This window comes from Salmo salar, chromosome ssa12 (genome assembly GCF_905237065.1).
Source record: "Salmo salar chromosome ssa12, Ssal_v3.1, whole genome shotgun sequence".
In the NCBI taxonomy this organism is placed as follows: domain Eukaryota; kingdom Metazoa; phylum Chordata; class Actinopteri; order Salmoniformes; family Salmonidae; genus Salmo; species Salmo salar.
The window spans coordinates 85,981,312-86,110,693 of NC_059453.1; the positions used below are offsets into that span (position 1 = coordinate 85,981,312).

Consider the following 129,382-nt stretch of genomic DNA (forward strand, 5'->3'; position numbering starts at 1 on the left):
GTTATTATAATAGTATTAGTTTGAGGAAGCCAAGGCTTCTTGCAAATGCATGCAAAACTGCTGAAAATGACATAACGAGACATCCAGATACTATAGACACTAAGAAATGGCTAAACTTTAAGAAAAGAGATAATGACAAGAAGGCACTTGCTTGTCTTCACAGTCCCCAGGATTCTGGAACTACCCAAAAAGTCAGTCTACCCAGGATGTGAGCCTCCAGTCAGTCAGTCAGTCAAGTCAGGCTGTGAGTATCCAGTCAGTTGGACAACCAAGGCTGTGAGCCGTCCGTCAGTCCCAGGCTGCAATCCTCATGCCGAGGCAGTAACTGTCTGATAGCTGCATGTGGTCAAGGACAGAGGGGATTGTGTTTCATAATCCACTCCGGTTTCACCAGACAGGTCCAAAGACAGAGGCGGCAGGATCCCTGGGCCCTGCTGCTCCATACCACCAGACCCCTCTACAGAGGGCTACTTGCTGACCCCTGGGCCCTGCCGCCAGCATGGCCCTCCGCAAACACACATTCCACAGAGTGAAGTGGAACAGGGGCAGGCAGATCCAGTGCAAATCCCAGGGTACACCTCGCTGTAGATATGTTAGTGCAGCCGGCCAGCAAATAGAGCAGCACAAAGAGGACGTAGAGGCGACCAGTCAGCAGCATGTAGGGGAGGTGGAGGATGGGTGTGGAGGACAGAACCAGGTCTAGCAGGGTTTGGAGGGAGTTGACCACATGGAGGTTGATGCTGATGGCAGAGAGGGGGTGTTTGGACATGGGGTAGTTTCCAGTACAGGAAGGAGACGGTGAGGGGGAACCACTGCAGCCGCAGAGAGGGGCCCAGGGGAGCAGGAACGTAGCAGGAGAGATAAAATCTTCTTCTACTCTGCAGGATCTATGTGAGTTTAGCTACATTCTATTACATTGTTAAGGAGACAAATACAGTCAATGTTTATAGACTCAACAAATTGCATGAGATTTATTTTCTGATATATAAAGTAGGTCTAGACTAGTTATTGATGGGTTATTATTTTAGTTCCAAAGCAATCACACACACAAATCATTCACAAACATGAACCTGATCCCTAGAGACACTGTATTCACATGACATACTGTACAGGCATCTCTACCAGCAGAGACATCTCTCTGCTCTGGCCGACACTCTCTTGGTGATCATGAAGGCAGCAGCCAGGTTCCAGAGGGCACACAGGTAGTACAGGGGTCAGTTCTATCCGGGATCCTTGGGACATCCCTACCCTAAATCCTAACCCCTACCATTATCCTAACCTTAACCCTTACTGAACACTAACCATTTTAAAATTTCAACTTCAGTGGGCTAGGGACATCCCCCGAATAGCAAGGACTGTAGTACAGGCCCATGAGACAGTAGGTGAGGCAGCTGAGGAATAGGAGGGTATACTAAGGGGACATTGAATAGCAGGGCTGTGTACACACACACGAGGCCTGTGTATAGACCAGCATATAGAAGAACTGGCAGAGCAGCCAAGCCCAGGGAGGAATGTTCCACTAGGGAGAGATGGGATAGAGGTAGCATAGGATATGGGATAGAGGGAGCATAGCCTAGTGGTTGAAAGCAGTAACCAAAAGGTTGCTGGTTTGAATGACTTGGCCGACTAGGCGTAATATCTGTTGTTGTGCCCTTGAACTAGGGTCTTAACCCCGATGTCACTCTGGATTAGAATGCCTGCTAAATCAGGGTTTCCCAAACTCAGTCCTGGGCTGCTTAAGAGCCCCATGGAGAGGAGAGGAACGCCATCACCTGGTAGTGAGTCACCAGGGAGGAGAGGAACGCCATCACCTGGTAGTGAGTCACCATGGAGGAGAGGAACGCCGTCACCAGGGAGGAGAGGACCGCCATCACCTGGTAGTGAGTCACCAGGGAGGAGAGGAACGCCATCACCTGGTAGTGAGTCACCAGGGAGGAGAGGAACGCCATCACCTGGTAGTGAGTCACCAGGGAGGAGAGGAACGCCATCACCTGGTAGTGAGTCACCAGGGAGGAGAGGAACGCCATCACCTGGTAGTGAGTCACCAGGGAGGAGAGGAACGCCATCACCTGGTAGTGAGTCACCAGGGAGGAGAGGAACGCCATCACCTGGTAGTGAGTCACCAGGGAGGAGAGGAACGCCATCACCTGGTAGTGAGTCACCAGGGAGGAGAGGAACGCCATCACCTGGTAGTGAGTCACCATGGAGGAGAGGAACGCCATCACCTGGTAGTGAGTCACCAGGGAGGAGAGGACCGCCATCACCTGGTAGTGAGTCACCAGGGAGGAGAGGACCGCCATCACCTGGTAGTGAGTCACCAGGGAGAGGAACGCCATCACCTGGTAGTGAGTCACCAGGGAGAGGAACGCCATTACCTGGTAGTGAGTCACCAGGGAGGAGAGGAACGCCATCACCTGGTAGTGAGTCACCAGGGAGGAGAGGAACGCCATCACCTGGTAGTGAGTCACCATGGAGGAGAGGAACGCCATCACCTGGTAGTGAGTCACCAGGGAGGAGAGGAACGCCATCACCTGGTAGTGAGTCACCAGGGAGGAGAGGAACGCCATCACCTGGTAGTGAGTCACCAGGGAGGAGAGGAACGCCATCACCTGGTAGTGAGTCACCAGGGAGGAGAGGAACGCCATCACCTGGTAGTGAGTCACCAGGTAGGTCCTGGTGGAAAATTGGTAGCAGGTAGTTCAGCATTCTCTAGCTTCAGTTTGTTAGAATGGCCATGCCTGTGGTAAGAGGAAAGAGGGGGGGTGGACTGCATCTGCAGAACATTTATTTTAGGTTTAAATCAAATGTTGAGGATTCAAAGTTTATCGTGTACATTTATATTTTAGTAATTTAGCATACTTATCCAGTCACTTAGTCATTGCACTATACCTGGAGAGCTACGCGCATCACTTACAACCAACTGTTCCACACGAATTGAGTGATCAATCTTATTTAATATTTTCTATACAAAATGAGAATGCATATCATACAGACTGTACAATAATTTAAATACTATTGCCACAACAAAAGGAGAAAAACATGTCTATATCTTCATTCTTACAGAAGGAAATAATGTACTGGGCGTATATATACACAAATTACAAGTTACATAATTCATAGTTTTACACTTTCTCCAATAAAGACCAGTCCTTTCTTTATGCCTCTCTTCCCTGCTAGACCAATGAGTACAGTAAACATAATTCTCCCTCCAATCCCCTTATCGAGCCTGTCATCTTCTCCATGCCGCCATTACAATCCCTTCAGCTCATGTCAAGGTGTCTTTTAATGGATGACTGTAGGGAAGGATGTTAGGATACCCATGGATGATGGTGATGGCCCCACACAGAAAGGAAGGGAACATAGGACCAGGGGCCAGATTCACAAAATCTTCTTATGAAGAAATTTCTTCTTAACTGCCATTTTTTCCTTAACTATAGACTTAAGTTAAGCAAAGTTGCTACTCCTCAAAAATGGTTCTGGGAACATTTCTTATGCTTCTCTTGAAGCAAAAAGTTAAGAAATTAGATTGTTGAAAATAAAGTTCATGGAAATGTTAATTCCAAGATAGCTAAACCCTTGTCTTAAACTCAGGGCAGTGAGAGAAAAAGCAATTGAACATGTTTAATTCACACAAACTCCATCTGAATGTATCAGTACTGATTATTTAAATCCACAAACATGTTTTAGAATAGTAATCTCAGTAAGAAATACGGTAACGTGATTGGCATTGCTAGTTAACACGGTTGCTTAGCAACAAACACCTTGAGAAGATATTTGAGAAGATAGTAAGAAAATCATAAAATCTTAAGATATTGTTGAGGAATTGCAGTTGCGAACTTCTTTTTTTCTTTTCTTAAGAAGCTTCTTAAGTTTTTGCATAAGAAGTGTTTTGTGAATCTGGACCCAGGTCCAGAAGGATGTGTCCATTTTTAGGAGGCAGGTAGATAGGGCAAATCACTCCATTTCAGTGAAGCGGGCAAACATGGCTTTGCGGACAGCGTCTTTGTATGTGTCGGAGGCAGACAGGCCGTAGCTGCTGCCTTTGGTTCCAAGACCAGCTCCCTTTGCCCTCAGCTGAGCCTGTAGAGAGATGACAGCAGGCCTGTGATCAGTAAAGCAATATGACACTGGAATCATTGGCATATTAAATAAAAAAATCTCTATCCATCTTTATATACTTATTTTCAAATATATTGCTTAGGTGTTTAAACACATTCAGACAGTAAGGAAATTAGGTGGAGAGAAAGACAGTGGGCAGGGTGTGCCCAGGGATTGAACCCTAGTCTCCGGTGGGAAGTTGTATATGTGACGTGCCGGGGAATGTTACCTCTACCACGGCTCTGCATTTATACAGCAAACTTAACAGACTTGTTGTATATGAAAGACACCTTAACAGTTTCCTTATGTTTAGCTGTTGGGTTGAAGCAGCACTATTACTGGTTTAACTGGACGAGATTCACCTCAATAGGTGCAGTGATGCCCTGCTGGTTACGGCCCAGACCTCTGCCCTCCTGCCATCCCATGGCCTGCAGCATCTTGTTCCCTATGTTGTCACTGTTCAGACCGTCCTTGGTGGGTTGTTCATAGTTACTGCAGAGGGGGAAATGACACGACAATCATTATTACCCAATCTCATGTCACAGAACATCAATGTAGGTTCTTGAGTCAACGTATGCCTTGTTCCCACTGCAGACCTTAATGTTCAAAAACAGTTTTGTTTTTCAAATCTGTTTTGGAATACTGACTGTCCAAACAGCAAGTTACAAGCAACCAAATCAGGTGTGTTTGTTAAGACGGCAGTAATTTACTGACATGGCCATGCTAGTTGTCATAGTAACGATGGGTGTGTGAGCAGTGGTGTAGGCTGACTGGTGGTGGTGCTCGTGCTTCCTATCAGTCAGAAGTTATGTAGCACGTTAAGGTGACGATGCCTGCCATAGAGGTTTCCCAGTTGCTTTGAATGTTCAAAATCAAAGTGGAAGAACAACGCCTCAAAGGATAAGATTAACCAACTTTCAAAATGAGTCATTTTTGGTTAGCCACAGCAGTTAACTAGCTGTTTAGCACATTCACATGGTTCTTGTCAAACTGTCAGAGTAGCTAGCAAGCAAACATATTCAAAATAACTGTTTAGAAACCACTTGAGGGCAAATATATCAGATCTGACCATTGGCCAGGAATCAAATTTCTATCTGATTTCAAACAACCTATGAAGGTGGTTTGAAATGTGTCTTGGAATATCAGAATATGGATTTGAGTCACTTCAAACCTCCAGTGTGAACAAGGCTTAAGAAGTATGTGCACGGCTTAACACTAGCACTAACATGACTGGTGCTGGCTGTGTTGTGAATTTCTTCTTCTTGGGTGCTGGGGGTTCAGGAATGCCGTATTTTTCTCTCCTCTCCGCAGCCCGGTCCCTGTACTTCATCTGTTCACAGACCGAGAGCAAGAAAGAGACACAGAGTGAGAATGAATGTAGAAACAAACCTGATAACAGGGTTTCTATTAACTGAACCCCAACTAAAACAGTTAGAGCAGCATCGTCTCCATGTCTGAGCCGTTACCTCGGTCTCTCTCCTCTCCTGCTCCTCCAGCTCAGCCTCACTCAGCTTAGATCTGCGGTGGACCTCCAGGTTTTGCTGGGATAAGAAGACAAATAAGTTCAAGACCTTTACACTTCATTCATACATTTCAAGCTCTTGCTTTCCCATATTAGCTTTTCATAACAGTTGAGAAAGTGGACTATTGTGGAGTTCTTCCTTCGAGTCAGTGATAAGTACCTTATGGAGGTCTGAGAGCTGCTGGTGGCGCACCAGGCCGTCCTTATTGGGGAACTGTCTCCTACACAGCAGGCACGCCATCTTCTTCCAGTCTGTCAGCTGGTCCTGCTCACCACCACTGTGCTCCGGCTCTGCTGCACCCCCTTCCTCTGGGTCACTGTCTCCACTGTAGGCTGCCACAAGGCCAACCTGGAGAAGGACAACCAGATGGTTGTACATTAACTAGGTAGCTAGCATACCAGACTGGAAAATGTACTGTAAAATTGCAGCTCATACATTGGAGGCTAGTAACAATATCTTACCTTGGCGGAGTTGGTTGGGGCCTGCTCCTCAGGGCGCTGCACTGCTTCTGACATCAGCATTTCCAAGCTTCCAGCCTGCTGCAAAGTCACACCACAACTCAGTCCACCTCGTCAATGTTAAGATTTCCTGGATGGGTTTTCTAAAGGATTCAAACTATCATGGATAGACAAAATGGCTACCTTCTTCTCGAAGAGTGTGAAGCCTGCGTCGGCGGCTGCGGCCTCTTTCCTCTCCTCCTGGCTGACGGGCTGGAAGCTGCTCTTAAAGTTCTCCTTCTGCTTGTTCAGACTCTTTGCCCAGCGCTCCATGTCCTTAGCGATCTGAAAGGCCAACCAGAACAACTCAATCAGACACACCAACCACGGTATTCAGCAGTATCATTGTGTATCACTGTAATCCATGTGTATTGAATGGGTGTTAAGTCTTGTGTGCTCCTCTGCTGCAGAATCAATTGCTCCCTCTTAGACAAATACACTTGAACAAACTACACACAATTATCACAAATCTAAAGTTATGCTGTCTTCATATCCGAGGTGATCTCAGTGTCCTCTGCCTACCTGCTGAGCCGTCTTGCTCTTGGGCTTTTCTTGTTTCCTCTCCTTGGATTCCTTAGCCTCGTTGCTAGCTGCTGCTGATGCATTCGCACTCTGCTCAGTTTGGTCGGCGGCTGAGGCAGGGATGTACGTCTGCTTCTCACTGTCCCAGTAGAGGTACTGCTGCGTCTGGGAGTTGTAGTAGTACTGAAGGAAAGGAGAAACTACAACTATCAAAACACATACATCCACAGACCACGTCTTCACACAACTCAGATGGCATTGTGGAACAATGCAGAACAGCAAGAGAAAACACAGACTGGTGTGTGGGTACTAACATGTGTATTTGGGTCGTAGTAGAGGCCGGTTTGAGGGTCAAAGTAGAAGCCAGAGGATTCGTCATACTGGTAGGTAGAGGTATCAGGTACAGCTGAGGATGAAGACAGAGTATGGAATATTAAAAGAGTCAAACACCTGGCTTGAACAGAGTACATCATTTTAAATCTGAAAGCATTCCACAAGTGTTCTATTGCTTTCCATTCTGCACTGGAACCTGCAGTGTCAGTCAGACAGATAGGTGAGTGAGGCTCTAACCTGTGTCAGTGGCCAGTCCAGAGAGTGTCGCTGTGGCTGTGGAAACTGTTGCTGTCATGGTCGCAGCTGCCGAGTGAATTCCGGTCTGTTTTGCTTCCAGGTGCTGGGCCAATTGCAGCGCCTGCAAAGACGCAATTTGTAATTGTGGGAATCTTTACAGCGAGCACATTGTGAGTAGTGCAGTAAATAAGGCTGTGTGTAGTGACAGGCTCATAGGTTAAATACAAAGGACTTACTTGTGTGGCAGTGTGACTGATGAGGTTGGGTTGGTAGACCTGTGCACCCTGTGAGATCACCACTCCTGTAGCTGCTGGGACACCTGGAGCCGCTGTCAATACAAGACTCCCAGGCTTTATAACATGCTATTACCAACACCTCTGTTGGAAACAGATAGCAGTTGGACCTTCTCAAATCAGAAGGCTATTAACTCCTTTACCATCCCATATTAAAATTAGACACTACATTATTAGTTTCATTTAGAACTCTGGCATGTCTAGAACTCTCAAAACATACACATACTTAGATAATACCAAAGCATTTGCTACAATTACTTTACCTTTTAACTTTAGTTTTCTATTTTTCCAGAAATTCAGCGTTTGCTTGACGTTATTAAGGATCCCAGTCCAAGTTATATATTTTGCCTCTTTCTCCTCTACACCAATGTTTACTCCCAACACCTTCATAAAATCCTTTGCTACCTTAAATGGAATCTCACACTTATTTGCATTGATATCCAACAAACATTATTTCAGTCTTCTCTATATTAACTTTAGCACCTGATGCCTTACCATACATGTCTATGATTTTCATAATGCTTCCTACAGCCTTCACAGTACAAGTAGTGTCAACAGCGTACTGATGTAGAACACTGACACCACCACCTGGGATTCCAACACCCCTTACCCTCTTTATCATTAATTATTAAAGCAGCTAAGGGTTCTGTAGAAGCACTGTACAACACAGCTGACAAAAGGACAGCCCTGCCTTACTGACCTCTCTACAGGGAAAGTATCTGTAAAGGCATCGACACAGAATGAATTGCAGACTGTACGTTTCCTCTTACCTCCCAGTATTCCGTTCCCCTGGGAAGGGTCTCCTGCTGCCTGCTGGTAGTAGGCTTGGTAGTCCTAGCAACACAGAAAGGAAGTCAGTCAGTCACATTGGAGCATCTGCAATACACCCCAGGGATTTCCAGACTGGGGTAACCTCACCGCTGATCATCATACCTGTGTGTAGGGAGCGTAGCCCTCCTCTAGGTAGCTGTACTCTGACAGATGTCCTTCAGCACCCTGCTGAGGCTTGGAAGGAACACACTGCTTCTTAGTATGTGTGTGGCAAAACAAAAAAACACAGCTGAATGTGAGCGGTGTGTGGGTTACCTGGCTGGAGGACCACTGGGCAGCAGCGATGGCTGTGCTGGCCACAGAGAAGGCACTGATCCGGTTACCGTCTGGGAGCAAGAGATCCCTGAAGAGAGGAGAGTCAAGATTAGAGAGACGCTGCCATCACTACGCCCTCTGAGGACATAATTTACTGAAAACCACTGACATCTGTAACAGGACACTCACTTCCTGGCACTCTTGGCATAGTCCACACCAATGGTCTTTCCATCCAGCTTGAGAGGAGGCTGTAGTCCTTGTAGGATGGTTAGGAGCTGAGATGCCTCCTGTGACGCAGGAAAAAAAACAAAGCACTTAAGACTATTTTACAGAAACATTTATACAGATTTCACTAAATCATGCCAAAGATGAGAAGCACCAGTCGAGCAATAAGGCAATTCATAATCATAAGGGACATCAATGAAGTTAGAGGATGTTCTGTAGAGAAACTCAAATCAAAGACCATATCATGTGTATATGTGGAGACGTCTGCTTAAAGGATGGCGTACCAGAGGGGAGGAGAGCTGTACAAAGGTGAAGCCCCTGTTCTGGCCCGTCTGTTTGTCCTTAATGAGACGGATGTTGCTGGGTGACAGGTTGGCGTAGGGGGCCAGGGCTGTCAGGATGGCCTCCACCGTGGTCAAAGGGGCTATGTTCCTCAGGATGATTGCTGGAGAGGACATGAACACATACAGTCTAAAGTCTCTCACTGGCTCTCCTCAAACCCCCCTCCCCCATGACATCTGACAGGACATTATGGGTGTGTGTGTGTGTCTGTGGGCTGCCCATCTGTGGAGAGGTACTCACTGTCGCCGTAGTAGTCTCCACTCTGCTGGGTCTCTGTGACTCCAGTGGTGTTGGTCTCACCCTCTGTTGAGGCAGACAGAATGAGCAGGGCATTAGCGTCACCTCACCCTCAGTACCCATGACAGAGTCCAGGACATGAGTTAGAAAAAAAAAATCCGCTCCACAGGGATTTGACATCCTCGCTATTCCGCCAGTCAATTCTCACGTACGTTTTCAGCTAAATCTGTTTTGTTCACAATACTAAGGAATATGATTGGTCAGTGTTTATGGGGCCATGATGACAGTCGTGTTAATAGGGTTGGCATTTCTAAAGTATAGATATATCAGTATTTTGTACTGGTCCTGTGCGCAGCCCCTCTTGCCTGAACATTGTCTCAGGCCATCCAGATGGGTGCAGGCAGTGGCTTCCTGGTTCAGGAACTACTTACCAGCTTTAGCTGCTCCACACCTGAAGCACTTCAGCCTCCTCCGGAAATTGTACAGGCCGCACTGCAAGCAACCGGTCACATCATTTTTATTGATAATACAGCTACTTATGTCCAGGACACTGCTGCCTCAGATGAATAGCAAACTAACAGCGGTGCAGCATACGGTACTTACCTGAGCCAAATGCTCACCCTGGCAACTAATGAAATCAGGGATCCCTATAACTAACGACGTGCTCAAACTCATTCGGCAGGAGCTCATTCTGGACTATAAGGTAACTAACAATTGAGGGCCTAACGTTGTCACTACAGCATTTCAGATAGGAGTGGAAGGTAAATATAGCGTGGGCAGCAGGGTTGGACATGGAGTCAAGCCACAGAAGAAACTTACAGTGTTGCAGAGCCAGTCTTCAAACTTGTGTCGCGGGATGCTGTAGTGCATGGCCACACTCTTGCCTTGGATGACCAGGAGTTTCTGCAAGAGGAGGTTCAAAATGTTGGTCATTTCAAGCTTCCTGGCAGGCACAGGTCTCACTCTAGCTGCAACCAAAGAACAAGCAGTGCTGGCAGGGAGGGAAGGGGAAAGGGACCCCCGGTTGGAGTTTGTGTCAAAGACAGATGGAAAGATGTGTATGTGAGCTTGTGTACAGAGGGTTCTTAAGGTGTTTGGGACCCGAGTGTCCAGACTGAGCCGGAGCAGTGTGTATAATGTTAACATGAGAAACACTTTTATCAGCTTTCCAAGAACCAGGTATAAGCTTCCCACAACAGACATTGGATGAAAATGAATTTGCTAAGAAGCACAGCATAAATCAAAGAAATCAAAAGGGGGAAAAAAGTGCTTAAATTTGGAGAGGCCACTGGGCTATAAGGAGTAAAAATTCACCATTTGTTCCCCCGATGGCGTTAGGCCAATTTTTTTGAATCAGGAAACTCTTACCAGCCAGATTGCAAGGTACTACAATCTCAAAGTTGGTTTGAAAATCAAGTGTTTTAAGTTAAATTTCCGATAAATTAGGCTACATGGCTTAAATTTCTTGACATTGAATGTCTTAACTTAGTCTTACACCATGAAAATATTGGGGGGGGGGGCTGAGATGGAATTAGGATCAGTGAAAGGCTAAATAAACCTCTAAAACCATGCAGTCTTTCTGGATACCATATTCAGATTCCAATATTGTATTCTCCAACTAAAAATCCACATTTCCTTCAAAACCTCAGTTCTTATTCAAATCACTTTGGTTGCCATTTGGTTGTCTTTTTTCAGAACCCCAAGGTAAAAAACAAAAACTAGACTTGGCGATTGTGAAGCAACCTGATTGGTCTCCATCCATCGGGTAGCATCTTGCAAGTGATAAAACTCCACGAAGACGAAACCTCGGCTTATACCTAGAGACAGCATTCAAATATAGACGGGAGGAGTGTTAGTCAGAGTCCATGGGCACAACATTCAAACTCTGTCACAAACTGCTTCAGGGGCCAGTACGGCAAACAGTGGGCCCTTCCTTTTGGGTTTTGCCATAGCAAGAAATGCTGCAGGATGACACTGGCCCATACATACTCAGTGTGCCGCTATGATCAGTTTGTTTCTCTCATTTAAAACATCTTGGCTGGCTGATTGCCTTTCTTACCTTTCGCTCCACATCTTAAGAGAAAATAAAATATTGTTTCCTTGCTTGACATTAATTCTTAACAATTTCTGATTTTTATGTTGCTATGGCAAAACTGAAGTCAACTGAAGCAGATTGGCCCTGTAGTCAAATATAGTGTGGGGGAGGGGGGCTGCGTGGAACGCCTGGGTCCCACCTGTCCTTTTTTTCATCAGACGGACATCTATTGGATGGGGTCCCTCCAGCTGGTCCAGGGCAGCTCGGATCTGGACGGCAAGAGAAGGACATACATTAAATCCATAGCCTTACGTTCTGGAACAGGTTTCACTTGACATTATACATACAGTTACTAATGTCTCCTTTCGTTTCACTGTATAGCCTACTCTTTGCAGAGTAGGCTATACAGTAGTGCCCCCACTTCGTCGCAGAGAAAATGACGCAGCCAACCAAACCACATGACAGACAGGTCGTGAGTGTAAAGCAGAGAAACTTACATCTCCCTCTGTAATGTGAAGAGACAGGCCCCGGAGCATGATGGTCTTACTCTCCTTCTCCTCCCCTGGCTCCTCCCTGTATTCCTGCTCAGGGTAGTCTCCATCAGAGTGGTAACAGTCTTCAGATCTATCGCTGTTCCGTCGCTTCCTGTCTCTCTGCTGGAGTGGATGAAACAGTGTGCATCAGCATGGACCAATGCTAACTTTTGTTCTCACTATCCCAAATAGCCCAAAACCTACTGTCCAGAACAGAATTTGTACTGGCTAGGACATTGTGTAGTTCTTAAAATCATTGGGTTCATGCAGGGCCTATAGGTTGACATGCCTTCTCACCATACTCAGCTATTAAATGGGCTACATCTGGTTATTATAATATAAATAAAAGGGGCAGTGCAGTCAAAAATGTGATTTCTGTGTATTATATATATATTTTCAAATCAAATTGTATGTCACATGCCCCAAATACAACAAGAGGAATAAAATATACAAGAATGGAGCTATATACAGGGAGAACCAGAACAATGTGCAGGTAGGTGTATGAGGTATTTGAGGGAGATATGTAAATGAAAGCAGGGTAAAGTGACTAGGCATCAGGATAGATGATAATAAGGTATTTGAGGTAGATATGTACATGAAGGCAGGGTAAAGTGACTAGACATCAGGATAGATGATAATAAGGTATTTGAGGTAGATATGTACATGAAGGCAGGATAAAGTGACTAGGCATCAGGATAGATAATAAGGCAACACTAGATGTTTGAACAATACTGTAAGGACTTGCTTCCATTCAGCCACAAGAGCATTAGTTGAGGTCGGGCGCTGATGTTGGGCTATTAGGGCTGGCTCGGGGTCGGCCTTCCAATTCATCCCAAAGGTATTCGATGGGGTTGAGGTGAGGCCTTTGTGCAGGCCAGTCAAGTTCTTCCACACCGATCTCAACAAACCATTTCTGTATGGACCTTGCTTAGTGCGCGTGGGAATTGTCAGGAAACAGGAAAAGGCCTTCGCTAAAACTGTTGCCACAAAGTTGGAAGCATAGAATTGTCTAGAATGTCATTGTATGCTGCAGCGTTAAGATTCCCCTTCATTGGAAGTAAGGGTCCTTGCCCAAACCATGAAAAACATGGCCTACCTCTTTGCAGCTAAGGCGTTGTTGCTCCTATACGTTTCCACTTCACAATAACAGCACTTACAGTTGCCCGGGGCAGCTCTAGCAGGGCAGAAATTTGACGGACTGACTTGTTGGAAAGGTGGCATCCTATGACGGTGGCACGTTGAAAGTCACTGAGCTCTTCATTAAGGCCATTCTACTGCCAATGTTTGTCTTTAGAGTTTGCATGGCTGTGTGCTCGATTTTATACACATACTTTTGTATATATAGTAGTGTAGTTTTCCTTCACATAAAAAACATTAAAGCAAAACATACACAGAAAAGGGCTTCATTTTCATCAGATGACAACAGAAGTGCAACACTATTTCACTAGCAGTCACAAGTAAATGAGCTAACAATGAAAAAGCAAGGTACATTCATGTTTTTCCTAGAAGAAAACAAAGCCAGCTATATTTCGTCATGTTTTGCTTGAAGTTAATCTTGCATTTTACTGGAGAAAAATAAAATAAAAATAGGCTACACAAGAAAAGAAGCTACACATCAAATCAGACCGCTGTCTGCTGATAAATTCACCAATGGTCATTCTTCATCCGAGTGGAGAAGTGCAACTGAATTTGAATTTTGAATGATGCAGATCATACAGTAGGCTAGCCAAAACGAGTTGTTTTTTTTGTAGCTTCTTTTTGCAGACTACCAACAGTAGCCAGCATTTTGTTAGTATGTTCACTATTGAAGGTTTACTTTCGTAAATCACGTTACCCTAAAATAAATAAGCTCAGCGAGTAGATTGATGGGCACTTCTTTTTCCTCTGGACAGCTCACGTGTGAAGGGATCAACTCATGTACTGCTCGGAAAGTTGTGACTCGCTGGAGCATGGTGGTGTTAGAATGAACAACCAATCAAATTGTTCAAATTGCATGAATTTTCCACTTGTAGTCTTTAATGCCTTTCAATGGTAGAACACGACACTAAAGGTAAATGTTGAACCGGAAAGCAAAAATGTGCCGAAAAGTTACTGGCCCGGTCAGGACAGACGAGATTCACTGGCCCGGGCCAGCAGGCCATCGTTGATACCGGACCCTGATCAGTGGAATCTACTAGTAGTCAATGAGATTGGTTTTGGATGTACTCCCATTACAAGTCATGTCACTGGGTGTCTGACTCAGAACACATACCTCTGGACTGCCTCTACTCCCCCGGCGTTCTCCTCCATCGTAGCGTTCGCTGTGTCTCTCTTCGCCCCATCGGCGCATGTCCTGCTCTCCCCTCTCCCGCCACTCTGACTCACCCCGGCCCAGATCGTTGCCACCGTATCTGCCGCTACGCTCTGTGCGACTCAACCTGTGCACACAGTCAGGCATACACAGTCAAAAGCAGATTGAAATTTGACACACTCAAGGAATAAAGAATGGGTTCCAATGCAATTGTATATCGGTCAAGATAACTTCCAAGTACTTTTATTTACAGTTAGCAATGTAATCCTCCTAATTCTGATTTATTCTTCAAGCTGAAATTGTTGTGTGTGGATTTAGTCAAGAGGGTTGTCCAACAAACCACTGCATTGCAGTCTGGTCTCAGACTAAATACGAAATGCTGAGACCGGGTTGTGCCTTCTCATACTGTGAATGTCACTGATGATGCGCTGCCTAACGCCCTAGCCAGTTTAGTAGGAGGGAGAGTTGCTTACGTGTTCGTGCTAGCAAAGCATGGAATGGTAAACAATAAATAAGCCAAAATCAGCAAGCTAAATGACTTTGACCGAAATATTATTGCAAGTGTAGTTGTAAGTTAGCTAACTTAGTAGGTTCAATCCCGGGCTGTATCACAACCGACGGTGATCGGGAGACCCATAGGGCGGGGCACAACTGGCCCAGCTTTGTCCGGGTTAGGGGAGTTTGTCCGGGGTAGGCCGTCATTGTAAAATAAGATTTGGTTTTTAACTGACTTGCCTAGTTAAATAAAAGGTAAAACAAAAAAGTCACCTGTTAACGTTAGCTGACTTGCTAGCGAGACACTACAGTACCTACAATATTTGTATGCTTATTGAAACTCACCGTCCCATTTCAATGGTTGTCACGACTATCAAAGGGTGGAGATGTGTGGAATTGGGGGACAAGAAAAAAAATATATTATTCCAGCATGTAAATACAACCTAGTTAGCTAGATAGTTGGCTTGTCTGCTAAAAGCAGAGGCAAGATGGAGACACAATGACGTACGCTTCAAGCTAACGTTAGCTAATTGATACTCTTGCCTTGAGCTAGTTGGTACCTAGGTTAAGAATACAAATAGTAACGCATATGAGTACAACTATACAGAAGCATTTTAACTCACCAGTTTAAACAAGCTTTAAAATAGTATACAAATATGTTTGAAAACAATTCAAGGACTTGCACATTTCAAAGGGAAAATGGTTGTTTGACTCGTCAACACTTTCTCCTTCCCAAAATGCTTAGGGCGGGAACGTGGAAAACGACGATGCATGTTGGGTAACGAAGTTTTTTCAAGGGAGAGTGGTGCCTTCGTACGAGGCTAGGTGTAGCCTGTCCTGTCGGGTTTCCACAGGCCTGAAACATTTCACACAGGTCTACAACATTTAATGAAAAGCAACATCGGGAGCTTGTGAGTGTGAGAATGAATAATCTTTACTGCACAAACTTTTTGTCTGGAGAAAATGACACATAGCTGCACTTTCAATGTTAGTTTATTTTTTGCCATAAAACAATTGTCACTATGTACTGTACAAACATGACCATGAGATAGTAATAGAAGATTAATAAATACACACAAACAGCAACAGTGTCAACTTGGCACTTGGGTACATAAGCCTCTCAAAACCTTGATTTTGTCATTCATGATTCACAGCAGGTACATCAACTGTACAAATGTTTCAAACACAGGTGGATGTATGCTTAGACATTCACTTGGCAAGATAAACAAAGCAAGAATGCAGTTGTACAGTGATTTCTTGAGTGATAAGCTTGTCCTTCTCCACTCTACCATTGAGTGCGCATAATACTCAATGCTTGAACCATCGAAATTGGATGAAATAGCCTTCATGAATTTAGTATGGAGTTTAAAACTGTTAACACACAAAATAGTCAGGTATATGTTCAGAATCAAACAAAAAAGGTCCAAAACAAATTGAGCCAAATGTAGCCTCTTCGTAGAATCAGTGAAATACTTACACACGTGTCACTAATATGTAGGCTCATTATTCCTAAACAGTCTCATTACAAGTCAGAATGTTGAACAAACTTAATTTCAGCTTACTTTACCTGTTGCCCACAAATTGTATCCCTATGTCAGAGGTAATCGGATACAAAATATCCACAGGTAAGTGTTATCAACCCGACCTTCAGTACGCTAATGTGTATATCGTTTGTATTTTATTTTCAATACAGATGTAATTCGCACTTGACAAACACTTACACAATATGGCTGAGCCTAACCGAACGGCAAACACTTCCAGCTGATTGCGAGGAAATGTTCTTTGGTTGACTATATTCGGCTATTGTCTACATATTGTGCATCACATGCAATGCGTCAATAGATTGAAAACACAAGCGACAGAACCTACTGGCGCCACAAAAAGTCAGGTAAACAACAATTTCCGGTGGATACCCTATCTCCACCTACTGCCAAAAGGACCAACAGCATGTACAACTGGTAGAGTAAGTGTAAATATCATTTTAGTAAACATTCTGCTTTGTAGAGAATATTGCATCTTTTTAACAGCAACTTCTTTCAGGCTGATATCCATGGAGTAACCATGGTAAAAGTCTGATGTTTAGGCTAAGCCAAATGTAAACTATACAGTAAGTACGTATAAAATAATTAACAGAAAATTAGGAAAAGTGGTGTATTCATGTTTCAGCAGTCATCCAGAGGTCTAGGTCAGGGTTTCACCTTTAGTAACCTTGGGAGTGAGAAACAGATACATAATGAATTTCAGATGTTCCAACTGAGATTTCTTTCTGTACCAGTATTTTATAACTTCATACCATCATGTGCATATTTCAAAACCACTTACCCTTGCCTCAATGTATTCAATCCTCCGCTCCAAGGCAGTTAGCTTCTCATTAAGAGTGGCTAACCGGGACCGACAGGACATATCTGGAAAATAAATGTACATGAAAATTCACTTGATGTTTTGTTCTTATTCATTTCACATTGTCCTTCCCAGCACGGCTCCAGCAACTGTGATGGATGCGTAGCCATGCCAGCCGAGTAGTTTGGTTTGGCCCTATCATTATTAAGCTATTAGGATCATTTTAGGTAGATCACTACAGTAAATATAACCTCGAGGTCATAGCACAATCCACACGACACTCAATTCAAACATATGGATTGTGTGATGCCAGACAATAGTAAAAAAAAAAAGTATAACAATATAGCATTAACCTGATCCCAGATCTCTATATGCAATGTGTAACAACTCCTCAGACACTACTTGGCATGCCAAATTAGAGTTGGCTAAAGAAGGCATGTAGATTATATCTGGGACCAGGACATTCATAATACCACTGGCAATTGTTGTGCAACAACCACTGCTACCTAAAGCTAGTGTCGTATGCGGGCTAGATAAACAACCATCAATGGACTGCACTAGGGCTATGCTCTCTCAGGTCATGACAAGCTCACAAGACAGTAACAACATTACACGCTGGCCAGCTATCAAATACTGTTACCATTACCAGTACGTAGTCCAAGCTAGCTAGCAAGTATTCGTTAGCTAGCTAACGTTAACTAGGAGTGGTCGATTGCTTGTTTAGCTAGCTAGCTAACGAGCGAGCCACTGGACGAAAGCAGGAAGGAATGCCCTGGGTAAAGCTTACCAAATGAATTTAGGAAATCGGCAATCTTCTTGATGCTACTCGTGATCACTTCTATATACTCGCGATTCGCCCAATCCTGATGAATTTCTCTTTGAACTGGGTCATCCTGGCCGGACATCTTTACGAGTTTGCTAAACTCAATACTTCCGCTGTCTGGTAGGGTGCGTCAAGGGCTGTCATCAAGGGGGGGGGTTGTGTGGGTTGATCGTATGGTCAGAGCTATCGGGGATACTTGGGATGTCCATACCCTAACCGTAACCATAACCCTTACCCATTTTAAATGTCAACTTCAGAAATCTTTCCAGCAACATAAACTCCCACGAAAGAGCTTACATGTTCATAATCAGCTAGCTCACGAGCCACATTCAACACGTCCAATTAGCTACTTAGTCACGAGACACTGATGGCGGTTGCAGATTCCAAGTCAAGATCTTCAGAAGTTTACCTTGTTTAGAAAGTTAGCTAGTTAACTTTAACAATCAATCAGAGTTATCTAACAAGCAAGCAAAATCAGCGAAAATGGTGAGGCCAGCAAGCACTAACCCGCACCACACACAAGAGCTAATGTTATTAACGAACTTGTTATTTCAGATCGCTTGACACAATATATATAGGCTAGCTAGCTAACACCCGATCGCTGTTCCATGGTGCCGAAATACAAAGTTAGCTAGTTTAGCTATGTTTTTTTTGTTGCTATTAGCTTGAAGCTTTAGGCATACCAACAATGACAATTTGTATACTTCTATAATCAATACAAAATTGCTAAGAAACTTGCCTTATCAAATGTCAAGGGGGTCAGGGTCAATATGCCCAGAAACATGGGTCATCCACTCAGGGCTGTTTCAAGCATTTTTTGGGGGCCTCCACCCCCAAACATTTAAGTGGCAGTGGAGAGAAACATCTGCAGTTTTAAAAGCTATTTTCCTGAAATTCTACACATTTTCCCCTTATGGTTGAGAGAAAAATGCCGTTTTAAAGCTATTTTCCTGCAATTCTACACATTTTAAATTGGGATGGAGAAAACATTTAGCAGTTTTAAAGCTAATTGCCTGATATTCTACACATTCTACTACAGATATCTGAGTGAAAGTGACTAACAAAATCAATGGGGGCCCCCTGGAGGTCAGGGCCCCTAGGCACGTGCCTTGAGTGCCTGGTCAGTAATTCGGCCATAATTACTACAAGGTTTAGATAGCTGGTTCGACTAACTCACCTAGCAAACTATAAAATGTTAGTTGACATGGGCTAATTGCAATCCAGGCTGTATCACAACTGGCCGTGATTGGGAGTCCCATAGGGCGGCGCACATTTGGCCCAGCGTCGTCCGGATTTGGCCGGTGTAGGCCGTCATTGCAAATAAGAATTTGTTCTTAACTGACTTGCCTAGTTAAATAAAGGTTAAATTAAAAAAAATATATAATAATTCACTCTGTCAGTGACTGACTTTAAAATAGGACAACTGCTGATGCACTTCCAGTGGACGCTATGGGATATCAGCCACTATTCTATCATAACCATTTAATTTGTACAGCATTAGTCTCTCCAACAAGCCTGAAACAGTGTAAACAAGGACAAGGGCTAACTGATGCCTTGGACCGTGCAATGGAGGATATTACAGCACTAGAGATCTCTACACCTTCTTCTCTTGATAAGTCCAGCAAGGACTCACTCAGTCACTCACAAACAAAACTACAATTTGAGGAACCACTTGTCAGGTATAGATTATGGATACATAAAAAGCAAACAGACTTAATTACAATAGGCTATACTATAACAATGTTATTTTGAGTTAATTTGTAATTTTGTCATTCAAAAGGCAAGAGAAGTCAAGGCATAAAAGGGAGGGCTTTGCACTGTCAAGAAAATCCGAAGCTCCATTCCCTAAAGATCTACTTGAAGTTTTAGGTTAGTATTAAAACACTAATTATTAAAGGCTAGTATTAAAACACTAATATATTAAAGATTAGTATTAAAACACAATTTGTGATGTTCACACGCTGGTGGTATATTTTTCATTTTGCCACATTTCAATGTTAAACAAAATGAATGTTTAAGATCAGCCCTTGTACTAGTTTAAAGACACAAAGCTATCACATAAAGAAGATGACAAACACCAACCACTCAAAGCTTGCATGGTGTCCCCTGCAAAGGGACTTCAGATATCCAGACTCTGGAGGACCTAGTGGCTAAACTGGAGTTTGAGAATGAGCTGCACCGTGTGTGTGGGAATCAGGACATAGACAATGAGTTTCTATCACCAGAGGAACACAGTTCAGACAGCTTAGTAGAGGACAGAAGCAGCAGCAATGGAGATGTGTCCAGTTCAGAGGAGGACCACTGCATGTTAGAGATTGTGTTGCAGATGGAAAGGGAGTATGATCTTTCTGTTTATTACAATGACTTCTGTACTCAATGACAAGGCCCTCATTGAGCCAGTTATCTGTACACAGAGCATCGTGACATAGGTTTCTGTTGATAAAAACTCCTCAGGAAAGATTTTCAAGACAAACCTGTCTGAAATTAAGATTAAATCTGGGCTCACTTTACAGTACATAAAACAATCCGAGAAGTGAATTATTCAGCAGCAAACTTGCAGTTTTTTTTATGTAGCCATCTCTACTTTATTTTGTAGAGACATCTAGGCTGTCATATTTCATTGGTTCAAGTTACTGTAGTTTCTGTTTTTTATACACCATAAATTCAGTTTTTAGTATTTATAACCAATATTAAAACGATTTGATTGTAACAATCTATAGAACATTGCTCTGTTGTAAAACCGTAACTTTGATTGTATTCTAATATCAACCATCAACCTGTTATCACTCCTCAAGTGACTGTTATTACTCCTCAAATGTAGAATTACATAAAGTTAAAGGAAATGAAAACCAATAAAAACATGTTTTTATTACATTTATTTTCCCACTGACTGGTCTTTGCTATACATGAGTAATACACTACTGTTAGATTCAGGACTTTACATCTTTATCAGAAACTCCCCTCACAAAAAAGGTTTTAGGGAATGTCTTCATTCAGTAAAGAGTCTAAAAAAACAAGAGTATCTTGCACAGGAGAGCAAAGCCAATTGAAAGGAATGCAGCAGGCGTATTCCTACAGAGGCAGATGCTAGTAGCAAAAGCCGTTGGTACTGGTGAAGGGATATTGTGATTGTGATTAAGAAAATGTGTGACTGCTGATTAACAGGAGAGTGAAGACATTCTGTGTTGTCCCTGTGGCCCTCTACATCCTTATCACCACCACCACTGTACCCCTGTGAGAGCTCTGCCTGGACGGTTTATTTCACATTGAGTAGCTCCTTAATATCTGCCTCAATGTCACTGGTCAGGAACCTTCTGCTGTAGCGCTTGTAAGGATCTCCATCAGGACTGACCAGGAACTTTTCAAAGTTCCAGGAGATGTCATTCCTGCAGACAGGGCTCCACATGATGAACTTGGGGTCGCTCATGAGGGCCATGGAGTCTTCAGAGGGAAATGGCAATTTATCCTTGAGATACACAAACAAGGGGTGGGCATCCTTCCCATTCACATCCATCTTCTCAAAAAGTGGAAATTTGGGCTCAAAGCCATTTCCTGGACGGATATACTTCAGGGACCTCAGGATCTCATCATTCTTACAATTTTCCTGTTTATACAGAATCAGAATCAATAAACAATAAATCTGTTTCAGAAATGATCTTAATTTAAGCATGTTAACAACATGGGGGAAAATACTAAGAATGTCTCAATGATGAGTCCCAAAAGTATTACAGACAAGAGTTTAACAATTGTTATTACCAATCTACAATGTTGCAACAACTGCGCCAAACTACATTTGGGCTCGCAGTCTGAGAGTTGACCACTACTTGACCACCACATTTCAAAGATAAAACTGAATAATCTGCAATATTGAAATTGAAATTCATATAGAAAAATAAGTAAATGCCTACCTGATGGCCAAACTGGTTGCAGGGCACCCCAAGAACCACGAGCCCCTTTTCGGAATACTGCGAATGGAGCTCGTTCATCTGAGTGTAGTCCCTGGTTGTTGTTCCTCAGAGTGACGCCACATTTTCAATAAGCACAACTTTATCCTTTAGGGAGGAGAAATGTAGCAAATCTCCAGACAGCAATTTAGCTGAAAAGTCGTAAAACTTATTTATTTTCCCAGCCATTTCATGAAGCAGCGACGTCTAACTTTCGGGATGCCTTCCGGTCTCTTAGCTTTTGTACAGCTACTGAAAAGGGGAGGTGCGACTTTTCAAAGTTTGAGGAAGTCGCAGTTTCGAGAACCACAGATGGTGAAAAATGTGGGAGAAATTAGTATTATATGGAATTATCCATCTAACGAATGTCCTTAATTTGACCATATATTAAGGTTAGAGTAAATACAAAACATTAGGAAGCTGTCTCTGGCTGTATCAAGCTACAGTTAGAATTTGCTGCCATCTATTGGCAATTTTAGAGAGGTTCCTCTGCCACCTGGCGCGGGATGAATTCTATTCAATCACAAACATCCCTAATCCGATTTCTATGGTCCAATCTGAAAAATCTATAACACATACACAGCAGTGCCTTTTGGACCTCTTAATTTTAAGGGGGAAAATATATAATTAAAAATAATATGTATATTCTAGCCGAAAAAGGTCTTAACAGGTGGACATTTGGAGATTAAATTAGCCATAGCTCCGTGAGTGACCAAGATTCAGCTAGCATAATGGTAAACACTTGAACAGGATTTTAACTGCTCTATCAAACATAGTTTAACATTTCGATTTTTTTTCTATATATAATTTAGCCTAACAAGGTGTAAATGTATGAGTGGGAAATACATACTAACAACATGAAACATGGTAAAATAGATAAAACTGAGTGTTTATATTTATTTACCTTTGCACCGTTGTTTTCCCACCAAATAAATTATGACACTTCCTGAATGTGGTGTCATTGTAGGAAAGGGTTGTTTTCTTAAATGGAAAATGTACAACAAACTAACAGGGTGGAAAGTGATATCAGGGACACACAGTACATCTTAAATAAAATAATAATAAATACAATAATCATGTAAAAAAGTTATGAGAGAATTTAACTAGGACTATAAAATAATGAAGAATAATTTTTAAAAAATCGTATTATTTTATGGCTTATATTTCTCGTAGAAGTTGATGAGTCACCTCCGGGGACATGGCCAAAACTCCTACGTCCACTGAAAAAAACTTTAGAAAATGCATAACATTTGCTTTTAATATCCATATTTGTGAGTTTTTAAGGTAAAGGACACCTGACCTTATATTTAAAGCTTTTTGAAATCTGCATGTCCGACTACTATACACTAAATAAGAAGTGATATTTCCTGGGGACAGGAAAGGCACCGCATGATAGCAATAACCCAACAGTTAACAGTAGTGTTAATATAATCAATCTTCATCTAAATATAGAGCGATACACCGTTTTTCCCCCTTTTCAAAGTAAGGTATTGACATTTTCAGATTTTTTATTTTTTATTTCACCTTTATATAACCAGGTAGGCAAGTTGAGAACAAGTTCTCATTTACAACTGCGACCTGGCCAAGATAAAGCAAAGCAGTGCGACACAAACAACAGCACAGAGTTACACATAGAATAAACAAGCGTACAGTCAATAACACAATAGAAAAAAGAAAGTCTATATACAGTGTGTGCAAATGGCGTGAGGAGGTAAGGCAATAAATAGGCCATAGTAGCAAAGTATGACCAGTGAGATATACCTGCTGTATATATACCAGTCAGTTTTACTAGGGTAAGTTTGGCGGCGTGAGTAAAGGAGGCTTTGTTGCGAAATAGAAAGCCGATTCTAGATTTGATTTTGGATTGGAGATGTTCAATATGAGTCTGGAAGGAGAGTTTAGTCTAGCCAGACACCTAAGTATTGTAGTTGTCCACATATTCTAGGTCAGAACCGTCCAGGGTAGTGATGCTAGTCGGGCGGGCGGGTGTGGGCAGCGAACGGTTGAAAAGCATGCATTTGGTTTTTACTAGTGTTTAAGAGCAGTTGGAGGCCACGGAAGGAGTGTTGTATGGCATTGAAGCTCATTTTGAGGTTAGTTAACACAGTGTCCAAAGAAGGGCCAGATGTATACAGAATGGTGTCGTCTACATAGAGGTGGATCAGAGAATCACCAGCAGCAAGAGCGACATCATTGACACAGAGAAAAGTGTTGGCCCGAGAATTGAACCCTGTGGTACCCCCATAGAGACCGCCAGAGGTCCAGACAACAGGTCCTCCGATTTGACACACTGAACTCTGTCTGCAAAGTAGTTGGTGAACCAGGCGAGGCAGTCATTTGAGAAACCAAGGCTATTGAGTCTGCCGATAAGAATAGGGTGATTTACAGAAAGTACTCTGACACTGAAAAGAGCCTTGAAGCTATAACCCAACCTACAGTATGTATATTTTGTGAGAGTACTGTATGTATATTCGGTGAGAGTGATTGATTTGAGAATGAATCAGGTGTGCTAAGGTAGGCTATGAATGACGCAAATCATGTGACTCAAAAGCGTGGCTTTTCCTCTGCCTCCCCCTGTTGCTCCTAAAAATGGTAACAGGAAAGAGGAAGGATGAGGAAGCAATTCGATATCAGAATAGGGCAAACCAACAAGCTATCTACTTAAATATATCACACTAGAAGCACTAAAACTGTGAGTCGTTCAGTTTCATATTCATCAGATACTGTGAGTGGCTTTTACGTTTTCAGAAAAAACATTGAAGTGCGAGAAGGGGACGCCTTGTTCCTTGCACGGACCCCATGTCCGCTAACGGGATGTGAAAATAAACAGCGAGACTGTTATAATGGTGTTTCCACGCTCAGTCAGTGTTAGCTAATTGAATTATAACCTGGCGGCTCGTTATGGGGATGTGTCATAGTTTTAGATCTAGGATTATAGGACCGCACTCATCAATAACCTACAGCGGGCGAACGGGTGCTAATGCTGGGCTAGATGGCGAGCCCGGGCAGCAGGATAATTCTTCCGACCTGGAGCTTCGGGATCAACGCAGAGTGGAGGAGAAAGCACGGATCAAAGCAGAGATAAAGAGAAGTCGGAACATAGACAAGAGTCTGAAAGCAGAGAAGAGGGAGTACAAACAAACCCACAGGCTTCTGCTATTGGGTAAGTTAATTTAACTGTTAAACGACCTAATTTAAAGTGTTGTGCTCTGTACTGTATATTTGGCCATATGTCCATAAGGATCTCAGCTTTGTGGTCATTTGCTAACTGGACAAGTAACCTAACCGATCTGCTATTGCTGCTTATAAGCTAGTTCTGTGTTTTTATTCAGCAGAATATTCACACTGAAATTGGATATAGTTATCCTATATAGGCTAGGCCCTGCACTTGATAAATCACTAATGTCATTTTACCAATATATCAAGAGTCAAGACATATATGCTGTAGTTCCCTGGGATATCGAACTGGCTATCTACACTCGATATCTCAGCTGCCTTCTCTACACCATTGTGGGTGATACTTATTGATGTCCAAACAACACGTTATTTTTGAGGGACTGTTTGTTGTAAGTGTAAATATGCAACAGCAGTACATACAGCCCTATTCATGCTTGCTATTACAAACACAATACTTATTGCAGCCTATAGTTTATTTAGTGAGTGAATTAAGAAATGACATGCTATCATAGCTTTCAGTGGCTATTGCTGCCTTGAGGGTATATGAGAACAGGCAGATTCTCACATGCTTGCTTTATGAGAAAAGAGACCAAAACAAGATTAATTTGAAAAGCAGACTGTATAAGCTAAATGTGGCATTATATGTATCTTATGCACACACACACACACACACACACACACACACACACACACACACACACACACACACACTTATATATGCACAAATGATCCATAAGGACAAGTAATAACTGCTTATGGCAGCTTGTAACTGCTTATGCCAGTTCTTGTGGAAGGCGTTGTTTTGATTTGCTCAAGTGAAGGAGAAGAACAGGTTTCATAAATATTTTGAATTAAAAGTGCTAGCAAAGTAAGGCCTTGATACAGCCTAGTTATTGACTGTATCACAAGGAGACCCTTAGCTCCTTTGCCTTTTATAGAAGCTGCCCCTGTTTTCTATGTTACACAAGGAAAGGAGGCCAGTCTGCAGACACAAGTGGAAGAACTGTGTGGGCTCTGTGACCAAAATACACCAGTCATGCGGGGCTGTAGGTTTAAGAACAGACTGGACACAGGCAGAATGAGAACCTACTTATGCTTGTGAACAATGCACTTGTAATCCAGCCAGGTGTGAGTTAGTTAGTTATTACCTTAATCATTGCTTCTCTTCGTTGTTCTGCTGATAATCTCCACCCTGTTAGCTAAGCCTATCTTCTGTGTCCTTAGGGGACCTCTTGTTGGAGTTTGAAATGTTGTTTTTAGAAAAACAGATGATTGTGCTAAAATGCTAATTTGTAGAAAACAAAAAGGAGCTACCTTGTTTAATTTTATTACATCTTTATTCTTAGCCAGATTAATTATTTTGAAACTCAAATCCGGTGGCGACATGTCCAGTGGCGACAGGGCAGGTAGGGCAGAGCCCCACCTATTTTGAGCCCCACCTGTTTAGCTAAAAATAAAAAAATATATATATATATATATATATATATATATACTATGTATTTATTTTTGCATGTTATTTAGGCATTAATACATGTCCCATATCTGTTTGCAAACAATGTAAAAAAATTAAATAATAGAGTAAATAAAGCCGCATACAAACATGGTCTCTTTTTTGCTTTGAGTAAGGCAGCTCCAAAATGCAGGTGTTTCAGCCTGCGCAGTGCTTTCTGTGGTGGTGCACTCAAAAAAGAAAAACTTCCAGGAGTATCCTTTAGGGGTTCTTCAAATTGAAACTGTAGGGGAACCACTATAAGTTCTTCAAATAACCTTTTTAAAAGGGTTCTTCAAAGAACCCCTTTTAATGGATCCTCAAATAAGCTTTTGGGGTTAATTTTTTAACTACCCCCCCTCTCCCCTATTATTACTTATAATAATATGCATAACAATAACAAAAAGAACATAATATTTTAGTTGTCAGTGTTTATTATGATTTTAGTGGCAAAGCAAAATTAAAAAAGCCAAATATAAGGTAAACTCCCAGCAGAGCCCCACGTCCAATGGGTATATCCTCTGGCGTGTTGATGTTAATGTGTTGATGTTCTCCGTATCCATAGACAGAAAAATGTTGCAGTGCGTGGTGATCGAACAGGTTTCCTGTTATATTCATCAGAGCTGTAGGGAGGGTGAAGTCTGTGAATCCAAAAAATAGTACTTATACAGATGATTAACAAAACATGCACACAACAGTATTCAAACCTTGGTTTTTGTGGTAAATGTTCATGAAAAAAAAAACAGTTTTGATAATGGTTTTCATACGCATAGTTTGTCCATAATGTAGAGGACTATGGGATTTTCATTGAAGAGGTAAGTGGAGGAGGATGGTACATGTGATCTGCATAACATACCACAATTGACATACCTTTGTATGCCTCCCCGTCTGTATACCTACAGACACAAAAGTGAGCAGTTCAGTCATCTACACCCATTACAGCTAGCCCTCAACATATTCTTATAGCCTACATATTGTTGATTGATATCCATTGAATTGTGTCCATTTTCTGTTTTAGAAAGATTTGCACAAATATGAACAGATAGATGGTATCATCATCAAACCCTATCAATTTAGATTATACAAGGTACAAACCTTACCTTAAATTGAGGAGATCTTTACATTTTTCAGTTAAGCGCTGTCCTCTCAAATTCAAATGTTTCAGTTGGGAAGTTAGGTTTTTGCAAGAACCCCCACTAACTGAGGAGGTTCCTCGATGAACCCTCCTATGGGGTTCTTGGAAGAACCTTTTGGGGGCCTTTTTCAGTGCCAAGAACCCTAAGGTTCTTCAAAGAACTTTGAGGATCTTAGAAGAACCCTTGCTGAACCCATCCTTTTTAGAGTGCTTGGGGGCTCCCGAGTGGCGCAGTGATCTAAGGCACTGTATCTCAGTGCTGGAGGTGTCACTACAGATCCTGGTTTGATTCCAGGCTGTATCACAACCAGCTGTGATTGGGAGTCCCATAGGTGGCACACAATTGGCCCAGCGTCATCCGCGTTAGGCTGTCATTGTAAATAAGAATTTGTTCTTAACTGACTTGCCTAGTTAAATAAATAAATAAAAATACAGAGGGCAGGGTTGGTAATGTTCTCTAGTTGCGCCGTAATTGGCTCAGTGTTCTGTCACTCATGGGGACACTACATCACTGCAGAATCTACAGGGAGAGCTATAAAGTTCAAGCCCCTTGGGTGCTGCCATAGATTTACATTAGAAGTACCCATCCAAGAAGGCTCAAGTTCATTTGCCACAGATCAAATGACATCAAATCACGTTATATCTACCGTAGCTTTGATTGGACTGATCATGTCAACATCATACTTTCAAAATCTTAGCTGACAAGCAGTCGTCATCATGAATCATGTCAACAATCTACTGGCAATTCCTTGTCATGTGAAGAGAAATTATAGCTGGTACAAGTCTGGGTTTAAGGGTTCTCTTTTCAAAGCTTAAAAAGATAAACATTCACATGCAACACTATGGGCCAGAAAAGGTTGAATGTTGAATACAATGGCCACGCTGTCAATCCAGCATGACTTCTGCCGCTTTCAAAATAACTGGAACCTCGGAACTGGGAAATCTCAGACTTCAGTGATTTCAAGACAACTGGGAACTCTGGGGGGGGGAAATGAGCACCGTTTTGAACAGTCATCCAACTCTGAATTCCAAGTCGGGAACTATGGCCTCTTTCTAGAGTTCCGACCTTAAGATCCCTGACGTCATGATTCAAACTTGTTTTTTTCCGATATCCCAGTTGTCTTGAAAGCACCATAAATCCAGAGAACGGTGTCAAAATTTGCCCACAAGAAGGACCGCCGCGCCACCTTCCTGTTCAAGTGAGCACAGCACAACAAGGTGAGTCCAAAAATGTATTGAATTCTGCCGCATAAATTATGTAATATGCAAGGGAGATACGTATACTGTAGCTAAGAAAGTAATACTAAGTGTATGCCTAGTTAAATAAAGGTTAAATAACAAAATAAATGTAAGCTGTTAGTAGCCCATGTGCATAACCCTAACAAATTGGTCCCATTCCCCCTCATAACTTAACCTACTGTTCTGACTTGGTGGTGCACATGTAGGCTATAGCCTAGGATGTGGTATTGTAAGAAATGTCATTCTCTGCTTATGTGCCCCCTTTATTTATCCTACTGTTCTGACTTGGTGTACAGGGAGAATACTGTAAGAACGGCCAATGTTCTGAATTCTGTCGCTGTACATTTCAAAAGTGCTGAACAAATAGTTATATTCACTAAGTCCGTCTTAGCTCGCTCATTAATGTCTCAATCAAAATTACGGATTGCCTCTTATCTGCTCATCGTTCCCTTATGCCATAGTTTGTACATCTCAATTGTCAGTAGAAACCACATTTGTTTAAGCAAGTCAGCCATATCAGCTATGTTTTTTAAAAAAGGCAGTAAATTAACTGTTTCATTTACTGCCTTCATTTACTGTAAATGAACTGTTTCGCTGCCAGACAAAGCTCCGACTGATAGCCAGGTGTAGCAGTGGTAGGATTCACTCCATTGTGCTGAAAGAAAGCTCTGCTGTTGGGACAGCTTTATGTAGGCCCTAACAGTTTGTGGGCACCGTTTGTCACTGTTATAGTGCAATTCATGTATTGTTTAGTGTTTTGCTCTCTTGTGTAGTGGCTTTGCTGGCATGCATATAATTGTTTTTGTTGAGTTTGCCCCATCAAGATTTACATGCTAAAATCGCCACTGCTCAAATCCTAGAATCCAGTGTGATTGCTGAGAAGCCTCAGGTGTGATACAACTGTAACTAAATTCTGCCCCGTACTGGCAAGAGTTGGGCATTGCATTTGAATGTAGAATACTGAATCTTTTTTGCTCATCAATAAAAAAAATATTACCATACAGTCTTTTCCCACTTTTCACCTCAGTTCGGAATTTTGACTATCAGTTAATCATTTGTAACTTTTCTATTAGTTTTGCTGCGAAATAACTGGACACAGGTTGAAGGGCTTAGACATTTTCTTATTGTTGTTATGGTCACCCTGAACACAAATAATTTGTACATACACAATACAGAGAATTGCCCTGTATTATGAGGGAAACGTCCATTAAAGGAACATGGGGATCAAGGCAGACACACATGAATTCCACACAGCAATGCTCTGTAGTAAAACATTTGAACCACACCTTAGCCACAGAAGCTGCATTTTGTGAACTCCTTGCTCTCTTTCAGTGGTCATATTTCATGCATGAAGTGGCCTAAAACCTATGCAGTTACATGTGTAATTACAGTGTAGGTACACATTGTAACAGTTTACAATGTAAGTATATGGGTTTTATGCTTCTTAATGCGAAGTGGAATCAAATAATCACATTTTCACATTTAACCTTGTATGTATAGTACACATCCAACTTTTCAGTGGATGAAAATGTATCTGCTATTTGCACAATTCTGTTGCAAATGTTGAAGGTGTTTCCACCTGAAATGTAAGCATCTTTCAGAGCCTCATCATAATGTACAGGTAACTGCCAAAATAATGTAAAATCTTGAGTAAATGAGGGATACAAATTCTATTGAAAACACGTGCTTCCATACAGGTGTTAATTAAGCAGTTAACATCCCATGCTTAGGGTCATGTTTAAAATGCTGGGCTGGCCATTATTTTGGCTACCATGGCTATTCCACCATAAGATGACAATGCCCCCATACACAAGGTACTAGTGGTCACTGAATGGTTTGATGAGCATGAAAACAATGTAAACCATATGACATGGTCGTCTCAGTCACCAGGTCTCGACCCATTTGAACACTTTTGGGAGATTCAGGAGAGGCGCATGAGACAGTGTTCACCACCATCAACAAAACACCAAATTATGTAATTTTTCATGGAAGTATGGTGTCACATCCCTCCAATAAAGTTCCAGAAACTTGTAGAATCTATGCCAATGTGCATTGAAGCTGTTCTGGCTTGTGGTGACTCAAAGCCCTATAAAGATACTTTATGTTGGTGTTTCCTTTATTTTTGGCAGTTACCTGTAGATTTGAAGGTTGACATCTTGATCTGTTACTTTTAGGCCTTTGGAGATGAACTACTCACACCATGGTGAAATAGTGACGATGATGGGATGGTTGAAGAAAATATACCGGCCTGTATGATGGTTAAAGGAAATATACCGGCCTGTATGATGGTTAAAGGAAATATACCGGCCTGTATGATGGTTAAAGGAAATATACCGGCCTGTATGATGGTTAAAGGAAATATACCGGCCTGTATGATGGTTAAAGGAAATATACCGGCCTGTATGATGGTTAAAGGAAATATACCGGCCTGTATGATGGTTAAAGGAAATATACCGGCCTGTATGATGGTTAAAGGAAATATACCGGCCTGTATGATGGTTAAAGGAAATATACCGGCCTGTATGATGGTTAAAGGAAATATACCGGCCTGTATGATGGTTAAAGGAAATATACCGGCCTGTATGATGGTTAAAGGAAATATACCGGTCTGTATGATGGTTAAAGGAAATATACCGGCCTGTATGATGGTTAAAGGAAATATACCGGCCTGTATGATGGTTAAAGGAAATATACCGGCCTGTATGATGGTTAAAGGAAATATACCGGCCTGTATGATGGTTAAAGGAAATATACCGGCCTGTATGATGGTTAAAGGAAATATACCAGCCTACATTTTTTTATTTACACAAAACAGTGGGATAGTCATCCGACCACATGAGCTGAAGGACTTCCTAGTTTACAAAATAAGTTCAAAAACACTAACGGAAGAATTTGAGCTCTGATATTAGTCTCTCATTGTTATTGACAACACACATGACAATAGGTTACACAAATGATAATTGGGCAACTATCAAATAACCATAGACATAGTAATTTTTTAGAGAACTTGCATAGATTGTACATTTTAGTCATTTAGCAGACGCTCTTATCCAGAGCGACTTACAGTAGCGAATACATACATTTCATACAATGCTTTTTTTTTTTGTACTGGCCCCCCGTGGGAATCAAACCCACAACCCTGGCGTTGCACACACCATGCTGGCGTTGCAAACACCATGCTCTACCAACTGAGCCACAGGGAAGACATATATTGTTGTATATTGCTGTGATTCAGAAACAGACCCCTGGTGTCTTCACGCTACATACTCATACAGTCTGTGCTGTGGTCAAGTGTAGATAAATGTTGTTAAATGCAGTGGGAAATCTGATCACATTGTGGGCAATTTTCTTTCAAGCACACTAATAGAGGCTGGTATTTTTTAAGGCTGGGCTGATATGTCACATATTTGAAAATTGCAAGACCCAGTAAAGCAGTACATTTAGTAAGCCTATATCTGGCAAGAAGTGCAATGTGTTTTTATAATTCATTATTTACAAATTAATCCATAAACAAATGTATATTAATATACTTGCATTCTTTATAAAAGGGTGGTTTATAATTAGGTTATTATTAATTTAAAGATGGTTTATAATGCATTTATACAAATGGTTAAAATTGTGTACTTATTTTGTGCTTGCAGAATAGTGAGAAGTTTCAACCAGTTTTAAACTACCCCTTTACAAATCCTTTTATGTTTTTTATTTTATTTCCACTGAAACATTCAGAGGTTTAGAGAGGGAATAAAGAAGTCAAGACTGAATAGAGATCCGGCAAGTATTAATACATTCTGTGTATCCATGTTATAATGGTTATGATGCATCTGTTGTTCTACAGTAGTCCACTTGCCCTGTATGGACGATCAGTTCTTCAAAGAGGGCGCCTTTTCTCTTCGGAATAGCAACTTCATGACGTTTTGGGCAATCATGTGATTACACTCTGGTCTTTCCCAGGGTTCAGTGAGAGCTGTTTGCCCCACCCCATCTCTTTACGCTTTCTATCTCAATGCACAATTCTCAGAGAAAAGGAAAAAAATGCACATAAATACTTCAAAGAAACTAATCTATTCACATTTATGCAAGAGCAGATCTGGCCTTTAAATGAAAAAATAACTGTCATCGTTGGATGAATTGTTATATTGGCCTACCGCGGTATGTTCATATATCGATATGCATATATATCCAGGCTTAGGCTACCATACGAATTCAAAAGGAATACAAAGATTAGACTGACAGCGGGCTCTACCCGAGAGAAAAACAAGAAAATAACGGATGATTTTCATAAATATACCTGAATCGGGGAAATTGCATACAACAAAACCTACTGAAGGCAATGTTCGCCTAGAAAAGCTTACCGATGTGAGGAGAAATACAAATGACAGCGGTAAAGAAAAAGACCGAGAGAAGGGCCTTTTTGATCTGGACAAACCCCAAAAGCAACCAACATCTGTGACGAGGAGGGGAATTAAATTAATAGCATTGACTAAAACAGGATATATTTGACAAACTTACAACAAAAACGTTTTGTCTTGGATTTAAAATACATTAGGATGAAGAAGGAAACCCTGCATAATTATCCACATGCCGTCATTTTAGTGGAAATATAAATATTTTGTATCCACCCTCTGTATCTGCTTTGCCTGTCACTCTGGGATTGAGGACGGATTGAACAAGAAAAAGGGAAATACGCAAATGTTTTGAATGGCAGTAGTCAGAATTCTAGGAGTGAAACCAATGATGGATTCTAGATGAGACGTTTTCTAGAATTCAGTGTGGATTTCAGCTCTACGGCAACACGTCTTGGGAATCCCGACTCGAGATCATTTATGTACATTGTAACGCTGAAGGATACAATTCAACACTGAAATGAATCTTGATGACTATATTGCGGATTTGCAGTGAAAACATTATAAGAATCAACTGTCTGAGAAGGCGGCCTGAGTGTCGTGATTAGCACCACCACTCTGTTCTCACTGAGTGATCTATTGTAGCCGATAGATATTTAACACTCAGAACTGTGATAAAGGCTACGGCTTGGGTTGGTCTTGATCTTCCGCAGGTTTCAGTGGTTTTAGTCTGCAACTGGCAATACAAATGTCCCCCATCTTGAGCGTGGTGTCTTTCCCTTGGCCCGATCTAGGAATCTAGAAATTATTTATTATATTAATCCCCCCGCCCCCGAACCTTTTTAATTGGGTTTTTGGGAAGATGGGTTGTCTGGGCAATAGTAAATCCGAAGACCAACGCAATGAGAAGACACAGAGGGAAGCTAACAAAAAGATAGAGAAACAGCTTCAAAAAGACAAGCAGATATACCGAGCTACTCACCGGCTTCTGCTATTAGGTAGGTTTCTGACATCGGTTAAGTGTTTCATGCCATGTTAATGTGGGTATCCCAGTCATATACCTATTGTGGCATTTGAGGATGACAATGGTCTGACATGGTAAATGACAGTATTGTATGTAGGCCCATGTTCTTCCTAGGCAGTCCATTAAACCAACACTCTTCCATTTGTTTTATTGCAATGGGTTTTACGTGTGGTTGTGCTGTCATTTTCGATAGGAGTTTGTTCTTGTAAAAGGCTTACACTGACAACACGTGTGTCAATGCACACCTGTCATTTCAAGCAGCTGTTCATGAAAAGCCACCGAAAGGATTTGCACCCTTATTTTGCAACATTGTTTCTTTTTCCAGAGCAACATTGTTGTATATGATGCCACCTGACTAGTGGAATTATTGCTTGTGGTGTAAGCCTAGTAATGTGTGTCTATATGCCTGATTTAGGAAGAGTAACCTACATATTATAGTCCTCAGAAATGTGAGTTTTCATCATCATGGACTACGTTTTCCTTGGTGCTTTTAATCATAATCGTTGCTAATACCAGGACTGATTTATTTGACAGTAGACCTAGAGTAATCAAGTTGTTCCTAGTCCTACCTATGTAATAACACTGTAATTACTCAAGTAACACCATGGTATTAGCGTGTTGTTTCATAGTAATTGCTTTATAATTGTATAGTAATGGAGTTATTCCAATTACACAGGGCTGGCTCTAGGATTTAGAAGGCCCTAAGCAAGATTTGGTTGGGTGACCCCCCCTCACGGAAAAACATTTAAAGAAGCCCCCGTCTTGCCAGTGGAGAGGAGAACGTGTAGTTTTAAAGTTCATATCCTGCAATTCTACACATTTTGCCATGGAGCGTAGATAGAATGTTGCAGTTTTAAAGGCCCAGTGCAGTCAAAAACATGATTTTCTAGTGTTTTATATATATTTCCACACTGAGGTTAGAATAATACTGTGACATTGTGAACATGATGATAATGGCCCTTTTACTGTTTGAAAATATTCCCTGAAATTTCTACCTGTTTTGGTGGGATTGGGCTTTGGGGTAAATAATAAAGATAAAAAACAGAGTTCCAAACCTCTCTGCCAATAACAGCTCATTTTCTTTTTTCCCCTCCCTACTCAGACCACTCCCAAACAGTCCTAGCAAAATTGCTTGAGAAATTGCTCTTTGCTAAGAAGCTATTTAATTTTTTATTTTTTTTAATGAAAACAATCACAGTAAGGTAGTTAATTGTTACACAGAAATGATTTGATTTTGAGATAGAAACGGCTGTATAGTTAGCAAGATTTCTGCAATTCTACACATTTTGCCATGGTAAAGAGAAATTTCCTGCAATTCTACACATTTTGCCATGGGACAGAGAAATGTCCTGCAATTCTACACATTTTGTCATGGGACAGAGACATTTCCTGCAATTCTACACATTTTGCCATGGGACAGAGAAATTTCCTGCAATTCTAGAAAATGTTTCTTAATATGATATCTGACTGAAAGTGACTAACAAAATAAATGGTGGCTCCGGAGGTCAGGACCTCTGGGCAACATGCCATACGTGCCCGGCTGGTATTTGGCCATGATTTCAACAAGTTTGGATAGCTGGCTAGACTAACTACTGATCTTTTCCTTTAATTGGCTTGATTTGGTAGGCTCATCTTTGGAGCAATTTAATCCTCATTGGCATACGAACAACATGAAATCACGTTCTAAGTTTTTGACCTTACAGTATTAGGCCTAATAACAATGCAGACATTGATTCCTGTCGGAAGTGACAATGACTAGGGTCCCTTTTAACTTATCCAAAAACAACATTCTTCATTCACTAAAATAATTCACATTCTTTGGATACATTAATTCAACAAAACCATGTTCACCATACAAAACAAAAATACATGTAAAAGCTGCATATTTATTCCAATTCATTTTTTTTCTTCTGCACAGTAAGAATGTGTTTGACCGGATCCCGGAAACCTGGTTACCATTTTGGATTTTATAGGGGCCTAGGTATTTATGACAAGTCTACCTAGTCAACTCGCTACATTATTGGTGTGTTTTTCCCTTGGAGAGAAGTAAAACAAAAATTAAGAAAAATGCTCAGGCCCAAGTTAGGATGTGGTCTGTTTGCTTTTCATTTTCATTTAGCAAGTAGCATGTTGTTAGCACGAAGGAGCAGTGTTTGTTCTCTCCGTTCCTCAATGTGTGGAGAATGACTGTTCCGAATATCCCAGAATGTTCCCAGCATTCCATGTCCCGTGGTTAGTGGACAGTCATCACTAGAGGTTAGGATTTCTTCCTGACCATGTTATCTGACCAGGAAACACTCTGGGACCTAGTTGTAGTAGGTTATAACTTGGTTGAACACTGAAGTCATGTGTGATTTACATGCCTAGAATTTAGCTCAAGGGAATTGATATCGCCCTAAAGAGACCACTGTCAAGTGAGGTGTTTTTTGAAAGGTCTTTAGATTTATCTTCCTGTTCTCTCTGTTTGCAGGTGCTGGTGAATCTGGGAAGAGCACGATAGTCAAACAGATGCGGATATTGCATGTGAATGGCTTCAATGCAGAGTAAGTATTATTTCCCCTCATTTCATAAATCTTTGCAGAACCATGTCAAGCACTAATTGTTTTGTAGGTGCCACTGAAGGCTTGGGCCGGGACGATACCAGTGTAGCAATATTCTTTTCATGGAAAAAATGAAAAACCGAAGCAGGTCAAAGTTTTTGGTCCTTTTAAATAAATGTGACTCTGGATGACAAAGTAATTATGTTTGTTTCCAACATTAGGGCTGTTTTCTTAAAGAAGTTTAATCCACTTCGTGTTTTGTTTACTTGCACGAGACTAATGAGTGTGGCGATGCTGGTATCGTCGCAGCTTTACTGAAGCCCATAGGGTTCTTACTGCTTTTATATTACACAGACTTTAAACTGGTATCCGAGGTCCTAGGATTTTCTCAGGCTGATTATTTGTTTAGATTTTACATCTTTATAATCTGGGTGGTTCAAGCCCTGAATGCTGATTGGCTGACAACCGTGGTATATCAGGTATACCACGGGTATGACAAAACATTTATTTTGACTGCTCTAATTACGTTGGTAACCAGTTTATAATAGCAATAAGGCACCTTGGGGGTTTGTGATTAACTCAGCAAAAAAAGAATCGTCCTCTCACTGTCAACTGCGTTTATTTTCAGCAAACTTTACATGTGTAAATATTTGTATAAACATAACAAGATTCAACAACTGAGACATAAACTGAAGAAGTTCCACAGACATGTGACTAACATAAATGGAATAATGTGGCCCTGAACAAAGTGGGGGTCAAACTCAAAGTGGGTGTCAGTATATGTTGTGGCCACCAGCTGCATTTAGTACTGCAGTGCATCTCCTAATCATGGACTGCACCAGATTTGCCAGTTCTTGCTGTGAGATGTTACCCCACTCTTCCACCAAGGCACCTGCAAGTTCCCAGACATTTCTGGGGGGAATGGCTCTAGCCCTCACCCTCCGATCCAACAGGTCTCAGACGTGCTCAATGGGATTGAGATCCGGGCTCTTTGCTGGCCATGGCAGAACACTGACATTCCTGTCTTGCAGGAAATCACGCACAGAACGAGCACTATGGCTGGTGGCATTGTCATGCTGGAGGGTCATGTCAGGATGAGCCTGCAGGAAGGGTACCACATGAGGGAGGAGGATGTCTTCCCTGTAACACACAGTGTTGAGATTGCCTGCAATGACAACAAGCTCAGTCCGATGATGCTGTGACACACCGCCCTAGACCATGACAGATCCTCCACCTCCAAATCGATCCCGCTCCAGAGTACAGGCCTCGGTGTAACGCTCATTCCTTCGACGATAAACGCGAATCCGACCATCACCCCCGGTGAGACAAAACCACGACTCGTCAGAGAAGAGCACTTTTTCCTAGTCCTGTCTGGTCCAGCAACGTGGGTTTGTGCCCATAGGCGACGTTGTTGCCGGTGATGTCTGGTGAGGACCTGTTTTACAACAGACCTACAAGCCCTCAGTCCAGCCTCTCTCAGCCTATTGTGAACAGTCTGAGCACTGATGGAGGGATTGTGCGTTCCTGGTGTAACTCGGGCAGTTGTTGTTGCCATCCTGTACCTGTGTGATGTTCAGATGTACCGATCCTGTGCAGGTGTTGTTATCCTGTTGGGGCTAGGGGGCAGTATTTGCACGGCTGGATAAAAAAATGTACCCGATTTAATCTGGTTACTAATCCTACCCAGTAACTAGAATATGCATATACTTATTATATATGGATAGAAAACACCCTAAATTTTATAAAACTGTTTGAATGGTGTCTGTGAGTATAACAGAACTCATTTGGCAGGCAAAACCCTGAGACATTTTCTGACAGGAAGTGGATACCTGATGTGTTGTATTACCTTTAAACCTATGCCATTGAAAAACACAGGGGCTGAGGAATATTTTGGCACTTCCTATTGCTTCCACTAGATGTCACCAGCCTTTACAAAGTGTTTTGAGTCTTCTAGAGGGAGATCTGACCGAACAAGAGCCATGGAACGATGATGGCCCATTAGACACCTGGCGCGCGAGTTCATGTTGGGTACCCTCGTTCCAATACGTTATAAAAGAGAATGCATTCGTCCACCTTGAATATTATTCATGTTCTGGTTAAAAAAGGCCCTAATGATTTATGCTATACAACGTTTGACATGTTTGAACGAACGTAAATATATTTTTTCCCCTCGTTCATGAAGTGAAGTCCGGCGGGCTTAGATCATGTGCTAACAAGACGGAGATTTTTGGACATAAATGATGAGCTTTTTTGAACAAAACTACATTCGTTATGGACCTGTGATACCTGGAAGTGACATCTGATGAAGAGAATCAAAGGTAATGGATTATTTACATAGTATTTTCGATTTTAGATCTCCCCAACATGACGGCTGGTCTGTATCGCAACGCGTATTTTTCTGGGCGCTGTGCTCAGATTATTGCAAAGTGTGATTTCCCAGTAAGGTTATTTTTAAATCTGGCAAGTTGATTGCGTTCAAGAGATGTAAATCTATAATTCTTTAAATGACAATATAATATTTTACCAATGTTTTCTAATTTTAATTATTTAATTTGTGATACTGACTTGACTGCCGGTTATTGGAGGGAAACGATTTCCTCAACATCAATGCCATAGTAAAACGCTGTTTTTGGATATAAATATGAACTTGATAGAACTAAAAATGCATGCATTGTCTAACATAATGTCCTAGGAGTGTCATCTGATGGAGATTGTAAAAGGTTAGTGCATCATTTTAGCTGGTTTTATGGTTTTGGTGACCCTGTCTTTGAATTGACAAAACATTACACACAACTCTTGTAAATGTACTGTCCTAACATACTCTAAATTTATGCTTTCGCCGTAAAACCTTTTTGAAATCGTAAAACGTGGTAAGATTAAGGAGATGTTTATCTTTCAAAGGGTGTAAAATAGTTGTATGTTTGAAAAATTTGAATTTTGACATTTATTTGGATTCAAATTTGCCGCTCTTGAAATGCACCTGCTGTTGATGGAGTGCACCACGGGTGGGACGCTAGCGTCCCACCTAGCCCATAGAGGTTAAACGTGGTCTGCCACTGCGAGGACGATCAGCTGTCCGTTCTGTCTCCCTGTAGTGCTGTCTTAGGCGTCTCACAGTATGGACATTGCAATTTATTGCCCTGGCCACATCTGCAGTCCTCATGCCTCCTTGCAGCATGCCTAAGGCACGTTCACGCAGATGAGCAGGGACCCTGGGCATCTTTCTTTTGGTGTTTTTCAAAGTCAGTAAAAAAGCCTCTTTAGTGTCCTAAGTTTTCATACCTGTGACCTTAATTGCCTACTGTCTGTAAGCTGTTAGTGTTTTAATGACCTTTCCACAGGTGCATGTTCATTAATTGTTTATGGTTCATTGAATAAGCTTTGGAAACAGCGTTTAAACCCTTTACAATGAAGATCTGTGAAGTTATTTGGATTTTTATGAATTATCTTTGAAAGACAGGGTTCTGAAAAAGGGACGTTTCTTTTTTTTGCTGAGTTTATATTGCCAATATACCACAGCTAAGGGCTGTGTCCAGGCAGTCCATGATGCGTCGTGCCTAAGAAAAGGCCTTAGCCGTGGTATATTGGCCACATACCACACCCCCTCGTGGCTTATTAAATAAATAGATACTGTAGTATATGGCTTGAATGGCAATCTCACACTGGCATTCACCCCAATCAGGCTGAATAGACAAGAGGGTTCACAATTCCTTTTAACCTGGGGGTGGCATTTTCATTCCGGGTCGACCAGGTTCAGGACCACAGTCAAAACGTACAAATGTATTTTCATAAATATTGGGGTTCAGCTTGTTTAGTGGTGAAAGCGTACCTGCCATGGTCCCGTGTGGTTCAGTTGGTAGAGCATGTCACTTGCAACGCCAGGGTTGTGGCTTCGATTCCCACAGGGGACCAGTATCAATGAAATTGTATGCACTCACTACTGTAAGTCGCTCTGGATAAGAGTGTCTGCTAAATGACTAAAATGTCAATGTAGCAGCAGATACAGGTTCTTACCTTGACAACAGAATTACACATACTGATATCATCAGTGAGATCTCCTGAAGTAAGAGGCATTGTAAGTGTTGTTGTGAAATGATATGTGTACTCTAGCATACAAAATAAATATAAAAGTGACAAGGTAGCAAGGAACAGTAAATTCACTGTGATAGTATGGGCGAGTGTGATGGCGAACTTTGGCTAATGCATATTCACCTGTTTCTTGCAATGTAGCTACATTTTCAATTATCTTGGGTGTGCAATTCCAAACTACCCCAGAGAGTATATGAATGTTTGTCGCCAGAGACTGGGTGTTTGTTATGCCTATAGGTGAAAATGCTTGAGTTAATTGATAATATTTACAAAGTGTATTGCTCTATGAATTGCCTATTTTATAAACTGTTTTTAAACAGATGACAGATGGTTTTTAAACATGGTTAGATGGCACCAATTATTCAACAGATCCTTGAAATAGTTTTTGAATCGTTTGAAATCACATGCATAGCCTACTGCGTTCAGGCTAGTGGGTCTTCTTGTAACGCTGCTCATCGAGAGAAAATGCTGACCGTTTTGGTTTCACTAACTTCTTTTTATAGCCAGTATAGTATGACATACAGTATGCCAACATCAATACTGTAGGACCTCTCATTAAAAACAGTCATTTGCCTTAAGCTTTTGTTTCCCAACAATATGACTTCACTCAGGTTTCATTTCCGTGGATTCTCAGGTTACGTACAGTGGCTGTATTGTTCATTTTACCGGTCATGATTCTGACCATTCCACAACGATCATGGCCCAGTCAAAAGGCCTTGGCTTCCACATATGGCACAGTTGACAGGTCTTAATAAGATCAACTTTATTGTCCCAGAGGGGGCGTTTTTGTTGGATGTACAAGAACCACTGCTCCTACATGACATACGCAACATATAATACTGATCACCTCATAGAAATAGTGCAATTTAAAAACATAGTAGGTCAAAATTACACACACACACACACACACACACACACACACACACACACACACACACACACACACACACACTCGCACACACATCAGCCAGTCAGTCAGTCCATAGCAGGGACCGTATACAGATTGTATTGATGGTCAATTCAGGACAGATGTTGTCCGGGTTTGTGTTCCACAGCTAGACACCCTGGTGTAGCCTATTGATAAATATATGGAGGGAGGGGATCTCTATCGTTCTTGCTTCAGTTCCGTGTTGTTGCCTCAGCCTGCCCCTCAGACTAGAATGTTGTACCTACCTACTGGAAGTGGGACAGGCAGTGCCAGTCAGTACAAGGTGCTGGAGAGTGGGATGAGGAGGACAGAAGGCGATGGGAGGTGGGGAGTGACAGAATGATAGGGAGAGGAGTGGAATGGCAGAGGTGAGAAGAGATTGGTATGGCAGTTTATTTTAAATGGGGCGTTTTCGCGGTCTTAGTGTGAGGAATGTAGTGGAGCCTCCTCTCAGTTGTACAGTGCACTGCTTTTACTCTGTCACTGAAACGCTTACATTCTGTCAGCCCAGCTACACAGACTGATGAAATGCATGAAGAACGCACTATTTATCTATCTAGCCAAATTAAATTGTCTCTCTATCGTCCATCAATGCATGAGCCCCATAGAAAAACCATTGGCAAACTTTTTTTATAGATGCAAAATCTGTGTGGTCGGGCCCTTGTTTAGGGTTTGCAGACTTCGTCAATGAGTAAAGATTGGCAGATTGGCATTCTTCTTTTCCATGTCAAGCATTGCTACACCTTTATGGTGATTTTGATGCTGTTATACACTGACTTCCTCATTATCATGATTTTAAATATTTATTTCATGCTTCACAGGGAGAAAAAACTGAAAATTCAAAACATTAAAAACAACATAAAAGAAGCTATAGAGGTCAGTAATTGGTGCTGTTTACTGCTGATTTCTCCCTCTTGGTTACATCGTTTACATGAGTAATCAGTACTAGTAACCCAATAGAGGAAATCTTTAATACATTTCAAGATTTACAAAAACATATGTTTTTTTCTGTAGATTTTGTAAATCAAGGTTTTTCTATTTTTCCTCCATTCCAGACTATAGTGACAGCCATGAGTACACTGACGCCCCCAGTTCGGTTAGCCAACCCAGCACACCAGTTCCGAATCGAATACATCCTAAACCTAGTAAATCAGAAGGATTTTGTATTTACATCGGTAAGTATTTTTCTAATTAATAATTACTTATTCTCCCTGTCATGTTGGCATGTTTCCGGGTTGTTCTCTGATGGTGCACGTTTAGCTCAGTGGGCTAACACAGACTAGTTCAAACCCTAATTGGATACTGCAGTCTCATTCTGAGTTCTTGCCCCAAAGAAAAATGTTCACCTGTCACGACTTCTGCCGAAGTCGATGCCCCTCCTTGTTCGGGTGGTGGTCAACGTCACCGGTCTTCTAGCCATCATTGATCCATTTTTCATTTTCCATTGGTTTTGTCTGGTTTTACTACACACCTGATTTCAATCCCATTCATTACATGTTGTGTATTTAACCCTCTGTTTCCCCTCATGTCCTTGTCTGAGATTGTTTTGTTTGTTATCGGTTTTGTGTATTTTGTATTAGTGAGCTACGGGTATTTTTTTTACCCCTGTTATTTTTATATACGTTGGTTTTGGAGTTCGTGTTTGTTTATTCTTTATTAAATAACTCCAGTTATACCAAGTTGGTTTCTCCTGCGCCTGACTTCCTTGCCACCTACACACACGACGAGGACAGAATCTCGGACCAAAATATGAAGTCAGCAGGAGAGGGTACCCCGGACATGGAGGTGGAGGAGCGTGTCCAGGAGAATGCGGAGAATATTCACCATCTATGCGCCGCCATGGATCGCATTGTCCAGAATATGGACCACTGGGAGAGATAGAGTTTTTCCAGCGCCTCATATAGCCCAACCGGGGTCTATCCTGAGCACCCCTTCTCAACCTGAATCCGGTGGCATTTGTCTATCCATGCCTCAGGGGTACAACGGAAGTGCTGCCACCTGCCGGGGTTTCCTACTCCAATTAGACCTTTTCCTGGCCACGGTCCACCCAGTTCCATCTGACCGTGAGAAGAGTTTCGCCCTCGTCTCGTGCCTCACCGGGAGAGCCCTGGAGTGGGCCAGCGCTGTGTGTGGAGGAGGAGATGCAGCGTTGGACCATTATGAGGAGTTCACCCGCTGTTTTCGGGCAGTCTTTGACCATCCACCCGAGGGCAGAGCGGGTGAGCGCCTCTACCATCTGAGGCAGGAGACGAGGAATGTCCAGGGTTTTGCCCTGGAGTTCAGGAACCTGGCAGCCGGTGCGGGATGGAATCACAGGGCCCTGATCGACCATTACCGCTGTAGTCTGTGTGAGGACATCCGTCGGGAGCTGGCCTGCAGAGACACCACCCTCACCTTCGACCAGCTGGTGGATCTGTCCATCCGGCTGGACAACCTGCTGGCTGCTCGCGGACGTCCAGATCGGGGTCTGGTGGTTCCATCCTCACGCACCCCCTCTCCTAGACCCAGGGAACTGGGAGAGGGGGTGCACAGGGAGACCGGAGGGGGTTCTCGCTCGCGCACCATCTGTGGCCGCAGAGGTCACACTGCTGGTCGGTGCCGGGTAGGTTCCTCTGGGAATCGAGGTAACAGGCAGGGCGCTCTGGCGCCACCCCAGGTGAGTAGGCACCATTCTCATCCAGAGCCCTCTGTTGCACTTATATTTGTCTGTTACTTTTCCAGATTTCCCCCCCGCGTTCCCAGCATAAGGCGCTAGTAGATTCAGGCGTGGCTGGGAATTTCATTGATCAAGCTTTTGCTCATAGTTTAGGGATCCCCATTGTACCCATGGATGTGCCTTTCCCCGTTCACACCTTAGATAGTCGACCATTAGGGTCAGGGTTGATCAGGGAGGTCACAGCTCCTTTGAGTATGGTGATGCAGGGGGGTCTCAAGGAAAACATTTGTATTTTCCTTATGGACACTCCTGCGTATCCCGTGGTGCTGGGTCTACCTTGGTTAATTTGTCATAACCCCACTTTTTCTTGGCCACAGAGGGCTCTCACGGGGTGGTCGCGAGAGTGCTCAGGTAGGTGTGTAGGGGTTTCCGTTGGTGCTACTACGGTGGAAAGTCCAGACCAGGTCTTCACCGTGCGCATTCCCCCCGACTATCCCGATTTGGCTCTCGCCTTCTGTAAAAAGAAGTCGACTCAATTACCACCCCATTGACGGGGGGATTGTGCAATAAATCTCATGGTAGACGCTGCATTTCCCAGGAGTCACGTGTATCCCCTGTCGCAAGCAGTGACGGTGGCTATGGAGACGTATGTCTCCGAATCCCTGCATCAGGGGTACATTCGGCCCTCCATTTCACCGTCTCCTCGAGTTTCTTTTTTGTCAAGGATGGAGGTCTGCGCCCATGCATTGATTATCGGTCTCAATAAAATTACGGTGGGGTACAGTTACCCGCTACCTCTGATCGCCACGGCGATTGAGTTAATGCACGGGGCACGCTTCTTCACTAAACTGGATCTCAGGAGTGCGTACAACCTGGCGCGTATCCGAGATGGAGACGAGTGGAAGACAGCATTTAGTACTACCTCAGGGCATTATGAGTACCTCGTCATGCCGTACGGGTTGAAGAATTCTCCATCAGTCTTCCAATCTTTTGTAGACGAGATTTTCAGGGACCTGCACAGGCAGGGTGTAGTGGTGTATATCGATGACATTCTGATTTAGTCCGCTACACGCGCCGAGCATGTGTCCCTGGTGCGCAGAGTGCTAGGTCGCCTGTTGGAGCATGACTTGTATGTCAAGGCTGAGAAATGCCTGTTCTTTCAACAGTCCGTCTCCTTCTTAGGGTATCGCATTTCCACGTCAGGTGTGGAGATGGAGACTAACCGCATTGCAGCTGTGCGTAATTGGCCGACTCCCACCACGGTGAAGGAGGTGCAGTGATTTTTTGGGTTTGCCAATTACTACCGGAGGTTTATCTGGGGTTTTGGTCAGGTAGCTGCTCCCATTACCTCACTGCTGAAGGGGGGTCCGGTGCGCTTGCAGTGGTCGGCTGGGGCGGACAGGGCTTTTAGGAAACTGAAGGCTCTGTTTACCTCGGTTCCGGTGTTGGCTCATCCAGATCCCTCTTTGCAATTCATAGTGGAGGTGGACGCGTCTGAGGCTGGGATAGGAGCTGTGCTCTCTCAGGGCTCGGGTATGCAACCTAAGCTCCGCCCCTGTGCCTTCTTCTCTAAGAAGCTCAGCCCGGCAGAGCGAAACTATGATGTTGGGGACCGGGAGCTGTTGGCTATCGTCAAGGCTTTGAAGGCGTGGAGACATTGGCTTGAGGGGGCTAAACACCCTTTTCTCATCTGGACTGACTACCGCAATCTGGAGTACATCCGGGAGGCGAGGAGACTGAATCCTCGTCAGGCAAGGTGGGCCATGTTTTTCACCCGTTTTGTGTTTACCCTCTCTTACAGACCAGGTTCCCAGAACGTTAATCTCTATGGGCTAGGTGGGACGCTTGCGTCCCATCTACTCAACAGCCAGTGTAATCCCGTGGCGCGTTATTCAAATTCCTCAAAAATGCAAAAACTTCAATTTTTCAAACATATGACTATTTTACACCATTTTAAAGACAAGACTCTCGTTAATCTAACCACACTGTCCGATTTCAAAAAGGCTTTACAACGAAAGCAAAACATTAGATTATGTCAGCAGAGTACCCAGCCAGAAATAATCAGACACCCATTTTTCAAGCTAGCATATAATGTCACATAAACCCAAACCACAGCTAAATGCAGCACTAACCTTTGATGATCTTCATCAGATGACAACCCTAGGACATTATGTTATACAATACATGCATGTTTTGTTCAATCAAGTTCATATTTATATAAAAAAACAGCTTTTTACATTAGCATGTGACTAGCATGTGACTAGCATTCCCACCGAACACTGCTGGTGAATTTACTAAATTACTCACGATAAACGTTCACAAAAAGCATAACAATTATTTTAAGAATTATAGATACAGAACTCCTCTATGCACTCGATATGTCCGATTTTAAAATTGCTTTTCGGTGAAAGCACATTTTGCAATATTCTCAGTAGATAGCCCGGCATCACAGGGCTAGCTATTTAGACACCCAGCAAGTTTAGCACTCACCAAAGTCAGATTTACTACAAGAAAAATGTTATTACCTTTGCTGTCTTCGTCAGAATGCACTCCCAGGACTTCTACTTCAATAACAAATGTTGGTTTGGTTCAAAATAATCCATTGTTATATCCAAATAGCGGCGTTTTGTTCGTGCGTTCAAGACACTATCCGAAAGGGTAAATAAGGGTGACGAGAATGGCGCAATTCGTGACAAAAAATGTCTAAATATTCCATTACCGTACTTCGAAGCATGTCAACCGCTGTTTAAAATCAATTTTTATGCCATTTTTCTCATAAAAAAGCGATAATATTCCGACCGGGAATCTGCGTTTAGGTAAACAGACGAAAGAAAATAAAGCACGGGGTCGACTCGTGCACGCGCCTAAGCCCATAGTACTCTGATCGGCCACTTGCCAAACGCGATAAAGTGTTTCAGCCAGAGGCTGCCTCAATATCGTTCAGCTTTTTCCCGGGCTCTGAGAGCCTATGGGAGCCGTAGGAAGTGTCACGTTATAGCAAAGATCCTCAGTCTTCAATAAAAAGAGCCAAGATGAAACACAACTTGTCAGACAGGCCACTTCCTGCATGGAATCTTCTCAGGTTTTGGCCTGCCATATGAGTTCTGTTATACTCACAGACACCATTTGAACAGTTTTAGAAACTTTAGGGTGTTTTCTATCCAAAGCCAATAATTATATGCATATTCTAGTTACTGGGCAGGAGTAGTAACCAGATTAAATCGGGTACGTTTTTTATCCGGCCGTGTCAATACTGCCCCCTAGCCCTAACAGGTTAAGGCAGACACACTGTCCCGGCTGTATGACACAGAGGAGCGGTCCATGGATCCCACTCCCATAATCCCAGCCTCTTGTTTGGTGGCACCGGTAGTGTGGGAGCTGGACGCGGACATTGAGCGGGCGTCACGTGCAGAGTCCGTTCCCCCTCAGTGTCCAGCTGGGTGTCGGTACGTTCCGTCTGCTGTCCGTGACCGATTGATCTACTGGGCTCACACGTTACCCTCCTCTGGTCGTCCTGGGATTGGTCGGACGATGCGCTGTCTTAGTGGGAGGTACTGGTGGCCCACCTTAGCTAAGGACGTGATGGTTTATGTTTCCTCCTGCTCGGTGTGCGCTCAGTGCAAGGCTCCTAGACACCTACCCAGAGGTAAGCTACAACCCTTACCCGTTCCACAACGGCCGTGGTCGCACTTGTCAGTGGATTTCAGAACAGATCTTCCACCTTCACAAGGTAACACCACGATCCTGATCGTTTTTCTAAGTCCTGTCCTATCCTCCCTTTGCCTGGTCTCCCTACGGCTCTGCAAACTGCAGAGGTTCTGTTTACGCATGTCTTTCGGCACAACGGGGTGCCTGAGGATATAGTGTTTGATCGGGGTCCCCAGTTCGCGTCCAGGGTCTGGAAGGCGTTCATGGAGCGTCTGGGGGTCTCGGTCAGCCTTACCTCAGGTTTTCACCCTGAGAGGAACGGGCAGGTGGAGACTTAACCAGGATGTGGGTAGGTTTCTGAGGTCTTATTGTCAGGACCGGCCGGGGGAGTGGGCGATGTTCGTGCCCTGGGCAGAGATGGCTCAGAACTCGCTCCGCCACTCCTCCACTAACCTCTCTCCCTTTCAGTGCGTGTTGGGGTATCAGCCAGTTCTGGCTCCTTGGCATCAGTCAGACCGAGGCTCCTGCGGTGGACCACTGGTTCCGGCGCGTGGAGGAGACCTGGGACGCCGCTCACGTCCACCTTCAGCGCGCCGTACGACGCCAGAAAGTTGGCACAGACCGTCACCGCAGTGAGGCCCCGGTGTTCGCACCGGTCTGGTTCTCGACCAGAAACCTGCCCCTCCGCCTGCCCTGCCGTTTAAAGTCCTGAGGAGAGTGAACGAGGTATGTTATAGGTTAAAGCTTCCCCCCCATTACCGCATTAACCCCTCGTTCCATGTGTCTCTCCTCAGGCCGGTGGTGGCTGGCCCGTTCCAGGAGGCTGAGGTGCGGGAGGTTCCTCCACCCCCTCTGGACATTGAGGGGGCCCCGGCGTACTCCGTTCGATCCATCCTGGATTCGAGACGTCGGCCGAGGGGCCTTCAGTACCTCGTGGACTGGGAGGGGTACGGTCCGGAGGAGAGATGCTGGGTTCCGGTGGAGGATGTGTTAGATCCTTCCCTGCTGCGGGAGTTCCATCGTCTCCATCCGGATTGCCCTGCACCTCGTCCCCGAGGCCGGTGTCGACGCGCTGCTAGAGCCGCGCGTCGGGGGGGGTACTGTCATGACTTCTACCGAAGTCGAGGCCGCTCCTTGTTCGGGTGGTGCTTGGCGGTCGACGTCACCGGTCTTTTAGCCATCAGAGATCCATTTTTAATTTTCCATTGTTTTGTCTGGTTTTACTACACACCTGATTTCAATCCCATTCATTACATGTTGTGTATTTAACCCTCTGTTTCCCCTCATGTCCTTGTCTGAGATTGTTTTGTTTGTTATCGGTTTTGTGTATTTTGTATTGGTGAGCTATGGGTATTTTTTTACCCCTGTTATTTTTAAATACGTTGGTTTTGGAGTTGGTGTTTGTTTATGTTTCGTGTTTGCCACCTACACACACGACGATGACACCACCTCAAACGGTTCAAACTATGAACATTAGTCAAACTGGCTGCTAACGTGATATAGGTCTATGTGTTTGAATTTAAGGCAGGATGGAATAGACCCAGTCAGTGAATGGAGGAATATGCCAATAAGTTCCTAGAGGAACATCACATCAGCCATGGAAGCTACTACAGTATGGTGTCTGTCTGTTTTGTGGTTCAGTAATTAGCAGGTGTGCTCTCCTTGGGATGCTCACAATTGAATGAGGCTCTCACCTGAGAGATGCATGGCCTGTGCCTGTTAACACTGTGTTTAATAACACTAAATGGGTCTGATGGGAATTCCCCTCTGAAACACCAGGACCCTCAGGGATTCCTTCCAAACTGCCCGTTCCCAAGGTTGGCAGGCAGATGGATAGGCTGGGCAGGCAGACAGGCAGGATAGGCAGACAGACAGACAGGCAGGCAGGCTATTAGGCAGGATAAGCAGGCAGGCAGGATAAGCAGTTTTCCTATTCTGAATCAGTTGCAACTTTAGTTGAGAGTTTGCCCCAATCCCCCTCTTCTGTAAAACTTGTAAATATTGACTTTAAATTGTGACTTCATGTATTATACTGATGCTAAAATGTTTATTCTACTGAGCCACTGTTCGTATTCTTATCTTGTATTATTTCTTATTGTTGTTGCATTGTCGAAGGAACCTGCAAGTAAGCATTTCATTGGACGGTGTATAACACGTGCATCCCATACATATGACTAAAATGTGAAACTTGGTGAGAATTTGCCCTGATGCTTTCTATAGATTTGGAGATATTATATATGGTCTGTTGCTGTGCCAAAGGAAGCTATGCCAATCTACACTAAATAAAGTGCATTCGGAAAGTATTCAGACCCCTTGACTTTTTCCACATTCTGTTGCGTTACAGCCTTATTCTGAAATGGATTTAAAAAATAATTCTCCATCAATCTACACACAATACCCCATAATGACAAACCAAAGATATTACATTTACATAAGTATTCAGAACCGTTACTCAGTGCTTTGTTGAAGCACCTTTGGCAGTGATTACAGCCTCGAGTCTTCTTGGGTATGACATGACAAGCTTGGCACTCCTGTATTTGGGGAGTTGCTCCCATTCTTCTCTGAAGATCCTCTCAATCTCTGTCAGATTGGATGGGGAGAGTCGCTGCACAGCTATTTTCAGGTCTCTCCAGAGATGTTTGATTGAGTTCAAGTCCGGGCTCTGTCAGGGCCACTCGAGGACATTCAGAGACTTGTCCTGAAGACACTCCTGCGTCGTCTTGGCTGTGTGCTTTGGGTCGTTGTCCTGTTGTTAGGTGAACCTTCACCCCTGTCAGGTCCTGAGCGCTCTGGAGAAGGTTTTCATCAAGGATCTCTGTGTACTTTGCTCCGTTCATCTTTCACTCGATCCTGTCTAGTCTCCAAGTCCCTGCCGCTGAAAAACATCTCCACAGCATGATGCTACCACCACCATGCTTCACTTTAGGGATGGTACCAGGTTTCCTCCAGAAGTGACGGCAGGTAGCCTAGTGGTTAGAGCGTTGGGCCAGTAACCGAAAGGTTGCTGGATCGAATCCCTGAGCTGACAAGGTAAAAATCTGTCGTTCTGCCCCTGAACAAGGCAGTTAACTCAGTTCCCCGGTAGGCCGTCATTGTAAATAAGAATTTGTTCTTAACTGACTTGCCTAGCTACATGTGACACTTGGCATTCAGGCCAAAGAGTTCAATCTTGGTTTCATCAGACCAGAGAATTTTGTTTCTTATGGTCAGAGTCCTTTAGGTGCCTTTTGGCAAACTCCAAGTGGGCTGTCATGTGCATTTTACTGAAGAGTGGCTTCCGTCTGGCGCATAGTCCTGATTGATGGAGTGCTGCAGAGATGGTTGTACTTCTGGATGGTTCTACCATCTCCAAAGAGCAACTCTTAGACAATTCCTTCAACCTCATGGCTTGGTTTTTGCTCTGACATTTACTGTCAACTGTGGGACCTTATAGAGGCAGGTGTGTGCCTTTCCAAATCATGTCCAATCAATTGAATTGACCATATGTGGACTCCAATCAAGTTGTAGAAACATATCAAATGTCACGTCCTGTCCATAGTAAGATGTTATTTTCTATGATAGAGTAGGTCAGGGGGTGTTTTGTGTTTTTCTATGTTTTGTAGTTCTATGTTTAGGGTCTAGTTTTCTATTTCTGTGTTTTTTTGGGGGGGGGTTGATCTCCAATTAGAGGCAGCTGGTCCTCGTTGTCTCTAATTGTAGATCATACTTAAGTAGGTTTTTTTCCCACCTGTGTTTGTGGGTAGATGTCTTCTGTTTAGTTTATGTACCTGACAGAACTGTGCGCTTTTGTTGTCTCTTTGTTATTTTTTCTTTAGTGTTCTGAGTTATAATAAATATTAATCATGAGCGATCAACACGCTGCGCTTTGGTCCCCTCTCTACGACAGCCGTTACATCAAAGGTGATCAATGGAAACAGGATACACCTGAGCTCAATTTCGAGTATTATATCTAATGGTCTGAATACTTATGTAAATAAGGTATTTCTATTTTTTTATTTGAATACATTTGCAAACATTTCAAAAACTTGTCTTTGTCATTATGGGGTATTGTGTGTAGATTGATGAGTATTTATTATTTATTTATTCCTAGGCTGCAATGTAAAAAAAAAAGAAAAAAGTCAAGGGGTCTGAATACTTTCTGAATGCACTGTATATGTTGGATTGGAATGTCTGTGGCTTCTGACTACTTTCTGAAGCATCTAACTCATTATATTAACGTGGGTTTGAGTGTGTTTGGCCAGAGAAGACTATCTGATTGGCTGCTGCCGCCTTCTCCTCCCTCTCGCCATCTCCTGGCCCTAGGCTAGGGTCTACCAGGAACCAGACTGACTCTGCCTGCCGCCGCCTCCTCCCTCTCGCCCTCCCCCATCTCCTGGCCCTAGGCTAGGGCCTACCAGGAACCAGACTGACTCTGCCTGCCGCCTCCTCCTCCCTCTCTCTCTCCCCCCATCTCCTGGCCCTAGGCTAGGGCCTACCAGGAACCAGACTGACTCTGCCTGCCGCTTCGCTGTGCTTAGGGTTCTGACAGGGAACAGCCATCTCTCTGTCCTCAGCAATGTACGCTGATGGGATACCTCAAGAATAGGGACAGGAGTTTTAGCCTACCTGGTTATAATATTTTGGGGGGTTATTATATTGTCCTATTACACACAAGGTACGATCACAGCCATTGTACAGCGCCCCTGGAGCAATTAAGGTTAAGTGCCCTGCTCAAGGTCACAGGGACAGATTTTTCACCTTGTCGGCTCCGGTATTCGATCCAGCGACCTTTCGGTTACTGGCCCAATGCTCTAACCTTAAGGCTACCTGCCACATGGTTAGGAGAAACACTTGACCCTACGAATTAGTCACTAGCGTTAAAATGCTCGTTGATTGATTTACAACATGAGTGAATGTCAGGATTATAGCATGGTCAGAGTGAGACTGACGTTTCTGTTTTGTTTTCTGGGCATTGCAGGCATTGGCAGTCATGTTACTGTCCAGACTCCAGAGGCCTAGTTGGGGATGCTTAGAGAGTCCTTGTCAGTTTGAAAGACAAGGTTCTGTTATGTGGTGCTGTCCCTCATCGTTCATGTGTAGGCTGCTTGATTTGATGAATGTTTTTTTCAGTCTGTATCTCTTGTGTCTTGTGCCCACTCTGTCTTCCACTCACCACTGTCAACTAAGGGACGGATACGGCTGTAGGTTCAGTGAGACCACTTAAAGGAAAACGCATGCAACGCCCGCCCCAAATATGTCATTTTCAGCTGAAAAATATTTTCTGATTGGTTGATTTAGTGTTGAATTCCCAATTGACTCTTACACGGTACCCAAACCGGCTGTGCGCGTGCGCCATCGTGCATACTTTTATTTAGTCCCCCCACACCAAACGCGATCACGACACGCAAGTTAAAATATCAAAACAAACTCGCAACCAATTACATTAATTTTGGAACAGCTCGAAAAGCATTAAACATTTATGGCAATTTAGCTAGTTAGCTTGCACTTGCTAGATAATTTGTCCTATTTAGCTAGCTTGCTGTTGCTAGCTAATTTGTCCTGGGATATAAACATTGAGTTGTTATTTTACCTGAAATCCACAAGGTCCTCTACTCCGACAATTAATCCACACATATAACGGTCAACTGAATCGTTTCTAGTCATCTCTCCTCCTTCCAGGCTTTTTCATCTTTGAATTTATATGGTGATTGGCATCTACACTTTCCTAATATTACTACACCGACCGGCAACACAGTTCGTCTTTCAATCACCCACGTGGGTATAACCAATGAGGAGATGGCACGTGGATACCTGCTTCTATAAACCAATGAGGAGATGGGAGAGGCAGGACTTTCAGCGCGATCTGCGGCAGAAATAGAAAGGACTTCTATTTTAGCCCTTGGCAACGCAGACGCTCGTTGACGTGCGCGAGCAGTGTGGGTGTAATAATTGAAAAACATATTTTGCGACGCGAGCGGTGTGGTCAGCCTATTAGCCTCTATGCTAGCCCAGGGATTGCCAACCCTCCTGGGCAACTCTTGCAGGATTTTGTTTCAGTCTAACTAAACACATATGATCATATTAATTATCTCCTCCTCAGGATTAGCTGGTGTAGTTTGCTATAATATGACTAGAGCAAAAGCCTGGGTAGGTTAGATAGGATAGATTTAAACATGCATTGCTTCTTCATCTTACCTTCTGATAGGCTAAAGACATGTAGAACATGTAGTGTATTTGGAGTTTAAAAAGGATTCTGAAGTTTGTAATTTCCACTTTATAATTTCAGACTTGATTTTCCCTAACGAAAAATGTGTCAACCACTACAAAAATGGCCATTAATTATAGACAGGTTGGCTGACCGTCGCGAGAACCACTCTGTTTTTCCCCATAGCTGTGCATGTATCATAGTTGCTAGCGGTAGCCCAGCAGTTAAGAGCGCTGGGCCGGTAACATAAAGGTTGCTGGTTCAAATCCCAGAGCCGACAAGGTGGAATAATCTGCCGTTCTGCCCTTGAACAAGGCAGTTAACCCCGAACAACAACTTTTCCCAGGGCACCGATGACTTGGACATTGATTAAGGCAGCCCCGCGCACCTCAGATTCAGAGGGCGTGAGTTAAATGCGGAAGACACATTTCGGTTGAATGCTTTCCGTGATGTGCAACTGACTAGATATCCCTTTCCCTAAACAACCAACCCGTCTATAATTCACATTTCCTGTTGCTGCAGGATTATTTTCCTGCTGTAGGAAACTGGCTAAAATTAAGATCCTACATACTGTATGTAGGTGAACTATCGCTCAATCATCCAATAATTTGAGATGTACAGGAGTGCCGCGGGGGTAGGACCTAGATCTACATTTTCTATTGCCTGAATGAAATTAATACCTGAAATGTAAACAATGTTGAAGGACGTTTCTAATTTGATTTGGGTCCAAGTTGGCAACCAGTTCACCTGTCTAGCCGTTTACTGGCCTGATCCAGTTCTCTGTGTTGTGTTGTTCTGCAGGAGTTCTATGAGCATGCTAAAACCCTTTGGCAAGACGAGGGGGTGAAGGCCTGCTTTGAGCGATCCAATGAGTACCAGCTGATCGACTGTGCACAGTAGTAAGTACCCACCCACTCTTTGCCCCTTTATGAAACACACACACAGACTCAAACTTCAGGGCAGGTTAACTCTACAGTATGGCTGTTGTTTCTCTCTACAGTATGGCTGTTGTTTCTCTCTACAGTATGGCTGTTGTTTCTCTCTACAGTATGGCTGTTGTTTCTCTCTACAGTATGGCTGTTGTTTCTCTCTACAGTATGGCTGTTGTTTCTCTCTACAGTATGGCTGTTGTTTCTCTCTACAGTATGGCTGTTGTTTCTCTCTACAGTATGGCTGTTGTTTCTCTCTACAGTATGGCTGTTGTTTCTCTCTACAGTATGGCTGTTGTTTCTCTCTACAGTATGGCTGTTGTTTCTCTCTACAGTATGGCTGTTGTTTCTCTCTACAGTATGGCTGTTGATTCAATCTACAGTATGGCTGTTGTTTCTCTCTACAGTATGGCTGTTGTTTCACTCTACAGTATGGCTGTTGTTTCTCTCTACAGTATGGCTGTTGTTTCTCTCTACAGTATGGCTGTTGTTTCTCTCTACAGTATGGCTGTTGTTTCACTCTACAGTATGGCTGGTGTTTCACTCTACAGTATGGCTGTTGATTCACTCTACAGTATGGCTGTTGTTTCAATCTACAGTATGGCTGTTGTTTCTCTCTACAGTATGGCTGTTGTTTCTCTCTACAGTATGGCTGTTGTTTCTCTCTACAGTATGGCTGTTGTTTCTCTCTACAGTATGGCTGTTGTTTCTCTCTACAGTATGGCTGTTGTTTCAATCTACAGTATGGCTGTTGATTCACTCTACAGTATGGCTGTTGTTTCTCTCTACAGTATGGCTGTTGTTTCTCTCTACAGTATGGCTGTTGATTCACTCTACAGTATGGCTGTTGTTTCTCTCTACAGTATGGCTGTTGTTTCACTCTACAGTATGGCTGTTGATTCACTCTACAGTATGGCTGTTGTTTCTCTCTACAGTATGGCTGTTGTTTCTCTCTACAGTATGGCTGTTGATTCACTCTACAGTATGGCTGTTGTTTCTCTCTACAGTATGGCTGTTGATTCACTCTACAGTATGGCTGTTGTTTCAATCTACAGTATGGCTGTTGTTTCTCTCTACAGTATGGCTGTTGTTTCAATCTACAGTATGGCTGTTGTTTCTCTCTACAGTATGGCTGTTGTTTCTCTCTACAGTATGGCTGTTGTTTCACTCTACAGTATGGCTGTTGTTTCTCTCTACAGTATGGCTGTTGTTTCACTCTACAGTATGGCTGTTGTTTCTCTCTACAGTATGGCTGTTGTTTCAATCTACAGTATGGCTGTTGTTTCTCTCTACAGTATGGCTGTTGATTCACTCTACAGTATGGCTGTTGTTTCACTCTACAGTATGGCTGTTGTTTCACTCTACAGTATGGCTGTTGTTTCTCTCTACAGTATGGCTGTTGTTTCTCTCGAACAGTATGGCTGTTGTTTCTCTCTACAGTATGGCTGTTGTTTCTCTCTACAGTATGGCTGTTGTTTCTCTCTACAGTATGGCTGTTGATTCACTCTACAGTATGGCTGTTGTTTCTCTCTACAGTATGGCTGTTGTTTCTCTCTACAGTATGGCTGTTGTTTCACTCTACAGTATGGCTGTTGTTTCTCTCTACAGTATGGCTGTTGTTTCTCTCTACAGTATGGCTGTTGTTTCTCTCTACAGTATGGCTGTTGTTTCACTCTACAGTATGGCTGTTGTTTCACTCTACAGTATGGCTGTTGTTTCTCTCTACAGTATGGCTGTTGTTTCTCTCTACAGTATGGCTGTTGTTTCACTCTACAGTATGGCTGTTGTTTCTCTCTACAGTATGGCTGTTGTTTCTCTCTACAGTATGGCTGTTGTTTCTCTCTACAGTATGGCTGTTGTTTCAATCTACAGTATGGCTGTTGTTTCTCTCTACAGTATGGCTGTTGTTTCTCTCTACAGTATGGCTGTTGTTTCTCTCTACAGTATGGCTGTTGATTCACTCTACAGTATGGCTGTTGTTTCACTCTGCAGTATGGCTGTTGATTCACTCTACAGTATGGCTGTTGTTTCTCTCTACAGTATGGCTGTTGTTTCTCTCTACAGTATGGCTGTTGTTTCTCTCTACAGTATGGCTGTTGTTTCTCTCTACAGTATGGCTGTTGTTTCAATCTACAGTATGGCTGTTGTTTCTCTCTACAGTATGGCTGTTGTTTCTCTCTACAGTATGGCTGTTGTTTCTCTCTACAGTATGGCTGTTGTTTCAATCTACAGTATGGCTGTTGTTTCTCTCTACAGTATGGCTGTTGTTTCAATCTACAGTATGGCTGTTGATTCACTCTACAGTATGGCTGTTGTTTCTCTCTACAGTATGGCTGTTGTTTCTCTCTACAGTATGGCTGTTGTTTCTCTCTACAGTATGGCTGTTGATTCAATCTACAGTATGGCTGTTGTTTCTCTCTACAGTATGGCTGTTGTTTCAATCTACAGTATGGCTGTTGTTTCTCTCTACAGTATGGCTGTTGTTTCTCTCTACAGTATGGCTGTTGTTTCTCTCTACAGTATGGCTGTTGTTTCACTCTACAGTATGGCTGGTGTTTCACTCTACAGTATGGCTGTTGTTTCTCTCTACAGTATGGCTGTTGTTTCAATCTACAGTATGGCTGTTGTTTCTCTCTACAGTATGGCTGTTGATTCACTCTACAGTATGGCTGTTGTTTCAATCTACAGTATGGCTGTTGTTTCTCTCTACAGTATGGCTGTTGTTTCTCTCTACAGTATGGCTGTTGTTTCTCTCTACAGTATGGCTGTTGTTTCTCTCTACAGTATGGCTGTTGTTTCTCTCTACAGTATGGCTGTTGTTTCAATCTACAGTATGGCTGTTGATTCACTCTACAGTATGGCTGTTGTTTCTCTCTACAGTATGGCTGTTGTTTCTCTCTACAGTATGGCTGTTGATTCACTCTACAGTATGGCTGTTGTTTCTCTCTACAGTATGGCTGTTGTTTCACTCTACAGTATGGCTGTTGTTTCACTCTACAGTATGGCTGTTGTTTCTCTCTACAGTATGGCTGTTGTTTCTCTCTACAGTATGGCTGTTGATTCACTCTACAGTATGGCTGTTGTTTCTCTCTACAGTATGGCTGTTGATTCACTCTACAGTATGGCTGTTGTTTCAATCTACAGTATGGCTGTTGTTTCTCTCTACAGTATGGCTGTTGTTTCACTCTACAGTATGGCTGTTGTTTCTCTCTACAGTATGGCTGTTGTTTCTCTCTACAGTATGGCTGTTGTTTCACTCTACAGTATGGCTGTTGTTTCTCTCTACAGTATGGCTGTTGTTTCACTCTACAGTATGGCTGTTGTTTCACTCTACAGTATGGCTGTTGTTTCTCTCTACAGTATGGCTGTTGTTTCTCTCGAACAGTATGGCTGTTGTTTCTCTCTACAGTATGGCTGTTGTTTCTCTCTACAGTATGGCTGTTGTTTCTCTCTACAGTATGGCTGTTGATTCACTCTACAGTATGGCTGTTGTTTCTCTCTACAGTATGGCTGTTGTTTCTCTCTACAGTATGGCTGTTGTTTCTCTCTACAGTATGGCTGTTGTTTCTCTCTACAGTATGGCTGTTGTTTCACTCTACAGTATGGCTGTTGTTTCACTCTACAGTATGGCTGTTGTTTCTCTCTACAGTATGGCTGTTGTTTCTCTCTACAGTATGGCTGTTGTTTCAATCTACAGTATGGCTGTTGTTTCTCTCTACAGTATGGCTGTTGTTTCTCTCTACAGTATGGCTGTTGTTTCTCTCTACAGTATGGCTGTTGTTTCAATCTACAGTATGGCTGTTGTTTCTCTCTACAGTATGGCTGTTGTTTCTCTCTACAGTATGGCTGTTGTTTCTCTCTACAGTATGGCTGTTGATTCACTCTACAGTATGGCTGTTGTTTTCCTCTACAGTATGGCTGTTGTTTCTCTCTACAGTATGGCTGTTGTTTCTCTCTACAGTATGGCTGTTGTTTCTCTCTACAGTATGGCTGTTGTTTCTCTCTACAGTATGGCTGTTGTTTCTCTCTACAGTATGGCTGTTGTTTCTCTCTACAGTATGGCTGTTGTTTCTCTCTACAGTATGGCTGTTGTTTCAATCTACAGTATGGCTGTTGTTTCTCTCTACAGTATGGCTGTTGTTTCAATCTACAGTATGGCTGTTGATTCACTCTACAGTATGGCTGTTGTTTCTCTCTACAGTATGGCTGTTGTTTCTCTCTACAGTATGGCTGTTGTTTCTCTCTACAGTATGGCTGTTGTTTCTCTCTACAGTATGGCTGTTGTTTCAATCTACAGTATGGCTGTTGTTTCTCTCTACAGTATGGCTGTTGTTTCACTCTACAGTATGGCTGTTGTTTCTCTCTACAGTATGGCTGTTGATTCACTCTACAGTATGGCTGTTGTTTCTCTCTACAGTATGGCTGTTGTTTCTCTCTACAGTATGGCTGTTGTTTCAATCTACAGTATGGCTGTTGTTTCTCTCTACAGTATGGCTGTTGTTTCTCTCTACAGTATGGCTGTTGTTTCACTCTACAGTATGGCTGTTGTTTCTCTCTACAGTATGGCTGTTGTTTCTCTCTACAGTATGGCTGTTGATTCACTCTACAGTATGGCTGTTGATTCACTCTACAGTATGGCTGTTGTTTCACTCTACAGTATGGCTGTTGTTTCTCTCTACAGTATGGCTGTTGTTTCAATCTACAGTATGGCTGTTGTTTCAATCTACAGTATGGCTGTTGATTCACTCTACAGTATGGCTGTTGTTTCACTCTACAGTATGGCTGTTGATTCACTCTACAGTATGGCTGTTGTTTCTCTCTACAGTATGGCTGTTGTTTCTCTCTACAGTATGGCTGTTGTTTCAATCTACAGTATGGCTGTTGTTTCAATCTACAGTATGGCTGTTGATTCACTCTACAGTATGGCTGTTGTTTCACTCTACAGTATGGCTGTTGTTTCACTCTACAGTATGGCTGTTGTTTCACTCTACAGTATGGCTGTTGTTTCAATCTACAGTATGGCTGTTGTTTCTCTCTACAGTATGGCTGTTGTTTCACTCTACAGTATGGCTGTTGTTTCTCTCTACAGTATGGCTGTTGTTTCTCTCTACAGTATGGCTGTTGTTTCACTCTACAGTATGGCTGTTGTTTCACTCTACAGTATGGCTGTTGTTTCTCTCTACAGTATGGCTGTTGTTTCTCTCTACAGTATGGCTGTTGTTTCTCTCTACAGTATGGCTGTTGTTTCACTCTACAGTATGGCTGTTGTTTCTCTCTACAGTATGGCTGTTGATTCACTCTACAGTATGGCTGTTGTTTCTCTCTACAGTATGGCTGTTGTTTCTCTCTACAGTATGGCTGTTGTTTCTCTCTACAGTATGGCTGTTGTTTCTCTCTACAGTATGGCTGTTGTTTCTCTCTACAGTATGGCTGTTGTTTCTCTCTACAGTATGGCTGTTGTTTCTCTCTACAGTATGGCTGTTGTTTCTCTCTACAGTATGGCTGTTGTTTCTCTCTACAGTATGGCTGTTGTTTCTCTCTACAGTATGGCTGTTGTTTCTCTCTACAGTATGGCTGTTGTTTCTCTCTACAGTATGGCTGTTGTTTCTCTCTACAGTATGGCTGTTGTTTCTCTCTACAGTATGGCTGTTGTTTCTCTCTACAGTATGGCTGTTGTTTCTCTCTACAGTATGGCTGTTGTTTCTCTCTACAGTATGGCTGTTGTTTCTCTCTACAGTATGGCTGTTGTTTCTCTCTACAGTATGGCTGTTGTTTCTCTCTACAGTATGGCTGTTGTTTCTCTCTACAGTATGGCTGTTGTTTCTCTCTACAGTATGGCTGTTGTTTCTCTCTACAGTATGGCTGTTGTTTCTCTCTACAGTATGGCTGTTGTTTCTCCTCTACAGTATGGCTGTTGTTTCTCTCTACAGTATGGCTGTTGTTTCTCTCTACAGTATGGCTGTTGTTTCTCTCTACAGTATGGCTGTTGTTTCTCTCTACAGTATGGCTGTTGTTTCACTCTACAGTATGGCTGTTGTTTCTCTCTACAGTATGGCTGTTGTTTCTCTCTACAGTATGGCTGTTGTTTCTCTCTACAGTATGGCTGTTGTTTCACTCTACAGTATGGCTGTTGTTTCTCTCTACAGTATGGCTGTTGTTTCAATCTACAGTATGGCTGTTGTTTCTCTCTACAGTATGGCTGTTGTTTCAATCTACAGTATGGCTGTTGTTTCTCTCTACAGTATGGCTGTTGATTCACTCTACAGTATGGCTGTTGTTTCTCTCTACAGTATGGCTGTTGTTTCACTCTACAGTATGGCTGTTGTTTCACTCTACAGTATGGCTGTTGTTTCACTCTACAGTATGGCTGTTGTTTCTCTCTACAGTATGGCTGTTGATTCACTCTACAGTATGGCTGTTGTTTCACTCTACAGTATGGCTGTTGTTTCTCTCTACAGTATGGCTGTTGTTTCAATCTACAGTATGGCTGTTGTTTCACTCTACAGTATGGCTGTTGTTTCTCTCTACAGTATGGCTGTTGTTTCTCTCTACAGTATGGCTGTTGTTTCACTCTACAGTATGGCTGTTGTTTCTCTCTACAGTATGGCTGTTGTTTCTCTCTACAGTATGGCTGTTGTTTCTCTCTACAGTATGGCTGTTGTTTCTCTCTACAGTATGGCTGTTGTTTCTCTCTACAGTATGGCTGTTGTTTCTCTCTACAGTATGGCTGTTGTTTCTCTCTACAGTATGGCTGTTGTTTCACTCTACAGTATGGCTGTTGTTTCTCTCTACAGTATGGCTGTTGTTTCTCTCTACAGTATGGCTGTTGTTTCTCTCTACAGTATGGCTGTTGTTTCACTCTACAGTATGGCTGTTGTTTCTCTCTACAGTATGGCTGTTGTTTCTCTCTACAGTATGGCTGTTGTTTCACTCTACAGTATGGCTGTTGTTTCTCTCTACAGTATGGCTGTTGTTTCACTCTACAGTATGGCTGTTGTTTCACTCTACAGTATGGCTGTTGTTTCTCTCTACAGTATGGCTGTTGTTTCTCTCTACAGTATGGCTGTTGTTTCTCTCTACAGTATGGCTGTTGTTTCACTCTACAGTATGGCTGTTGTTTCTCTCTACAGTATGGCTGTTGTTTCTCTCTACAGTATGGCTGTTGTTTCTCTCTACAGTATGGCTGTTGTTTCACTCTACAGTATGGCTGTTGTTTCTCTCTACAGTATGGCTGTTGTTTCTCTCTACAGTATGGCTGTTGTTTCTCTCTACAGTATGGCTGTTGTTTCACTCTACAGTATGGCTGTTGTTTCTCTCTACAGTATGGCTGTTGTTTCACTCTACAGTATGGCTGTTGTTTCTCTCTACAGTATGGCTGTTGATTCACTCTACAGTATGGCTGTTGTTTCTCTCTACAGTATGGCTGTTGTTTCTCTCTACAGTATGGCTGTTGTTTCTCTCTACAGTATGGCTGTTGTTTCTCTCTACAGTATGGCTGTTGTTTCTCTCTACAGTATGGCTGTTGTTTCTCTCTACAGTATGGCTGTTGTTTCTCTCTACAGTATGGCTGTTGTTTCACTCTACAGTATGGCTGTTGTTTCTCTCTACAGTATGGCTGTTGTTTCACTCTACAGTATGGCTGTTGTTTCTCTCTACAGTATGGCTGTTGTTTCTCTCTACAGTATGGCTGTTGTTTCTCTCTACAGTATGGCTGTTGTTTCACTCTACAGTATGGCTGTTGTTTCTCTCTACAGTATGGCTGTTGTTTCTCTCTACAGTATGGCTGTTGTTTCTCTCTACAGTATGGCTGTTGTTTCAATCTACAGTATGGCTGTTGTTTCTCTCTACAGTATGGCTGTTGTTTCTCTCTACAGTATGGCTGTTGTTTCACTCTACAGTATGGCTGTTGATTCACTCTACAGTATGGCTGTTGTTTCTCTCTACAGTATGGCTGTTGTTTCAATCTACAGTATGGCTGTTGATTCACTCTACAGTATGGCTGTTGTTTCTCTCTACAGTATGGCTGTTGTTTCAATCTACAGTATGGCTGTTGTTTCACTCTACAGTATGGCTGTTGTTTCTCTCTACAGTATGGCTGTTGTTTCACTCTACAGTATGGCTGTTGTTTCTCTCTACAGTATGGCTGTTGTTTCTCTCTACAGTATGGCTGTTGTTTCTCTCTACAGTATGGCTGTTGTTTCTCTCTACAGTATGGCTGTTGTTTCACTCTACAGTATGGCTGTTGTTTCTCTCTACAGTATGGCTGTTGTTTCTCTCTACAGTATGGCTGTTGTTTCTCTCTACAGTATGGCTGTTGTTTCTCTCTACAGTATGGCTGTTGTTTCACTCTACAGTATGGCTGTTGTTTCTCTCTACAGTATGGCTGTTGTTTCAATCTACAGTATGGCTGTTGTTTCACTCTACAGTATGGCTGTTGTTTCTCTCTACAGTATGGCTGTTGTTTCTCTCTACAGTATGGCTGTTGTTTCAATCTACAGTATGGCTGTTGTTTCACTCTACAGTATGGCTGTTGTTTCTCTCTACAGTATGGCTGTTGTTTCTCTCTACAGTATGGCTGTTGTTTCAATCTACAGTATGGCTGTTGATTCACTCTACAGTATGGCTGTTGTTTCACTCTACAGTATGGCTGTTGATTCACTCTACAGTATGGCTGTTGTTTCTCTCTACAGTATGGCTGTTGTTTCTCTCTACAGTATGGCTGTTGTTTCTCTCTACAGTATGGCTGTTGTTTCTCTCTACAGTATGGCTGTTGTTTCTCTCTACAGTATGGCTGTTGTTTCTCTCTACAGTATGGCTGTTGTTTCAATCTACAGTATGGCTGTTGTTTCTCTCTACAGTATGGCTGTTGTTTCTCTCTACAGTATGGCTGTTGTTTCTCTCTACAGTATGGCTGTTGTTTCTCTCTACAGTATGGCTGTTGTTTCTCTCTACAGTATGGCTGTTGTTTCTTTCTACAGTATGGCTGTTGTTTCAATCTACAGTATGGCTGTTGTTTCTCTCTACAGTATGGCTGTTGATTCACTCTACAGTATGGCTGTTGTTTCTCTCTACAGTATGGCTGTTGTTTCTCTCTACAGTATGGCTGTTGTTTCACTCTACAGTATGGCTGTTGTTTCTCTCTACAGTATGGCTGTTGTTTCTCTCTACAGTATGGCTGTTGTTTCACTCTACAGTATGGCTGTTGTTTCTCTCTACAGTATGGCTGTTGTTTCACTCTACAGTATGGCTGTTGTTTCTCTCTACAGTATGGCTGTTGTTTCTCTCTACAGTATGGCTGTTGTTTCTCTCTACAGTATGGCTGTTGTTTCTCTCTACAGTATGGCTGTTGATTCACTCTACAGTATGGCTGTTGTTTCACTCTACAGTATGGCTGTTGTTTCTCTCTACAGTATGGCTGTTGTTTCTCTCTACAGTATGGCTGTTGTTTCTCTCTACAGTATGGCTGTTGTTTCTCTCTACAGTATGGCTGTTGTTTCACTCTACAGTATGGCTGTTGTTTCACTCTACAGTATGGCTGTTGTTTCTCTCTACAGTATGGCTGTTGTTTCTCTCTACAGTATGGCTGTTGTTTCAATCTACAGTATGGCTGTTGATTCACTCTACAGTATGGCTGTTGTTTCTCTCTACAGTATGGCTGTTGTTTCAATCTACAGTATGGCTGTTGATTCACTCTACAGTATGGCTGTTGTTTCTCTCTACAGTATGGCTGTTGTTTCAATCTACAGTATGGCTGTTGTTTCACTCTACAGTATGGCTGTTGTTTCTCTCTACAGTATGGCTGTTGTTTCTCTCTACAGTATGGCTGTTGTTTCTCTCTACAGTATGGCTGTTGTTTCACTCTACAGTATGGCTGTTGTTTCACTCTACAGTATGGCTGTTGTTTCTCTCTACAGTATGGCTGTTGTTTCACTCTACAGTATGGCTGTTGTTTCTCTCTACAGTATGGCTGTTGTTTCACTCTACAGTATGGCTGTTGTTTCTCTCTACAGTATGGCTGTTGTTTCTCTCTACAGTATGGCTGTTGTTTCTCTCTACAGTATGGCTGTTGTTTCACTCTACAGTATGGCTGTTGTTTCACTCTACAGTATGGCTGTTGTTTCTCTCTACAGTATGGCTGTTGTTTCTCTCTACAGTATGGCTGTTGTTTCACTCTACAGTATGGCTGTTGTTTCTCTCTACAGTATGGCTGTTGTTTCTCTCTACAGTATGGCTGTTGTTTCTCTCTACAGTATGGCTGTTGTTTCTCTCTACAGTATGGCTGTTGTTTCTCTCTACAGTATGGCTGTTGTTTCTCTCTACAGTATGGCTGTTGTTTCTCTCTACAGTATGGCTGTTGTTTCACTCTACAGTATGGCTGTTGTTTCACTCTACAGTATGGCTGTTGTTTCTCTCTACAGTATGGCTGTTGTTTCAATCTACAGTATGGCTGTTGTTTCTCTCTACAGTATGGCTGTTGTTTCTCTCTACAGTATGGCTGTTGTTTCTCTCTACAGTATGGCTGTTGTTTCTCTCTACAGTATGGCTGTTGTTTCTCTCTACAGTATGGCTGTTGTTTCTCTCTACAGTATGGCTGTTGTTTCTCTCTACAGTATGGCTGTTGTTTCTCTCTACAGTATGGCTGTTGTTTCAATCTACAGTATGGCTGTTGTTTCTCTCTACAGTATGGCTGTTGATTCACTCTACAGTATGGCTGTTGTTTCTCTCTACAGTATGGCTGTTGTTTCAATCTACAGTATGGCTGTTGTTTCTCTCTACAGTATGGCTGTTGTTTCTCTCTACAGTATGGCTGTTGTTTCAATCTACAGTATGGCTGTTGTTTCTCTCTACAGTATGGCTGTTGATTCACTCTACAGTATGGCTGTTGTTTCACTCTACAGTATGGCTGTTGTTTCTCTCTACAGTATGGCTGTTGTTTCTCTCTACAGTATGGCTGTTGTTTCTCTCTACAGTATGGCTGTTGTTTCTCTCTACAGTATGGCTGTTGTTTCTCTCTACAGTATGGCTGTTGTTTCTCTCTACAGTATGGCTGTTGTTTCTCTCTACAGTATGGCTGTTGTTTCTCTCTACAGTATGGCTGTTGTTTCTCTCTACAGTATGGCTGTTGTTTCTATCTACAGTATGGCTGTTGTTTCACTCTACAGTATGGCTGTTGTTTCTCTCTACAGTATGGCTGTTGTTTCACTCTACAGTATGGCTGTTGTTTCTCTCTACAGTATGGCTGTTGTTTCACTCTACAGTATGGCTGTTGTTTCTCTCTACAGTATGGCTGTTGTTTCTCTCTACAGTATGGCTGTTGTTTCTCTCTACAGTATGGCTGTTGTTTCTCTCTACAGTATGGCTGTTGTTTCTCTCTACAGTATGGCTGTTGTTTCTCTCTACAGTATGGCTGTTGTTTCTCTCTACAGTATGGCTGTTGTTTCTCTCTACAGTATGGCTGTTGTTTCTCTCTACAGTATGGCTGTTGTTTCACTCTACAGTATGGCTGTTGTTTCTCTCTACAGTATGGCTGTTGTTTCTCTCTACAGTATGGCTGTTGTTTCACTCTACAGTATGGCTGTTGTTTCACTCTACAGTATGGCTGTTGTTTCTCTCTACAGTATGGCTGTTGATTCAATCTACAGTATGGCTGTTGTTTCTCTCTACAGTATGGCTGTTGTTTCTCTCTACAGTATGGCTGTTGATTCACTCTACAGTATGGCTGTTGTTTCTCTCTACAGTATGGCTGTTGTTTCAATCTACAGTATGGCTGTTGTTTCTCTCTACAGTATGGCTGTTGATTCACTCTACAGTATGGCTGTTGTTTCTCTCTACAGTATGGCTGTTGTTTCTCTCTACAGTATGGCTGTGTTTCACTCAAGTATGGCTGTTGTTTCTCTCTACAGTATGGCTGTTGTTTCACTCTACAGTATGGCTGTTGTTTCTCTCTACAGTATGGCTGTTGTTTCACTCTACAGTATGGCTGTTGTTTCTCTCTACAGTATGGCTGTTGTTTCAATCTACAGTATGGCTGTTGTTTCTCTCTACAGTATGGCTGTTGATTCACTCTACAGTATGGCTGTTGTTTCTCTCTACAGTATGGCTGTTGATTCACTCTACAGTATGGCTGTTGTTTCTCTCTACAGTATGGCTGTTGTTTCTCTCTACAGTATGGCTGTTGTTTCACTCTACAGTATGGCTGTTGTTTCTCTCTACAGTATGGCTGTTGTTTCTCTCTACAGTATGGCTGTTGTTTCTCTCTACAGTATGGCTGTTGTTTCTCTCTACAGTATGGCTGTTGTTTCACTCTACAGTATGGCTGTTGTTTCACTCTACAGTATGGCTGTTGTTTCACTCTACAGTATGGCTGTTGTTTCTCTCTACAGTATGGCTGTTGATTCTCTCTACAGTATGGCTGTTGTTTCTCTCTACAGTATGGCTGTTGTTTCACTCTACAGTATGGCTGTTGTTTCTCTCTACAGTATGGCTGTTGTTTCTCTCTACAGTATGGCTGTTGTTTCTCTCTACAGTATGGCTGTTGTTTCTCTCTACAGTATGGCTGTTGTTTCTCTCTACAGTATGGCTGTTGTTTCTCTCTACAGTATGGCTGTTGTTTCAATCTACAGTATGGCTGTTGTTTCTCTCTACAGTATGGCTGTTGTTTCAATCTACAGTATGGCTGTTGTTTCTCTCTACAGTATGGCTGTTGTTTCTCTCTACAGTATGGCTGTTGTTTCTCTCTACAGTATGGCTGTTGTTTCTCTCTACAGTATGGCTGTTGTTTCAATCTACAGTATGGCTGTTGTTTCTCTCTACAGTATGGCTGTTGTTTCACTCTACAGTATGGCTGTTGTTTCTCTCTACAGTATGGCTGTTGTTTCTCTCTACAGTATGGCTGTTGTTTCTCTCTACAGTATGGCTGTTGTTTCTCTCTACAGTATGGCTGTTGTTTCACTCTACAGTATGGCTGTTGTTTCTCTCTACAGTATGGCTGTTGTTTCACTCTACAGTATGGCTGTTGTTTCTCTCTACAGTATGGCTGTTGTTTCTCTCTACAGTATGGCTGTTGTTTCTCTCTACAGTATGGCTGTTGTTTCTCTCTACAGTATGGCTGTTGTTTCTCTCTACAGTATGGCTGTTGTTTCTCTCTACAGTATGGCTGTTGTTTCTCTCTACAGTATGGCTGTTGTTTCTCTCTACAGTATGGCTGTTGTTTCTCTCTACAGTATGGCTGTTGTTTCTCTCTACAGTATGGCTGTTGTTTCTCTCTACAGTATGGCTGTTGTTTCTCTCTACAGTATGGCTGTTGTTTCTCTCTACAGTATGGCTGTTGTTTCTCTCTACAGTATGGCTGTTGTTTCTCTCTACAGTATGGCTGTTGTTTCTCTCTACAGTATGGCTGTTGTTTCTCTCTACAGTATGGCTGTTGTTTCTCTCTACAGTATGGCTGTTGTTTCACTCTACAGTATGGCTGTTGTTTCTCTCTACAGTATGGCTGTTGTTTCTCTCTACAGTATGGCTGTTGTTTCTCTCTACAGTATGGCTGTTGTTTCTCTCTACAGTATGGCTGTTGTTTCTCTCTACAGTATGGCTGTTGTTTCTCTCTACAGTATGGCTGTTGTTTCTCTCTACAGTATGGCTGTTGTTTCACTCTACAGTATGGCTGTTGTTTCTCTCTACAGTATGGCTGTTGTTTCTCTCTACAGTATGGCTGTTGTTTCTCTCTACAGTATGGCTGTTGTTTCTCTCTACAGTATGGCTGTTGTTTCTCTCTACAGTATGGCTGTTGTTTCTCTCTACAGTATGGCTGTTGTTTCTCTCTACAGTATGGCTGTTGTTTCTCTCTACAGTATGGCTGTTGTTTCTCTCTACAGTATGGCTGTTGTTTCTCTCTACAGTATGGCTGTTGTTTCTCTCTACAGTATGGCTGTTGTTTCTCTCTACAGTATGGCTGTTGTTTCTCTCTACAGTATGGCTGTTGTTTCTCTCTACAGTATGGCTGTTGTTTCTCTCTACAGTATGGCTGTTGTTTCTCTCTACAGTATGGCTGTTGTTTCTCTCTACAGTATGGCTGTTGTTTCACTCTACAGTATGGCTGTTGTTTCTCTCTACAGTATGGCTGTTGTTTCTCTCTACAGTATGGCTGTTGTTTCTCTCTACAGTATGGCTGTTGTTTCTCTCTACAGTATGGCTGTTGTTTCACTCTACAGTATGGCTGTTGTTTCTCTCTACAGTATGGCTGTTGTTTCAATCTACAGTATGGCTGTTGTTTCACTCTACAGTATGGCTGTTGTTTCTCTCTACAGTATGGCTGTTGTTTCTCTCTACAGTATGGCTGTTGTTTCTCTCTACAGTATGGCTGTTGTTTCTCTCTACAGTATGGCTGTTGTTTCTCTCTACAGTATGGCTGTTGTTTCTCTCTACAGTATGGCTGTTGTTTCTCTCTACAGTATGGCTGTTGTTTCACTCTACAGTATGGCTGTTGTTTCTCTCTACAGTATGGCTGTTGTTTCTCTCTACAGTATGGCTGTTGTTTCTCTCTACAGTATGGCTGTTGTTTCACTCTACAGTATGGCTGTTGTTTCTCTCTACAGTATGGCTGTTGTTTCTCTCTACAGTATGGCTGTTGTTTCTCTCTACAGTATGGCTGTTGTTTCAATCTACAGTATGGCTGTTGTTTCACTCTACAGTATGGCTGTTGTTTCTCTCTACAGTATGGCTGTTGTTTCAATCTACAGTATGGCTGTTGTTTCAATCTACAGTATGGCTGTTGTTTCTCTCTACAGTATGGCTGTTGTTTCTCTCTACAGTATGGCTGTTGTTTCTCTCTACAGTATGGCTGTTGTTTCAATCTACAGTATGGCTGTTGATTCACTCTACAGTATGGCTGTTGATTCACTCTACAGTATGGCTGTTGTTTCTCTCTACAGTATGGCTGTTGTTTCTCTCTACAGTATGGCTGTTGATTCACTCTACAGTATGGCTGTTGTTTCTCTCTACAGTATGGCTGTTGTTTCTCTCTACAGTATGGCTGTTGTTTCAATCTACAGTATGGCTGTTGTTTCACTCTACAGTATGGCTGTTGTTTCTCTCTACAGTATGGCTGTTGTTTCTCTCTACAGTATGGCTGTTGTTTCTCTCTACAGTATGGCTGTTGTTTCTCTCTACAGTATGGCTGTTGTTTCTCTCTACAGTATGGCTGTTGTTTCTCTCTACAGTATGGCTGTTGTTTCTCTCTACAGTATGGCTGTTGTTTCTCTCTACAGTATGGCTGTTGTTTCTCTCTATAGTATGGCTGTTGTTTCTCTCTACAGTATGGCTGTTGTTTCTCTCTACAGTATGGCTGTTGTTTCTCTCTACAGTATGGCTGTTGATTAAATTGTGTTTTACAATATATTTATTTGTATATGCTGGAGATTTGTGCATATTTCAATACAGGTTCATTGTGGCTGTGTTGGGCGGGAGAGCGTTGGCTGTGTTGGGAGGGAGAGGGTTGACTGTGTTGGGAGGGAGAGGGTTGGCTGTGTTGGGAGGGAGAGCGTTGGCTGTGTTGGGAGGGAGAGGGTTGGCTGTGTTGGGAGGGAGAGGGTCGGCTGTGTTGGGAGGGAGAGGGTCGGCTGTGTTGGGAGGGAGAGGGTTGGCTGTGTTGGGAGGGAGAGGGTTGGCTGTGTTGGGAGGGAGAGGGTTGGCTGTGTTGGGAGGGAGAGGGTTGACTGTTGGGCGGGAGAGGGTTGGCTGTGTTGGGAGGGAGAGGGTCGGCTGTGTTGGGAGGGAGAGGGTTGGCTGTGTTGGGAGGGAGAGGGTTGGCTGTGTTGGGCGGGAGATGGTTGGCTGTGTTGGGAGGGAGAGGGTCGGCTGTGTTGGGAGGGAGAGGGTTGGCTGTGTTGGGAGGGAGAGGGTTGGCTGTGTTGGGCGGGAGAGGGTTGGCTGTGTTGGGAGGGAGAGGGTCGGCTGTGTTGGGAGGGAGAGGGTCGGCTGTGTTGGGCGGGGAGAGGGTTGGCTGTGTTGGGTGGGAGAGGGTTGGCTGTGTTGGGAGGGAGAGGGTTGGCTGTGTTGGGCGGGAGAGGGTTGGCTGTGTTGGGAGGGAGAGGGTTGGCTGTGTTGGGCGGGAGAGGGTTGGCTGTGTTGGGAGGGAGAGGGTCGGCTGTGTTGGGAGGGAGAGGGTCGGCTGTGTTGGGCGGGAGAGGGTCGGCTGTGTTGGGAGGGAGAGGGTCGGCTGTGTTGGGAGGGAGAGGGTCGGCTGTGTTGGGAGGGAGAGGGTCGGCTGTGTTGGGCGGGAGAGGGTCGGCTGTGTTGGGAGGGAGAGGGTCGGCTGTGTTGGGAGGGAGAGGGTTGGCTGTGTTGGGAGGGAGAGTTTTACAGTAGGGCTTACCTTTTCCTCCTCGGCTCATAGCTTTTCATTTCTGGAATTGTTTATCTGTTTTTTGGTCTCTGTCAGACCCGCCTATGTTATAAGTCATGCACTGGTCACATGAATCCAAAGTTCTTGGAAAATGGATGCTCTTGGTAGTGGTTGTGGTGGTGGGGAGGTGCATTAAAGCCTGCATTAAAGCCTTGTAGCAAGATGATCATGAAATCGCTCCCTTGTTATGAAATGTGATTCTGGTTTGTTATTCTTAGCCCGGGGATGCGACCCGCTCCTGGACCGTCAAAGACAGACCGAAAGGCAGGATGACGACAGACGGAGAGGCAGGCAGGTAGACAGACAGTTAGGTGCAGGCTGAAGGGAGAGAGACATATAGATGGAGATGGAGGTCTTTCCTGCATGCGCGAGGTATGTATGTCAGCCCTCCTCCAGTCTCCCACACCCAGCAGCCCAGCCTGTGTTGTGGATCAGATGCTGGGCTGGGTAGCCAGACCGGAAGTGCTCCCCTCCCCCGCTGTGTACTTATGTAAACGGGGAAGCAGAGAAGGGGAGAGGGAGAGCTATTTTTAACTCAGGCTTGCTACAGAAGGAGAAAGAATGAGTGTGTGTGTGTGTGTGTGTGTGTGTGTGTGTGTGTGTGTGTGTGTGTGTGTGTGTGTGTGTGTGTGTGTGTGTGTGTGTGTGTGTGTGTGTGTGTGTTGGGGAAAGAGAGACAACTTTAGCATCAATGATGAAGGTGTCGGCATGGAATGAAAATCTGTCTGGGTTAGTGAGAGAAAGTGAAGACCCTCCCTCGGTAGTGTTCCCCCTCTCTGTGGCAGTGATAAGGACTTGGTAGTGTTCCCCCCTCTCTGTGGCGGCAATAAGGACTTGGTTGTATTCCCCCCTCTCTGTGGCAGCGATAAGGACTTGGTAGTGTTCCCCCCTCTCTGTGGCGGCAATAAGGACTTGGTTGTATTCCCCTGTCTCTGTGGCAGCGATAAGGACTTGGTAGTATTCCCCAGCTCTCTGTGTCAGTGATAAGGACTTGGTAGTATTCCCCGCTCTCTGTGTCAGTGATAAAGACTTGGTAGTGTTCCCCCTCTCTGTAGCAGTGATACGGACTTGGTTGTGTTCCCCCTCTCTGTGGCAGCGATAAGGACTTGGTAGTGCTCCCCGTCTCTTTGTCAGTGATAAGGACTTGGTAGTATTCCCCGCCCCTCTCTGTGTCAGTGATAAGGACTTGATAGTGTTCCCCCCTCTCTGTAGCAGTGATAAGGACTTAGTTGTATTCCCCCCTCTATGTGGCATTGATAAGGACTTGGTAGTATTCCCCAGCTCTCTGTGGCAGTGATAAGGACTTGGTAGTGTTCCCCCTCTCTGTGTCAGTGATAAGGACTTGGTAGTGTTCCCCCTCTCTGTGTCAGTGATAAAGACTTGGTAGTGTTCCCCCCTCTCTGTAGCAGTGATAAGGACTTGGTTGTATTCCCCCCTCTCTGTGGCAGCGATAAGGACTTGGTAGTGTTCCCCCCTCTCTGTGGCGGCAATAAGGACTTGGTTGTATTCCCCCTCTCTGTGGCAGCGATAAGGACTTGGTAGTATTCCCCAGCTCTCTGTGTCAGTGATAAGGACTTGGTAGTATTCCCCGCTCTCTGTGTCAGTGATAAAGACTTGGTAGTGTTCCCCCTCTCTGTAGCAGTGATACGGACTTGGTTGTGTTCCCCCCTCTCTGTGGCAGCGATAAGGACTTGGTAGTGCTCCCCCGTCTCTTTGTCAGTGATAAGGACTTGGTAGTATTCCCCGCCCCTCTCTGTGTCAGTGATAAGGACTTGATAGTGTTCCCCCTCTCTGTAGCAGTGATAAGGACTTAGTTGTATTCCCCCCTCTCTGTGGCAGTGATAAGGACTTGGTAGTATTCCCCAGCTCTCTGTGGCAGTGATAAGGACTTGGTAGTGTTCCCCCCTCTCTGTGTCAGTGATAAGGACTTGGTAGTGTTCCCCCCTCTCTGTGTCAGTGATAAAGACTTGGTAGTGTTCCCCCCTCTCTGTAGCAGTGATAAGGACTTGGTTGTATTCCCCTCTCTCTGTGGCAGTGATAAGGACTTGGTAGTGTTCCCCCCTCTCTGTGGCGGCAATAAGGACTTGGTTGTATTCCCCCTCTCTGTGGCAGCGATAAGGACTTGGTAGTATTCCCCAGCTCTCTGTGTCAGTGATAAGGACTTGGTAGTATTCCCCGCTCTCTGTGTCAGTGATAAAGACTTGGTAGTGTTCCCCCTCTCTGTAGCAGTGATACGGACTTGGTTGTGTTCCCCCCTCTCTGTGGCAGCGATAAGGACTTGGTAGTGCTCCCCCGTCTCTTTGTCAGTGATAAGGACTTGGTAGTATTCCCCGCCCCTCTCTGTGTCAGTGATAAGGACTTGATAGTGTTCCCCCCTCTCTGTAGCAGTGATAAGGACTTAGTTGTATTCCCCCCTCTATGTGGCATTGATAAGGACTTGGTAGTATTCCCCAGCTCTCTGTGGCAGTGATAAGGACTTGGTAGTATTCCCCAGCTCTCTGTGGCAGTGATAAGGACCTTGTAGTGTTCCCCCCTCTCTGTGATGGCGATAAGGACTTGGTAGTATTCCCCTGTCTCTGTGGCAGCGATAAGGACTTGGTAGTATTCCCCCCTCTCTGTGGCAGCGATAAGGACTTGGTAGTATTTCCCGCCCCTCTCTGTGGCGGTGATAAGGACTTGGTAGTATTCCCCTGTCTCTGCCGCAGCGATAAGGACTTGGTAGTATTTCCCCCGCTCTCTGTGGCAGTGATAAGAACTTGGTAGTAGTCCCCCCCTCTCTGTGGCAGAGATAAGGACTTGGTAGTGTCCCCCCCCCCTTCTCTGTGGCGGTGATAAGGACTTGGTAGTATTCCCCTGTCTCTGTGGCAGCAATAAGGACTTGGTAGTATTGCCCAGCTCTCTGTGGCAGTGATAAGGACTTGGTTGTATTCCCCCTCTCTGTGGCAGTGATAAGGACTTGGTAGTATTCCCCAGTCTCTGTGGCAGCAATAAGGACTTGGCAGTGGTCCCCCTCTCTGTGGCAGTGATAAGGACTTGGTTGTGGTCCCCCTCTCTGTGGCAGTGATAAGGACTTGGTAGTGTTCCCCCCTCTCTGTGGCAGCGATAAGGACTTGGTAGTGTTCCCCCATCTCTCTATCAGTGATAAGGACTTAGTTGTATTCCCCCCCTCTCTGTGGCAGAAATAAGGACTTGGTAGTATTCCCCCCTCTCTGTGGCAGACATAAGGACTTGGTAGTGTGCCCCCCTTCTCTGTGGCGGTGATAAGGACATGGTAGTATTCCCCTGTCTCTGTGGCAGCAATAAGGACTTGGTAGTATTGCCCAGCTCTCTGTGGCAGTGATAAGGACTTGGTTGTATTCCCCCTCTCTGTGGCAGTGATAAGGACTTGGTAGTATTCCCCAGTCTCTGTGGCAGCAATAAGGACTTGGTAGTGGTCCCCCTCTCTGTGGCAGTGATAAGGACTTGGTTGTGGTCCCCCTCTCTGTGGCAGTGATAAGGACTTGGTAGTGTTCCCCCCTCTCTGTGGCAGCGATAAGGACTTGGTAGTGTTCCCCCATCTCTCTATCAGTGATAAGGACTTAGTTGTATTCCCCCCCTCTCTGTGGCAGAAATAAGGACTTGGTAGTATTCCCCCCTCTCTGTGGCAGACATAAGGACTTGGTAGTGTGCCCCCCTCTCTGTGGCAGTGATAACGACTTGGTAGTGTTCCCCCCTCTCTGTGGCAGTGATAAGGACTTGGTAGTGTTCCCCCCTCTCTGTGGCAGTGATAAGAACTTAGTAGTGTTACCCCGTCTCTGTGTCAGTGATAAGGACTTGGTAGTGTTCCGGGGGTACACTATCAAGTCCTTATCACTGATAGAGAGATGGGGGAACACTACCAAGTCCTTATCTGTGGCAGACATACGGACTTGGTAGTGTACCCCCCTCTCTGTGGCAGTGATAAGGACTTGGTAGTGTTCCCCCCTCTCTTTGGCAGCGATAAGGACTTGGTAGTATTCCCCCCCTCTCTGTGGCGGTGATAAGGACTTGGAATTATACCCCTGTCTCTGTGGCAGCGATAAGGACTTGGTAGTGTTCCCCCCTCTCTGTGGCAGCGATAAGGACTTGGTAGAATTCCCCCCTATCTGTGGTGGTGATAAGGACTTGGTAATGTTCCCTTCTCTCTATGACTTGTGATAAGGACTTGATAAGGCTGTTCTAAGGATTGTGTTAAGGCTCTTCTAAGAACTGTAATGAGGCTGTTCTAGGGACTGTTCTAAGGTCTGTGATAAGGCTGTTCTAAGGACTGTGATAAGGCTGTGATAAGGACTGTGATAAATTTGTTATTAGGACTGTGATAAGGACTTGTGGAGGAGATTGAATTGAGTCTCAGTCAGATGGAGGCAGGCGCATGGAATCACTTCTGCTCTGTTGTCATCAGATTCTTAGGTTTTGATGTTTTCATGGCACTTCCTGTCACATTTGGTTGTCTGTGTTTTCAATTAAGGATGTTTTGTATCTTAATCATTTTAGCAATGCAACAGGGTGACATTTTGACTCTCCAAAAGGTGCTGAAATAGACTGTAGGCAATCACTTCATATACAACGTCCATGTGATTGTATGGCTTGTCACATTTACCAACCCTACGCGCCGTAGTTTTATTTAACTAGGCAAGTCAGTTAAGAACAAATTCTTATTTACAATGACGGCCTACCCAAGGTAAAAATCTGTCGTTCTGCCCTGAACAAGGCAGTTAACCCACTGTTCTCAGGTAGGCCGTCATTGTAAATAAGAATTTGTTCTTAACCGACTTGCCTAGTTAAATAAAGGTTAATTTAAAAAAAAATGTAAACCCGGCCAAACTCTAACCTGGACGATGCTGGGCCAATTGTGTGCCGCTCTATGGGACTCCCAATCACAGCCAGTTGTGATACTGGCCCGGGATCAAACCAGGGTCTGTTGTGATGCTTCTAGCACTGAGATGCAGTGCCTTAGACCACTGCGCCACTTGGGACGCTATGTATCTGCCTCATTTAATTCTATACCACATAGATTATCACCCTCTCATGGGCGTCATATATTAGGCCTAGAAGTTATGAAATGGCTGTTGTTGCAAGTATTGCTTATTGTGTTGTCAAAATGTCTTTCTCTGGCTGAGCGCTACATTTTCATTCCTTAAGAACCGTGATAAAACATGTTACGTTACAGATTCTTGAGAGCAAACTTTTACCGGATCCCGTTATGAATTGGGGGTCAATTTGGGGAGTGCCAACAGTAACATACAGTATAGACGATATGGTAGTGTAGATACTAAACCAAACAGATAAACAAAATGTCAAGTAGTTTTGATGTGTGGTTGAGACCTACTGAGAGCACGGTTAACCTGCATAAATCTCAGTCCTACATGAATGTCACAGAAACAAATCTCCAAATAAAAAGCCCTTTCCCTGTGTATTAGGAGGATTACGGTCTTGTCTGACAATAGCACTGGTCATTGCTCTGTCAAAATCATGGATGGGGTGGTGTAAAAAACACTCCAGGTCACTCTTGAATGTTAAACTAGATAGAAAGTTAAATACACTGCTCAAAAAAATAAAGGGAACACTTAAACAACACAATGTAACTCCAAGTCAATCACACTTCTGTGAAATCAAACTGTCCACTTAGGAAGCAACACTGATTGACAATACATTTCACATGCTGTTGTGCAAATGGAATAGACAACAGGTGGAAATTATAGGCAATTAGCAAGACACCCCCAATAAAGGAGTGGTTCTGCAGGTGGGGACCACAGACCACTTCTCAGTTCCTATACTTCCTGGCTGATGTTTTGGTCACTTTTGAATGCTGGCAGTGCTTTCACTGGTAGCATGAGACGGAGTCTACAACCCACACAAGTGGCTCAGGTAGTGCAGCTCATCCAGGATGGCACATCAATGCGAGCTGTGGCAAGAAGGTTTGCTGTGTCTGTCAGCGTAGTGTCCAGAGCATGGAGGCGCTACCAGGAGACAGGCCAGTACATCAGGAGACGTGGAGGAGGGCAACAACCCAGCAGCAGGACCGCTACCTCCGCCTTTGTGCAAGGAGGAGCAGGAGAAGCACTGCCAGAGCCCTGCAAAATGACCTCCAGCATGCCACAAATGTGCATGTGTCTGCTCAAACGGTCAGAAACAGACTCCATGAGGGTGGTATGAGGGCCCGACGTCCACAGGTGGGGGTTGTGCTTACAGCCCAACACCGTGCAGGACGTTTGGCATTTGCCAGAGAACACCAAGATTGGCAAATTCGCCACTGGCGCCCTGTGCTCTTCACAGATGAAAGCAGGTTCACACTGAGCACGTGACAGACGTGACAGAGTCTGGAGACGCCGTGGAGAATGTTCTGCTGCCTGCAACATCCTCCAGCATGACCGGTTTGGCGGTGGGTCAGTCATGGTGTGGGGTGGCATTTCTTTGGGGGGGCCGCACAGCCCTCCATGTGCTCGCCAGAGGTAGCCTGACTGCCATTAGGTACCGAGATGAGATCCTCAGACCCCTTGTTAGACCATATGCTGGTGCGGTTGGCCCTGGGTTCCTCCTAATGCAAGACAATGCTAGACCTCATGTGGCTGGAGTGTGTCAGCAGTTCTTGCAAGAGGAAGGCATCGATGCTATGGACTGGCCCGCCCGTTCCCCAGACCTGAATCCAATTGAGCACATCTGGGACATCATGTCTCGCTCCATCCACCAACGCCACGTTGCACCACAGACTGTCCAGGAGTTGGCGGATGCTTTAGTCCAGGTCTGGGAGGAGATCCCTCAGGAGACCATCCGCCACCTCATCAGGAGCATGCCCAGGCATTGTAGGGAGGTCATACAGGCACGTGGAGGCCACACACACTACTGAGCCTCATTTTGACTTGTTTTAAGGACATTACATCAAAGTTGGATCAGCCTGTAGTGTGGTTTTCCACTTTAATTTTGAGTGTGACTCCAAATCCAGACCTCCATGGGTTGATAAATTGGATTTCCATTGATTATTTTTGTGTGATTTTGTTGTCAGCACATTCAACTATGTAAAGAAAAAAGTATTTAATAAGATTATTTATTTCATTCAGATCTAGGATATGTTGTTTAAGTGTTCACTTTATTTTTTTGAGCAGTATAAATTAAAAATGTCAAATAACTGCCCTTTTTCTGGTCCCCAAATTGCTTTTGACGAACAAATCGGCCCTCCGCTGGTTTTTAAAAAGCCCAATGTGTCCCTCGAGTCGAAATTGTGTTTGCTATGGACTAATTCTGTATTCCATACCAAACTTGATAAACTAGGCCTCATTTTGCATTTGTATCTCAGTTTCCCTGTTAAGATTTGTACCTAAACGCACTACATAATTCAGTGAACAGGACTGGGAAGTGACGTTGCGATGCCGCAGACAAAGCAGAGAGGTTGTTGAGATGTTCCCCTCAGGCTGATGTGGACAGCTTTAGGAATGCTGAGGAAATAGGGCTGTAGCCTAGGCCAGGGGTTCTCAAACCTTTTTAGCTAGGAACCCCTTAAGTGATAGCAAATTCTTCTTTAGTGAGATAAAATAGTATACAAGGAGTTTTAATCTGACTTCGGCAGTGCATTAAATAAGTCTCGGGCCCTGGGAAGGAACATTTTAAAGGCCCACCTCTTGGCATCGGAGAGAAATGTGTGCAGTTTTCAAGCTAATTAATTTCCTGCTATTCAAAAAAGTATAGTCCTTGGGCAGAGATTTTTGTTGTTGCAGCTTTAAAGCTCATGTCCTGTAATTCTACACATTTTGCAGCTTTAAAGCTCATGTCCTGTAATTTTCTACACATTTTGCAGCTTTAAAGCTCATGTCCTGTAATTTTCTACACATTTTGCAGGGTTAAAGCTTAAATTACAGTGCATTTATGTAAAATTAAAAACAAAAATGTTTTAGGGCATTAAGTATTAACTTCTAAAATGTATAATTGTCAGAGTACTCTGGATACCAACATCCTTGTTAGCCTCCCAGACCCATTTGCCCAGGGTTAAGAACATACATTTTAGATAATACAATAATATTACATTGTACTATATTACATCCTCTAAACTTATTCCACGGATCCCTTGGCCAACATTCATTAAATCTGTTGTTGTTAGTAATGTTTTATGAAACGTAAACCCGCTGCAGTACCTCCGCGACCCCAGTTTGAGAACCCCTGGCCTAGCCGACTAGCCACTGACTTATGTATCAACGGAGCAAAAGACCATTCAGTCTGGCCTGTCAGTTTTACTCTCTCTCAAAGCCACACTATCTTTACTCTTCTGCTATACATTGTTCACTTGATAAACTCTTCTCTCTCTTTCTTTCTCCCCATCCGGTTTGTAGTAGTGTCTCTGCAGGAAATGGCTGGGACTGAGTAACTGAGTCATCACATGAAGAGAGAGAGGGAGGGTGAGAGGTTTCACTGGAAACAGGGTTGGGGGAGAGCGTAAGAGGGCTTTTCAAACTGAAAGGCCTGAGTTTGTGTGTGTGTATTTTCGTGTAGTCGCACACACTGCACGCATATAAAATCCTCCCTATTTATCTAGCTGACTGCATTTCCAGCATGAGAATAGATAAACAGTTGTTGGTTCCAGGTGCATGGCCATAATATTGTAGCGCATCTCGCAACTTTCCTGGGGTGTATTCATTAGTCGGATTCCATTGCGAAACATTTTCTGTTACGAAACATTTTGTAACGAAAACGAGACTAATGAATACACTCCAGGAAAATTGTGAGACGCACCACAGTGTTACGACCGTGCAGCTGGACAACTTCAGGTAGGTCCCTCCCGGTTTCGTCCTGCTTGCTCTGTTTGCTTAAGTTTGGTTTGTAGAGTAAACCGTAAACGTGTCGTTGCAAAACAGATTCCGACTAATGAATAAACCCCTGGTCTGCGTACGTAGTTACATTGTTGCGATCCCAGACGGTTGTTATTTCTAGAATGCTCTCCTGTTTAGAGCCTGTGTTGCCAGACGGTTGTTATTTCTAGAATGCTCTCCTGTTTAGAGCCTGTGTTGCCAGACGGTTGTTATTTATAGAATGCTCTCCTGTTTAGAGCCTGGGTTGCCAGATTATTGTTATTTCTAGAATGCTCTCCTGTTTAGAGCCTGTGTTGCCAGATGGTTGTTATTTCTAGAATGCTCTCCTGTTTAGAGCCTGCGTTGCCAGATTATTGTTATTTCTAGAATGCTCTCCTGTTTAGAGCCTGTGTTGCCAGATGGTTGTTATTTCTAGAATGCTCTCCTGTTTAGAGCCTGCGTTGCCAGATTATTGTTATTTCTAGAATGCTCTCCTGTTTAGAGCCTGTTACCCCTTTCCGTCTCTACTTCCAGCATTCTGTGCTCAACAGCCCTTTTTTGGGGGGGGGATCTCACCCTCCCATTGCTGGTCTCTCTCCACATTTCCCTCCCCCTCTTTTCTTCTCTCCCTGCCTTTTTCATTCTTTCTCTCTCTCTTTCTTTTCTGTGTCTGTCTCTCTCTCTCTGGCCCGACTCCAGTCACTAAAGATTTGGAGCTGATAGTCTATTTATAGCGCCTGTGGTTCTGTCACCATAACAACCAAGCTGGAGGCCAGGGAGCTATTTTTGGAGCAGCTCTGTAATGTCTTCTCTCTCTTTTCTCCCTTTCTCCCTCTCTTCTGTGTCAGAGCGACTTCTGGGTGTGCGTGTGTGTGTCTTTAAATACGGAGGGATGTTAGGGATAGTGAAATAGTGGGTGGTTTGCAATAATATACTGCTCAAAAAAATAAAGGGAACACTAAAATAACACATCCTAGATCTGAATGAATGAAATAATCTTATTAAATACTTTTTTCTTTACATAGTTGAATGTGCTGACAACAAAATCACACAAAAATAATCAATGGAAATCCAATTTATCAACCCATGGAGGTCTGGATTTGGAGTCACACTCAAAATGAAAGTGGAAAACCACACTACAGGCTGATCCAACTTTGATGTAATGTCCTTAAAACAAGTCAAAATGAGGCTCAGTAGTGTGTGTGGCCTCCACGTGCCTGTATGACCTCCCTACAATGCCTGGGCATGCTCCTGATGAGGTGGCGGATGGTCTCCTGAGGGATCTCCTCCCAGACCTGGACTAAAGCATCCGCCAACTCCTGGACAGTCTGTGGTGCAACGTGGCGTTGGTGGATGGAGCGAGACATGATGTCCCAGATGTGCTCAATTGGATTCAGGTCTGGGGAACAGGCGGGCCAGTCCATAGCATCAAAGCCTTCCTCTTGCAGGAACTGCTGACACACTCCAGCCACATGAGGTCTAGCATTGTCTTGCATTAGGAGGAACCCAGGGCCAACCGCACCAGCATATGGTCTCACAAGGGGTCTGAAGATCTCATCTCGGTACCTAATGGCAGTCAGGCTACCTCTGGCGAACACATGGAGGGCTGTGCGGCCCCCCAAAGAAATGCCACCCCACACCATGACTGACCCACCGCCAAACCGGTCATGCTGGAGGATGTTGCAGGCAGCAGAACATTCTCCACGGCGTCTCCAGACTCTGTCACGTCTGTCACGTGCTCAGTGTGAACCTGCTGTCATCTGTGAAGAGCACAGGGCGCCAGTGGCGAATTTGCCAATCTTGGTGTTCTCTGGCAAATGCCAAACGTCCTGCACGGTGTTGGACTGTAAGCACAACCCCCACCTGTGGACGTCGGGCCCTCATACCACCCTCATGGAGTCTGTTTCTGACCGTTTGAGCAGACACATGCACATTTGTGGCCTGCTGGAGGTCATTTTGCAGGGCTCTGGCAGTGCTCCTCCTGCTCCTCCTTGCACAAAGGCAGAGGTAGCGGTCCTGCTGCTGGGTTGTTGCCCTCCTACGGCCTCCTCCACGTCTCCTGATGTACTGGCCTGTCTCCTGGTAGCGCCTCCATGCTCTGGACACTACACTGACCTTCTTGCCACAGCTCGCATTGATGTGCCATCCTGGATGAGCTGCACTACCTGAGCCACTTGTGTGGGTTGTAGACTCCGTCTCATGCTACCACTAGAGTGAAAGCACCGCCAGCATTCAAAAGTGACCAAAACATCAGCCAGGAAGCATAGGAACTGAGAAGTGGTCTGTGGTCCCCACCTGCAGAACCACTCCTTTATTGGGGGTGTCTTGCTAATTGCCTATAATTTCCACCTGTTGTCTATTCCATTTGCACAACAGCATGTGAAATTTATTGTCAATCAGTGTTGCTTCCTAAGTGGACAGTTTGATTTCACAGAAGTGTGATTGACTTGGAGTTACATTGTGTTGTTCCCTTTATTTTTTTGAGCAGTGTATATTTAATGTAGTTATAATAATGATGATCCAATGTAATGGGTTTAATTATCATACATTTTACAATCTGTAGTCAACATTTTTGTAAAGATTATGATCAGGTCATTCATATTCAAGGTATATGTATGTAAGGGTCCTGTGTGTAGCTGGTGTAGAGAGTCACGCGCAGGTATGAGTAATCAACGTACTTTTACTCAAAGACAAATATACAAAGTAACATCACAAGCCCACAAAGACGAACCGAATTACAATAAACAATCACTCACAAACACAACATGGGGAACAGAGGGTTAAATAATAAACAAGTAATTGGTTGAGTGTGTAAGACAAAGACAGAACAAATTGGAAAATGAAAAGTGGTGGCTAGAGAGCCAGTGACGTCGAACGCCGCCCGAACAAGGAGAGGGACCGACTTCGGCGGAAGTCGTGACAGTACCCCCCCCCGACGCGCGGCTGCAGCTGCGCCCGACACCGACCTCAGGGACGACCCGGAGGGCGAGGCGCGAGGGCGATCCGGATGGAGACGGTGGAAATCAAGCAGCAACGAAGGGTCCAGGACGTCCTCCACCGGCACCCAGCATCTCTCCTCCAGACATTTAAATTTTTTTAAATTTACGTCATTTAGCAGACGCTCTTATCCAGAGCGACTTACAAATTGGTGCATTCACCTTATGATATCCAGTGGAACAACCACTTTACAATAGTACATCTATATATTTTCTTTGGGGGGGGTTAGAAGGATTACTTTATCCTATCCCAGGTATTCCTTAAAGAGGTGGGGTTTCAGGTACCGTACCCCTCACACTCCACGAGGTACTGAAGGCCCCTCGCCCGACGCCTAGAGTCCAGGATGGCTCGAACAGCATATGCTGGGGCCCCCTCGATGTCCAGAGGGGGCGGAGGAACCTCCCGCACCTCAGCTTCCTGGAGTGGACCAGCCACCACCGGCCTGAGGAGAGACACATGGAACGAGGGATTAATACGATAATCTGGGGGAAGCTGTAACCTGTAACATACCTCGTTCAGTCTCCTCAGGACTTTAAATGGAGGGGCAGGTTTCGGGTCAAGAGCCAGACCCGGTCCCCCGGTGCAAACACCGGGGCCTCGCTGTTGTGGCGGTCGGTGCTCGCTTTTTGCCGCCTCACGGCCTGTTGTAGGTACACATGGGCGGCGTCCCAGGTCTCCTCCGAGCGCTTAAACCATTCGTCCACCGCTGGAGCTTCGATCTGGCTCTGATGCCAAGGTGCCAGAACCAGGCTGATACCCCAGTACGCACTGGAAAGGAGAGAGGTTAGTGGAGGAGTGGCGGAGTGAGTTTTGGGCCATCTCTGCCCAGGGGATGAACGCCGCCCACTCCCCTGGCCGGTCCTGGCAATATGACCGCAGAAACCTACCCACATCCTGGTTTACTCTCTCCACCTGCCCGTTACTCTCGGGGTGAAAACCTGAGGTGAGGCTGACCGAGACCCCCAGAAGTTCCATGAACGCTCTCCAGACCCTGGACGTGAACTGGGGACCCCGATCAGAAACTATGTCCTCAGGCACCCCGTAGTGCCGGAAGACGTGTGTGAACAGGGCCTCCACAGTCTGTAGGGCCGTAGGGAGACCGGGCAAAGGGAGGAGACAGCAGGACTTAGAAAACCGATCCACAACGACCAGGATTGTGGTGGACCTCTCTGATATTGAAATGTGTAGCCTATGACCATGGTGTGAGGTTGGACTTGTCACACCATTCTGCCCAGTAGACTGGACCAATGACGGCAGTCCACGCTTAGGGTCCAGGTTCACATGTAGAAAAAGAGGGAGGGGTGGATCCAATCCGTCTGCTGGCTGGCCACAACAAGTCACATCAGTCTAAAGGCACAACAGTCAGTCAGCTGTAGACCATAAGCTCTCTAAATTCAGCTTAAACATATTTAATGGTTCAACTATATGCATATAACGTTTACAGAGCCCCCCCCCCACCCCTCACTATTACTACTACAGCAGCAGCTCCAGTGACTACACTGTCTGACAGAGCAAACGGCTGGTGACTCACACTGCAAACCTCTGATCTCGCTGTGGAGAAAGAATACACCCCTCCGCTGGTCGGCTGTGGAAGTGTTATCCATCTTTTTGCTTTACTGGTTGGTGACTGTGGTCTCCCTCCCCGAGTCTCAATCTGCCTGCTATGGAATTTGCCGGAGGCGGAATGACCGCTAGTGCCATCTTGAGAATGTTTACGGTCTGGTTAGTTTGACAGGAAATATATGGTGAAACATGTAGTTGGCTGAATTGACAGACAGATAACATACATCTAATGTCTCAAATGCAGCACCCAGTGAGGTTTTGGTATTTGACAATAGTTCTGGTTTGAGAATGTTTCAGAGTTGGTTGGTCATCTGTCTCTCAGGAATGAAGAATATTGTTATATTCCTTGGAGTATTGTCCATTTGGGTATAGCACTAATTATGTATTTCTGTCAGTTGTATGTACAATATACTCTATAAATATCATATTGTGTCCTTTAATATCTGTCAATAAATGTGTAATCCTCTTTTACAGCTTTCTAGAAAAGATTGAAATTGTGAAGCAGAGTGACTATTCTCCTACTGATCAGGACCTGTTGAGATGCAGAGTACTGACTTCAGGGATTTTTGAGACAAGATTCCAAGTAGACAAAGTCAATTTTCAGTGAGTTTGAAATGGCAGCCATTTTTCTTCAAGATGAATACCCTAGTTAACTGTTGATCCCTCTGTGTTTCTACTACTTGTTATCAGTGGATATATTGGGCAGTAAATAACTCTCATTGTCTTTTCTCCTCTCCCAGTATGTTTGATGTTGGAGGTCAGAGGGATGAACGCCGAAAGTGGATTCAGTGTTTTAATGGTAAGGCCTCTGCACCATCTAATACTGTTGTATTTCTACTTCCAATTAGTGTATAAGCAAATGGCATGGGGATGCATCCACCTTCACATCCATGTCCTGTATCATGTCTAACCCAGTGGTGGTTATCTCCTTGTCTGTCTGTCTGTCTGTCTGTCTGTCCCTCCAGATGTGACAGCCATTATCTTTGTGGTAGCCAGTAGCAGCTACAACATGGTGATCCGGGAAGACAATCAGACCAACCGGCTGCAGGAGGCCCTCAACCTCTTCAAGAACATCTGGAGCAACAGGCAAGACCTCTCTGGCCTCTACCACTTTCAGTTCTCTCCCTCTTACAAAGCCACTCCTGTCCTTGACATACTGTTGTTTTGTGTGATTCCCAACCGATATGGATTGTTGACCTTTTATGCTAATTTAAAATGTCATTGATTTGAATACATCCACTTCAACTCCCTTTGTTATTGTTTCTCTCCTCAGGTGGCTACGGACCATTTCTGTCATTCTCTTCCTGAACAAACAGGATCTGCTAGCAGAGAAGGTGCTTGCGGGGAAATCTAAAATTGAAGAGTATTTCCCAGAGTTTGGGCGCTACACTACACCAGATGATGGTAAGGGAAACAGTAATACTCCTGAGCAACTCTCTACTGTAACTATTCAAGACTGTCAACGTTTCAAGTTTATCTGTAAATGTAACAATTGTAATAATAGAACTTTGAACACTTCGGAACACTTTGCGAACTCTTCTCTGGTGAAGAATGAATCTTGTTAACATGGATTATTTTACTGATGGAAATGAAAATGTCTGGTATACAGTGATTAAACAGATGCTGGTATATAACTGATGTCCACTGAGTTTGATGTCTCTGTCCTTCCCAACCAGCAACACCAGAGCCAGGGGAGGATCCTCGTGTCACAAGGGCAAAGTACTTCATACGTGATGAGTTTCTGGTACATTCATTAATGCCTAGTCACTTTTTTGTTGACCTTTTTGTGTAAGAAACCAAGCATATTGTGAGACTAGTAGTACCAAATATGCACACAGCCATATGTGATAATGAATCCCTTCTCTTCTGTGTGACCTTTTCAGAGGATCAGCACAGCCAGCGGAGATGGAAGGCACTATTGTTATCCCCATTTCACCTGCGCAGTGGACACTGAAAACATCCGGCGCGTCTTCAACGACTGTCGAGACATCATTCAGAGGATGCACCTACGACAATATGAGCTCTTGTGATGTGAGTGGGAGGAGAGACTCCCAGTGTTCTGCCTATCCTTGATCAGTTAGTCCCCTCGTCACTCAACCAACCCTCCCCTTCCATCCTGAAAAACAAACACCTTCTCCTGGGGACACTGTGTTTCAAATAAAGAAAGTGACAGTGCAGCCACAGACTCCTAAACACAGTATTGTACCTGTAACAAGCCAGGACTGCTGAACGCGCCACTGCACTTTGACACTGTGCTCAGGACTGCAGTGTGCAATCCATGGCTTTTTTCCGCGCGCGCTCTCAAAAACACACGCAAGGAAACCCTCTCTCTCATTTTCAGTGTCTCACATTCATTCTTTTACTTGGAAATATTCCACACACACACACACACACACACACACACACACACACACACACACACACACAGTCTTGAGTTACTCTGGCAAGAGATGTCCTCGAGAGATACAGTATGTACAGTACACTGAAGAAGGGTCTGGGAAGGAAAAATGGAGGAATGTAACCAATAAAGAAGCTGGTTGTGAGCACGTTCTGCCTGGGGATGGATGGATGGATGGATGGATGGATGGATGGATGGATGGATGGATGTAGAACTGAGTGTGACTCGGACACAAGACTGTCACATGACTTGCTTTTCTGGAATCAATGAGGAGGAAAATCTAAACATATAATACATGAATTCATGCATACAGTGAACGTCACACAGTGCAAAAAAATCCAAGCTATATATATAGATATATAGATATATATGTGTGTATATAAATAAATATTATATTCCTGTAATAACACAAGTCAACTTTTAAGTTTGTTAGTTCCCCGTGTTGTGTGTTGGTGTACACTGTTTGTGCAATCTGCCGTTGTGCACCATTTAACCCTGTTTCTCCTGTTTCCTACCTCCCAAATCACCCCGTCTATTCTCCTTCTCCCTCCCTTCCCGCTGGTACCCGACTCCAGCTCACAAAACATGGAACTATTTTCAACACCTGGGGATTATAGACCGGCTTTATTTAACAAGGAAAGAATAACCACAACACACGGAAATAAGAAGTTGAGGGAGCAAAGGACAGACATGACATGCACGCACACACACACAGAGTCCTGCCCTCATCACTTAACCCTACACATTCCTGTGTTATTCCCTGCCACCTCTCCTCTCCTGTCTCCCAGCCTCCGAGCATTCAGTATGTCTGTCTGTCTTTATTTTACTGCTGGACTATTATTCTTGTACAGACTGTAAAATGTATTATTTTGTACAACTTTATTGAAAAAAAATTACTTGTAGAAGATCCCTGTGCCTTGATCACGACTGTACGTGTAAAATGAGCTAAGATGCAAGTTATGTTTCACTGCGTTGTACAGCTAGGCTGGCGTCAGCCGCCCCCTGTGCTGGTGCACCCTGGGTAGGGGTGGGGTGAGGGGACGAGGCTGCCATCTGTTGCTTAGTTACCATTTTCCCACATTCATTTGTTTTGCTTTACTTTCCTATGATTTTATATATAATAGAATTTAAGAAGAAAAATAAGCAGACATCCCACCCTAATGTTGTGCAGTAAAATATATTAAACCCTAACACAATTTAATATATATAAAATATATTTCAGAGTGTATATTTTATATGTTATTATCTATAGTATCTCCATTGTGAGCTCTTTTTTTAGGGTTTCTTAGTTTTTTGTCACCAACATCGGTTTACATTTAATCTGGGCGTAATGGGAAGAGCTTAGACTGATTTGTATTTCTTTTTTTAAGCTTTAACTCTTTTAAAGGAGAGGATAATATCCGAATGCAAAGCATGGCTTGTTTCTACATAAACCAAATTATTTTTGCTTAAAAAAATAAGAAAAAATGTATTAGTGTTTGGTTCATTTTTAGTTCTGCCTTGCAGAGGCTGAGTACCATTTTTTTTCCGAAGCTACCATTTTCTGTAATGTCCATATTCACCAGACTGAGCCTCTTCTATTTTTGCAGCCTTGCCCTACTACCAGGTGACAACCAAGATGACCCTCTCTGTACTACAGAAAATGACAGTACACATTCAGCCATATGACTATGCTCCGCCATGGCTCTGTGTTTTACAAATGCATAGTAGTATTTCTGTATTTATTTGTCAACTTTTGCCAGATTTGAACATGAGAGTACAATAAGCCACACTCTTGAGGCATAGCCCTTGCCTTTTTCTAATGGTGGTACTGTGACAGTGGTGGGAAACCAGATTTCAGCTATTTCGTTCATTTAGTATATTTATGTTGAGGTCTCTTCCTAGCCAAACTCGCTGCAGCAATAAGTGAGTGTCATTTTAGCACCAAAAAACACCTGGCTTTTTAAATTTTTACATTGAGTGTTTCCAATGTATGTTGCTTTTCCATGTGTCTAACACTTCCTGTACATTTTGTACAAAGACTTAAATTATGGCTGTAAAATCAGAGTGTTACACTGTCTGAGTAAAGCACACACACACACACACGGGATGGGAGGCTTTGTTCGGGTACAACAACTGGATAGATCATGAGTTCAAGTTTCAACGTTTATTCGCCACGTGCACAGGAAACAACAGGTGTACAGTGAAATTCTTACCTTGAGAGCTCTTTCCTAACAATGCAGTGATAATCAGAGAAAATAGAATAAAAAATGAAAGTAAGAATAAAAACCACACAAGAACTACGATGAGAGTTAAAGAACACCAGAATGCAAGTACAGTGCATTCGGAAAGTATTCAGACCCCTTGACTTTTTCCACATTTTGTTACGTTGCAACCTTGTTCTAAAATGGATGAAATAAAACATTTTCCTCATCGATTTACACACAATAACCCATAATGACAACGTGAAAACTGTTTTTTTAGACATTGTTGCAAATGTATTACAAATAAAAAACAGATACCTTATTGACACAAGTATTCAGACCCTTTGCTATGAGACTCGAAATTGAGCTCAGGTGCATCCTGTTTCCATTGATCATCCTTGAGCTGTATCTACAACTTGATTGGAGTCCACCTGTGGTAAATTCAATTGATTGGACATGATTTGGAAAGGCACACACCTGTCTATATAAGGTCCCACAGTTGACAGTGCATTTCAGAGTAAAAACCAAGCCATGAGGTCGAAGGAATTGTCCCTAGAGCGCCGAGACAAGATGTTGTCAAGGCACAGATCTGGGGAAGGGTACCAAAACATTTCTGCAGCATTGAAGGTCCCCAAGAAAATAGTGGCCTCCATCATCCTTAAATGGAAGAAGTTTGGAACCACCAAGACTCTTCCTAGAGCTGGCCACTCGGCCAAACTGAGCAGACGGGGGAGAAGGGCCTTGGTCAGGGAGGTGAGCTCTGATAGAGTCCCAGAGTTCCTCTGTGGAGATGGGGGAACCTTCCAGAAGGACAACCATCTCTGCAGCACTCCAGCAATCAGGCCTATATGGTAATGGCCAGACGGAAGCCACTCCTCAGTAAAAGGCACATGACAGCCCGCTTGGAGTTTGCCAAAAGGCTCCTAAAGGACTCTCAGACCATGAGAAACAAGATTCTCTGGTCTGATGAAACTCTTTAGCCTTAATGCCAAGCGTCACGTCTGGAGGAAACCTGGCACCATCCCTAAGGTGAAGCATGGTGGTGGCAGCATCATGCTGTGGGGATGTTTTTCAGCGGCAGGGACTGGGAGACTAGTCAGGATTGAGGAAAAGATGAATGGAGCAAAGTACAGAGATCCTTGATGAAAACCTGCTCTAGGGCGCTCAGGACCTCAGACTGGGGCGAAGGTTGACCTTCCAACAGGACAATGACCCTAAGTACACTGCCAAGGCAATGCAGGAGTGGCTTTGGGACATGTCTCTGAATGTCCTTTAGTGGCCCAGACAGAATCTGATCGAACATCTCTGGGAAGACCTGAAAATAGCTGTGCTTGCGACACTCCCCATCCAACCTGACAGAGCTTGAGAGGATCTGCAGAGAAGAATAGGAGAAACATCCCAAATACAGGTGTGCCAAGCTTGTAGCTTCATTCCCAAGAAGACTCAAGGCTGTAATCGCTGCCGAAGGTGATTCAACAAAGTACTGAGTAAAGGGTCTGAATACTTATGTAAATGTGGTATTTCAGTGTTTTGTTTTTAATACATTTGCAAAAAATTCTAAAAACCTGTTTTTGCTTCGTCATTATGGGGTATTGTGTGTAGATTGATTAGGGGGGAAATGATTTAAACAATTTGAGAATAAGGCTATAACGTAACAAAATGTGGAAAAAGTCAAGAGTTCTGAATACTTTCCGAATGCACTGTATATACAGGTCAGTGCCAGTACCTTGCTGGAGTGGATGAGGTGGGTTTATATGTAAAAAAAAAAATGTTTTAAAAGTGATCGGTAGTGGGATGAACAGTGAGCTCCAAAAGTATTGTGACACTTCTGTTTTTGTTTTGGCTCTTTTGAAATGATCAATGACTATGGTTAAAGTGCAAACTGTCAGCTTTCATTTGAGGGTATTTTCACCCATATTGGGTCAACTGTTTAGAATCTACAGCACTTTCTGTGCTTGTCCCCTGATTTTAGGGGACCAAAAGTATTGAGACAAATTCACATAGATGTGTAGTAAAAAGTTAAATATTTGGTCCCATATGCACAGCACACAATGACTACATCAGGCTTGTGACTCTACAAATGTGTTGGATGCATTTGCTGTTTGTTTTTGTGGAGTTTCAGAAATCAGTGGTAAATAATGTATTGTGTCATTTTGGAGTCACTTTTATTGTAAATAAGAATAGAATATGTTTCTAAACACTATTACATTAATGTGGATGATACTATGATTACTGATAATCCTGAATTAATCGTGAATAATGATGAGTGAGAAAGTTACGGATGCACAAATCTCATACCCCCAAGACATGCTAACCTCTCACCATTACAATAACAGGAGAGGGTAGCATTTGGGGGGGTATATGATACACTAGATGGCCAAAAGTATGTGGACACCTGCTCATCGAACATCTCATTCTAAAATCATGGGCATTAATATGGAGTTGGTCCCTGCTTTGCTGCTATAACAGGCTCCACTCTTCTGGGAAGGCTTTCCAGTAGATGTTGGAACATTGCTGCAGGGACTTGCTTCCATTCAGCCACGAGCATTAGTGAGGTTGGGCACTGATGTTGGACGATTAGGCCTGGATCGCAGTCGGGCATCCAATTCATTCCAAAGGTGTTCGATGGGGTTGAGGTCAGGGCTCTGTGCAGGCCAGTGAAGTTCTTCAACACTGATCTCGACAAACCATTTCTGTATGGACCTCGCTTTTTGCACAGGGGCATTGACATGCTGAAACAGAAAAGGGCCTTGCCCAAACTGTTGCCACAAATGTGGAAGCACAGAATCGTCTAGTATGTCATTGTATGCTGAAGCATTAAGTTTTCCTTCACTGGAACTAAGGAGCCTAGCCTGAACCATGAATAACAGCCCCAGACCATTATTCCTCCACCAAACTTTACAGTTGGCACTATGCATTCAGGCAGGTAGCGTTCTCCTGGCATCTGCCAAACTCAGATTTTTGTTTGTTGGACTGCCAGATGGTGAAGTGTGATTCATCACTCCAGAGAACGCGTTAGCGGCGAGCTTTACGCCACTCCAGCCGATGCTTGGCATTGCGCATGGTGATCTTAGGCTTGTGTGCGGCTGCTCGGCCATGGAAACCCATTTCATGAAGCTCCCGACAAACAGTTCTTGTGCTAACGTTGCTTCCAGAGTAAGTTTAGAACTGTGAGTGTTGCATTCAATGACAGACGATTTTTACGCTCTTCAGCACTGCTCTCCCATTCTGTGAGCTTGTGTGGCCTACCACTTCGCGGTGGAGCCATTGTTGCTCCGAGACGTTTCCACTTCACAATAAGAGCATTTACAGTTGACCATGACAGTTCTAGCAGGGCAGAAATTTGACAAACTGACTTGTTGTTAAGGTGGAATCTTAGCACGGTACCAAGTTGAAAGTCACTGAGCTCTTCATTACGGGCCATTCTACTGCCAATGTTATCTATGGAGATTGCATGGCTGTGAGCTCGATTTTATACACCTGTCAGCAACAGGTGGCTGAAATAGCCGAAACCACTAATTTGAAGGAGTGTCCACATACTTGTATTCCACATAGTGAATTTATGCCACTAACTTGCTCACTCATCATTATTCATGATTCATTCAGCATTATCCGTAATCATGGTATCATCCACATTAATGTATCCGTGTTTAGAAACATATATTCTTATTAACAATAAAAGTGACTCTAAAATGACACAATACATTATTTATCATTCATTTCTATTGGGCACAGCAAATGCATTAAACATTTCTAGTCACAAGCTTGATGTAGTCATTGCGTGCTATGACTACGGGACCAAATACTTCACTTTTTACAACTTCAATACAAATATAAGTGAATTTGTCCCAATACTTTTCCCTAAAATGGGGGGACTATAAACTAAAAGTATTGTAATTTGTAACCGGTTTACTCGATATGGATGCAACACCCTCATATTAAAGCAGACAATCTGCACTTTAACCTCATAGTCATTGTACAATTTCAAATCCAATGGTAATATACATGTTAACAGGAGTAATAGTGACCAGTAGCGGGATAAATACTAATCGTAATGGAAATCAATGGACAGCAGCGTAATGGAATAATACATCTAATCACATTTTAGTCAACACTCTTTTCCAGCGCAACTTACAGTAGAGAGTGCATACATTTTCATACTGGTCCCCTGTGGGAATTGTACCCACAACCCTGGCATTGCAAGCACCATGCTCTACCAGCTGAGCCACACAGAACCCAATAATCATTTTAGCAGCAGCGTAGGTTGTGTCTGAGTGGGTAGAGACCTGTGGATGGTCATAGAGTCTGTGTGAGAGGGCGTAGTTGTTAGACATTTTTTTATTTTTAACCTTTATTTAACTAGGGAAGTCAGTTACGAACAAATTCTTATTTTCAATGACGGCCTAGGAACAGTGGGTTTAGCCTTGTTCAGGGGCAGAACGACAGATTTGTACCTCGTTAGCTCAGGGATTCAATCTTGCAACCTTTCGGTTACTAGTCCAACACTCTAACCACTAGGCTACCTGCCACCCCTCAACATTTAACAGTCTTAACGCCAGGGGATAGTCTGTTTTGTCTGAGCCTTGATGCACCGGTACCTCCTGCCGGACATTAGCATGGAGAACTGTCCATGTCTTGGGTGGTTGGAGTCTTTGGCTATTTTTGGGGCCATTCTCAGACATCACCTGGCATGTACGTCCTGGATGGATGGGAGATAGCCCCACAGTGATGCGCTGGGCGGTCCGCACCACTCTCTGTAGAGCTTTCCAGTCGCAGGTGTTGCAGTTGCCATACCAGACGGTGATACAACCAGTCAGGATGCTCTCAATGGTACAGCTCAATCCCCCTGTTTCCAGTAGTCCACAATCAGCTCCTTGGTCATCCTGACGTTGAGGGAGAGAATGTTGTCCTGGCACCACACTGACAGTTCTCTGACCTTCGCCCCGTAGGCCGTCTCATCGCTGTTGGTGATCAGGCCTACCACCATCGTGTCGTCAGCAAACTTGATGGAGTTGGAGTCGTGCGTGGCCACACACTTGTGGGAAAACAAGGAGTACAGGAGGATGCTAAGCACACAACCCGGCGGGGCCCCCGTGTTGAAGGTCAGCATGGCATAGGTGTTGTTGCCTATTCTTAACACCCACGGTTGGCCAGTCAGGAAGTACAGGATCCAGTGGCAGAGGGAGGTGTTCAGTCCCAGGGTCCCAAGCTTGGTGACGAGCTTGGAGGGCACTATGGTGTTGAACGCTGAGCAGGGAGCTTCCTGGTTACGTCGCTTACACTTATTCAATTATTTTAGTTCTGCAAACCTAGAAGGGCTAGTGGCGAGCAGTTGTTTTTGGACAGTCTCTGAGACTAAGGCTCTCTATAGCTTTATGGTCTCCTGAATTAATGTTGTAAAGATGATCATCAATGGTGTGAGGCAGTTATCATCTGTTTGTCCAATCAGCTGTCAGCTTCAAAACAGGATCCGCAAACCTTGCATGTAGCCACAGTTTCATAAGATGGAACATTTAGGAACTGGTCAGTTATTCAGTAGCCTGACCTATTATAACTTTTAAAACGTAACTCCGTGGGCGATGAAAGAAGTCTTATTACTCGCCTGGTAATTACTTAAACAAAGAATATCACAGAGATTTGATCAGCTGAATAGTATTGCATTACTAAGCCAAGATTGCATCTAAAGAGACTTCATTCCCTGGTCTCCTTTTCTTCATCTACACTGATTTCAAAGAAATGAAGGGGTCACAGCAAATACCAGGTAGGCACTAGGCAGGTATCCAACACAATATGTTCACCTGTGTTCAGATTAATGCAGATGAACGAGATGGATGGATTTTAAACTATTGACATTCATCCCAGGTAATGTGTAAAGAATTATTTTGAAGTCCGGCCATTGCCGTCCATGCCACTGAGTCAAAGACAGTACAGTTAGAATACAGTCACAAAGACCTTACGTCACAATTAGATATTTCACCAGATGTATAAATGTGAAGCATCCGGTGTGATGAGAGGAAGCCCAGTGGCTGTCAGGGAGAGAAGATTGAGCGAGATGGATTTTGGCAGACTTTCTGCAAATGTTCTCATCAATGAAACATTTAATCTCAATACAGTTTTCCGTTTCCAAAACAAGAGTATGTTATGAACAGAGTGGACTAAGTTTGGTAGACTTTACCCTTTGCCAAAGTAAAAAAAAAAGCGTTCTTTAGAAGCATTGCAAGGGCGAATTTTGTTATTGCACACACGCACTTCACAGAGTAGTCGTTCCCAAACAGAAATATGCAAATTATGCTAGAGCGCGCCAATAGGATCTCGCTAACTCGTGCTTGGCTCTGCCCACCTCCTTGCTTGTTCTGCCCACTATGATTTTTATGCTCCTGACTGGAAACGACAGGCTCTGTCTCTGGTCTATCTTGAGTTAGTTATAAAATATTTGGTACAGTATGAAGATAGGCTAAAACAGCTTCTCCAATAGAAATCCCCGATCACACTTGTGGGCGATGTCAGGCGATGTTGGCTAGCAAAGCTCATGCGTAGAAACACGTCAAAAGGTCTCTCGCGACGAACTGCGCATGTGCATGCCTTCAAATCGAAAACATTCTTTCGGCAGCTGTTTTTTACGAAAATGAAAACGTGTCCGTTTGTCATTTTCACGAGGTTGGAGTAATATGTTCAACTACTTAAGACATTGGCTCGAATCTAGGTTGTGCCTTTAGATTTCGAGAAAATTAACAACCAAGGAAGAATTGTTCACTTCTGTCACTGACTTCTCAAACTCCAAACCCCGGTGTGGTCTGTTTAGTAAGCGTTTCCGGAAGTCTCGCAATGTTGCGCCTCTGGGTTTAGAAATTCTGTGACTGCGGTATCATAACAACCAGTGGTGGGAAAAGTATCCAATTGCCATACTTCAGTAAAAGTTAAGATACCTTAATAGAAAATGAATCAAGTAAAAGTGAAAGTCACCCAGTAAAATACTACTTGAGTCGAAAATTATTTGGTTTTAAATATACTTAAGTATCAAAAGTAAATGTAATTGCTCAAATAAATGTAAGTATCAAATGTGAAAGTATAAATAATTTCAAATTTCTTACATTAAGCAAACCAGACAGAACCATTTGCTTGTTTTTTATTTATTTACGGATAGCCAGGGGCACACTCCAACACTCAGAAATAATTACAAACGAAGCATGTGTGTTTAGTGAGTCCGCCAGAGCAAAGGCAATACTTATGACCAGGGATGTTCTCTTGATAAGTGCGTGAATTTGACAATTTTCCTGTCCTGCCAAGCATTCGAAATGTAACGAGTACTTTTGGGTGTCAGGGAAAATGTATGGAGTAAAAAGTACATTATTTTCTTTAGGAATGTAGTGAAGTAAAAGTTGTCAAAAACATAAATAGTAAAGTAAAGTACAGATACCAAAAAAAAAACTTTAAAGTATTTTTACTTAAGTACTTTACACCGCTGATAAGAATTGTCCATGCATTGGCGCGCTTCACGGGTGTTTCACCCTCCCAGGCGACTGTAGCGTGCTGCCCAGGATTAGCGTCACGACAGCAACATTAAAATTTCCGGTTTTCCGATTTTGCCTTCAAAATAAAAATCTGCGGTAAGACGCTACGTGTACGATACGAAATTAATATTTTTTTGCAGCTTTGCATAGTGTATAATGGAACAATTATGTTACAAAAATCTAAACTAAAGAGAATTACTACTGTATATAAGATAATGTGGCGCAAGTTGAGCAATGGTTGGAGTAAATTAATAAAAAATAAAAAAACATTCTACAGACCCTACTGATTTATCACTGGTCTGAATTCCCAGCAGCACTTTCTACTCCACCTATTATATTGGTCCCAATGCAATACCCTGTAGGCCTATAAATTACACATTGGCTTATAGAGAATTATTATATGTGCCGATGTAAAAGTGGCGTAAGGTCAGTGGAATCTATATATGGTATTATTTAATGTGGGACTTAGGTCTAAATACCCAGCAACACTCCGTATCATTCAGAGCCCAATGAAATGACACCCAATCAAAGAAAAGTTTATTGGTTGTATACACAGAATTGCAGATGTTATCTCAGGTGCAGCATAATGCTTGTGTTTCTAGCTCCAACAGTGCAGTAATAATACCAAGAAAACAATACAAACATTATCCGAAAGTGAAAAGAAAGAAATTAAGAAATATCAGAATGCGCAATCTTAGAGTCCGGAATATAAGTATATGTTTATACTGAAAAAAGAAAAAACGAAACATGCAACAATTTCAATTATTTTACTGAGTTACTGTTCATATAAGGAAACCAGTCAACAGAAATAAATGAATTAGGCCTTAATCTATAGGTTTCACATGACTGGGCAGGGGTGCAGCCATGGGTGGGCCTGGGAGGGCATAGGCCCACCCAATTGGGAGCCAGACCCAGCCAATCAGAATATGTTTTTCCCCACAAAAGTGCTTTATTACAGACAGAAATACTCCTCAGTTTCATCAGCTGTCCGGGTGGCTGGTCTCCGAAGATCTCGCTGGTGAAGAAGGTCGGATGTGGAGGTCCTGGGCTGACGTGGTTACATGTGGTCTGCGGTTGTGAGGCCAGTTGGACGTACTGCCAAATTCTCTAAAACAACCTTGGAGGCAGTTTATGGTAGAGAAATGAACATTAAATTAGTCAGTACGCTAATTGCATGCTCCTTCAAAACTTGAGACGTCTGTGGCATTGTGTTGTGTGACAAAACTGCACATTTTAGAGTGACCTTTTATTGTCCCCAGCACAAGGTGCACCTGTGTAATGATCATGCTGTTTAATCAGCTTCTTGATATGCCACACCTGTCAGGTGGATGGATCATCTTGGCAAAGGAGAAATGCTCACTAACAAGGATGTAAACACATTTCTGCACAACATTTTTGTGCATATGGAACATTTCTGGGATCTTTTATTTCAACTCATGAAACATGGGACCAACACTTTACATGATGCGTTTATATTTTTCTTCAGTATATATAGACAGTATATGAATAGAAAAGGTGTGTACAGCAGTAGTTATATAGGATGAGCCATGACTAGAATACAGTATGTAAACATTATGAAAGTGACCAGTGTTCAATGACTCTATGTACATAGGACAAAGCAGTATCTACGGTGCAGGGTAGTGGTAGCCGGCTAGTAACAGTTACTAAGGTTCAGGGCAGGGCATTGGGCAGAGGCCGGCTAATGGTAAGTGTTTAACAGTCTGATGGCCTGGAGATAAAAGCTGTTTATCATTCTCTCGGTCCCAGCTTTGATGCACCTGTACTGTCTCCTCCTAGATGGTTAGCGGCGTGAACAGGTCGTTGCTCGGGTGACTTAGCCAAATTTCTTCAGCCTCCTAAGGTTGAAGAGACGCTGCTGCGCCTTGACCTCACTATTTGTGTGAAGGGACCATTTCAGGTCATCAGTGATGTGCACACAGAGGAACTTGAAGCTTTTGACCCTCTCCACCGCGATTCTACAGACCCTACTGATGTCTTCCCCGCCCCACTTTTACATTGGCACAAAGAATCGTTTTTCCTGTACAGTGCTATATTTGTACAGTATAGTGCCCAGGCACCCCATTTGAAGCTGTTTGACCACAGTAAAAGGCCAGCAACACTCAGTATTATTCAGAGCCTCGTGAAATGACACCATATGAATATTCTACAGACCCTACTGAGTACTACTCCCTACCCTTCTGTTACATTGGCACAAGGAATCAATTGCATTAGGGGCATTTTGTTTTTTACATTGGAACATGTTTTAAAACCCAGATTTAATGCAAATGTCACTTAAATATGAACAAATATGAATCATTGTTACTGTTTAGACAATTATTTTACATACATCACGAATAAATAAAGGTTGAACATATTCTACTATTACGTAGAGACTTTTATTTGGAACGTTTCAGAAATTACATGACCCGGAAGTACTTTTTCCAATGTTGCTGACGAGATGCTGATCTGCTCAGGCTGTGTGGGTGAAAACATGGCAGGCATGAGTGCAGCGGGTCCTGGGTCGGCTTCGGCTGCTGGACCGGTTCAACAAGGACTTAAAGAAGCCCTGATTGAGACGTTGACGGCTATCCTGTCCCCGGTTCAAGAAGTGCGAGCAGCCGCGGAGGAGCAAATAAAAGTGTTGGAAGTGACAGAAGGTAAGCATGGATGCGCGCATTGCGAGACCAGCTGATGAAGAGAGTGGAATGGCATGATAACTTCCATGCATATGGGCCTTTACGGAAAGATACATTCTAGCTAGCCAGCCACAGCATATAACACAATTACTGTCATGTTATTACTGTTAACGTTCGCTCGCTATGATAAAACAGAATATGTAGCTAACTAACTAGTTAAGATGTTCTCTCCTATTCAATTGGCTAGCAAGTGGCGCAAATTAATCTATCTAGCTAACTAACTTATTCCAACTAGCTCGTTAGCAGCTAGCTAGTTAGCTGACAGACAACCATGTGTGTGAAGCGCACTCTACCTCCATAATCCTTGCTTGCTTGTTACATTTAGCAGCAATTTGATTCCATTCTCTGTGAAGTATGTCAACACATGATGTGGTGGACCAATTCAATCAAGAAGACACTGCTTGAAATTAAAATGGCAATTTGACTAATACAAAGAGCTAGCTAGCTAGATGGGCTGACTGTATACAGCAGATAAGACATTTCTTAGTTAACGTTAGCTAGCTAGTTACCAAATTAGTTGTATCATGTTATCTCGGGCCTTGCGTTCCACTTGTAATTACAGAAGAACATAGTGTTGATGAATCTATAATCAAAGCTCAAATCGTGTTAGGGTCGCTATAGCAACCATTCGATTTGGAATGTCACGTTTTCCCGCGAATATGATTCCGTAGTATTCCCGCCTCGCGACTTCAAGCCTTTGTACACTGACATAAAATATTTGTATAACTAACCCTGTGCAGACATCATCAGTGGTTTTGACAACTTGTTTTAATTTTTCAGCAAAACAACAACGTATTGTTCCTTGTTCCCCTTTGAGTAAATTAATTTTCCATCCGTCAAATACTGCACACGCCCTTCTACCCTTTTACCCAATGCATGTTGAATGCATTATAGCTATCATATATACTATTTAGTTAGGCCAACTTTTGGAATTGTGAATATAGTTCTAATTCTAGACGTTCAGTTACATATCATTGTTTAAATATTCCCCATGTAATGTTAATAGGGAGCTAACATGGCTGTCATAGAATGTTGAAGTGTCATGTAAATACATCATAATGCAGGAAGCGCATTGGCCCAATTCTAAATACATGGCTCTAGCTATACCTAGCTATATAGCAAAGTGTAGTAACTAGCTAGCTACCCTAAATCAGCTTGCCACTAATCCAAAATACAGTGGGGGGTGAATATAGGGACAGTGTGTACAGTGCCTTTGTCTGTGGCGTTCCTCCAGCATGACTAAAAGGCTGATTGTGCAGGCTGTCTGTCGGGATCCACTGTAGTGTCACAGAAGCAAGAATGGGCCCGGCAGGCCTCTTTCTGAGGGAGCTACTCTATGTATAGCTAGAGCTGTCAGCACTAACATTGTCTCTAGGACTCTGATGTCACTCTCAGTTAAAGCTGGGACAGAGCGTGGCACATTGTAGGGATGAGGTTCTGAGTCTCACTGACTAGCCTAAAACACATTGGAAGAGTTCTCCAGTGCTTGTTGTAAATGCTCAAAGGTGCTTAATCGATGTAATGTCATAAGTGCTGAGCGATTAACCCCCCCCCAAAAAAAAAGTCAGGTTTTAAACAACGAATTGGCCGACTGTTAAATTATTTGAATTCCTTTTCATTCAGTTTTTTCCTCAATGTGCAGTTTCTCTAGAGATAAATCAGATCAAGCCCAAACTGTGCGATGTAGTAGGGAGTTGTAGTTTCCAACAGGCCAATATTCTACATAGTTTAGCACATAACTTGGTAATTAACTTCAATTACCATAATCCATTGCACACCTACTTGTCAGGTCTGTGTGGGGCACGGAGCCGGGGAGAAGAACATGCGATCCAGAGGGAGAGAGAGCAGTTGCTTCGCAGTATCTCTACCTGAAAATACATGATCTAAGTGACTGATAGTTGGTATTCAGCAGTCATAAAAGTATGCCTTATTTACTCTGATATAGTGATTTTGTTAGGCAGCAGCTCTATAGAGATGAGATGATCACTTGGAATGAAATAATAGTTGTCAAACAAATGTACATAACAACTGAAATATTTTATTGAAGTAATGTGAATAAATGATGGTTATAAGTGATGCACAGTAATGGGCAGTCACTACCATCATGGGACTTTCATTAATTGTTTTATTCGGTTACAGCATTCAACCCACAATGTGTAGTGCACTTAATGTAAAAAAAAAAAGATAACAATAATAACAATTGAAAACCGTGTTTAATATAATTAATCCGACCTCAAATCATTAATCACTCAGCACTAAATGTGATATGTATGTATTTTTTTTCTCCAAGTCAAAGTCATGAATCCAATCATAAGAATATTTCTGACATTTTGTCCCTTCCTTGCATGCCCATCATAGTTTCCGATATTGCACATCATGTGAGGCTAATGTGATCTGATGATTGATGTGTTCTTGATGATCTGTCCACTGTGTTGATGTTGCTCCTTTTGTGTTGAAGAGTTTGGAGTCCACCTGGCGGAGCTAACTGTGGACCCTCGGGGAGCTCTGGCCATTCGTCAGGTTAGTAAGCAGAAACTGTCATTCATGTTCTATTCTAACTCTAGAAGTATTCTAGCTCTCTAATTCTATTTATATTGTGTGTGTGAGACCACATCTCAGTATCTCCTTTATTCTACTATATCAATCAATTCTACGTTTGTGTTTTGTCCAGTTGGCCTCAGTCATCCTTAAGCAGTATGTGGAGACCCACTGGTGTTCCCTGTCTGAGAAGTTCAGACCCCCAGAGACCACAGACCGGGTAAGCAAAGCGACACGTCATTCTTCCAACTAAAGAAAATGTATCATTTTTGATGGCTGACTATTTGAAAATATTTTGAGAAAGAGGAGTTACAAAATCACTGATGCTGCCTAAAATCTCTCTCTTTCTCCTCTCCAGGCCAAGGCAGCCATCAGGGAGCTGTTGCCAGGAGGTCTGAGGGAGGCCATCAGTAAGGTGCGGTCCAGTGTGGCATATGCTGTGTCGGCCATTGCCCACTGGGACTGGCCCGAGGCCTGGCCTCAGCTCTTCACCATCCTCATGGACATGCTGGTCAGTGGCGACGTCAACGCAGTGCACGGGGCCATGAGGGTACTCACAGGTACACGCACATCCCAAATTGACCCTTTTTCCTGTGCGCCGTTTCCACTCTTAACTGTTTGTATGCATGCATCTCAGTGTATTCACATCATTCTTCTGGCTTTTTCTCAGAGTTTACCCGTGAGGTGACAGACACTCAGATGCCTCTGGTGGCTCCGGTGATCCTGCCTGAGATGTACAAGATCTTCTCCATGATGGAGATCTACAGCATCCGTACCCGCTCCAGAGCCGTGGAGATCTTCTCCACCTGTGCCAACCTGATCTGTGCGATAGAGGAGCTGGAGAAGGGAGCGGCCAAGGCCCTGATCTTCCCCGTGGTGCAGCAGTTCACTGAGGCGTTCATTCTGGCCCTGCAGATGCCTGATGGACCCTCCTCAGACAGCGGCCTCAAGATGGAGGTCCTCAAGGTGAGAAGATGACCACAAGGATTTATACGCCCAGGAAGGCTAGATGAGGTTGGCCTTTTGGGATCTGTAGGTCAGATGTTATAGGTTGTCCTGATCCAACCTTCTTTTCACCTATATCTCTCTTCGCCAGGCCGTGACAGCTCTAGTGAAGAACTTCCCTAAGCCCATGGTGTCGTCCATGCAGCAGATCCTGCCCATCGTCTGGAACACCCTGACAGAGAGTGCCGCTTTATATCCTTCACACTGCTGCAACCATGTCCTCTCCACTTTCATATTACGTTAGCTCAATGTCTATTAATTCCCATAGCATTGGTTCATATCTGTCAATAATGATTGGCAATGTTCCTCTTGGAATGTGAGCTATTCACCTAACTGTAGAGGGTGATCAGGTAAACACTGGTCTGTGTCCTGAGAGTGGGGTTTCCTTAACCAGCTGTGCACTTATGTCAGAACAGAGGTCAACTACACAGAGGAGGTAGATGATCCAATTGACTCTGATGGTGAGTGCAACCTTACCGTCTTGTTCTTATTTTCATGCATTTAGATCACTTGTTATAGTTCATGATTAATTGAACTTTTAAAATGATTAAATCAATATGTTACATGGGCTGATCTAGAACATACAGTAGATGGATATAGAAAGCATTATAACATACAGTAGCAATAGATAGAATATAGATAGATAGTAGTATAGAACATAGTGAGCTATTACTATATCATTTCCTCAAGTCCTCTAGATCTGGTCCGAAGGTGTGTGTGTGTGTGTGTGTGTGTGTGTGTGTGTGTGTGTGTGTGTGTGTGTGTGTGTGTGTGTGTGTGTGTGTGTGTGTGTGTGTGTGTGTGTGTGTGTGTGTTTACAGTGCATTCGGAAAGTATTCAGACCGCTTGAATTTTTCCAAATTATGTTACGTTACAACCTTATTCTTAAATGGATTTTTAAAAATCCTCATCAATCTACACAGTGAAAATAATGACACAGTGAAAACAGGTTTTTAGACATTTGAGTGAATGTATTAAAACCTGACAGAGCTTGAGAGGATCTGCTGAGAAGAATGGGAGAAACTCCCCAAATACAGGTGAGCCAAGCTTGTAGTGTCATTCCCAAGAAGACTCGAGGCTGCAATCGCTGCCAAAGGTGCTTCAGTTTTTTATTTCTAATACATTTTCACACATTTCTAAAAACCCGTTTTTGATTTGTCATTATGGGGTATTGTGTGTAGATTGATAAGGGATAAAATAATTTCATCAATTTTTGATGAAGGCTGTAACGTAACAGAATGTGGAAAAAGTCAAGGTGTCTGAATACTTTTTGTGTGTGTGTACAGTACCAGTCAAAAGTTTGGACACCTACTCATTCCAGGGCTTTTATTTTTACTCTTTTCTACGTTGTAGAATAGTAGTAAAGAGACAAACTATGAAATAACACATGGAATCATGTAGTAACCAAAAAAGTGTTAAACAAATCCAAATATATATAACATGTTTGATTCTTCAAAGTAGCCACCCTTTGCCTTGATGACAGCTTTGCGCACTCCTGGCATTCTCTCTACCAGCTTCACCTGGAATGTTTTTCCAACAGTCTTGAAGGAGTTCCCACATATGCTGAGCACTTGTTGGAAGCTTTTCCTTCACTCTGCGGTCCAACTCATCCCAAACCATCTCAATTGGGTTGCGGTTGGGTGATTGTGGTGGCCAGGTCATCTGATGCGGCACTCCATCACTGTCCTTGGTCGAATAGCCCTTACACAGCCTGGAGGTGTTTTTGGGGTCATTGTCCTGTTGAAAAACAAATGATAGTCCCACTAAGCGCAAACCAGATGGGATGGCGTATCGCTGTGGAATGCTGTGGTAGCCATGCTGGTTACGTGTGCCTTGAATTCTAAGTAAATCACAGATGATGTCACCAGCAAAGCACAATCACACCACCTGTATGCTTCACGGTGGGAACCACACATGCGTAGATCATCCGTTAACCTACTCGGCATCTCACAAAGCCACAGTGGTTGGAACCAAAACTCTCATATTTGGACTCATCAGACCAAAGGACAATTTTCCACCGGTCGAATGTCCATTCTTCGTTTTTCTTGGGCCAAGCAAGTCTCTTCTTTGTGTCCTTTAGTAGTGGTTTCTTTGCAGCAATTCGACCATGAAGGCCTGATTTCACACAGTCTCCTCTGAACAGTCGATGTTGAGATGTGTCTGTTACTTGAGCTCTGTGAAGCATTTATTTGAGCTGCAATCGGAGGTGCAGTTAACTCTAATGAACTTATCCTCTGCAGCAGAGGTCACTCTGGGTCTTCATTTCCTGTGGCAGTCCTCATGAGAGGCAGTTTCATCATAACGCTTGATGGTTTTTGCTACTACACTTGAAGAAATGTTCAAAGTTATTAATTTTCCGCATTGACTGACCTTCATGTCTCAAAGTGATGATGGACTGTCGTTTCTCTTTGCTTATTTGAGCTGTTCTTGCCATAATATTGACTTGGTCTTTTACCAAATAGGGCTATCTTCTGTATTTCACCCCTACCTTGTCACAACAACTGATTGGCTCAAATGCATTAAGAAGGAAAGAAATTCCACAAATTAACTTTTAACAAGGCACAACTGTTAATTGAAATGCATTCCAGTTGACTACCTCATGAAGCTGGTTGAGAAAATGCCAAACGTGTGCAAAGTTGTCATCAAGGCAAAATGTGGCTACTTTGAAGAATCCATTTTTTTTGGTTACTACATGATTCCATATGTGTTATTTCATAGTTTTGAAGACTTCACTGTTATTCTACAATGTAGAAAATAGTCAAAATAAAGAAAAACCCTTGAATGAGTAAGTGTGTTCAAACTTTTGACTGGTACCGTATATGCATGCGTATGTGCCATTTTAAGAAACACTTTTATCCAAGCTACTAAGTCATCATTGTGTACATTTTACATACGGAGGGTTCCGGAAATCAAACCAATTATCCTGGCATTGAAAGCGCCATGGTCTACCAACTCTGCGTTTTTCTTCCAGGTGAGGTTCTGGGCTTTGAGAACCTGGTGTTTAGCATCTTTGAGTTTGTTCACACGTTGCTGGAGAACAGCAAGTTCAAGAGCACAGTGAAGAAGGCTCTTCCTGAGCTGATCTACTACATCATCCTCTACATGCAGATCACGGAGGATCAGGTACACACTCCCTCACTCCTGTGTATGTGTGAGAGAGACCGTTTTTTTAATGGTGCTGAGTCTGACGCAGGGTTCGCACAAGGTGCTTGAGATGTTTACACTTCTTGAATTTGTTGGTAGTTAAAAAGTACTTGAATTAAAATGAGAGGAGAACAGAAAATGATCTAATATGAAAAATATTAGAAAAATGTATTGGTCTTACGAATGAATTTCCAGGCAGACGACCAAGTTTTATTTCCTCAATTGTTTCTTGCTCTGGTTGCCAGGCGAGCATTGGTAAGTCGGCCCTGAAGGGGGGAAAGACGCAATGCTGCATCATGCACTAGCACCAATTCTACATTGACTTTTTCTCTCCAGAGCTTTTTTTGCCTCAATCAAGGGGCGCCTGTGATATTCCGCTTCATCAAGCGGCAGCTGTGTTCCTGCCGTTCTGGTGGCTGTTCACGTGCCATTTTCCTCACACAGCCCACCAGCTCTTCTGCCGACCAGCGACACTAAAGCTGCCAGTTGGAATGAAGTCGCTTTTTCGTAGCTATTAATTAGTAGATTCCCAAATGTCCAATAAAAATACAATATAGTCATTAAGCTGGAATTGTGTAGTAATGCGAATAGGAAATTTGTGTTCACTGTCGCAAAACTCTGCTCATCACTACTCAAATTACAACATCAGTACTGACTTACCACTCATGTATTTAGTAAATATCTAGTGAATGCATATTATTGAGTAAAACTTGTAAGGTAGTGATGAATAGTACGTGTTTTTTTTTCTTCAAGAGGTTGAGGAGATATACTGCCATCTGGTGACGACTACGAACAATTGCATAAAAGGAACTATTACAAATTGATGGTCTTTGAAAATAAATGTTAGTGCTTGAAAAAGTACTAAAGTCTTTGAATTTGATTTGCCACTGTCTTTATAAACCCATTTGACATCATGGTTATGTGTTCCTCATCCGTAGTCTATGATGTCATGGTTGTATGTGTTCCTCATCAGTAGTCGTGTATCTGTAGATCAAGGTGTGGACGGCCAACCCCCAGCAGTTTGTGGAGGACGAGGATGACGACACTTTCTCCTACTCCGTCAGGATCTCAGCCCAGGACCTGCTACTGGTGAGCACCTCAGTCTGTGGGCAAAGCTCAAATAGCACCCTATTCCCCATATAGTGCACTACTTTTGACGTGTGTGTGTGTGTGTGTGTGTGTGTGTGTGTGTGTGTGTGTGTGAACCCCATAGTTTACATCTAGATGTTCCGCTAGCGGAACGCCTCACCAATATCCAATGGTAGAGCGTGGCGCAAATTACAAACACCTAAAAAATGCAAAAACTTCAATTTTTCAAACATATGACTATTTTACACCATTTGAAAGACAAGACTCTCCTTTATCTAACCACATTGTCCGATTTAAAAAAGGCTTTACAACGAAAGCAAAACATTAGATTATGTCAGGAGAGTACCCAGCCAGAAATAATCACACACCCATTTTTCAAGCTAGCATATAATGTCACAAAAACCAAAACCACAGCTAAATGCAGCACTAACCTTTGATGATCTTCATCAGATGACACTCCTAGGACATTATGTTATACAATACATGCATGTTTTGTTCAATCAAGTTCATATTTATATCAAAAACCAGCTTTTTACATTAGCATGTTTTGTTCAGAACTAGCACACCCACCGAAAACCTCCGGTGAATTTACTAAATTACTCACGATAAACGTTCACAAAAAACATAACAATTATTTTAAGAATTATAGATACAGAACTCCTTTATGCAATCGCGGTGTCCGATTTTAAAATAGCTTTTCGGTGAAAGCACATTTTGCAATATTCTGAGTAGATAGCCCAGCCATCATGGCTAGCTATTTTGACACCCACCAAGTTTGGCCCTCACCAAACTCAGATTTACTATAAGAAAAATTGGATTACCTTTGCTGTTCTTCGTCAGAATGCACTCCCAGGACTTCTACTTCAACACCCAATGTTGTTTTGGTTCCAAATAATCCATAATTATATCCAAATAGCTGCGTTTTGTTCTTGCGTTCAAGACACTATCCGAAGGGTGACGCGCCGGCGCGTATCGTGACAAAAAAATTCAAAATATTCCATTACCGTACTTCGAAAGCATGTCAAACGCTGTTTAAAATCAATTTTTATGCGATTTTTCTCGTAAAATAGCGATAATATTCCAACCGGGAGACGTTGTTTTCGTTCAAACACTGAAAATAGAAAATGGAGTCTTCACATGCACGCGCGCACCAGTGTCATTGTTCTCAGAACGACCACTTTCCAAAAGCCCTACTGTTTTTCACCCAGGGACTGCAGAGTTATCATTCCACGTTCTGGCGCCTTCTGAGAGCCTATGGGAGCCTTAGAAAATGTCACGTTACAGCAGAGATCCTCTATTTTTGATAAAGAGGCTACAGAAGGCCAAGAAATGGTCAGACAGGGAACTTCCCATATAGAATCTTCTCAGGTTTTGGCCTGCCATATGAGTTCTGTTATACTCACAGACACCATTCAAACAGTTTTAGAAACTTTAGGGTGTTTTCTATTCTAATGATATGCATATTCTAGTTTCTGGGCAGGAGTAATAACCAGATTAAATCGGGTACGTTTTTTATCCGTCCATGAAAATACTGCCCCCTATCCTAAACAGGTTAACTCCACAGTTACTTCTGCATGTTTATGTTCTGGTCAATGTGACCTTTCTGGAGAGAAGACTTCTCACTCCAACCCTCCTCTTCCAATAGGCTGTGGCGACAGAGTTCCAGAACGAGAGTGCGGCAGCGTTGGCTGCAGCAGCAACAAGACACCTGCAGGATGCCGAGCAGGCCAAGAACAGTGGCAACGAGCACTGGTGAGGACCACACACCAGCTGCATGACATGGCAAACAGTGGATGCCTCTTAATTAATAGTCCTTGCCTCCTGTTTGTCCTTGGCGTTGAACTGAAAACACGCGTTAGGTGAAAGCAATATGGATGCCTTTCAGGAATTTGTTTTAATCTGTCCAGGTATTTTTGTCAGTGCAGACTGAAAACAAGGTGAAGAGATTACTTTCGACCAGTGTTCCCGCGTTCTGCTACCCTGGGACTGCCCCGCAGAAGAAATATCACCCCGAGGAAAGAAGCACGAGATTGAACTTCACTCAACTTTGTAGCGTTTTTTCCACCATAGTTAACACTAACAACGTTTTGATTTACTGTGGGAATTGTGATCGAATCAATGCAATATTAGCCACTTTCAATGCAACATACCGAAACAAAACGAACTACGCAAGACTTAGTATGCAAAACTAACTATGCCGCAGATTTTGTTGTAGGCAGAAAGCATCGGAGTAGGATTCTTTTGCATTGACATGCACGTCTCAGCCCCTACTCTACACAGACCGGTGCGGCATAACCAATCAGCGCTGCAGTAGGCCTATATGCAAACAGACCATTGCCATATATGGATCTGTGCTATTCTCTTTGAACTGGATTGTGTTTACAGCATGAGCGGTCGTGAGTAGATACTGCTTGTTTTGACATCAAAGCTAGAGCTGCATGTAGCCACGTGTGCACATTTGTTCATATCCTTTGCTAGTTAGTGAGTTATTAGCCCAGTTATAGATCATTTGTAGTCAGCAATGTGGGAGTGATTGCTTCCTACAAAGCACAAAACATGTTCATGTTTAGACATCTTAGGAAAAGGGAATCGGGTAAAGCTTTTTTATTGTCTTAAAGGGGCAGTGTTGTGTTTTGAGACAGGTTTGAATAAGCTAAGTAGCCAATAGGCAGAGGGTAGAATAATTTGTCTGATTCTCTGTAATAATGTGGGAATAATAATGCATTTTATTTTGTAAAGTGGTTTCTTGCGTCAAACAACACAACAACATTTTCAGTCACCTCCTTGTCTGAAGGACAAGTGGATAAACAGATTCATGTCAAGCCCTGCATGTTTTTTTCAAAAGTCTCATGGAATGTAGGCCTACATTGAACACCACACATTGGCTGCTATCGTAGGCTGAATGATAGAACAGCTATTTCCCTGTTAAAATGTTATAGGATGCATTTTTTCCCCCGTTGTTTGAGGGTAGGCCACTCTGATAGGCCTACATTATGGTCCAAATAGCCACAGTAGCCTACTTGACCACTGTCTGAAATTATAACTTAAAGCGGGTACAGCCTCAGTGTTTGCCGTAAACGCCCGCTGAAAGTTGCACAGAATTTTCAGTGTTCAAGTTTACGCTCAATAGACCTGAAATTTGCTAAGTGACAGAAAAAAATTAGTGAACATTGCTTTCTACTATTGAGTTGCACCCCATGGCTAAACTATCACCACGCAGTCATACTGTAGGTGTGCTCTCTCCTTACTCCTGTGTTGTCCCCTCCTGCAGGTGGAAGATCCATGAGGCCTGTATGTTAGCTCTGGGCTCAGTGAAGACCATCATCACAGAGAACGTGAAGAACGGCCGTGTTCAGTTTGATATGCACGGCTTCCTGGCTAACGTCATCCTGGCTGACCTTAATCTCACAGGTTAGTCAGTCTGGGGTCGGTAGCTCATCTCCGGGCAGCCATGTTCAGTTACATAGTTTTTTCAAGAAATGTCTGATTTAGACCGCGGAACCCTGGTGGGTGGACTCACTAGTCAATCATTGACTTTGTGATCAATTGATTACGTGATCAATAAAGAGTGAGGGAGAAACAATAACCTTCAGACATCAAAGGCCTGGAGGTCTGGACTGTGACTCACGGTACAGTATATTCTTATATAATAACCCCTCCTTCCTCTCTCCCCCCAGCGGCCTCTCCGTTCCTGCTGGGCCGAGCCCTGTGGGCGGCCAGCCGCTTCACAGCAGCCATGTCCCCTGAGCTCATCCAGCAGTTCCTCCAGGCCACCGTCAGCGGCCTGCACGACAGTCAGCCCCCCTCAGTCCGCATCTCAGCCGTACGCGCCATCTGGGGGTGAGGGAGATGAAAGTTCAACACTTAAACCTCGATAGTTCTGACAAGCTGTAGATTCCACTTCTTCAGTCATCATAATAATACCAGTAAGCTAGGTCAGGTTGAAGCAGTGATGGCATACAGTAGATAGATGGATAAATCCCTCTAGTTTGTCATACAACACAAACCGTCACTACACCATAACAGTAAATGTGTTGGTATGCAGGTGGTAATTCTGTGTGTGTGCTCTCCTCAGGTACTGTGACCAGTTGAAGCTGTCCGAGAGTACCCATGTCCTGCAGCCGTTCCTGCCTGCTGTTCTGGACGGGCTGGTGCAGCTGGCAGCCCAGTTCAGCTCCGAGGTTCTCACCCTGGTCATGGAGACACTGTGTATCGTCTGCACTGTGGACCCAGCCTTCACCACCAGCGCAGAGAACAAGATCTGCCCCCTCACCATCGCCATCTTCCTCAAGTATAGTAACGGTAGGTAACTATAGTAACCTTGGCAGTTGGCGCCCTTGTATTTTATTATTAGTGTATCATTGAGTCCCATAGATAATTTAGGTATTACCATATTTTTTAATTTTACCTTTATTTAACTAGGCAAGTCAGTTAAGAACAAATTCTTATTCACAATGACGGCCTAGGAACAGTGGGTTAACTGCCTTGTTCAGGGGCAGAACGACAGATTTTTAGCTTGTCAATTCGGCGATTCGATGTAGCAACCTTTCGGTTACTGGACCATCGCTCTAACCACTAGGCTACCTGCTGCTATGACTGTCCATTCCTTACAGATCAACCCATGTGCCTCTATCATACTTTCTCTCCCCAGACCCGGTGGTGGCGTCTCTGGCCCAGGACATCTTTAAGGAACTGGCCCAGATCGAGGCGTGCCAGGGCCCCATGCAGATGCGCCTCATCCCCACCCTGGTCAGCATCATGCAGGCCCCGCCTGACAAGATCCCCTCCGGTCTGTGTGCAGTAAGTCACCACTGGCTTGGTGCCTCTAGCTACTATGGAAGTGGTTCATTTACAGCAGCACTGTGTGTCGGGGCCTAACAGAGTTGGTCTCAACTCCATTGGTAGTACTCACCAACCCAGGGCCTAGGCTACAGGGGTGTGAAGGCTTTTATTCCAGCCAGGTACTCAAACATATGATTTAACTAATCAAGTAGTCATTTCCTTGACTTAGTTAAATCTGGTGTGTTAGTGCTGGGCTGGAATAAAAGCCTGCACTCTCCAGGACAATGTTTGGTGGTCTGGCCTCCTTATTTACTATCAACGTTTAGGGTTCTAGTCAGTCATATGTTGACTGACTGTGTTCACCCTGACAGACCGCCATAGACATCTTGACCACGGTGGTCCGACACACCAAACCCCCGCTCTCTGAGATGCTGGTCTGCCAGGCCTTCCCTGTGGTGGCCCAGTGTACCCTCCGCACAGACGACAACACCACAATACAGGTACACACATACAGACACACTGAGAAGGACTCAAAGATGTTAATACCAACTGTTCTTACACCAGTACACTTTGTAATTATATATTTTTCTCCCTGTATATATAAATTCATGGAAATTAAATGAACTCTAACCCCATTCTCTTCCAGAACGGGGGTGAGTGTCTGCGGGCGTATGTGTCAGTGGCCCTGGAGCAAGTGGGCCAGTGGAGGGACACGGAGGGCCACAGTGGTCTGTGGTACGTGATGCAGGTGGTCAGTCAACTACTTGACCCCAGGACATCAGAGTTCACCGCTGCCTTTGTGGGCCGCCTGGTGTCCACGCTGATCGCCCGCGCCGGCACCGAGCTTGGAGAGCAGTTAGACCAAATCCTCAGAGCCATCCTCAGCAAGATGCAGCAGGCCGAGACCCTCAGCGTCATGCAGGTAGGAAGCAACAATTCTGTTTGTCCATCTCTGGAACTTTCCTCTTTAAATCTATCAGTGTTCTCTGTGATGTTGAAGTTTCAACACGCCAAGCTGTCGGTATTCAATTTATACTAGCATCAATGTTGTCCAGCAATTACTTTATTGCCACCCATATAGACCCTGTTGACATTCGACTCCTCTCCTCCTCTCCCCTAGTCTCTGATCATCTCTCCTCCAGTCTCTGATCATCTCTCTCTCCTCTCCTCCTCTCCCCCAGTCTCTGATCATGGTATTTGCCCACCTGGTCCACTCTCAGCTGGAGCCTCTGTTGGAGTTCCTGTGCAGTCTGCCGGGTCCAACGGGGAAACCAGCCCTGGAGTTTGTCATGGCTGAGTGGATGAGCCGACAGCACCTCTTCTACGGACAGTACGAGGGTAAAGTCAGGTGAGTGCTTAGGGCCGTCCCCGGAGCATCCACATTCCTCAAGATAGATGGTAGAGTAGAATATTTTCAACTTGGTGAAGAAAAGGTGTGTTCCTCTCTGTACTCCCCTTTCCACCTTTTTATGACCTGGAATTGATCCTATTTTTTTTCCTTCCCTTTTGTAATGTTTGTGTTTCCCCGTCTCCTGTGTTGTCCCTGTGCAGTACGGTAGCCCTGTGTAAGCTGCTGCAGCACGGCCTCAACACCAATGACAAGCGTCTCCAGGACATCGTGGTCAAGGGAGAGGAGATCTTTGGCCCTGACGAGGGCATCCGCACACGCTCCAAGTCTGCCAAGAGTACGACCCACAGCTCACTTCTCTAATTTAGCATTTAGGACACAAAAAATATCCTCCCCCATTATCTTGTCTAATGTATGACAAGGGGTGCATTGGCTATATGCTTCTGTTGGTGGCCCAACTCTTTGATGGTATGCACATCTTACAGTGTGGCTGTAAGGTCTGTCTGTCTCTCTCCAGATCCAGAGAAGTGGACCAACATTCCATTGCTAGTGAAGGTCTTTAAGCTGATTGTCAATGAGCTGTCTTCAGTGGTGGAGGCCAACACAACCAGAGCTGCCGCAGCAGACTGGAGTCAAGGTCAGGGTTGTGGCGGTCGTTACATTTTGTCAGCCGGTGATTGTCATTCAAATAACTGCCAGTCTCACGGTAATAAATTGTTAATTAATATAAACACCTTCTGCATCGCTGGCTTCCACACACAGCCTACAACCCACTGATGCAGACCTTCGAAACAGATACATTTTAAAAACTCGAATAAATCCATTTTAATATAGCCTACACCTTCACAATGAATCTATTTATTTTAGGCAGGTCTAAAGAAACAGGCTTTTCTTTATCATATTTCAGAAGAACAGAATAGCATATTCTGAGTCATCCTTATGCCAGGTCCTGATCTGGCTATGCCATATGGCTGTGGGCTATACTAGTTCATTTAGCAGGCAAGGTTTGCTTATATTTCCTGTGGCATTTATTTTATAGTAAGAACAATGCAATTGAACACAGCTGAATAAAATAGAAAGGATATTTTTCCCCAAACAATTTTCGAGGGAGTGTTCTGTGTTGAGCAATTAACAAAGAAACAGGTCCTCCTATGTGTTTCTAATTTAGAGTTATTTATGCTACTTTAGTTGTGATACAAACGTTAGAATGTATTAGAAATCAAAACATATAGCCTAAGGCTGCATGATGTGACGAAGTATGAAAAAAGTCGCATGAAAGTGAAGCGCTCTGTTTCTTGCACAGGCTGCACTGCACATCAGTCTCTCATTCACAATTTGACAAGGACTTGATAATATGCTCACGCAGTATTTTCAATTTAATATTCTCTTCGCATATAGCCTACACTACATGACCAAAAGTATGTGGACACCTGCTCGTCAAACATCTCATTCCAAAATCATGGGCATTAATATGTAGTTGGTCCCCCCGGCGTTTCCACTGCTTCAGAGTCCAATGGCACCGAGCTTTACGCCACTCCAGCTGACGCTTGGCATTGCACATGGTGATCTTAGACTTGTGTGCAGCTGCTCGGCCATGGAAACCCATTTCATGAAGCTCCAGACGAACAGTTCTTGTGCTGACGTTGCTTCCAGGCAGTTTGGAACTTGGTAGTGAGATTTGCAACCGAGGACAAACTATTTTTACGTGCTTCATCACCCTGTTCTGTGAGCTTGTGTGGCCTTCCACTTCGCAGCTGAGCCGTTGTTGCTCCTAGACGTTTCCACTTCACTATAACAGAGCTTACAGTTGATCGGGGCAGCTCTAGCAGGGCAAAAAATTGTCTAACTTGTTGGAAAGGTGGCATCTTATGATGGTGTCACGTTGAAAGTCACTGAGCTCTTCAGTAAGGCCGTTCTACTTCCAATGTTTGTCTATGGAGATTGCATGGCTGTGTGTTCAATTTTATACACCTGTCAGCAACGGGTGTGGCTGAAATAGCCGAGTCCACTAATTTGAAGGGGTGTCCACATATTTTTGTGTATATGTGTGGAATTATTTTTGATTAAGAATGGCCCACAAAAAAAGTCATCCATAGCCTGCTCTCAAATAGCAAATGGAGGTTACGTGCAGATACTTTTTTTAATATGCCAGGTAGGCTACACCATTTGTAAAGCGGATTAATGTGCTTAATTTTTAATTGAGAAATAAATATAGCAGGACTAGAAACCTGGGATCCGCTTGTATTGTATAGTGGCTAGTCAAAAGTATGTTGAATTGAAATACATTTGCCAAGGTTATAGAATTACTGCTGTCTGTTCAGAAAGATATTAAATAATTAATAATAGCCTACTACACCGTGAGAAGGCCTATAATTTAGCCGTAGAGGATCAGTAGCTTCTTTTTTTTAAATGCCTAGCTGTGTATTGTGTGTAGCCCAATAAGGCATGGCATACAGCTGAGAACGCACATCAAATCTGTCAGTGAACAGCATGCAGACAAAACAGGCCTTTCGCAAGATTTCAAATACAATCGAAGGGTAACAGGTTGGAAAGCAAATGGCTCCTGCTGAAAAGACAATGCTGTAGTCTATCAAAATATTTGATCAACTTCTAAATATGGTTTTACTACGTAAAACTAGAGACAGGCGTTTGGCACGAACACATAGGCCATTACCAGCGAGTGATCTGCGTATCATTGGGTGAGGCATTGAAACTGGAAAGCTTTTTTAGGACTATAATTTCCTCATATTGTAGCCTACAATATATCTCCACACACCTAGGCCTAGACTATTGATGGATTCAAGACAAGATCGTTTTTATTGATCTCAGGCTACTTTGACACGAACAAACTATCATTTACAGTGGCAAGAAAAAGTATGTGAACCCTTTGGAATTACCTCGATTTCTGCATAAATGTGTCATAAAATTTGATCTGATTTTCATCTAAGTCACAACAGTAGACAAACACAGTCTGCTTAAACTAATTACACACAAACAATTATACGTTTTCATGAACTTTATTGAACACACCGTGTAAACTTTCACAGTGCAGGGTGGGAAAAGTATGTGAACCCTTGGATTTAATAACTCGTTGACCATCCTTTTTGCAGCAATAACCTCAACCAAACATTTTCTTTCGTTGCGGATCAGACCTGCACAACAGTCCGGAGGAATTTTGGACCATTTCTCTATACAAAACTATATCAGTTCAGCAATATTCTTGGGATGTCTGGTGTGAACCGCTCTTGAGGTCATGCCACAGCATCTCAATCGGGTTGAGGTCAGGACTCTGACTGGGCCACTCCAGAAGGCGTATTTTCTTCTGTTGAAGCCATTCTGTGTTTGATTTACTTCTGTGTTTTGAATCGTTGACCTGTTGCATCACCCAACTTCTGTTGAGCTTCAATTGGTGGACAGATAGCTTTACATTCTCCTGCAACATGTCTTGATAAACTTGGGAATTCATTTTTCCGTCAATGATAGCAAGCTGTCCAGGCCCAGAGGCAGCAAAGCAGCCCCAAACTGTGTTACTCCTGCCACCATACTTTACAGTGGGGATGAGGTTTTGATGTTGGTGTACTGTGCCATTTTTTTCTCCACACATAGTGGTGTGTGTTCCTTCCAAACAACTCAACTGTAGTTTCATCTGTCCACAGAATATTTTGCCAATAGCGCTGTGGAACATTCAGGTGCTATTTTTCGAACTTCAGACGTGCAGCAATGTTTTTTTTTTTGGACAGCAGTGGCTTCTTCCGTGGTGTCCTCCCATGAACAACATTCTTGTTTAGTGTTTGACGTATCGTAGACTCGTCAGAGATGTTATCGTGTTCCAGAGAGTTCTGTAAGTCTTTAGCTGACGCTCTAGGATTCTTCTTAACCTCATTGACCATTCTGCGCTGTGCTCTTGCAGTTCATCTTTGCAGGACAGCCACTCCTAGGGAGAGTAGCAACAGTGCTGAACTTTCTCCATTTATAGTCAATTTGTCTTACCATGGACTGATGAACATCAAGGCTTTTAGAGATACTTTTGTAACCCTTTCCAGCTTTATGCAAGTCAACAATTCTTAATCGTAGGTCTTTTGAGATCTCTTTTGTTCAAGGCATGGGTCACATGCTTCTCAAATTCTCAAATTTTGTGAGTGTTTTTTATAGGGCGGGGCAGCTCTAACCAACATCTCCAATCTCGTCTCATTGATTGGACTCCAGGTCAGCTGACACCCGACTCCAATTAGCTTTTGGAGAAGTCATTAGCCTAGGGGTTCACATACTTTTTCCAACCTACACTGTGAATGTTTTAAATGATGTATCCAATATAGACAAGGAAAAATACAATAATTTGTGATTACTTTAATCACACGGTGTTTGTCTATGGTTGTGACAGATGAAGATCAGATCAAATTTTATGACCAATTTATGCAGAAATCCAGGTAATTCCGAAGGGTTCACATACTTTTTCTTGCCACTGTAGATCATTTGTGCAGTATTAAAATAGATTATGCCAGTCTTCAGTCATGTAAAAGGACTTAGAATTGCATGAAATGTGTTTGTAAAAGGACACATTTTTCCGGACAGTAGGCTACTAAAAATGTTCCCCATTTGTGCAACTACTGTAAGTGCCTCAACTCTACTGCTCTATGCCACTATGCAAATACAATGATATGTATGCAATGCTTTATTATAAATGTGAATTATTATTATTATTTATTCTCCATGTGTTCTGGTACCTCAGAGGTCCCCAGGTCAACGCCCTCTCGAGCTCACTTTTTGTTCTGGCACCTTCAGATTTTCACAAATTTAGGCACCGGTCTTTACGTATTCTAAATAATGTGTGAAATTAGTTTAGAATGGTCCATTATCATGCACCTGTCAGAACAGAAGCGATGTGCTTAAAACATGGAATGTTGAGAAATAAATATAATAGGCCTAGCCTTTAGAAAGATGACGGGTTCCTCATTGAGGCCATCAAAACTCTGTTTTCTCATGTAGTTGCATCGCCTATAGAAATGTTGCGCAACAGAAACACTTACTTTATTCCATGCACCAACCAGCTATGAGGAGCTGGCTCTCGCTGCCACTCAAACTCTGAATGCCAGGGCTCTCATGAAATGTTTGATTCAATTTTTTGATTGCCTTTGTATTGATGTCAGTAATAAAAGAGCGCTGAGTACATTTACATTACATTTAAGTCATTTAGCAGACGCTCTTATCCAGAGCGACTTACAAATTGGTGCATTCACCTTATGATATCCAGTGGACAACCACTTTACAATAGTGCATCTAAATCTTTTAAGGGGGGGGGTTAGAAGGATTACTTTATCCTATCCTAGGTATTCCTTAAAGAGGTGGGGTTTCAGGTGTCTCTGGAAGGTGGTGATTGACTCCGCTGTCCTGGCGTCGTGAGGGAGCTTGTTCCACCATTGGGGTGCCAGAGCAGCGAACAGTTTTGACTGGGCTGAGCGGGAACTGTGCTTCCTTAGAGGTAGGGGGGCCAGCAGGCCAGAGGTGGATGAACGCAGTGCCCTTGTTTGGGTGTAGGGCCTGATCAGAGCCTGAAGGTATGGAGGTGCCGTTCCCTTCACAGCTCCGTAGGCAATCACCATGGTCTTGTAGCGGATGCGAGCTTCAACTGGAAGCCAGTGGAGAGAGCGGAGGAGCGGGGTGACGTGAGAGAACTTGGGAAGGTTGAACACCAGACGGGCTGCGGCGTTCTGGATGAGTTGTAGGGGTTTAATGGCACAGGCAGGGAGCCCAGCCAACAGCGAGTTGCAGTAATCCAGACGGGAGATGACAAGTGCCTGGATTAGGACCTGCGCCGCTTCCTGTGTGAGGCAGGGTCGTACTCTGCGAATGTTGTAGAGCATGAACCTACAGGATCGGGTCACCGCCTTGATGTTAGTGGAGAACGACAGGGTGTTGTCCAGGATCACGCCAAGGTTCTTAGCACTCTGGGAGGAGGACACAAGGGAGTTGTCAACCGTGATGGCGAGATTATGGAACGGGCAGTCCTTCCCCGGGAGGAAGAGCAGCTCCGTCTTGCCGAGGTTCAGCTTGAGCTGGTGATCCGTCATCCACACTGATATGTCTGACAGACATGCAGAGATGCGATTCGCCGCCTGGTTATCAGAAGGGGGAAAGGAGAAGATTAATTGTGTGTCGTCTGCATAGCAATGATAGGAGAGACCATGTGAGGATATGACAGAGCCAAGTGACTTGGTGTATAGCGAGAATAGGAGAGGGCCTAGAACAGAGCCCTGAGGGACACCAGTGGTGAGAGCGCATGGTGCGGAGACAGATTCTCGCCACGCCACCTGGTAGGAGCGACCTGTCAGGTAGGACGCAATCCAAGCGTGGGCCGCGCCGGAGATGCCCAACTCGGAGAGGGTGGAGAGGAGGATCTGATGGTTCACAGTATCAAAGGCAGCAGATTGGTCTAGAAGGATGAGAGCAGAGGAGAGAGAGTTAGCTTTAGCAGTGCGGAGAGCCTCCGTGACACAGAGAAGAGCAGTCTCAGTTGAATGCCCAGTCTTGAAACCTGACTGATTAGGATCAAGAAGGTCATTCTGAGAGAGATAGCAGGAGAGCTGGCCAAGGACGGCACGTTCAAGAGTTTTGGAGAGAAAAGAAAGAAGGGATACTGGTCTGTAGTTGTTGACATCGGAGGGATCGAGTGTAGGTTTTTTCAGAAGGGGTGCAACTCTCGCTCTCTTGAAGACGGAAGGGACGTAGCCAGCGGTCAAGGATGAGTTGATGAGCGAGGTGAGGTAGGGGAGAAGGTCTCCGGAAATGGTCTGGAGAAGAGAGGAGGGGATAGGGTCAAGTAGGCAGGTTTGTTGGGCTGCCGGCAGTCACAAGACGCGAGATTTCATCTGGAGAGAGAGGGGAGAAAGAGGTCAAAGCACAGGGTAGGGCAGTGTGAGCAGGACCAGCGGTGTCGTTTGACTTAGCAAACGAGGATCGGATATCGTCAACCTTCTTTTCAAAATGGTTGACGAAGTCATCCGCAGAGAGGGAGGGGGGGGAAGGAGGATTCAGGAGGGAGGAGAAGGTAGCAAAGAGCTTCCTAGGGTTAGAGGCAGATGCTTGGAATTTAGAGTGGTAGAAAGTGGCTTTAGCAGCAGAGACAGAAGAGGAGAATGTAGAGAGGAGGGAGTGAAAGGATGCCAGGTCCGCAGGGAGGCGAGTTTTCCTCCATTTCCGCTCGGTTGCTCGGAGCCCTGTTCTGTGAGTACCGGCCGGTACTCCTAATGGCCATCACAGCGCAGTTTTGGAGAAGCCTAGTTACTGTGACTCAACGGTCACATGGATTTGACTGCAGTAATGACTCCTGGCTGCCGGTGTGACGGTAGCACGGTCACCGTAACAGCCCTAGTCAAGGTGAAGCATCACAGCTATGTAACGGTCACACACCACGTCACACATGTCAATGTCTCTTTTTGGCTTTGAGGGTATAATTCAGCCAAATTACAAAATGATACTGAACAAAAATATAAAAGCAACATGTAAAGTGTTGGTCCCATGTTTCATGATCTGAAATATAAGATCCCAGGAATTGTCCATATGCACAAAAAGCTTATTTCTCATTGTGTGCACAAATTTGCTTACATCCCTGTTAATGAGCATTTCTCCTTTGTGAAGATAATCCATCCACTTGACAGGTTTGGCATATCAAGAAGCTGATTAAACAGCATGATCATTACACGGGTGCACCTTGTGCTGGGGAAAATAAAAGGCCACTCAAAAATGTTTTGTCACACAACACAATTCTGAAGGAGCGTGCAATTGGTATGCTGACTGCAGGAATGTCTACCAGAGCTGTTTCCAATTAATTTAATATTCATTTCTTTACCATAAACTGCCTCCAACGTCGTATTAGAGAATTTGGCAGTACGTCCAACTGGCCTCACAACCACTGACCCCGTGTAACCACGCCAGACCAGGATGCCACATCCGGCTTCTTCGCCTGCAGGATCATCTGAGACCAGCCACCCGGATAGCTGATGAAACTGTGGGTTTGCACAACCGAAGAATTTCTGCACAAACTGTCAGAAACCGTCTCCGAGTAGCTCATCTGTGTGCTTGTCATCCTCACAAGGGTCTTGACCTGCCTGCAGTTTGGTGTCGTAACTGACTTTCAGTGGGCAAATGCTCAAATTTGATTTTATCATCGAACACAATTGCAATTTAAATGCACAGAGATACCATGATGAGATCCTGATGCCTATTGAAATCCATAGATTAGGGCCTGATTAATATATTTCAATTGACTGACTTCCTTATATGAACAGTAACTCTGTGAAATCTTTGAAAATGTTGAGTTTAATATTTTAGTTTAGTGTATATATTTACTTCCCCGTCTCCCTTAATCTGCATCGGATGTGCTCATAAATGTGCTGCTACTCATAGAATGTTTCAGAGATATCGAGTTATAGTTGGCTACTGCGTGCATTTCATCAAATGCTCTTGTCAAACAACCAATAATAATGTGTGCCTCTGGTTCTTTGGGGCGGCAGGTAGCCTGGTGGTTAGAGCTGTGGGCAGGTAACCGAAAAATTGCTGGATCGAATCCTCGAGCTGACATGGTAAAAATCTATTGTTCTGCCCCTGAGCAAGGCAGTTAACCCACTGTTCCCCGGGCGCCGGAGACGTGGATGTCGATTTAAGGCAGCCCTCCACACCGCTCTGATTCAGAGGGGTTGGGTTAAATGCGGTAGACGCATTGTACAACTGACTAGGTATCCCCTTTCCCTGTTTTTGTTCCGGACTACGTTCTCACTTGCAGCGAACCGTACCACGGTACGAATTGAATCGGACCAAGCCCATCCAAATGTATTAAATTAAAAACAGATATCACATTTACATAAGTATTCAGACCCTTTACTCATACTTTGTTGAAGCACCTTGTGCTTTGTTGCAGCAATTACAGCTTGAGTCTTCTTGGGTATGATGCTACAAACTTGGCACACCTCTATTTGGGGAGTTTCTCCCATTCTTATCTGCAGATCCTCTCAAGCTCTGTGCTCTAGAGATGTTTGATCGGGTTCAAGTCCGGGCTCTGGCTGGGCCACTCAAGGACATTGAGACTTGTCCCAAAGCCATCCTTGTGTTGTCTTGGCTGTGTCCTTTGGGTCATTGTCCTGTTGGAAGGTGAACCTTCACCCCAGTCTGATGTCTGGAGCAGGTTTTCATCAAGGATCTCTCTGTACTTTGCTCCATTCATCTTTGCCTCGATCCTGACTAGTCTCCCAGTCCCTGCCGCTGAAAAACATCCCAACAGCATGATGCTGCCACCACCACAGAGGAACTCTGGAGCTCTGTCCGTGACCATCAGGTTCTTGGTCACCTCCCTGACCAAGGCCCTTCTCCCCCGACTGCTCAGTTTGGCCGGGCGGCCAGCTCTAGGAAGAGTCTTGGTGGTTCCAAACTTGTTCCATTTAAGAATGATGGATGACACTGTGTTCTTGGGGAGCTTCAATGCTGCAGACATTTTTTGGTACCCTTCCCCAGTGCTGTGCCTCGACACATTCTTGTTTCGGAGCTCTACAGACAATTCTTTCGACTTCATGGCTTGGTTTTTGCTCTGACAAGCTCTGTCAACTGTGGGACCTTATATATACACGTGTGTGTGTGTGTGTGTGTGTGTGTGTGTGTGTGTGTGTGTGTGTGTGTGTGTGTGTGTGTGTGTGTGTGTGGGCCTTTACAAATCATGTCCAATCAATTCAATGGAAACAGGATGCACCGGAGCTCAATTTCGAGTCTCATAGCAAAGGGTCTGAATACTTGTGAATAAGGGATTTTATTACATTTTTTATAAATTTGATGAAAATTCTAAACCTGTTTTCGCTTTGTCATTATGGGGTATTGTAGATTGAGGACTTTATTTTTAATTTAATCTATTTTAGAATAAGTCTTAAGGTAACAAAATGTGGGAAAAGTGAAGGGGTCTGAATTCTTTCCGAATGCACTGTATGTAATATAATATATACCCTATAGCAGACGCTTTTATCCAAAGTGACTTAGACATGCGTGCATGCATTTTACAAATGGGTGGTCCTGGGAATTTTCCCACTAGCATTGCAAGCGCCACGCTCTACCAAATGAGCTACAGAGGACCACAAACGGCTTTCGTATGTGTGTGTTTAGTATTGTGAAGGCAAGTAAGCCCAGTTGAATCTAATCCCAAACTGTTTGGTTGTGTCACTGCAGATTCAGGTGGAATGTGGGAGGACCAGGAGGCAGAGGAGGAGGAGGAGGAGGATGATGAGGAGGATGAAGGGCTGGCCGGGCAGCTGCTATCTGACCTCATCGCTTCCAACAAATATGGTGAGGATAGACCAAAATAAGTTGATGCTGGATAGTAAACAATGCCGAAAAAGACTGCGCAAAAAAATGAACAGAAGTAATCAAGGCACTCATGTAGTGGAATAATTTAAAAGCCCTTATTATTTATGGCTTATGCTTAGTAAGAATGAAAAATGCACCGAAGCGTTGCGGCTACAAAAGAATTCATCATGGTGACAAAATAACTTCACTCTCTCAGGCTCTCCTAGAGGTCTGGCTCCTCCATCAGTGTAGTAGGCAACCATCTTGGTTTTGGGGCTCTATCTGCCATGTTTCACAGGTATCAAAATGTATTTTGAATCTCTCAGATGAAGACTACTATGAAGATGATGATGAGGAGGATCCAGATGCCTTGAAGGACCCCATATATCAGATAGACCTTCAGGTAATGCCTCACTAATCTACTGATCTGTCATTCAGATTTAGTTCACAAAAACATGACTACTTAGGGCTGACGTGGTTGTGCTCCAACTATGCCCTCTTAATTGACCTTAAGGATATTGATCAAGTTGTATTGAACAGATTTCAACGGTTTGTCCTTTCGGTTGAATTTGAATGTGTTAAATTGACTTTAAATAAAGTTTGTTGTACTGTGTGTTCCAGGCCTACCTGACAGATTTCCTGACCCAGTTTGCCCAGTCGCCGTGCTACAGCATGTTTTCTGGACATCTCAATGACGCTGAGAGGAGAGTCCTGCAGACTATTGGCATCTAAACCTGCTTCCATCCACTTCCCTATGTCAACCCTACTAGAACGCTCTTGCCCAATCCCTCACGCTCACCAACCAATCACCAACCCCTGAGTGTGGGAGAGGCTCTGATTGGCCAAGCAGTTGTTGATGCTTTACCTACATCTCCAACAGAAGAACATGGGGAGGTAAAGCGGTAGAGAAGAGACAGACATGACTTACCCATAACATCCTGTCTCTCTATTCTGACTTAAAGGATGACCAGGAAAAGACTGCGGACTTGTGGAGGGAGGTGACGGAAGAAGTTCGAGAGAGGGTCATGAGGGACACCCTGGTTTGTTCCCACGGAGGGCTGGGAGACAGTTGTGGGAGACACCTCCTTAGTGTCTCCTCGCTCCTCTGCCCTGTTGTACTTGTGGGAGGACTTTGGAATGTGATGGAGGGGTTGATGTTTTGCAATGGGACAGGCAGGCAGGGCAGCTGTGATAAATGAACGGAGTCTTTACTGTGTCCCATTTGTAACTCGACCCACTTATTTTTGTGCTTCTGTAAAAAAATTAAAAATAAACTTCCAAGAGGCAAAAGAAACTTCATGACGACGGACAGACAAAGAGAAACATATCTTTGAGACTGCGTAAGAAACTTTGGTGGCCTTGTTTTCAGAAACCATTGACTTTTCTGATTGGGATGAAAACCTTGAGGACTTCTGGTTGCGACTGGGGCCTGGGTGGTTATGGGGGATTCACGCCGTTGCCATGGTGACTCACAGCCTTTTCATTTCCCTTTACCCACTAGTTGGGATGAAATTTCTCAATAAAAGTCCCAATAGGACACCATTTTTGTTTCCATTGTTATTTGGTCACTTTCCCAGATAGTGAAAAATGGCAGTACAAGTTCTCACACTTGGTCCCTTTCAGACAATTTTTCTGTACTCAGTGTGGTTCACATAATTTTTTTGTGTTGTGTGAACACTCCAAAGAAACTTGGACCACTCAAAAGAGCATTTGAAGCGAACCGGACGGAGACATCTCGAGGTGGTCTATGTTCGGTTTGCTTTAATCCTGTGGTCCAGTTCCCTAATTTAGGGCAATGTGAACACAAAGCTTCCAAAGTATTATTGTCATTATTCCTGCACCACACACTAGACTACTGCAACACAGTTTCCCCTGCCATATCCCCTCACATTTGTGGCACAAAAGAGAGAAGATGATGTGTGCTGTTTTTGGATATTCTTTAGCAATTGTCAAGGACATACAGAAATGCCCAAATATATGTTTGGGTTTGACACAATGTTCAGATTATTTGTTTGCAATGTGTTATCTATAGGCTAAGGGAGCTTTATAAACTGTTTATTTGATTGTGGGGTTTGAATAGTGTGAAGAATTAGCACTAACCACAAAATCAACGCTAGCTTTTAAAGGGGCAGTAGCCTACAATGAGTGAAATTTTCAAGTACATCATTATTTAATCTGCAGTATTCTGCTATTTATTCTGTTACCAATAATATTTACTTGATTAGATTCGTTTGTATTTAGTTAAAAGATGAGAATTATAATCTATTAGCTTTATTTATTTTATATATATATATATATATATATATATAAAAAACTTGAAGTGGGAAGTTTACATACACTTAGGTTGGAGTCATTAAAACTAGTTTTTCAACCACTCCACACATTTCTTGTTAACAAACTATAGTTTTGGCAAATCGGTTAGGGCATCTACTTTGTGCATGACACAAGTCATTTTTCCAACAATTGTTTACAGATTATTTCACTTATAATTCACTGTATCACAATTCCAGTGGGTCAGAAGTTTACATAAACTAAGTTGACTGTGCCTTTAAACAGCTTGGAAAATTGCTGAAAATTATGTCATGGCTTTAGAAGCTTCTGATAGGCTAATTGACATCATTTGAGTCAATTGGAGGTGTACCTGTGGATGTATTTCAAGGCCTACCTTCAAACTCAATGCCTCTTTGCTTGACATCATGGGAAAATCAGCAATGACCTCCACAAGTCTGGTTCATCTTTTGGAGCGATTTCCAAATGCCTGAAGGTACCACATTCATCTGTACAAGCAATAGTACGCAAGTATAAACACCATGGGACTACGCAGCCGTCATACCGCTCAGGAAGGAGACGCGTTCTGTCTCCTAGAGATGAATGTACTGTGGAGCGAAAAGTGCAAATCAATCCCACAACAACAGCAAAGGACCTTGTGAAGATGCTGGAGGAAACGGGTACAAAAGTATCTATATCCACAGTAAAACGAGTCCTATATCGACAACCTGAAAGGCAGCTCAGCAAGGAAGAAGCCACTGCTCCAAAACCGCCATTAAAAAGCTAGACTACGGTTTGCAACTGCACATGGGGACAAAGGGAGCACTTTTTGGAGAAATGTCCTCTGGTCTGATGAAACAAAAATAAAACTGTTTGGCCATAATGACCATTGTTATGTTTGGAGGAAAAAGGGGGAGACTTGCAAGCTGAAGAACACCATCCCAAACGTGAAGCACGGGGGTGGCAGCATCATGTTGTGGGGATGCTTTGCTGCAGGAGGGACTGGTGCACCTCATGAAATAGATGGCATCATGAGGTAGGGAAATTATGTGGATATATTGAAGCAACATCTCAAGACATCAGTCAGGAAGTTAAAGCTTGGTCGCAAATGGGTCTTCCAAGTGGACAATGACCCCAACCACACTTCCAAAGTTGTGGCAAAATGCCTTAAGGACAACAAAGTCAAGGTATTGGAGTGGCCATCACAAGCCCTGACCTCAATCCTATAGAAAATATGTGAGCAGAACTGAAAAAGCGTGTGCGAGCAAGGAGGCCTACAAACCTGGCTCAGTTACACCAGCTCTGTCAGGAGGAATGAGCCAAAATTCACCCAACTTATTGTGGGAAGCTTGTGGAAGGCTACCCGAAACGTTTGACCCAAATTAAACAATTCAAAGGCATTGCTACCAAATACTAATTGAGTGTATGTAAACTTCTGACCCACTGGGAATGTGACGAAAGAAATAAAGGCTGAAATAAATCCTTCTCTACTATTATTCTGACATTTCACATTCTTAAAATAAAGTGGTGATCCTAACTGACCTAAGACAGGGAATGTTTACTAGGATTAAATGTCAGGAATTGTGAAAAACTGAGTTTTAATGTATTTGGCTACGGTGTATGTAAACTTCCGACTTCAACTGTATATATAAGTAGGTATATCTAGCTGTCAGAGAACACGTTCTGATGGAATGGCTTGTCCTGCAATTTTCTTTAAAGCCCAGAGTGCATTGAGTTAATGTCTGAAAAAGATCTTGTTTCCTTTCTAAACAAAGCAATGTGAATGCAAAGAGGACTCAGACCACAAAATAGGTGAAGTGAGCTGGCAAGAGTTGCACATTCAAAGGCAAGGGCAGTGTGAATACAAAGACAACAGTACTTTTCATTTGTTTTCATTCAAGAAGACTATATGTGAACACCCCTACTCACCATTTTACTCACCAACGTAGCCGAAGACCTATAATATTTATCTTACCAAATCCAGATTTGTGTTCGTTGTCCGTAGTTTATGGCTGCCCATACCATATGTTGTGATTTCTTCAGTGGTGGAAAAAGTACTCAATTGTCATACTTGAGTAAAGGTATAGATATCTTAATAAAAAGTTAATCAAGTAAAATTAAGTCACACAGTAAAATACTACTTGAGTGAAAGTCTAAATGTATTTGGTTCTAAATATACTTAACTTTTAAAAGTAAAAGTATAAATAATTTAATTCCTTCTAAACTAGCAAAAAAAGAAACGTCCTCTCACTGTCAACTGCGTTTATTTTCAGCAAACTTTACATGTGTAAATATTTGTATGAACATAAGATTCAACAACTGAGACATAAAATGAACAAGTTCCACAGACATGTGACTAACATAAATGGAATAATGTGTCCCTGAACAAAGGGGGGGGGGGGGTCAAACTCAAAAGTAACAGTCAGTATCTGGTGTGGCCACCAGCTGCATTAAGTACTGCAGTGCATCTCCTCGTGGACTGCGCCAGATTTGGCAGTTATTTCTGTGAGATGTTACCCCACTCTTCCACCAAGGCACCTGCAAGTTCCTGGACATTTCTGGGGGGAATGGCCCTAGCCCTCACCCTCCGATCCAACAGGTCCCAGGCGTGCTCAATGGGATTGAGATCCGGGCTCTTCGCTGGCCATGGCAGAACACTGACATTCTTGTCTTGCAGGAAATCATGCACAGAATGAGCAGTATGGCTGGTGGCATTGTCATGCTGGAGGGTCATGTCAGGATGAGCCTGCAGGAAGGGTACCACATGTGGGAGGAGGATGTCTTCCCTTAACGCACAGCATTGAGATTGCCTGCAATGACAACAAGCTCAGCCTGATGATGATGTGACACACCGCCCCAGACCATGATGGACCCTCCACCTCCAAATTGATCCCGCTCCAAAGTACAGGCCGCGGCGTAAAGTCCATTCCTTCGACAATAAACGTGAATCCGACCATCACCCCTGGTGAGACAAAACCGCGACTCGTCATTGAAGAGCACATTTTGCCAGTCCTGTCTGGTCCAGCGACGGTGGGTTTGTGCACATAGGTGACGTTGTTGCCGGTGATGTCTGGTGAGGACCTGCCTTACAACAGGCCTTCAAGCCCTCAGT

At 43.5% G+C, this 129,382-nt stretch overlaps 4 protein-coding genes, 1 long non-coding RNA gene and 1 pseudogene across 7 annotated transcripts; 3 read left to right on the forward strand and 3 right to left on the reverse strand.

Annotated features, from left to right (window-relative positions):
- Positions 1-2,934: 2,934 nt before the first annotated feature.
- Positions 2,935-15,504, reverse strand: LOC100380672 (RNA-binding protein 5-B). Of its 3 annotated transcripts, none has more exons than XM_014133869.2 (25): positions 15,370-15,504; positions 15,092-15,116; positions 14,213-14,378; positions 11,926-12,081; positions 11,628-11,697; positions 11,137-11,210; positions 10,213-10,296; positions 9,825-9,885; positions 9,397-9,459; positions 9,099-9,259; positions 8,779-8,876; positions 8,590-8,677; positions 8,437-8,508; positions 8,274-8,337; positions 7,447-7,538; positions 7,211-7,331; positions 6,955-7,046; positions 6,641-6,823; positions 6,263-6,403; positions 6,083-6,160; positions 5,781-5,969; positions 5,565-5,639; positions 5,325-5,428; positions 4,461-4,590; positions 2,935-4,080 (listed from the first exon to the last, which is right to left on the reverse strand). In XM_014133869.2, the coding sequence occupies exons 2-25, from the start codon at positions 15,097-15,099 to the stop codon at positions 3,955-3,957; spliced, it is 2,496 nt and encodes an 831-aa protein (XP_013989344.1). In that variant the 5' UTR covers positions 15,100-15,116; positions 15,370-15,504; the 3' UTR covers positions 2,935-3,954. The 3 variants fall into 3 exon arrangements, with proteins under 3 accessions (XP_013989344.1, XP_013989343.1, XP_013989345.1); XM_014133868.2 differs by having other exon boundaries at positions 11,926-12,084; XM_014133870.2 differs by lacking the exon at positions 15,092-15,116 and having other exon boundaries at positions 11,926-12,084; positions 15,370-15,493.
- A 217-nt stretch (positions 15,505-15,721) lies between these two features.
- Positions 15,722-18,204, reverse strand: LOC106566060 (probable protein BRICK1). The gene is made up of 3 exons (XM_014133873.2): positions 17,874-18,204; positions 17,069-17,151; positions 15,722-16,954 (listed from the first exon to the last, which is right to left on the reverse strand). Exons 1-3 carry the CDS (start codon positions 17,989-17,991, stop codon positions 16,928-16,930), a joined length of 228 nt encoding a protein of 75 aa, XP_013989348.1. The 5' UTR covers positions 17,992-18,204; the 3' UTR covers positions 15,722-16,927.
- A 1,294-nt stretch (positions 18,205-19,498) lies between these two features.
- LOC106566061 (uncharacterized) lies at positions 19,499-20,255 on the forward strand. The gene is made up of 3 exons (XR_001319792.2): positions 19,499-19,588; positions 19,690-19,778; positions 20,024-20,255. It is a non-coding gene; the product is annotated as an uncharacterized lncRNA (long non-coding RNA).
- Positions 20,256-20,757: 502 nt separating this feature from the next.
- Positions 20,758-22,277, reverse strand: gpx1a (glutathione peroxidase 1a). Its single transcript, XM_014133872.1, has 2 exons — positions 21,818-22,277; positions 20,758-21,513 (listed from the first exon to the last, which is right to left on the reverse strand). Exons 1-2 carry the CDS (start codon positions 21,893-21,895, stop codon positions 21,166-21,168), a joined length of 426 nt encoding a protein of 141 aa, XP_013989347.2. The 5' UTR covers positions 21,896-22,277; the 3' UTR covers positions 20,758-21,165.
- A 2,140-nt stretch (positions 22,278-24,417) lies between these two features.
- On the forward strand, positions 24,418-88,855 carry LOC106566057 (guanine nucleotide-binding protein G(s) subunit alpha-like; annotated as a pseudogene).
- A 10,661-nt stretch (positions 88,856-99,516) lies between these two features.
- LOC106566056 (importin-9) lies at positions 99,517-125,544 on the forward strand. The gene is made up of 22 exons (XM_014133867.2): positions 99,517-99,737; positions 102,235-102,296; positions 102,448-102,534; positions 102,673-102,874; positions 102,985-103,280; positions 103,411-103,511; positions 103,722-103,780; positions 106,291-106,442; positions 107,454-107,552; positions 109,198-109,304; positions 110,824-110,963; positions 111,230-111,392; positions 111,628-111,854; positions 112,204-112,352; positions 112,706-112,834; positions 112,981-113,256; positions 113,516-113,682; positions 113,886-114,019; positions 114,200-114,319; positions 123,886-124,002; positions 124,329-124,405; positions 124,624-125,544. The coding sequence occupies exons 1-22, from the start codon at positions 99,539-99,541 to the stop codon at positions 124,732-124,734; spliced, it is 3,174 nt and encodes a 1,057-aa protein (XP_013989342.1). The 5' UTR covers positions 99,517-99,538; the 3' UTR covers positions 124,735-125,544.
- The last annotated feature ends 3,838 nt before the right edge of the window (positions 125,545-129,382 follow it).

Coding starts and splice junctions, on each gene's coding strand:
- LOC100380672 (XM_014133868.2), bottom strand. Junction 7,539..8,273: donor GGGGAACGGAATACTGGGAG/GTAAGAGGAAAC, acceptor TTGTATTGACAG/CGGCTCCAGGTGTCCCAGCA. Junction 7,047..7,210: donor TGGACTGGCCACTGACACAG/GTTAGAGCCTCA, acceptor CTTCATCCTCAG/CTGTACCTGATACCTCTACC.
- LOC106566060 (XM_014133873.2), bottom strand. CDS start 17,991: ATGTCCGGCCAGGATGACCCAGTTCAAAGAGAAATTCATCAGGATTGG. Junction 17,152..17,873: donor CGATTTCCTAAATTCATTTG/GTAAGCTTTACC, acceptor TTTATTTTCCAG/ATATGTCCTGTCGGTCCCGG. Junction 16,955..17,068: donor TTGAATACATTGAGGCAAGG/GTAAGTGGTTTT, acceptor CTCACTCCCAAG/GTTACTAAAGGTGAAACCCT.
- gpx1a (XM_014133872.1), bottom strand. CDS start 21,895: ATGAACGAGCTCCATTCGCAGTATTCCGAAAAGGGGCTCGTGGTTCTT. Junction 21,514..21,817: donor GCAACCAGTTTGGCCATCAG/GTAGGCATTTAC, acceptor CTGTATAAACAG/GAAAATTGTAAGAATGATGA.
- LOC106566056 (XM_014133867.2), top strand. CDS start 99,539: ATGCTGATCTGCTCAGGCTGTGTGGGTGAAAACATGGCAGGCATGAGT. Junction 111,855..112,203: donor CTTCCTCAAGTATAGTAACG/GTAGGTAACTAT, acceptor TTCTCTCCCCAG/ACCCGGTGGTGGCGTCTCTG. Junction 124,406..124,623: donor TATATCAGATAGACCTTCAG/GTAATGCCTCAC, acceptor TGTGTGTTCCAG/GCCTACCTGACAGATTTCCT.